Genomic DNA, 111,836 nt, shown 5'->3' with positions numbered 1-111,836 from the left:
CTTATAGCATGTTGACTGAAGGTGGCCATGCAATTTGCAAAAGTCACAAAACGGCCGGGGTCTCTTCACCCTTTGTTTCTCGAACCGATCGGTACGGGATCCCGGTCGGCCATCATTGTGACCGACGGCGAAGGAGGCAGCCTCAACAGTGGCGGGAGAGGTGTTATTGATTGTTTGTTGTATCTCCTCTTGCTTGACTAACGAGTGAATCTTTAAAAGAGATGGGAAGGGATCCATCAATAGGATTTGACTCCTAATGTTCGAGAAACGGTCATGAAGACCTTGGAGAAATTCCATTGATCGATCTTGATTAGATCGATCAATGATTGACTTTCCATGTCCGCAGATACACTGATCAATGGTCATTAGAGAAAGTAATTCGTCTTGGAGGGATTTGAGACGAGTGAAATATGAGGAGACATCAGAACCCTCCTGTTTTAAAGAAGCAATCGCCCTCTTGAGTTGGAAAACTTTAGGGGCGTTGGTTTGGTGAAAGTGATCATGGAGGTTCTTCCATATATCCGCTGCAACATCATCATAGAGGACAGAATCACGAAGATTGGGATCAATAGAGTTAGTGATCCAACTTACTACCAAATCATTACAACGCTCCCAAGAGTGGAGCTCGGTTGGATTGGTAGGTTTTGGAATAGTTCCATTGACAAAACCGAGATTGTCTTTGGCTCGTAATGCTTTAGTCATCCCTCTAGACCATGAATGGTAGTTATCTCCACTAAGTAGAGGCGTTATCATCACCGTAGTAGGTGAGTCAGAAGGATGAACGGCAAAGGGAGAAGATGTCGTTGAAATCGACATAGTTGTCTCAGAAGCGAATTCTTCAGGAGTCGTCATTGATTAAAAAAAAATAAAGAATGGCTCTTATACCATGTGAAGTGAGTAATCTCACGATTTGTAATGGAGAAAACCGAGAGAAGGGAGGCTAGAGAAATTGATTAACAGAGAAGGTTTAAGGGGTACAAATTCAATTATATTTCTCTATCATTAGGGTTTACACAATGATGTATATATATAGGTATACATTAGATAAGCATAAGGGAAAGATACATAAAGATACATCAAATCTAAGATAGCTAAGGTGGTTGTGATCTTTGGTGAGGCCGGTTGAGATCTTGCATGCTTTGCATGGGTCGACTTGGGTCGACTATGGAGGTGCTCGGTTGGCCAGTGGTCATATGGGTCGGATACCCATAATAGATTCTCACTTGTTAAATCATTTTATTCCATTAGATAATAAAATTTTCTTTCCAAAAAACCAGGACAGTTACAATACCCTAATGAGTCAATTTTGTTCCATTAGATAATAAAGTGTCAATGGCACCCCCTGAAGGCAAATTTTAGATCGGGATTGTGAAGAAAAGGGGCCTTTAACACTTGCCGGATGGGCTTTCTATATACATGTATAGCCTTGGGTTTCTATATAAATGGCCAGTCGAGAAGCCCAGTGGGTTTTCAAATTTAACAGCAGCCTCCAAGATTCGAGTCATTCAACTGGAGTTGCCTATAACTGCATCGAGAAATTGTTCACGGTAAGATGGTGCATAAAGAAATTCTAACAGCATGATAGGGAAGTTTATTGGCGTCCCATTTGTGTTTGTAAGTTCTAAAATTTGATTCAATCGTACCCATTTTAAAGGGCCACAAAACACTTTACCTTTTTATCTTCTTCTTCAATTTTCTATCGCCCAACTTCAAAATCACAAACTTTATATTTCCATTTAACTTCATTTCTCTGTGCGATAAATCTTTGGAGTCTCTCTTTCTCTATCTAAACTCACTGTTTTACAGGCCCAAATTGAGTAAACTCGTTAATAGTTATTTGGGTAAAGGTTGAAAGGAGGATCAGAGCGAACAAAATCGGTTGAACCCTCCCTGTCACCACTACTAAAGACACTTGAAATTGATGGGGTCAAACTGATTTTGTGAACTAAAATCGGTTGAACCCAACCTAACTGGTTCGCTAATTACGTGCATTGGTCCAAGTAATTGACCACAGTAAAGGCGATCAGAGCACTATTAACACCAAGTAACAACAAAAAAAAACACCAATGAGGGTTCCAATGAAACGTCCCTTAAGATAGGTGCCTCATTGCCTGTATAACTAGGCTTGCATTGTAATAAACACAAGTAACAACAAAAGATCATCTTACTCTTAACTGTACTTCCATGAACATCGGGAGAGCTCGTGGTCTGTGTGTATATGAGACTCTTGACCGATTAGACTACTCGGGCCAAGCTCCGGGCAAAGCATGAAACAAAACTGAGTTCAATCAATTTATTTGATAGGTTGTATTTGGCAAGCTCATTTCACGCACTGGGTTTTCGTGAGCTACTTCAGATGAGGACTTAAAGTTCCATTTGTTAAAAATAGAAATAATTTATGATATAGCATAATAATTAGAAGGACATCAGAGAAAATTTGTTTGCACGACCATATTAAATGGGAATTAAGTCATCATAAACCGTGAAACAGGATGAATCAATACCACTAAAAAGATTAAAATAATAAATATTAAGAATTCCAAGAAATAATGCAAAAATTAAGGAGATACGCTTATCTACCTAGTGGATTGCGTACAAACCCATCTTCATTAAGAAATGGGGCAAATTTTTGTGTTAATCGTATGGTCCAAAATAGTTTAGAATTTCTTTTACTCAATACTAGAAAGATGTGACCATAAATTAAGAAACCTAGCTCTTTGATGCCATGATTAACTATCATTCTAGAAATAAGTAAAGATTTTAATGGAGAGCCATAGACAAAAAGACAATATTGTGATTTTCATGGAGGTTTCTTGGGGGGAGAAAGTGTATAGAGAGATAAAGGGAAATGGGGGTTCAAAGTCTAAATGGGAGGGGACAAAATGAAGCATTTTTCAAGACAAAAAAAATACTTATGTTTTTGGAGGTAGCTACAGCTACTTAGGGTTTTGGGTTTTAGTGGTTTTAATTAACTTTTAATGTGGGGGGTGGAAAGAAGGTTGGATCCAACTGGTTCAATTAAGACCGAGTTGACTCGACTTAATTGAAGTTTTAAGTTTCATTCTTGAAGTTAACACAATGGGTTTGATGAGGCCAGGTTGGCCTCTTAATGAGAATTGACTAGAAATGTAGCAATGGATTCATTTAGCTATGAGAAATTAAACTTAAAACTTTTACTAGTTCAAAATGGGTTAAGAGATTAATGAATTAACTATCTTTTCTCTGTTTTTTTACTCACCCGAAGCAAAGAGGAAGAGGATAGAAGAGAAATAAATTTGAGCGAGCGCAAAAATAAATACTAAAGGGAGAAGACTAAAAAGAGATAGATTTGCTATGAGCGCAGAAACAATAAAGAGAGAAGACTAACAGAATATGAGGTTTTGTAAACTTGTTGTAATTATGCTATAAAATAGAAGTGTGAGATACATTGAATGCAACTCTCCTACAAAACTAGTCGACCCCAAGGATGGGGTACTTCTACACTTTTTTTTTTTTTTTTATGAAAGGATACTTCTACACTCTTTGTCCTCTAGACTTATCATTGAGATAATAATTTGTATCATGTGATATGGGCATGGGCAAAAAGTCTAAAATAAAAATCAAATAAAGTTCAAGGTTCAAACTTAATATAAAATAGGACAATTTAGCGATACCTCTCATCGGTAATGTCTAATTAAGTAATTTATGATATCCCATTTTTAGTTGGAGTGAAATCTCCTTTTTTTACACTTAAAAGTACAAAAACACCCTTATGCTTATTGTTGTATCTATCTTTTTCCTTCGATCTCTTATACCTATTCGATGCTTTGCCAACGTATCTTCATTTTTCACACCCTCATATCCATCTTTTTCTTACTTTACCATGACATATATCGAAAATTTAAAAATAATAAATCACAATATTTCAAACAAAAATCGTAAAATCTAAAAAAAAAGTTTAACTTCTCATTTGTTTTTTGTTTACGTTAAAATTAATGTTTTCAAGTTTAGGGGGGTAGTGGAGCAAGACTTTCGTGGACATTTGAGAGTCCGCGAAAGTCTGAGGCATTCAAATCCAGACATTTGAGAGTCCACGAAAGTCTGAGGCATTCAAATCCAGACATTTGAGAGTCTATGAAAGTCCGAGGCATTCGATTGTAGACAAAATATGTCTCAGACTTTGGTGGACTTCATAGTTTGATGGATTTGTGAAGGATATGAGACAAATTTGGAAGTCAAAATATCTTTTAAAAAACAAGTGACATTTGAAGTCCATCATGTAATCAAACAACAATAATAATAATATTAAAATAATAAATGTCTACCAAATGTCCATCAATGTCCACAATATTTACAGATGTCTACGAAAGTCGAAAAATATATTTTTGAAATGTTAGTATAAACATATTATTTCATGTGATTAAACAATAATAATAATAATATTAAAATAATAAATGTCTACCAAATGTCCATCAATGTCCACAATATTTACAGATGTCTACGAAAGTCGAAAAATATATTTTTGAAATGTTAGTATAAATATATTATTTCATGTGATTAAAAAATAATAATAATATTAAAATAATAAATATCTACCAAATGTCCATCAATGCCCACAAATATTCACAGATGTCTACGAAAGTCGAAAAATATATTTTTGATTAGCACAAATAGAATATGCATTACACATTTTGGCAATGGACTCAAGATCTTAAAATGTCCATGGATCAAATGTCTTGAAATGTCTATAAAGACATTTTGTCTACAAACTCAATGTCTTGAAAATGTCTATGAACACATGTTGTCTATAATAAGTCATCTGAAATGTCTACGGAACATTTTGTCTATGAAAGTCTGTGAAAGTCCCGCTCCACAACCCCCCCCCCCCCCCTTAATCAATTCGGAAAAGACCTCTTGATATCTGTTGTTTTTTCTATTAATTATAATTCGTATACATTTAAAAAATATAAATGTAAATTGAAATTATGAGTTGAACGAAAAATTAAAATGTTAGAAAATAAATTATTACTTAAACTTGCAAATTAGATAGAAAAATTCATAAAAAAACCAAGTTAGAGTGTTATGTCGATCGTTTATCTTAAGAGTTAGATAGAAAAATTATGAAAAGATCGAACTTAGATAGTCGATCTTGTAGTCATATGAGAGCAAAAAAAGAAAATATAACAAGTGTAGGACTATTGTCGTATTTTTAGGTGTAAAAAAGGGAGTTTCACAAATATTCATTTAAAATTGGGGGTAACGTTAATTGGACATTAGAGATGAGGTATGGCTAAATTCTCCTATAAAATAAGTAAAAGTTTCATTTTTTTCGGATATTTATTTTTCCCTTGTACAAAATATAAATGTATGAGTAATGTGTTGATTCTTTAGTAAATGTGTAGATATGTGTACGAAGAGGTTTGTTTTGCACACAACATAAAACAAAATGTGTAAAATGTATAGAGTTTTGTTTTGGTTTAAGACAATAGGGTAACGATGTCATGCACAGATAATTTTTTGGTGAATCTCAAAAAATAGTATAATCTTTTTTTTTTTTGAATTCAAAAAATAGTATATTCAAAAATGAATTGTGTGATACACTTCAAAATCCATTTTTTTATATTTTAACTTATTTTATTTTAATAATGAATTTACTGTACTATTTTTTTTTTGTTGAAATAGAACTTACTGTACTATTAGGTCCACATTTTGACCCTTCTATCCATACTTTCAAAAATTTTATTCAGTCAAAATTTTTAAGTAATACACAATCTGAGTCCACTCTTGGCTCTTCAACAAAAAAAAAAAAAAAAAAGAGTCCACTCTTGGCAAAATTAGAGTCAACCCTAAACTAAAAACAGTACGAGTCTTGTGAGTGAATGGATTTGATACCACTACTAAAGCTTTATCATTGTTAACAAAATGTGTAAGAAATATAATTTCGTGGTCATATCAAGATCAAATCTTCAACAAAAGAAAAAAAAAAAAAAAAAAAAAAGATCAAATCAATCGTAACCGTTTGTCTAGAAATGGGTCCTATTAGAAAAAGTGAAAGATTATTCCTAGACAAATAAATGATAGCTAAAAAACAAACACCAAAATCCTAATATCTCCACGTTTTTATTAAACAAACTATCAAGTCAAGAATTTCAATCAGGGCTATTATTTTATGATACTATGTATTTCTCCTACCGACACAAAGTAAGTCATATCTGACACGTGGACCCACTCCATCCACAGTCAGTCAGTCAGTCGGTTGGTCCTCTGGAAAGAAGAAGAAGAAGAAGAAAGAGAGATACGAGACAGAATAAGCAGGGAGGGATTCATATTACGATTCCCATACGCCATTGGAGGAGTTTAGGGCATCCAATGTCCCTTTCGTCTTCACCAAGGTTTCTTGCCTTCTTCTTCTTCTTCTATATCTCTCTCTATCAATATAGAAGACATAAGGCATTAAAGTAGTAGATGGAGGAAGCATGTGTTTCGATCAATGTTACATCAACATCTGAGTATGACCGTCAGTAAAAAAAAAATACAATATTCTTATTTGAAAATAGTTAGCATGTTGTTTTCAGACTTGATTTGTAAAATAGTTTCACCTAAACTCTTTTACTCCATTAACTTCTAAGTCAAGAGAATTGTTATTTGATTGTTAAGTACATATTTCTAGTTCTAAGAGCATCTCCAATGCAACACTCAATTTTAGAAACTCTGAGTGCCACCTAGGATTCTTAGAGTTTTTTTTAAAACTCCTCTCCAATGCAACACTCTATTTGGATCTCTAAGATGACGTGTCGAGAGTGGAATAGATATATCTCAAGAGGACACTCTATTTCTAGAGTGTCCTCTTGAGATATCTCTAATTGTCCAACTCATCAATATTTGATTTTCAACCAATAGAAATCGAGTCTTCTATATTTTCTAAAATAATTAATTATTTATTGACAAAAATAACTATGTCACACAAGTAAATAAGATAAGTTTAGAGTTTAGAGCATCTCCAATGGGACACTCAATCTCTAACACTTACCCAACGTTATTCTAACTATCACTTTTTTGATGTATCAAATTTCTACTTGACCTTCTCTTTAATTGTTGTAACGCTTATTACCAGTTCTTTATAACTATTTCATCTGTCTGAAATGTAAAGTAATAATTCTTCGATAGTATCCTAGTTCATCTAGTTTGGTAGCTTCTATATCTTATCCCTAGTGCGACTAGTTCTTTTTTTTTTAGAAATTGACTACGATCTACGAAAGTCATTACATTGGCATTGATACATCAAAGATGTGATAAACACGAAACCGCCGAATTCAAACTCTTACAAAGAACGGGCCTATAGCCCAACTAAACTATGGCATAAAATCAAACAACATTATTTATACCTTCGATAATTCAAGTTCAATAAACCATGAAAACCACCTCCTCTGAGAAGAGAACTTGTGACCTCTAGAATTTTAGAGTTTGTGTCAACACATTAGACCACTTAAACAACCAATTATTGATGTGTGACTAGTTAGGCGGTGGGAACAACACAACTCTCCATTGCCTTTAGACACGCAGAGAGAAGCGGTTGGAACAACACAACTCTCCGTTGCCCTTAGACACGCAGAGAAGCGCAGAGCAAAGGACAAATGATAAAGAGCATCGACCACAATTAAATTCTATATATATTGGCTAATAACATAAAAACCTGAATTTTGTGTATTTCCATACCACTTCTCCAATCTCCATGACCTTGGCCATTACAATCTCACCATCATCCTTGGGATCCTCACATTGTAAGAGAAGGAGACCCATCAAAGCATCATGTCTCATACTAGGGCGTATATGTTAAATGGTTAGGTTGGAAGAATTTGATCTGTCATTTTCCCTCCACCATAATATCAACTACTACCACTGGGGCCCACACCCCTCCTGGACCATCCATCCTGGCGACCTGGCCCATAGGTCATAGAGTATCACACATCGTAATTATCATTAGTTCTTGAGGGTATAATTGGGTTTCACACAGACAGAAAGACAAATATATGAGTAAGATGAAGAGGGGTATTATTGGGAATTGACACCTTCTGTCCCTCGCCCGCTTAACTATGTCAGTCAACTTATTTTACTTTGACCATTCTCCGTTACTTTGTTGTTTACTTCCTTCGAGTATTGTCATCATTACCCATCATACCTTCTGATTGGTCCACTACTTATCAACCAATCCTGTCCGTTCATCAAACATGTAGTCAAAATTAACGGCTTTGATCCTCTAGATTATAATTCGTAAATGATACGTGGCAGATAACAAGAGGTAGGTGGTTAAATAGTACAAAGTTTGCGAAGTAGTAGATCAGCAAAGAAAACTAGTTGAGAAAACGAAAGTAGGTGGACGTTGCGTGGTATAGTAGTACTAAGAGGAGGTCTAAAGTAGATAAAGAAAGAGCGAAATTTAAACATTATTATGGGTTGTGATGAGAAGATAAATTAATAATTAAAAAAAGTGTTTAGTAAGTAATAGTAATGATTTACCTGAAACTATTCAAATAAATCCCATAGTTTCCTCAACTTTAAGATCTTACCAAACACCACTTTTATGTTTTTTAACGATTAAAACCACAACTTCATCACAAATATATTAAACAAGTTCTCCCACAACAATGATTTGTGCTCTCAAAGCTCTGGACCACTTTATTCCAATGGTTAGTTTTGAATTAAAATTTTCAAGTAAAGAAGGGTATGTTTTATAATCTAACTTACCTTGAACTCACGAATTAATAGAAATTATGTTATTACTTTTTATTTATCAATCCTTATTGTGTCAGTAATATGAGAAATTAGATATATAGCTGAATTGTACGAAGTATAATGTCTTGAATTTATTCTTTAGTAAGTTTTAATACCTTTCAACAAAAAAAATAAAAAATTAATACATTGGGCTACATTACATTTGGATTTACATAGTTGGAGGGTTGTCTACGTGTGAGATGAAAATTGTTAAAGGTTATAAATATTTCTCAACAATCAAGAGTGTGTAGAAATCTTAACAATCAGGTGTAATTTTTTTTAAGAATGACGATATTCAGCACAAGGTTGTCTAACAGCTTATTGTCGACATTTTATTGAAATATAATCATCAAATTCAAAATATTAAGAACTATAATTTAAATATTATATATCAACCGATAACATTCAAAGTCATATCTTAGTGGGTTTATATCTCAAGCACAACTGAAGTAATAAAGTCACACATCACATTAAAAATATGTAAACATTGGGTTTGTGTTGGTTTTTTTGAGGTTTGTTCTGACACGTAAGAAACCCGATGTTAGTAAGTGTTTTGATTGAATAATTATCCCGGTGGTCTAGTATCCCTAACATTAAACTATTTTGTTAACAAACTGTCCCTTGAACAAATAAGCTTGCTTTTCCTAAAGCCATTTACCTAAACAACATAATTGAAAAGTACTATAAAGTTTTGCAAATTATGGGTTATTTCTCAAATGAGCTCCTACTTTATGATCAGCTTCCTGCGTAGCATCATACATTATCGAAAATATTCAGATGACCCTTTTTTTGTTACCGTCAAAATGTCTGTTAACTCTCTCTCCTCCATCTCATCACCTCTATCTGTCGTGTCATCTCTCTCGACACCTCATAATCTTCCCCGATAAGGTTGTCGGCCGAGCAAAATTTTCGGCGTCCAGCCGGCGATCTTCATACTTAAATTTTTTTTTTTATCTCTTCTCCTTCCTTCTTTTTCCTCTTTCTTCTCTCTCTTCTCACTCACTCTCTCTATTTGGGCCTCAACCAAAAATCTAGATATCAGATGGCACGCAGGTAAGCAACTCGAGAAGAAAGTAAAACCGTATAGAGATCAAACCTAAAACCAATATCAACCGGAATAAGAAAATTGGGGAAATCAAATTATTTCCTTCAACGTATTAGTCCCCGACTTTAGAATACTACAGATCGAAAATTTACTTACTAGTCAACTTCAGGAGTACTAAAATCAAACTTATCTTTAGCCATTGTAAGAAACAAAACCTCGAAATAAGATTAGAAAGAAAAGATCACAATAAAATAACTTGGAATTAGGGTTTCAGTGAACCAAGAGGTTGGAAGAGAAGAATTGAGATGTGGACAACGTATCGAAGACGACGGAGATTGAATCAAAGGGCAGGGAAAGAAAAAACGATGGGAGAAATTGAGATCAAAGTGAAAGATTTTTAGGATGAGGGAGAAAAGGAGAGAAAAAGAAGAAGGAAGGAGGAGAGAGAGATTTTTTTTTTCTTTTAAGTATGAAGGTCGTCGGCTGGACGCCGAAAATTTTAGTCGGCCGACGACCTTATCAAAGAAGGTGGTGAGGTGGCGAGAGGGATGGCGTGGCATAAAGAGATGATGATATGGAGGAGAGAGAGTTAACGGACATTTGACGGTAACGGAAAAAAACATTTGGATATTTTTAATAAAGTGAGGGGCTACGCGGGAAGCTGATCATAAAGTAGGGGGCCATTTGAGAATATCTATTTTTTTTTAAATGTTGGTAGCTCTAATGTCCGCTCTTGCAACAAAAACAAGCTACAATGGTTGCTTTAGCACTATAGGACTTCATGATTTTAAAAGACATCGTAAAGAAATATTGTCTAATTCCTTAAAAAGGAGCACCAAACTTCGCCTTCTACCAATGTTGAACCCCATCTCTCACCAATGTTGACCACCTTAAGATCAAACCTAGTGGAGAAGGGGTTAGGCTGCCAAATCCTTGAACCAATGGAGGAGACGAGAGGGAGGAGCACCCAACCCCTAATTATAACTGTTGAATCCCCAATCCCCTAAAAAAGGGGTTTAAGTTCTTATCAAATTTTTAAAAGACTTTGTTTATCTTTTTAAAAATGTCTTTCTAAAAAATTCAGTCAAATTTTAATTTTTAATATAAAGTTATAATTTCACAGACGTACATTATATGCGTACAACCCTGAAACGCCCATTAGAACTGAAAAATCCGGGAACTTCATGGGGACACATAACATATTAACAAGATACACGAGGGAGCAAAACCAGATTCAGGAACTTCACGGGGACCCATAACATATTAACAGGAGGGAGCAAAACCAGGCTCTTGGACTATTAAACTATACTATGTGTGCTTGGGGACTACTTCAAAATGGCTTATAAAGAAGTGGTGACCAACCAAACCCCTCAAGAGCATCATAGTTGTTCATGTCCCAAGTCATCTCATGTGGTGGGAGTGGGAGTGGGAGTGGTTTACAAAAAGATTGAATAAAACCAAATCTTCACACTTCACACACCCACCTAACTCCCTCCTCGAAAGAAATCTCTTCTCTTGGTGAGTGTTCAAAAAACTTCATCCTCCTCCTCACTCTTCACTCCACTCTACTCTCTCTCTCTAAACTATCTACTTTCTCTCACTAAAGAGAGAAACCCAAAATGCGGTTTCTTCTTCTCATTCACCATCACCATCTTCTTGTTATTCTTCTTCTTTTCTTCGTCGTCAATCAAACCACCGGAAAACGAGCTCACATACCTGAATTCCAAGCTTTACTCTCTCTCAAAAGATTCATCTCCGATGACCCTGGTAACTCACTTCAAACATGGAACATCTCTACTAAACATTGTACATGGACAGGTGTTTCTTGTGATTCATTAAACAGAGTTATCTCTCTTGATATCTCTAACTTTAATCTCTCCGGCATTTTATCGCCGGATATCGGTAACCTTCGAAACCTTGTTAATCTAACTGTTGCTGTTAACTCATTTTACGGTCCTGTTCCATCAGAAATTTCACAAATCTCTGGTCTTCAGCAGTTAAATCTCTCTAATAACATCTTTAATGAAACATTTCCTTCTCAACTTTCAAATCTTCAGTACTTACAAGTACTTGATTTGTATAATAATAACATGTCTGGAATTCTTCCTGTTGAAGTTTCACAGATGTCTAATCTTCGTCATCTTCATCTCGGAGGAAACTTCTTTTCCGGTAATATACCGCCGGAGTATGGTCGCTGGGAGTTTCTTGAGTATTTAGCTGTTTCTGGTAACGAACTGGTTGGAGTTATACCACCGGAAATCGGAAACTTAACCAAGTTACAGGAACTTTATCTTGGATATTTCAATAGCTACGATGGAGGTATTCCGGCAGAGATTGGGAATCTGACCGACCTGGTTCGACTAGATATGGCGAACTGTGGATTATCCGGTAAGATCCCGCCTGAAATAGGTAAGCTTCAGAATCTTGATACTTTGTTTCTTCAAGTGAACGGACTTTCAGGAGGACTTACGCCGGAGTTGGGAAATCTGAAGAGTTTAAGATCCATGGATCTATCTAATAACATACTTTCCGGTGATATTCCTGAATCATTTTCTTATCTTAAGAACTTAACTCTCTTGAATCTATTCAGAAACAAGTTACACGGATCTATTCCGGCATTTATCGGAGAGTTGCCTGAATTAGAAGTTTTACAGCTATGGGAGAACAATTTCACTGGAAACGTTCCGTTAGGGCTTGGAAAAAATGGAAAGCTTCAACTTCTTGATATTTCTTCTAACAAGCTTACTGGAGATCTCCCACCAGATCTCTGTTTTGGTAATCGTCTTCAAACTTTTATAGCTTTGGGGAATTTTTTCTTTGGTTCGATTCCTGAATCACTTGGGAGATGTGAATCTCTTACTAGGATTCGATTAGGGCAGAATTTTTTGAATGGTTCGATTCCTAAAGGACTTTTAGGGTTACCAAAGTTAGCTCAAGTTGAGCTTCAAGATAACTATTTGTCTGGTAGTTTTCCAGAGATGAATTCAAATTCTAAGAATCTTGGGCAAATTAGTCTTTCTAATAATAATCTTAGTGGGATTCTTCCACCATCAATTGGGAATTTTTCAGGTGTTCAAAAGTTATTACTTGATGGAAATAAGTTCGGTGGTGAAATCCCATCTGAAATTGGAAATTTACAGAATTTATCTAAGTTGGATTTCAGTGATAACAAATTTTCAGGTCAAATTGCACCAGAAATCAGTGAATGTAAGTTGCTAACATTTGTTGATCTTAGTGGAAATGAACTTACAGGTGAAATTCCAGCTGAAATTACAAATATGAGGATCTTAAATTATCTAAATGTTTCGAGAAATCATCTTATTGGAAGTATTCCTTCGTCGATTTCAACAATGCAAAGTTTAACATCTGTCGATTTCTCTTACAATAATCTTTCTGGGTTGGTTCCTGGAACTGGTCAGTTTAGTTACTTCAATTCAACTTCTTTCATGGGTAACCCAGATCTCTGTGGTCCTTATTTAGGTGCTTGTAAGTTTGGAGCTTCCAATGGTACACATAAATCTAGTTCTAAAGGTCCATTATCTTCAACACTAAAGTTATTTTTAGTAATTGGTCTTCTTCTCTGTTCAATCGTTTTCGCTATTGCTGCCATTATTAAAGCTCGGTCTTTGAAGAAAGCGAACGAAGCTCGTTCGTGGAAACTTACAGCTTTTCAGCGTCTGGATTTCAGTTCCGACGACGTTTTAGACTCTTTGAAAGAAGAAAACATCATTGGGAAAGGAGGTGCAGGAATTGTTTATAAAGGAGTAATGCCTAATGGAGATCAAGTTGCAGTAAAAAGACTTCCTGTAATGAGTAGAGGTTCTTCTCATGATCATGGGTTTAATGCAGAGATTCAAACTCTGGGTAGGATTCGACATCGTCATATAGTAAGATTACTAGGGTTTTGTTCGAACCATGAAACTAATCTTTTAGTTTATGAGTACATGCCTAATGGAAGCTTGGGTGAAGTTCTTCATGGCAAAAAGGGAGGTCATTTACATTGGGATATAAGGTATAAAATTGCAGTTGAAGCCGCTAAAGGTCTCTGTTATCTTCACCATGATTGCTCTCCATTAATCCTTCACCGAGACGTGAAATCGAACAATATCCTTCTTGATTCCAACTTTGAAGCTCATGTTGCTGATTTTGGGCTCGCTAAATTTCTTCAAGATTCTGGTACTTCTGAATGTATGTCCGCCATCGCCGGCTCTTATGGTTATATTGCACCAGGTATGATAGTTGATAACTAAGAAACAAAACTAGTTCTAATTAATAGTTCCATTAATTTCAATTCTTGTTCATATATCAATAAATAGGTTCTCAAATCTCAAAACATTCTAGTCCTAAAATAACTTATTTGGCTTATTCTAAAATTAGCTAGCTGGTCCTTTCATCAAAACCCATTAAAGATTACACTTTTTACATTAATTTCTTTGGGTTCCTGTTTATATTGCTTCATGGGTTAAACTAGAAATTTGTTTCTGATTTCAATTTTACATTTTGGGATTGAATTTGCAGAGTATGCTTACACATTGAAGGTAGATGAGAAGAGTGATGTTTATAGTTTTGGTGTGGTTTTGTTAGAACTGGTAAGTGGTAGAAAACCAGTAGGTGAATTTGGGGATGGAGTAGATATAGTTCAGTGGGTTAGAAAGATGACAGATTCAAAAACAGAAGGAGTATTAAAGATTCTTGATCCAAGACTTTCTTCTGTTCCTTTGAATGAAGTTATTCATGTCTTCTATGTTGCTATGCTTTGTGTCGAAGAACAAAGCATCGAACGTCCGACAATGAGAGAAGTTGTTCAGATCTTAACTGAGTTGCCAAAAACAACTAATAATTCATCAAAATCTGAATCATCAACAACAAATACAGTAGAGTCTTCTACTACTCCACCATTATCTCCTCAGACTGGAATTAGAGAAGCTAAAGACCAGTTACCATCATTGTCTCCATCAGCATCAACGACAACGGCAGATCTACTTAGCATCTAAGATCCATATAAGGTATTTTTAGTTGCATTTTCTTGATTTGGGTTGGCTTTCTTTCATCTGTTCTTGGTAAGTTTTCTATTTTTTTTTGTCTAATTAACTTAATAGATGGTTTTTATTATGTTATTGATTAGGTTTATGTACATTCTAGCTAGTAGAACAATTGGTAGTACTGAGTATTCTATATATATGTGTGTGGGTTTTGTTCCTTCATCATTTGTGGGTTCTGTTCATGTTCTGTTCTAAAAATGGTGATTGAAACTAAAAGCATCAATGGAGTCAGTGTATTTAAGGGGTGGTTAGGAAAGTAGAGATAGGGTTTGAGAATCTATCTGTTGCAGTTATTGGTTTGATAGTGAAAGTGTTGGTGAATTATGAACTTATACAGTAACAAAGAGAGAAAAGAGATAGGGTTTGGGATATTGAAGGGTTGGTAACATAATTTACTACACAAAAGAGAGCTAGGGTTTTGTCTTTTTAGTTGAGACAAGTCAACCATGACAGATTTAATGGGGCCAATAATAACTGCATTAAAATTTGGGACATCTTGAGGACCCCATATTAATGGCGATATTAGACTACAGTCCCCACTTGTTTTTGAAATCATTGATATAATACCTTTTCTAGACGGAAACAATTTAACACTCAGACAAAAATACCCTCTTTTACATAAGCATTTCCATCTCAAACTCTGTAACTCTGTAAGTCATCCTATTGGCCGTATCCCGTCTATGAGAGCCTGCCTTAACGGACGGGTAATCCCAACTCAAACTCGTTTTGCCCACGAACTTCTCGTAGTCCGGATGGTCACCTCTGAATCACGGATTCTCGGACCGTTTTCCTAACCCTACCTACAAGTGTGGCTACCTATTATAGAATGAGTTGTATGAATATTTTGGTTGTGTGAATTAATTGGTGGGTCCTAATCTGATACACACATTAGACATGAATCACATGTAGAATAGTAGAAATGAGTAGGAACAAGTAGAAAAGTAGATGAATGAACCCAACACTCCTGACTGACTTTTCTGAGTGCACTTGACAACTAGTGATTGCCATCGACATGCATGCGCATCCCAATTCTTTTCAGGCCTTACTTGGGTCGGCCGGCCGATGGGTTCAACACGAAGTGGTAAACATACTATGATGAAAATTTTGCCTTTTTCTTTTACAAAAGGAGCAAAATAGAACTTGCCCGAGGTAATAGATCATCGAGAAAGTGCGTTTAACTTTACACTTTGGTTTATAGAATTGTAAAGTTGATTTTATCTATCGAACTTTTCTCGACAATACTGGTGAAATACAAGAATATTTAGACTATGCAGTGATAACCTAGTGTGCTCAGAAAACTTATTTCTACCTAAATAGTGAGGAGCAATCCATGTGTTAAAGTTGATTATATCAACCAACTTTTTTTATGTATAATTTCTTCACCTTTGTTCCCACTGTCCCTCACCATGATACTAAAGAATGAATGTAGATTGAGATCTAATACCTAACCTATTCTGAATTAAATAGTATAAACAAAACTTTATGTTTTTAATGGTTTTCATTTTCATTAACTTTTCCACCACTTTCTTCATCCATGAAAACAACTCTATCACTTTATGGTCTTCATCTAAAGGGGGTGTTTTGTATATGGATGTCAAACATAACTTTGAAAAATACAAAAAAGTTTTCATTTAAGACAAACAACTTTTTACATAAAAAAAATATATAAAACCAAACAAATTTTAGCTAATATATCCAGATCAAACTAAAGTAGGCAATCAAATTTGAACTCTTGGCTAGCTTTTCCCCTCTTCAAAATTGATTTAAATTATTTGCAAAAAAAAAAAAAAAATTGTTTCCATCTTTTCATTTGGTAGTGTTCTTGATAAACGAAACAAAATGACTATTTTTGACATCCAAAGTTTACTTTGTTTAAAGAAAACACAAAAAATAGTCTTAAATGGCTTCTAATGCGTTATTTATATTGGATTCATGAATAGTCTGAATATCAAAATTAAAAGATATATCTACAATGCACTCTATGCTAAAATGTTTTTATCTGCAGTATCAACTTTTTTTCTTTTTTGTTTGTTAAGATGCAGTATCAACTTATAAACCAATTTATAAGATAAAACGCTTCGATTTATTTATTTTACATATTCAAAGTGTACAATAAATTGGTTACTTTCTCTATCACATATATATGTAAGTAACTATGAATGAAATCAAATCAATCAGCTTTTTACAAGCTGTATAGCTACTGAAAAAGGAACAACAAAACTTTAATAAAAATTGAAAGATTCTTCTCTTTATGAATTTGAATCAAGTAAGATGCCAAGAACAAAGCTATTGGGAGATGGGAGCTATCAATTTGTCCTACTTTATGTCATTACTCATCAACTGTACACACAGCAGATTCAGGCATCCAGCCTTTCACTGGGCCAACCATCTTTATCTTTATATATATCGTGGTGTTTTTCGATTACAAACTAATCAACTGTTTGGAGTACATGCGTGACAATCAAAACTGAACAACTAATGTTCTAAAGTATGAAAGTGATAAGAATTCGACAAGAAGGATCGAAGCTCACCATCCTTTGCCAATAAGCCACATCCAATCAAGCGTAACCCCTGCACAAATTCCTCCAAGAAGACACAATGCCAACAAATTCCCCAATGCATTTTGCTCTGGTCCCTGCAAATTAACCACAAGGACAAGAGCGATGATTTAGTTAACTCTAACCTAAATATCAGAGCTCAAGGGAGAGCTAATTTGCTATCGATAGTATACAAAATTGGTAAAAAACTGTCACGCTAAGTTGTATCACGTGAAAATCTACAACCATTTGGTTGGGGCTCAAAAACCGTATTTTTAAGCTCAACCTCATTAATCGTTTCCATGAGGAGAAGAATGCAGACCTTATAACCTTCGGGTGCGGCAGTAACAACACAAACGGTGAGATACCCGTTAGTTAATCCCAAGAAAGATGTTAACATTATCATCCAGCCTTGACCTCCATATTTGGCAGTGAAATAGAAAGCAGGAACTAGTAGAAATCTTGAAAGAACAGCAACCATGAGTCCTTTTCTTGATTTCAACTTCAAGCTTTCTATAAGAGGAATGTATCTCCCAATAAAATCCAACACATTATACATAGCTATCAAAACGACTACGTACCTGAAAACCTCAAGATATATCACAAAATTAGACGCATATGCAAACAAGGACTATTACTGACGGATTTAAATGGCATAATCTAATACCCGGCTCAATATAGGCCAAATTGTCCGTGGTTTAGGCACTGGGTAGGCCCACTAAGCCGGGTAGGCCAAATTGACCAGCCTAGGCGGCCCTGTCACCCAAAAGGTCCGACCAATATGTGGGACTACGTCTGACAAAAATGGGTCTTCGAGCTCAGAGAATCGTAGGACCTTTGGAGATAACTACAAGAATGAAGACAATATGTTTGGAACAAGTAAAGCTAAATCTAGCTTTTAAAGAGGAATCCAAAGGGTTGGCCGATGAAAATGCAGCACTCACCATGAACCTAAGCTGTGGTTCCCCGTATCTTCTGCTAAGAACCCAGGAAAGATCGATAATGTTAACACATATATAAGAACAGTATCAATTGCATAATCTATATTCTGAAGAAGCAACTCTTTGGTGCTCAGGCGCTCCACTTTGTTCGGACCTTCCTCAGTCTATACCCAAAAAGATATCATACATTTAGAATTCGACCTTCTTGTAAATCAAGTCTAATGTCACAAGAAAAGAAAAAGGTATTACAGTTTTGCTTTGTTGTGTTTCAATTCCCGCAGCAACCAGATCAGCAGAAACTGTCATGGATCCTTCTGAAGCTGCCTTTGAACGATAATATCTAACAATTGGTAGTTTTGCGAATATGAATGCATAAAGAAGAACACATACCAACTCAAAAAGTGTGGATATTGCGAGGAACAACACTGCAAGGGGTTATCAGATAACATGTAATCATTTCCCGGGGAGATGGCAGAAATTTGAAATCATAAAAACGAACGACGAGGTACAAAATGGAAAAGTAGATTACTTACTAGCTCCTTTCCGAAGACCATTTTCTGTGTTTTCAAAGGCGGCTTTGGTAATAAACCTTAAGAAAGAGGTTAGAGCACCAGATGCAGCCATACCAGCCAAGAAAGACTGCAGTTTTTGCAAAAACAAGAAGGTTTAGCATTCAATATTCTTGAAAAAGAGGGAACCAAAAAAGTCTTACTTGGACAAACTCGGGGCACATTAAGGAGAGATCCCCAAGCATTCCACCCTCAACACACCCGTCTGCAAGTCCAAATATGCCGACCAAAGCACATAGACCAATATAGGATCCAATCCCTCCATTACCCGACATCGCTAAATCCAACTATAAAGTGAACATAAGGACATGAGACATTAGAAATGCGAAAGATTGAACCCACTAATACAATTACTTGATTAGACGAGAAAATTTTGATGTAAAAAGTGAACTTACGATAAGAACTGCTAAAGAACTTATAAAGAAAAGAGCATAACCAGCAACATTTCGTATTCTTGTGTTTAAAGTGGCTTCCTTGTATAGTAGTATCGCAGTTGTTATGAGTGCAATTGGAACATAAACAATTGTAAGAACCCTAGCTGGGTGGTATCGCTGCAGCGAAAGAAAAATAAATTCAAACCTTCTCCAAGTAGTCAAAACGATTAAAAGAATATAGAGCGAAAAATGATGAGGGAGTACCGGGAATATGGCAACGTAGTAATCTTGTATCGTCAACATACTGTTCCATGCGAATAGACACCCATTTCCTAAAAGCCAACATAGTATACTTGCAACTCTTTTCCCCTGACAATTTCCAGAAAAATTCAAACTGATTCATTTATTATCGTAAAGAAGACGTAATTTCATTAATCAAAATTAAAGATAATATACTTTCTTCACGAACCTCTGGCTTGGTTATTTTGTCATTTTCATCGGTGAGTTTCATGACGGCTGGTCTGAGTGACACCACCTATCGCAAAGATGAAAAGGTCGGGAATTCAAACTAGAAACACGTATCCACTTATCGGTATTAGTGGCATAAGATTGATTACAGTACATAATACAGAACCTATCTATATATGTTTAACCCTTAACTTAGTACTAGAATTGAAATTGAATCATATGAGGCTCAGAGGCTGCATATTGGTATAGACGAAAAAATTGCTCCATTTCTGAACTTCACCCAACTCAACTGGAGTAAACTTCTCTAGTGCAGTTACTACCACCACGAATCATTCTATTTCATAAATGAAAATGATAACATATTTCGTCGTTTTTCTAGATTACCCATTTGTGATTTGCTTCAATATTATATCAAAATATCATTAAGACAGAATCGAAAATCACTTGAAACAAAACCCAAAAATCATCACCCAAAACTTTCTTAAAAATCAAAGCACCAAGAGTATTCATGGGTTTGTGAGAGATTACCTGAAAGTCTTCTTCTTGATGGAGATACCAGGAATCTGTTTATCTTCCTTTGCTGAACTACTATATCACTTGGGAATATTCTACAATTTTTTTAAATTAATATAGTAGGATTTTTTTCTAACAAAGAAAGAAGCAAAAAAGGATAATATACCATTTTTGTAGCTAAAATATCTCTGTGACCAAGTGGTTGGAGCTGTAAATTTTCCATTTAAATCTTATTTTGATTCAAATTTCTATAATTAGTTGAAGAATATTTTATTTTCCTTGTTTTAGTAAAAGTGTGACTAAATTAGAATTTTGGCCGTTATCTGTCCTTGTTTGTAATAATATTAAATAATATATTCTCCTATATTGCTACTTGCTTTCTATACATCAACTCAAACCCAACCAAAATAATTTTTTAATTTTTTGATATAACCAGTTTAGTTGTACATGTAGCACTCCGACCTTAAAACACCCAAAAAAAAAAAAAGAGAAATAAAACAAGTCAGTTTCTACTCGGTCTCAAATATTTTGGAACTGATAAAGTACTTTCCACAAATGTTGTAAATAAAGAAGCACAATAAAGTTGTGAAGTCGAGATCCAAGATGGGATTTCTCGGATATCAAATTTGGTCCATATTTTCTTTCTCCAATTGAAAGAATAAAGAGAGACATTGGGCTCGTGTTCATTCTTTACTTCTTGCCAATCGTCACTACCGCAAGTTCTTAAAACTATCTGATCAAATATCGCGTGAAGATGAAGATGTTCATACTTCCCCCAACAGAAAGGTAAGTTAATAGTCACTTCAAACCAATTTTTATTGCTAGTTGTTGTATTTTCACTCTTTTCATCATTAAATATCCATAACTTCACAACATAACTACTCATTTGAAATTGAAGAGTTACCCGTCCGTCCACTTCCAATAAATCAACCCTTGGGTCAGGGGGACGTTGGAGGTCAGACCACCACGAATCTTCACAGTGTTCCCTCGGCTGGTCAAGTATAAAATTAGGGACTGGAATACTTCTAAATTTCTCAGATCCAACATCAAATGCAACTATAACAGGTTCATCATCTTGATTTTTCCAAAAACAGTGATAAAGATCAAAACTGCTCCAATATATAGTACCGTTCACATAAACACAAGGACTTTGGACGAAGCTTTCTGGGAATTCAACGATCCTTCTCCATGCAGAATTAGTCTTACTGTTGTTGACTGTGCCGTCTAATAGGGTTAAGACCTCACAAACTTGTTTAGAATTAGTTTCGCTCCACCATATACAAACCAATTTGTGTTCATTAGTGGCGGGATCGTATCCTAATTGAAAGTCTGTGTAGGTGAAATGCATGTCGTCACCATACTTATCTTTTTCTTCCTTAAGTAATGGTGATATGAAGAAAGGTGATTCTTCTCTAGTACTGATATTATATAAACAAGGATCGTTGTTGAACTTTGAGTCAATAAAACAAATCAAACCGTTAACGGAGTTTGTTATCTTATCTGGATAGAATGACAGTGTGTTTGTTACAATACTGTCGATTGAAGCTGATGCCGTTGTTGTTCCTTCTCCTCCTTGTCCTTGTTGTTTGTGACTTTGAATTTTACATGTCAATAAAGTAGTCATATTACAATAATCTGAGAAATCACGGTCTTTGTATTTCTCCCACGGTACTGGTCGAAGGATGATAAAGAGGTTTGGGTCAAGTGTTTTTGATCTGGTAAGGTGTAAATATTGAGCTTGTTGAATTAAGGAATTCCATTGTTTAGAGACGGATTTGAAACGAACAAGTGACTTCACTGGTAATCTAGTCAGTACCTCACAAAATACAATATCTTCATCAATAACAATACCACCACTAGTACTACTCTTGTTGTTGTTGTTGTTGTTGATGGTATTTGACTTAACAGGATGATAAGGAATATCAGCAGCTTCCATCTTCATATTAGGAGCTGCTGCAGGTAGTTCAAGATGAACAGCAGTGAAGGAATCAGCTAGGGTTCCTTCCATATTCATGTTAGGAGCAGTACTGTAGGAAGCTAAGGCGGTTTCTTCAATCCTCATGTTAGAAGAAGCATATAGACCAAGATATAGAGCAGGGAAAAAAATCTAGCTAGGGTTTAGTTAAGCTATTTAGGGTTTTTAAGAAGCTTAGTAGTTGTTAGAATTAGAATGCCTAATGATAAGAAAAAAAAAAAAAAAAAAGTAATCCCAATAACAAAAAACAGAGTTTCTAATTTTTAGTCTAAACATATTTCCCAACAAGAAAAGACAGCCATGTTTCTAAAAACATTCTTACTTTGTAATCGGGTACTGTCCCGATTCACCCGACTGCCGTATTGCCCATTGAAGAGATCTACCTTACCCGTCCGAACTCGAAAGAAGATTCCCCATAGAGGCCCATGTCCGCCCCATTCCCACCCCTAACTCTGTCTCAGATTGCAAACTTAAAGGATTTGAGTTGTATTATATCTAATGTGTTTATAATCTTTTATAGATTAGTTACAGTCTAAACTGAACCTTTGGAGTTTTACCTCACTGCTTTGGACTAAAACAATTTTGAGCTATTAAGTGAATTTGAGAGCCTGAGACAATCTAATCGACCGAATTAGATTGTCAAACAAAAGAGAAAATGTTAATTTTCAGTGAAACTCAGGGGAAGTTCACCTTTTTATGAAAGTTATGGATATTCTAGAGAGACTGTGAGAGTATCTCAACTGTCTATTTAAGGTTTTGACTGATAAATTACAACAATAGAAAAAATAAACAAATTCCGACCTTAGCTCAGTTGGTAGAGCGGAGGACTGTAGTAGTTGGCAGATAAATCCTTAGGTCGCTGGTTCGAATCCGGCAGGTCGGAAATTTTTTTCTCAAAATTTTTCAAGCTTTAACACCCGAGTCACCCAGTATTTTTCTTTACCAGTAATCCTTACAAGAACATTTCCCATCTTTAAAATGATGAAATCTACTTTGACCATACAACCATAGCTGTCTAATTGTGGATGTAATACCGTATCGCTTCTCGAATAAGAATTTTCGTTTTAACCCAACCAGTGTTTCTACAAGCAATGAAAATTGCAGTTATTATCCTCACTTTGGGTGTTATTTCAAGTTCTTCCATTTCATGAAAGAAATCGATGTCTTCTTATTCAGTTACTTACAATGATATGAGCTTATTTGTATTACTTATTTCCTTTTTTTAGAAGAATTCATGACTAATTAGCATATTGATAGGTCTACTTTCTCTTGATTTTCCTCCCAAATCAAGGGAAAACCCAACACCGTTGCTTTGGATTTCTTCCCAACTCGGTCTGGATTTTCGGTGGCTCTAGCATGATTGTGTATGCTATTACCCATTCCTTTATAGAGTAGATGACTTTTTAGCATAAATGCTTCATTCTTTCACTAAGTTAGCCAACAACCCAAACATGATAAGCCTTGAACATGAGTAATAATGATCTTCCTTTTGCTTGTGTTTTATGATGCCTTAATGATGTATCAATAAAGAGTTTTGAATTTTAAAGCTCTTCATTATTATTATGCTCTCGTATTTGCCCCTCAAATTATTAGATTTCTAGGTAACAACAAAAATGCTATTTCACATTTTTCTCGCCACATGCCCCGCTTAATGGATGTCAGCCATCTCAGTCGTGGTCACCTCTAAATTTTGGACCAAACAACATTCTAGAAGGATTCCCGAATACACGGATCATGTTGAATATCTAAAACCAATTTAAGAATCTTCCATGGGTTCCATTGGGACCGAAAAAACACTAGTCGAGATCCTCGCGGCCCCAGTAGGAATCTTTAAAGGCGTCCCATGTAGATGTTAAAGGTGTCCCATTCCTTCACAAACTTCCTTTCAGGTTTGCCTCGAGGGAGAAGAAGCTTTTAACACTTATATGGGGTACTTTTAAAACTTCTGAATTTTCTTTTTAATTGACAAGCGAATTAAGCGCTCGACCCGTTACATAAATAAATAAAGAAAATCAGAAATAACAAACATCTCATATTAGCCCCCATCTAGTCCCCGCTTTGTCTGAATTAAGTCTATTAACTAACTCCGGTGGTAGTTGGGTGGTGCTCGGGAAAGTTTTCCCAACACTCAGTTTTCATCTTTCACAAAAACTTTGTTGACTGGTTGGACTCACGGAATATGTGATTGATCTTTATGCTATCAAATTGATCCCGCAATCTCTTGACTCTTCTCCATAGTCTCCACCCTTTCGTAGGAACTTTCTGGTTCGACTTAGTAAGTCTTTGATGTTCATCGAATGTAGCCCGATTTCTATGTGTACCAACCCTTTTCCGAGTGCCATTGGCATGCCCATTTCGACCACATAGCAGCTGGTCTGGTTGAATAATCTTAGAGATCTGTAGCATCAAACATGTGATTTCTCATCTATAGGTTAAACTCTCTTCACTCTTTCCATGCGTTCAAAGGAACACGCCATTCCCGGGAAAACTGTTTTCCCTCGTTTTTCTCACCATCATTTCCTACCCGTTACCTCCTTCAAAAAACCAGACAATCATTAAACCCTAAACCTCTCTCTTCTCTCTCTACTTTCTCTCTCTCTCTCTCTCTCTCTCTCGAAATGTTACTTCGCCAGTTCATACTCATCGTCATCTTCTCCTCACAACTAACTTTTCTTCTTCTTCTTCCGGTGATTTCTGTCACAGATGACGCTGAAATCTTACTCAGAACAAAAAATTCTCACATTGAAGATCCGACTGGTCTTTTAGATGATTGGATTCAAACTGATAATAGTCCTTGTAATTGGACTGGCATTGCTTGCGATCCTCTAACTTCAGCTGTGAACATTATTGATCTCGCCGGATTTGGAGTTTCAGGTGCTTTTCCAGCTGATTTTTGCCTCATTCCAACTCTTCAAAATCTTTCTCTTTCTGATAATTTCTTTAATGGAAGTATTACTACTGATTTGATCTCTTCTTGTTCGAATCTTCGTTATTTAAATCTCTCCATTAACTTGTTCGTCGGTGATTTGCCTGATTTTTCATCTGAGTTTAGTAACTTGAGCTGGTTAGATCTCTCACGGAATAATTTCTCCGGTGAAATTCCGGTTTGTTATGGTCGGTTTCCCAACCTTCAAGATCTGAATCTGTTCGGAAACTTGCTAAACGGTTCGATTCCTTCGTTTTTGTCTAATCTAAGTGAACTTGTTAGGTTAGATCTAGGTTACAATCCTTTTACTCCAGGTCCATTGCCGCCGGAAATCGGTGACCTAACTAAACTTGAATATCTCTGGCTTCCTTTCTCGAATCTAGTTGGAGAAATTCCGGAAACATTTGGAAAACTTTTTTCCCTGAGAAAACTTGATCTTTCAAACAACTATCTTTCTGGTGAAATCCCTAATAGTATTGGCCTATTAAAGAACATCAAACAGATTGAACTTTACTCCAATCGTTTTTCCGGAGAATTACCAGAAAGTCTTGGAAATTTGACAACTTTGATTAGTTTCGACGCTTCTCAGAATAATCTTACTGGAAAATTGCCTGAAAATTTAGCTGGATTGGGACTAACTTCACTTGGTCTTAATGATAACTATCTTGAAGGTGAAATCCCCCGAACTCTCGCTTTGAATCCTAACCTTGTACAGTTGATGCTCTTCAACAACAGATTATCAGGCAGTTTACCAGTTGATTTAGGGCGGAATTCGGATATGGAAGATTTTGATGTCTCCGGTAATAACCTTGTAGGTAAACTTCCTCCCTTTCTTTGTTATCGAAAGAAGCTTCGACGTTTAATTGCTTTCAATAATAAGTTATCTGGAAATTTGCCGGAGTCTTATGGAGATTGTATCAGTCTCACTTATGTTAGGATCTTCAACAATGAACTCAGTGGAACGATTCCGGATCATTTTTGGGGTCTCCCTAATCTTTACTTGTTAGAACTAAAGAACAACAGATTTGATGGGTTGATTCCTCCTGCTATCTCTGGTTCTCGAGAATTGACTCAGTTGATAATTTTCGAAAATCAGTTTTCTGGTGAACTTCCGAAGGAAATCTGTGAAATGCCTGAACTCGCAGTTCTTGACACTAGCAAAAATAGACTATCCGGGGAGCTACCTTCATGCATAAACAAACTCGGTAAACTAGGAAAACTTCATCTCGAAGAGAATATGTTTTCTGGCATGATTCCAAACAATGTTAGCTCATGGGTTTATTTAACTGATCTAAATCTAGCGAACAATAGATTTTCCGGCAAAATCCCGAGTGAGCTTGGGAATTTAGCAACTTTAACTTATCTTGATATGTCCCAAAATTTACTTTCTGGTGAGATTCCAGCTCAATTGGGAAATTTGAAGCTCAACAAGTTTAATGTATCAAGCAATAATCTATCAGGAAAAATCCCTTCTGGTTTTGACAAAAGCATTTATCTCCCCAGCTTAATTGGAAACCCCAATCTCTGTAGCCAAAACCTCAAACCTTTCCCTCCGTGTCTGAAGACCATATCCTCCACACCATTCCTGATAATGGTGTTTATCTGTTTGGCTTTCCTACTACTGGTATCACTCTTCTGGTTTTACAAGAGCAAAACCAAGTCAATTGGTGGGAAAACTAAACCTCGATGGAAGTTGACATCATTTTATAATATGAACTTCGATGAACAAGAAATATTTGCTTCTTTAAGGGAAGAGAACTTGATAGGAACAGGGAGTTCGGGTAAAGTTTACATGGCAAGACTCAAAACTGGTCAGATAGTAGCGGTTAAGAGGCTCTGCCAGGGTTATGAGAAAACAGGAAGATTATGTGTTCATGAATCAGAGGTGGTTACATTAGGCAGGATTAGACATGGAAATATTGTAAAATTGTTGTTTAGTTGTATAGGAGAGAATATCAGGATTCTGGTTTATGAGTACATGGAAAATGGGAGCTTGGGGGATATTATATATGCAGAGAAGGCTGGAGTTTTATTGGATTGGCATAAACGATACAAGATAGCAATTGGGGCGGCACAGGGATTAGCCTATCTTCATCATGACTGTCAGCCACCAATTGTCCACCGTGATATTAAGCCTAACAATATATTGTTGGACGAGGAATTCTTTCCTCGTTTAGCAGATTTTGGGCTGGCGAAGGCCTTGCAAGATGAGCGAAGCGATGATAAAAATGACATGTCATGTATTGCTGGTTCTTATGGCTATATTGCACCCGGTGAGTTTTCTTAACATTCTTTACTATCATCAACCATTGCTAGAAATTACGAGCTTTTACCTTATTTTGCCTAAACGAACGTCTATTTCAACTGTTTGCTAAAATACAGAGTATGCATACACCATGAAAGTAACGGAGAAAAGCGATGTCTACAGCTTTGGAGTTGTGTTAATGGAACTAATCACAGGTAAGAAACCTACTGATTCTTCTTTTGGTCAGAATAAAGACATAGTAAAATGGGTTGGTGAAGCAGCCACGGCATCTGAAGATAACTTCTCGAGTTTGCACCACCTAGTGGACACTAAGATGCATCCATCTAATAGTGATTACACAGAGATCGAAAAGGTATTAGATCTTTCTCTTCTTTGTACTTCTGCATTTCCTATGAACAGACCCTCCATGAGAAAAGTCGTCGAGTTTCTTAAAGACATTAGAAAACATTAGAAATGTGAAGGTTCGTGTCAAAACAACACTTCGACAAACAATGCAGCAACCTGGACTAGTGTATGTACCAATTCTGTATTCTTTTTAGTGGGAGTCCCTCTTTGTTTGTTTGGATGAAAATGGCAGAAATCTTACTGTTTTAATTAATGAGGAATATGAAAACTACTCGGATGAAGTCGAAGATACATCTCTTTACACTTTTATTAGTTAGATTAGTTATGATCAATTCATTTATAGTAAAGGTAAAAAAATAAGAAAGTTAGACAACTTTTCAATCTTGTGAACACTTTAAAGACATCATTTTCCATTATCAAACAAAATTCTCAGAGGAATGAATATATATATATATATATGTACACATAGTAATGAATAAGGCATAAAGAGAAAGAAGGATGAAAATATGAAATCAAATAGAGGAAGCATCCACGAAGATTTGGTGGCGATTTCCACAGTAACAAATGAACCTAATTCGGAGGGAGTCTTCTTCATATCTTTCTGAACTGATGAAATTTTCTTCCGGAAGATTTTCATAGTAATATTCATGGGTTTCCTCCTCCTGCACGAGTTGACTACTCTGACTCTAAAAAAGAACACAAGTACTTTATTACTAGAAAACAAAAACAACTAAACAGATTCATTAATAGTAATAAATGATGAATGAATGAATGAATGAATACCTTGTTAATTTCATCAACTTGTGGTGGTGGTGGTGGTGGTGGTGGTGGTGGGGTTGAAGTGGGAGCCTTGCTGTCAATGAGACAATAAGAAGAAGAGTTGGGATGGGGTATGAGTGGGTCGGAATTCATGAAAGGAATTGACCTGGTTCTGTTTCGGAGTAGGGAATTTTCTTGGAATATTTGATGATTGTCTTTGGTGGTGGTGTTGTTGATCGAGATGAGTTTTTTCCTAGGTTTAAAAGTGGGGGTGATACATCTTCGTTTCTTTGATCCACATTTAGGGCAAGAACCAGTAAACATAACATCTTCTTCTTCTTCTTCTTCTTCTTCTTCTTCTTCTTCTTCTTTTTCAAGAAAGAACTTGCACAAAAGCATATCATTCACCTGCAAAATACCAAATTTTTGTATCAAGAACTAGAAAAATGCAGATTACTTAACACCCCTTTCTTTTTTGAAGATGATGAAAAAAAAAGATTAACAAATTAATAGTAGTACCTTGTAATTTAGATTACACTTTTTAAGAAATTTGGGACAAATAGAATATGTCTCCATTACCCATCTGGGTTTCTTCCCAAGTTCAAGATGGTGAATATCTACACAATACACAGAAGTTTTCTTCCACCCAATCACAGTTTGATCTCTTTTACAGATAACCTTTTCAAATCGAATAGCTTTCCAATACCCATTACTATTCTTGGTTTTTTCAATTCGACTGCCATAACCATTTCCTTCGTTTGTGAAGAAATAAAACCAGTCATAAGAACCAATACATTGTGTTTTAAATGTCTCTGCAAGAAGAATAAGGCCATTACCACAAATTAAACCAAAACAAAAAAGATTAATCAAAATCAAAGTACATTTACCTGTAATAAGAAGATTAGGGTCATAGGTAGAAACATCAATTAGGGTTTGTATAGGATTTGGATGTAAGGGTTTGTCAATAATCTTCTTAAGAAGGAAATCAAGAACTATTTGTTCATCTGTTGGTAAACTTTTTAAACAGCTAGGCATTGAAGCAAAATAATCTTCATATTCTTTGTTTTCTAGGGTAGAGGAGAGAGAATGTGGGACTGATTCAGGGGTTATAGACATAATTTCAATATCACAGAAAGAAGCAGAAGAAATTTGTTGGATTTGGATTAGGATTTTCCTTTTTTTATAGGGGTTTAAGGTTTCAAATTAGTTAGATTAGAAACGGTTAATTCTTTTTTTGATCCCCGATTTTCGTTGGTTGGCCATTTTGACCCAAAGTTTGCACCGACTCCTTTTTAGCCCCCCAGTACATCCCATCGATCAATGAAAAATGAAGCACGACAACCAAATTTCTCATCCCACAGACCCACACTGTGTAATCTTCTTAAATTTTTTGACTTTCGAATTTGGTCAATCTAGGGACTTCCTCTATAATCACCATTAAACAAGAATCATCTAAATCCGTGGAGTTCTTCGTATATAGACTTTCTAACCGTTTATATGAAAGCAATAGATTGTCCAATAGATTTTAAAACCCCATGAAATTAACCTAATTATAAAGATTTAAACTTTAGACACGTTGAATACATATTCACAGAATCAGGAATCGTTTGGTTCATGAGGTCGAACCTTTAGTAGGGATAAAACAAGAACACGAGTGAGAAAGAAAGAGATATAGATGGTGGAGTATGCAAACACTATGAATGTAACGGAGGAAAGCTACGTCTACAGCTTTGGAGTTGTGTTACTGGAACTAATCATAGGTAAGAAACCAACTGATTTTTCCTTTAGTCAGAATCAAGACATAGTAAAATGGGTGGTTGAAGCAGCCACAACATCTGAAGATAACTTCTCCAGTTTGCACCACCTAGTGGACACCAAGATGCATCCATCTCCTAGTGATTAAACAAAGATCGAGTTTCTTAGAGACATTAGAAAACATTAGAAATGTGAACGTTTGTGTCAAAACAACACCTCGACGATCAATGCAGCAGCATGGACTAGTGTATGTACCAATTTTGTATTCTTCTTAGTGGCAATCCCACTTTGTGTTTTTATTTCAAATTCTTGTCGTTTTTTTTTTCTCGAATGGTACAAAACTTACTGTTTTAATTGTTGAATGATATTTATGTAATAATCGGAGAAATAAACTTAAATATTGACACGATAATATAACGTGGTTCGGTCGGATGATAACGACCTACATCCACGGGGAAATAACTGTTTCATTAATAATCACCACAACTCGGTGGGTTTGATCGATTACACGATAAAAATATAAGAAAGTAAATATTCTTGATCATCATATATCTTGAAATATCTTCGCATATCTTGAACTCTTGATTGTCGGATCTCGTCTTGTCGATCCAACACGTACGTACATGTGCTAAACACGTATCTTAATTTTTTGACTCATCTTCGTCGGATCTCTTTTTTTCGATCCATTCATTTAGTAAAGGTAAAAAAGTAATAAAGTTAAATAACTTTTCAATCTTGTGAACACCTTAAGAGATCATCTCCATTATCAACCAAAATCGTCGTAAGAGGGGATATATATACATTTAGGTGTTAAACAACTTCTCAATCGTGTTCTTGTTTCAACTATGTAAAAAAGTGTAATCCAAATTATAAGATACTTAAAAGAGGGAGACAAAAATGATAAAATAATAAGTACCTTATAATTTGGAATACACTTTTTTAAATTGTTGAAACAAATTGAGTATTCTTCTTCCACCATTACCATCTGGTTTTCAACCCTACAAGATGATGAATCCTTTCATACATAATCAAGAACTAATTTAGGGATTAGAGACATAATTTCAATATCAAAGAAAGATGTAGAAATTAGTTACATTAGGATTAAGGGTTTCCCTTTTTATAGGTGTTGGATACGGTTCCTGGTTTCTAAAAATTAGAAAGGTTAATTCTTTTTCTGATCCCCGACTTTGACCAATTTGCCATTTTGACCAAAAATTTGTACGGACTCCTTTTTTAGCCCCCCATCCTCTATCTTTTCTATCACTCTACACCCTTTTAGGACAAAACAATATCCAGAGTTTTGAGAATGGGGAACTTATTTAGGGAAATATCACAGGAAGATGTAGAAATTAGTTACATTAGGATTTCCCTTTTTATAGGGGTTTAGGGTTTCATATTTTAGAAACTTGAGTTGGATTAAGATTCCTTAATTGTTTCTAAAAATTAAAACCGTTAATTCTGTTTTTGATCCGCAACTTTACCCGATTTGCCATTTTGACCGCAAATTTGTCAGGACTCCTTTTTTGGTCCCCCATTCTCTATCTTTTCTATCACTCTACCATCTTTGAGCAAGAAACCGTCACACTCACATTGAGCAATGAAAATGAAAGCACATAAACCAAATTTCTCATCCCAAACTACGGAATCTTCTTAAATCGTTGATTTTCGAACTTAGTCAATCTAACGGCTTCCTCTAGATACGCCATTAAACAAGAATCATCAAAATCTGCGGAGTCCTTCATAGATATTATACTTTCTAACCGATTATTAAAAAAAAAGTAATTCATTGTCAATGCAGATTTTGGGTTGGCGAAGGCCTTGCAAGATGAGCGAGGTAATGATGACAACAACATGTCATGTATTCTTATTTCTATATTGCACCGGGTGAGTATTCTTACAATTCTTATTTCAACTGTTCGCTAAAATACAGAGTATGCATACACCATGGAAGTAACGGAGAAAAACGACGTCTACAGCTTTGGAGTCGTCCTAATGCAACTACTCACAGGTAGGAAACCAACAAAATTTTCTTTTGGCCAAAACAAAGACATAGTAAAATGGGTTGTTGAAGCAGCCACAAAATCTGAAGACAACTGCTTGAGTTTGCACCACCTAGTGATTACATAGAGATGGAGAAGGTATTAAATCTTTTTCTTCTTTGTACTTCTGCATTTCCTATGAACAGACCCTCCATGAGAAAAGTCGTCGATAATCTTACAGATATTAGACAACATTAGAAATGTGAACGTTCGTGCCAAAACAACACCTCGACAAACAATGCAGTAGCATGGACTAGTGTGTTGTATCAATTTTGTGTTATTTTTAGTCGCATTCTCACTTTTACTGTTTTAGTTGAAATTCATCTTGTCTTTTTTCTTCTCGAATGGTAGAAATCTTACTGTTTTAATTGATGAGGAATATGAAAGCTACTCGGATGAAATCGAAGATATGTCTCTTTACACTTTTATTAGTTGGGTTCGTTATGATCCATTCTTTTACAGTAAAGGTAAAAAATAAGAAAGTTAGACAACTCATAAATAAGGGTTCTCTTCCCTTCATGGCAAGTTTGCCAATATTCAGAGGATGAAACCCATCTTCGTCCTTCTCGATGCTAATTTCAGTCAAGACCTTTTCTTCATTTATATGGTTTGGCAAGGGAAGTTGAACTAGTATCCCTGCCGATAGAACAAAAATAAAGATATCGTAACAAAAACTGTGGTTCTAACTAAATGATTGAAAAGGACTACACAACTGACAAGTAAAAGTTTAAAATGAAGACAAAGTATAGCTAGCCAACCATGGACATCAGGCCGAGCGTGTAACTCGTGAACCTTTTGGATTACTTCAGCTTCCGATACTTGTTCTGGCAGATCCACATCAAATGACTTAATCCCAACTTCAGCACACGCCTTTCTCTTCATACTAACATAGCTTTGTGAATCTTTCCTGTTGCCTACAATAACAACACCTAGTCCAGGTACCTAAGCAACCGAGGAAAATTATTAGAACATCAAAATCACACCAAACATATGCAGGAATTACCAATTTGACTGCGAATGTTGGTTCTATAATTGAAATTCCATCCTGCTCTATGTTGTGTTTCAGTTTATGGGAGTGGTGGTGCTGAAAAACGCAGTTTCACTGAGAGCTTAGTAACCAAAAACATAAGAGAAGCAAGTTTAGTTACCCCTTTAACCATAAGAAATTATCATAAAGGTTTGACATTGAACTTTTTTTAGCAAATAATTCGGTTTGGCCCGCCATGGTTACTGGTTTGTATCCTTCTCCCTCCTGTAAGCTATTTGGTGAATTGGACGATTCTTTTAGTTGTGGATTGCTCGTAACTCGTAAGGTCAATTACTGAGGATATTTTTCTACCCCATTTGTTGGGTTTACTCTCAAAATTTAATTAACCCGTAAACCATAATTATCCTTTAGACACAATCTCTTTGCAAATTCGCACAGGCTCTTCACCTCCAATAAACAACCAATCTTCTCTTCCTAAGTGTTAACACAAGCAGTCGAGAGAAGAGGCAGTCGAGAGAAGAGGCAGCTAGGGTTTGAAGAAGTGAAAGAGTTTAGGGTTTCTCTGGAAATTACAAGTATATAAATAGTTGACTAGTCAAGTCTAGTCAAGTCAAGCTATGGTCTATCTGGCAGTCAATCTGAGAAGTCAAGGCCCATCAAGAAGTCATCAACTCAGCTTGTCTGAAGGCACTCTTGTCTGAAGACACTCACAAGGATATCTGAAATAAGAAGATTAGAGATTAGTTAAAGTTTGTTAAAAGATTAGTATTAGTTAAGTTTGTTAAATAACTAAGTTTGTTATTATAACAGAATCTGTTATAATAACAACTTAATCTTCTTGTATTAGTATAAATACTAGATGTAATAGTTCTAATGAAATGATTGAAATAAAATTAGGGTTTAGAGAAATTCTTACATGGTATCAGGTTCAGGCTAGGTCTTCACCAAGTTTTTCTCTCAAACTCAAGAACAATCATCAAAATTTAACATCATCTCGCAAAAAATCAAACATTCAAAATAGAAGAAGATTAAAATCAGCTACTTCAAGCACTAAAATCATCAATTTCAAACAGTGATTAGATAGAAAACTTACTGTTTTTTTCATACTATTCATCAAGCACTTTCATGGCTTCCGCAAATCAAAGTAATCTCCCTCCAATTTCAGCAGTCACCAGTTTCATCACTGAAAAGTTGGATGATTCCAACTATCTTATGTGGAGAGATCAGGTTGAAACAATGTTAAATACCTATGAACTCATAGGTTTTGTTAATGGTTCAATTGAAGAACCACCTCAGTTGACATTTATCAATGGAGTTGAGCAAATCAACCCACAATTTCAGCAATGGAGGAGTAAGGAAAGTTTTGTCAAATCATATATCAAGAGTACTTTATCAAAATCAATTTACTTTGATATATACGGTCTTCAATCAGCAAGAGAAATATGGAATTATCTAGATCTAACCAATAATGAAGGTTTAGAAGCAAAGAAAGATCAACTTAGAAGAAAACTACAAACAATAAAGAAAGGAGATGCTTCTATTGCAGAATACCTAAGGGAAATCAAGGTTATTTCTGATTCCTTGCTATCTGTTCATGATAAGGTAAGTGAACCTGAACTAGTTCGAATTGCTATTCATGGATTATCATCAGATTATGATCAATTTGTTATTGCTTTAAGAGCAAATAATGAAGTCTTATCTCTAGCACAACTTAAGTCTAGGCTGAATCAACATGAACAGTGGCTAGCTACAAAAGATTCTGGTCATGAAGTATATTATGTGAACAGATCACAGTATAAAAATGGACAGAAAATCAAACCTTCTCCTACCTTTTACAGAAATCAGGCTATCAAAAAGAAAGATAATTCATATTCAGATAATTCACAGTCTAAGAATCATAAGGCAGAAGACTTTGACTTTTCTTCTGTTCCATGTGGAATATGTAAAAGGTGGGGTCATTCAGCTGGGGTCTGCTATTTCAGATATAGGCAGAACAAACCTCAGTCTGGTTATCACACAGAAGAAAGTAAACAACAAATACTATCTGATGATGAAATTGTTTCACCTGATTCAAAATCTTACCCATACACAGAAGAATCATTACTTGAGTGTAATAATGCTATTATCTATCCTTATGACCACAGTGATGAAGATGAGGTTTTTCAAGAATGTCATACTGCAATTTTATGTGATGAAAATGATGAAAGTGATGAAGATTTCTTTCATGATTGTGAAACATATGATGACAGTATGATAGTATCATCTGAAAGTTGCTATACTACTAGTAAAAGTTCAGATATGTCTAATATAAAAGAAAGGGCATGGTTAGCAGATACTGGAGCAAGCAGTCATATGACCCATACAGTGGAAAATATCATTTCTCCTCAAATTTATAAAGGTACTGAGGCAGTAATGGTTGGTAGTGGCAAATTTCTACCAATAGAAAGTACAGGTACTTCAAAATTGTCTACTTCTAACTGTGTTTTTGATCTACATAAGGTGTTATGTGTTCCAAATCTTAAAAGGAACCTACTGTCAATCTCAAAGTTCACAAAAGACAATTCAGTGTCTGTGGAATTCCTACCTTGGGGATATACTATAAAAGATATCTGGTCCAAAAGAATTCTAGCTGAGGGACCAGTCAAAAACAATCTTTATCCCATAGAAGTTCAACAGAATATCACACAAAACAAGTCTATTGTTGCCCATATGGCTCAAACAGCCACTACTATTCATGTCTGGCATGCTAGACTAGGTCATACAAATCAGAGGGTTGTCAAACAGTTACATAAAGAAGATAAAATACACTTGTCTAACCCTAGTGATACATTTTTCTGTAACTCATGTGAATTGGGTAAGAGCAAGTGTCTTCCCTTTGTTTCATCAAGTTCCACTACCAATACTCCTTTACATCTAATTCATTGTGACATTTGGGGACCAGCCCCTGTTTCAACACCAAATGGGGCTAGATACTATATTTTGTTTCTAGATGATTTCAGCAAATATAGTTAGATTTATGCAATGAAATTAAGATCAGACAGTGTCAAATGCTTTACTCACTTCAAAAACACAAATGAAAATTTACTCAAAGTAAAGATTGTGTATTTCCAATCTGATGGTGCTCCTGAGCTACAAAAAGGGGATTTCAGGGTTTTTTTTGGATACAAATGGCATTATATTCAGGAGTTCATGCCCTTATACTCCCCAACAAAATGGGAAGGCAGAGAGGAAACATAGGCATATCACTGAGCTAGGTAACACTCTGTCCTTTCATTGTTCTTTACCAAAGTTATTATGGTTTGATGCTTTTCATACTGCTGTCTATATCATAAATAGGCTACCCACATCAACACTTCAAGGATTATCTCCTTTTGAAGTTCTTTTTCATACTGTTCCTGATTACTCCAACCTTAAGATATTTGGCTGTGCTTGTTATCCTCACTTAGGAGATCTTAGGAAAGATAAACTCAGTCCTAAGAGTGTTCAATGTGTATTTTTGGGATACAGTCATGAGCACAAAGGGTATAGGTGCTATGATCCTGTCACCAAAAGATTATACATATCCAGACATGTTACTTTTGATGAGGACAACTTTCCATATGTCCACATCCATAAGAACAGGTCAGGTTGTGATCAGAGTTCAGAGCCTTTTATTTCATTGCCTCTGCCCTCTCCTATATCCACTCAGTCCTTGCCTCTAGAGTTAGGTACATCTAGATGTGTTTCTAGCTCACCAGCTAACTCAGAACCAAGGGAGTTGTCTTCTCCTGAGATAGGGACACCTAACTTGTCTGCTAGTACACCAGCTATCCCACAAGTTCAACCACAAACTGAGCAGATACTAACAAGAGGAAGGAATGGCATTATCAAACCTAAACATTTACCATCAGACTTTGTGGCTCACTACTCATCACCTCACATATTCAATGTTGCCTACTTATCCATTCTACAATTGCCTGCTGAACCCACTACTTATAAAGAGGCATCTAAACACAAAGAGTGGTGTCAAGCAATGAATGAAGAATATATGGCCTTACAGCAAAATAAGACATGGTCTCTTGTGCCATATCAAAATTCTATGAATGTATTAGGCTGTAAATGGGTTTACAAGCTCAAACAGAAAAGTGATGGTTCCATTGAAAGGTACAAGGCCAGATTAGTTGCTAAAGGATTTCATCAACAAGAGGGTGTTGATTTCTATGAAACCTTTAGTCCTGTTGTAAAGGCAACAACAATTAGACTTATTCTCACATTGGCAGCAACAAATTCATGGCATATTAAACAGTTGGATGTGTCAAATGCCTTTCTTCATGGGGTTTTGGAAGAGGCTGTTTATATGATACAACCCCCTGGTTTTGTTCAACCAGATAAGGAAACCCATGTCTGTCATCTTCACAAAGCCCTCTATGGTCTTAAACAAGCTCCAAGAGCTTGGTTCAATAGATTTGCCAATTTCTTATATCAGTATGGCTTTCATAAGAGCAGAAGTGATCATTCCATGTTTGTTTTTCATCAAGATAAGGATATACTTGTACTTCTACTGTATGTAGATGATATTATTCTCACAGGGAGCTCTTTGCCAATGATGAATAAGCTAATTTGTGATCTAAGTATCTCTTTCAAGATGAAAGACCTAGGTCCTTTAGCCTACTTCTTAGGAATTGAAGTCACTCATGGGTCAGATAACTCAAGTATGCTCTTAACACAAAAGAAGTACACACTACAGTTACTTCAAAAAGCCTCATTATTAGATTCCAAACCATCTCATTTGCCTGTATCTAGTGGTCAAAGATTATCAATTACTGATGGTGATGAACTTCCTAGTCCAACAGAGTACAGAAGTTTAGTAGGTGCTCTACAATATCTTACTCTAACAAGACCAGACATATCATATGCTGTTAACTACACAGCTCAATTCATGCATAAACCTACTACTTCTCATTTGGTCTTAGTGAAGAAGATTCTTAGGTATTTGAAAGGGTCTGTTGGGTCTGGAATTCGTTTACAATCTGGTGATATAACTAAGCTTACAGCTTACTCAGACTCAGACTGGGCTGGATGTCCAGACTCCAGAAAGTCTACAGGGGGTTTCTGTATTTTCCTTGGCTCGAGTTTAATCTCTTGGAGCTCAAAGAAGCAGGCTACTGTTGCTAAGTCCTCAACAGAGGCAGAGTATAAATCTCTTTCAACTACATCTACTGAAATGGTTTGGATTTCATACCTGATGGACGAGCTTAAGTGTCCATTAATCAAACCCTATAGTCTGTTTTGTGATAACATCAGCGCCAAATATCTTGCTTCAAATCCAATCTTTCATGCGCGCACGAAACACATCGAAGTAGATTTTCATTATGTTCGAGATCTCGTTTCTGATGGCTCAATACAGATCCAACACATCTCTACCAAGGATCAATTAGCAGACATCTTCACAAAGGGGTTATCTCTCGAAGTTTTCTCTCATCTTCGTGACAAACTGATGGATCATACTTCGTCATCTCCATCGGTTTGAGGGGGGATGTTAACACAAGCAGTCGAGAGAAGAGGCAGTCGAGAGAAGAGGCAGCTAGGGTTTGAAGAAGTGAAAGAGTTTAGGGTTTCTCTGGAAATTACAAGTATATAAATAGTTGACTAGTCAAGTCTAGTCAAGTCAAGCTATGGTCTATCTGGCAGTCAATCTGAGAAGTCAAGGCCCATCAAGAAGTCATCAACTCAGCTTGTCTGAAGGCACTCTTGTCTGAAGACACTCACAAGGATATCTGAAATAAGAAGATTAGAGATTAGTTAAAGTTTGTTAAAAGATTAGTATTAGTTAAGTTTGTTAAATAACTAAGTTTGTTATTATAACAGAATCTGTTATAATAACAACTTAATCTTCTTGTATTAGTATAAATACTAGATGTAATAGTTCTAATGAAATGATTGAAATAAAATTAGGGTTTAGAGAAATTCTTACACTAAGAGTATATAAAAATTGGTTTAATGAGCTAGACCTCAACCAGTAATGTTTTAAGCTCGGGCTAATAGTCGTAAATCTTCACGAGATACCGTCATACACGAAGATATGCTACAGTATCTTATGAAAGTCTATGGTATATTAGCTAAAACTTTGTCTTTCTTGTACTTCTGCATTTCCTATGAACAGACCCTCCATGAGAAAAGTCGTCGAATATCTTAAAGACATTAGAAAACATTAGAAATGTGGATGTTCGTTTTAAAAAACAAACTCCACGATCAATGAAGCAACATGGACTAGTGTATGTACCAATTTTGTATTCTTTTATGTGGCAATCCCACTTTGTTTTTTATTTCAAATTCTTGTCGTTTTTTTTTCTCGAATGGTACAAAACTTACTGTTTTAATTGTTGAATGATATTTATGTAATAATCGGAGAAATAAACTTAAATATTGACACGATAATATAACGTGGTTCGATCGGATGATAACGACCTACATCCACGGAGAAATAACTGTTTCATTAATAATCACCACAACTCGGTGGGTTTGATCGATTACACGATAAAAATATAAGAAAGTAAATATTCTTGATCATCATATATCTTGAAATATCTTCGTATATCTTCAACTCTTGATTGTCGGATCTCGTCTTGTCGATCCGTCAAGTACATACATGTGCTAAACACGTATCTTAATTTTTTGACTCATCTTCGTCTGATCTCTTTCTTTCGATCCATTCATTTAGCAAAGGTAAAAAAGTAATAAAGTTAAATAACTTTTCAATCTTGTGAACACCTTAAGAGATCATCTCCATTATCAACCAAAATCGTCGTAAGAGGGATATATATACATTTAGGTGTTAAACAACTTCTCAATCGTGTTCTTGTTCGTGTTCTTGTTTCAACTATATAAAAAAGTGTAATCCAAATTATAAGATACTTAAAAGAGGTAGACAAAAAATGATAAAATAATAAGTACCTTATAATTTGGAATACACTTTTTTAAATTGTTGAAACAAATTGAGTATTCTTCTTCCACCATTACCATCTGGTTTTCAACCCTACAAGATGATGAATCCTTTCATACATAATCAAGAACTAATTTAGGGATTAGAGACATAATTTCAATATCAAAGAAAGATGTAGAAATTAGTTACATTAGGATTAAGGGTTTCCCTTTTTATAGGTGTTGGATACGGTTCCTGGTTTCTAAAAATTAGAAAGGTTAATTCTTTTTCTGATCCCCGACTTTGACCGATTTGCCATTTTGACCAAAAATTTGTACGGACTCCTTTTTTAGCCCCCCATTCTCTATCTTTTCTATCACTCTACCCTCTGTGGGACAAAATGGTATCCAGATTTTTGAGCAAGAAACCGTCACACTCACATTGAGCAATGAAAATGGTATCCTCCTTCAAAAGATGAGGTCTTTGCAGTTTCAAACAATGTGGGAGCTCTCAAATCAGCGGGACCGAACAGGTATCGGTAACATTTTATAGAAAGCCATGGCCTTTAATAGGAAATGAGGTTTCAGAATTCATTGCAAATACTTTTAGAAACATTTCATTGCCAGAAGGCTTAAATCATATGTATGTTACTCTCATTATGAAAAACAAAGATCCACAAAAGGAGACAGACTTCTAGCATATTCCACTTTGCAATGTTCTTTATAAAGTGATCACAAAACTTTTGGTTAACAGACTTAGGCCATTATCGAAAAGTAGAATATCTGAATTTCAGAATGATTTTCCTCCGACAAGACAAATCAGTGATAATATACTCATGGCAAAAGAACTACCACACTCAGTGAAACGGTCAGGTTCAATAAAAGGGATTTTCGCTCTGAAACTGGATATGGAGAAGGCCTATGATAGAGTAGATTGGGGATTTCGCAAGTTCACCTTACTGAGTTTTGGAATCAAAGATGCAACACTAGCATTGATTATGAATTGTATCGCTACTCCTTCCTTCCAAATATTATTGAACAGTTCACCACAAGAAATATTTTATGGTACACGGGGGTTAAGACAAGGCTGCCCTTCATCGCCTTATTTATTCATTATATCATCTAATTGGTTCTCTATTTTAACTAGGCATAGCCCGTGCCTCCGGCACGGTGGAAATCCAAATTCATACTTAGATCGCGATTACCATACACTTGTAAAAACAAAACCACATTTTTTTATCTTTTCGAGTTTACCTCAAATCCTTCATAATTTCACAAATTTTTTTTTAAAATTACAGAAGATATCAATACCACATGATATAGAAATGTACAACTATTGAGGATAAAGACAACAAAGTGAAGAGAAAAAATAGTTGGATACCTAGGTTTGTAATTATGAATATTAGGATTTCATATATTCAAATTTACAGGGGTAAATGTAGGATTGTATTACCAATAACATATGGCTAATGAAAGAATTAAGAAAGTGGTGGAACAAATTGATTCCATAGATTAAGAAAATTAGGATAGTTTTTTTCAAAACTTTGAGACTAACAAATTCCATTGAAGTAACATATTACACGACATATAACAATATTCATTACGACAAACACTTTTCTTATGTGTTTCACATCTTTTGTCTAATTTGCTTATTATTGTTGACAATTGACAATTTAAGACACACCAAGGGAGCATACTACTTATGCGAAACCAAATGAACCAAAAATTAAGATGCCTAGTAATCATATCGGCGACAATATAGTGATTCAAGAAAAAAACATATTTGGCCCGATTTCACTTATTAATGTTTAAATATCGCTTAAAAGAATTGTAAGGCAGATTTCACAAATTAATGTTAAAATATCGCTTAAAAGAATTGTAAACCTCCAAAATGATCAAAAGAGAAATCAAACTTCATCTACATCAAAGTAAACAAGATCTAGTTCATCAACCTCTCATCCATCTCTTCCAGCACCGCGAAGAACTTGTCTAGCTTGTGTGGTTGAGTTTGACATGAAGCTTCTTATAATTTCGTAATCTTGAAATTGGCACAGGTTAAATTGTAAGGTAGAAAGAAAGAAAAAAATAGAAAAATAAAAAGCTTGTCCATTACCTCTTTTTGTAAGAGAATATGTTAGTACTAAAAGTCGCGGAAGCTATCAAACTTATCCTAGAAATTGATTCGATTATGAAAATTAATCGAAAAGCTATGTCAAAACTAAATATGCAAACAGATTTAACGAGGTTCGGCTTAAAGCCTACGTCCTCGGGTGAACAAGAAATCTTTATTGAAGGATAGATGAAGACGACCCACAGAACCCGCAAGTTCGTCCCAAGATGGTACCGTGTAGAAATTAACCTTCTATACTAGATCTTCGACGACTGAGAAATTAAACACCGCTTAAAACTATGAACAAAATTTCTCTCTCACTTGCTCACACTCTATGTTGAATAGTTGTTGTGTTTGTGTTGTTGTGTTTTACAAAGCACTCAAACCCCCTATTTATATGTATTATAAGCCGGTGGGTTTCAAAATTTCCGACTCCAAATTGAACTGAAAATTGGAAACCATCCAAATTGAAACCGCCACTCAATCTGGATTTCCAAAACCGCCTCAATTGGATTTCCAAACCGCCTCTCACTTTGGGTTTCCAAACCGCCTCAATTGGATTTCCAAATCAAAACTAAAAAAAAATGTAAGTGCATGTGACGTGATTCATATCCTCCCTAAATTAGTACTAATTTATGTCTACCTCGGACCATAGAATTGTTTCTCTATTTGGAGCACCACTATTTAAATATGCATGAATATGAATTTGACCATTAAAGAAGATGGTTAGTAGGAAGATTATAAATTTTAGCATATGAATAATGTTCAGGGAGACTAAAATCTTCTTATGCTTCATCTTTCTGTAGGGTTTTGTGTGTATATATTATCTAGTGTTCTAAGCGGAATCTCAACATCATATGTTAACACTAAATTACCATGATCGTTTATGCAAGAACTGATCAATGAACTAGAAGAGGGATAAATACCTTTATCGCGTTTTTCCCTCGAACCATTCCAATTCGCGTGTGAAGATTGAGAGCTCCAATTGTCGCTCCTCTACTTGAGACACCGAGTTGGTTAACTTGATCTCCCTTCTTTAATGTCTATTAGGACTTAATAGAAGGTTGAGAAGAACTCTTCTTCTTGACTAGATTGATAGAATTGAGCTTCTCTCTAACTTCCTCTCTCTCCATTAGCTTTTTATTGAGAGAGAGAGAGAGAGAGAGAGAGAGAGAGAGGTGTATAATTTTCTCTCTTAGAAAAATTCCACACAAAAGCTCACCAAAGTTGTACATCTCTTAGGTACACACTTATGTCTAAGGAGGTCTATTTATAGGGAACCATAGAGTAAGTATTTGACCCAAACTAGGATTCTAAAAAAATCTCTCTTTAGACTTATCCCAAAAGCACTACCTTTTAGGGTTTAGTGTGGCCGGCCACTATTGCCCTCTTATGGGCTTATGCCCGGCCCACTTTAAGGTCATAACCGACCATGTGTTGGCCGACCCCTTGCTTAGGATGGCCGACCCCTTTATGGGCACCCCCGGGCCCGGGTTTGTGTGTATGTGTTTGGACTCTTCCGAACACTATTTGGCCTTATCAACAATGGATCCAGTCCACTTATTTGCCACTTTATCACTAATCAACTCTCTCCGATCAAGTTACCACTCTTATGTGTAATCCGCTGTAGGATTCGGTCTATGTTAGCCGCGAATCAATGAATTGATCCGACGATCGTAGTTGGCTTCTAGCAAAGCACTACGACCCCTAATTGGACCGGACCAGATGATCTTCATAACGAATACATCTTTATCCTAACTGAGAAATTGATTTCCATCTTGGTCGGACACTCCTTCGGAAGGACATCTCCTTCAGACCGAACGAATATATCCTTCACTTTCTCAGTTGAATTATCATCATCATGGAAACTTCAAGTCCAGAATCACACGATAAAACCCGTGTTTATCGATATTTCTAGCTTCCCACACATTCAACATGATAAGTTTTAGGCGCATTCCTATGCAATAATCGAAAATATACTAAAACTTTTCCGGTAACTTGAAATCTTGAGAAGATGTAAGCCAACATAAGAAATTAAGGTTAGACTTGCGACATTTAGAAAACTTGTTACCTATATAGCAATGCTCACTTTCGCCTTTGTTATTAAGAACCTAAGAAAAACATAACTATGAGTTAGGAAATAAAAGAGAGAATATTATTCACCCCGATACTTTCTAATATAGTGACCATATCAAAGATTTGTTTCCGCATAACTCCTGCAATTTGAAACACAATAAGAGAAAAAGAAAGAGGGGGAGAGAGTATGATAGAGAGATTATTATGCACAAAAAACACAATAACTGAGAAGATTGAAAAAGAAAATTGCGTTATTTGAAGAGTTGTCTCTTTCTGCCTATTATGCTCTGGATCACTATCCATTGGACTCTTCGCTCTCTTTTTTTTTTTATGAAATTCATATGTCAGAATGGGAGTTATCTTTTTTAGAATGAATATGATTTAAATGGGACAAAGAAGAAGAACACACGAGTAATGACGCTTGAGTGGCTTAGAGGTATTGTGGTCATTTGATTGAATATGAAGGATTAATTAGAATGGGAGTTACCTTTGGACAATGAATATGATTTAAATTGGGCAAAGAAGAATAATGCATGAGTAATGACGCTTGAGTGGCTTGGAGGTGTTGTGGTTGGTTGATTGAATATGAAGGGTCATTTGCTCACCAAACACTTGACACTTTGTGGGGAGAGATTAAATGATGGAAAGATGAGATAGAGACATTTATTTTGTCCCAGTTATCAAGCATTTATTTTGTCCCAGTCAGCACAAAAATCTTGTTTTCTTATATAGATGGATAATGCAGAACGGACCGGACTATATTGGACTATTTTATTGGAGATGTCTATAAAGACATTTGATCCATAGGCAAAATGTCCTGGGGACATTTCAAGATCTTAAATCTTTGACTTTCGAATTTGGTCAATCTCGGGGCTTCTTCTAGAATCACCATCAAACAAGAATAATCTAAATCCATGGAGTTGTTCAGATACAGACTTTCTAACCGTTTATATGAAAGCAATATATTGTCCCATAGATTTTAAACCCCATGAAAGTAACCTAATTATAAAGATTTAAACTTTAGACACTTAGAATACATATCCACAGAATTAGGTTTCCTTTGGTTCATGAGGTGAGAAAGAGAGAGATATATGGTGGGGTGGATTTGGATCAATGCAGCAGCATGGACTAGTGTATGTACCAATTTTGTATTCTTTTTAGTGGCAATCCCACTTTGTTTTTTTATTTCAAATTCTTGTCGTTTTTTTTTCTCGAATAGTACAAAACTTACTGTTTTAGTTGTTGAATGATATTTATGTAATAATCGGAAAAATAAACTTAAATATTGACACGATAATATAACGTGGTTCGGTCGGATGATAACGACTTACATCCACGGGAAAATAACTGTTTCATTAATAATCACCACAACTCGGTGGGTTTGATCGATTATACGAAAAAAATATAAGAAAGTAAATATTCTTGATCATCATATATCTTGAAATATCTTCGCATATCTTGAACTCTTGATTGTCGGATCTCGTCTTGTCGATCCGTCACGTACATACATGTGCTAAACACGTATCTTAATTTTTTGACTCATCTTCGTCGGATCTCTTTCTTTCGATCCATTCATTTAGTAAAGGTAAAAAAGTAATAAAGTTAAATACCTTTTCAATCTTGTGAACACCTTAAGAGATCATCTCCATTATCAACCAAAATCGTCGTAAGAGGGATATATATACATTTAGGTGTTAAACAACTTGTCAATCGTGTTCTTGTTCGTGTTCTTGTTTCAACTATGTAAAAAAGTGTAATCCAAATTATAAGATACTTAAAAGAGGGAGACAAACAATGATAATATAACGTGGTTCGATCGGATGATAACGACCTACATCCACGGGGAAATAACTGTTTCATTAATAATCACCACAACTCGGTGGGTTTGATCGATTACACGATAAAAATATAATAAAGTAAATATTCTTGATCATCATATATCTTGAAATATCTTCGCATATCTTGAACTCTTGATTGTCGGATCTCATCTTGTCGATCCGTCACGTACATACATGTGCTAAACACGTATCTTAATTTTTTGACTCATCTTCGTCAGATTTTTTTTTTCGATCCATTCATTTAGTAAAGGTAAAAAAGTAAGAAAGTTAAACAACTTTTCAATCTTGTGAACACCTAAAGAGATCATCTCCATTATCAACCAAAATCATCGTAAGAGGGATATATATACATTTAGGTGTTAAACTACTTCTCGATCGTGTTCTTGTTTCAACCATGTAAAAAAGTTTAATCCAAATTATAAGATACTTAAAAGAGGGAGACAAAAAATGATAAAATAATAAGTACCTTATAATTTGGAATAAACTTTTTTAAATTGTTGAAACAAATTGAGTATTCTTCTTCCACCATTACCATCTGGTTTTCAACCCTACAAGATGATGAATCCTTTCATACATAATCAAAAACTAATTTAGGGATTAGAGAATGGGGAACTGATTTAGGGAAATATCATCGGAAGATGTAGAAATTAGTTACATTAGGATTTCCCTTTTTATAGGGGTTTAGGGTTTCATATTTTAGAAACTTGAGTTTGGATTACGATTCCTTGTTTCTAAAAATTAGAACCGTTAATTCTGTTTTTAATCCGCAACTTTGACCGATTTGCCATTTTGACCGCAAATTTGTAAGGACTCCTTTTTTGGTCCCCCATTCTCTATCTTTTCTATCACTCTACCATCTTTGGGACAAAACGGTATTCAGATTTTTGAGCAAGAAACCGTCACACTCACATTGAGCAATGAAAATGAAAGCACAACAACCAACTCTCTCATCCCAAACTACGGAATCTTCTTAAATCGTTGATTTTCGAACTTAGTCAATCTAACGGCTTCCTCTAGAATCGCCATTAAGCAAGAATCATCAAAATCTGCGGAGTCCTTCATAGGTATTATACTTTCTAACCGATTATTAAAAAAAAAAGTAATTCATTGTCAATGCAGATTTTGGGTTGGCGAAGGCCTTGCAAGATGAGCGAGGTAATGATGACAACATGTCATGTATTCTTATTTCTATATTGCGCCAGGTGAGTATTCTTACAATTCTTATTTCAACTGTTCGCTAAAATACAGAGTATGCATACACCATGGAAGTAATGGAGAAAAACGACGTCTACAGCTTTGGAGTCGTCCTAATGCAACTACTCACAAGTCACAAGTAAGAAACCAACAATATTTTCTTTTGGCCAAAACAAAGACATAGTAAAATGGGTTGTTGAAGCAGCCACAACATCTAAAGATAACTGCTTGAGTTTGCACTACCTAGTGATTACATACAATACATAGAGATGGAGGAGATATTAAATCTTTTTCTTCTTTGTACTTCCGCATTTCCTATGAACACTCCATGAGAAAAGTCGTCGATAATCTTAAAGATATTAGAAAACATTAGAAAATGTGAACGTTCGTGTCAAAACAACACCTCGACAAACAATGCAGCAACATGGACTAGTGTGTCGTACCAATTTTGTGTTCTTTTTAGTCGCATTCTCACTTTTACTGTTTTAGTTGAAATTCATCTTGCCTTTTTTCTTCTCGAATGGTAGAAATCTTACTGTTTTAATTGATGAGGAATATGAAAGCTACTCGGATGAAGTCGAAGATATGTCTCTTTACACTTTTATTAGTTAGGTTAGTCAGGATCCATCCATTTATTCAAAGGATGAAACCCATCTACGTCCTTCTCGATGCTAATTTCAGTCAAGACCATTTCTTCATTTATATGGTTTGGCAAGGGAAGTTGAACTAGTATCCCTGCCGATAGAACAAAAATAAAGATATCGTAACAAAAACTGTGGTTCTAACTAAATGATTGAAAAGGACTACACAACTGACAAGTAAAAGTTTAAAATGAAGACAAAGTATAGCTAGCCAACCATGGACATCAGGCCGAGCGTGTAACTCGTGAACCTTTTGGATTACTTCAGCTTCCGATACTTGTTCTGGCAGATCCACATCAAATGACTTAATCCCAACTTCAGCACACGCCTTTCTCTTCATACTAACATAGCTTTGTGAATCTTTCCTGTTGCCTACAATAACAACAGCTAGTCCAGGTACCTAATTAAGCAATCGAGGAAGAATATTAGAACATCAAAATCACACCAAACATATGCGGGAATTACCAATTTGACTGTGAAAATTGGTTCTATAATCGAAATTCCATCCTGCTCTATGTTGTGTTTCAGTTTATGGGAGTGGTGGTGCTGACAAACGCGGTTTCACTAAGAGCTTAGTAACCAAAAACATAAGAGAAGCAAGTTTAGTTAAGGAATTGTTATTTATGAGTGAACGATTCAGTAAGTTTCTAAAGTGGAAGGTACAATTTAAGTTCTCAAAAAAAACACGCACATATACCCCTTTAACCATAAGAAATTCGGTTTGGCCATGGTTACTGGTTTGTATCCTTCTCCCTCCTGTAAGCTATTTGGTGAATTGGACGATTCTTTTAGTTGTGGATTGCTCGTAGGTCAATTACTGAGTATATTTTTCTACCCCATTTGTTGGGTTTACTCTCAAAATTTAATTAACCCGTAAACCATAATTATCCTTTAGACACACAATCTCTTTGCAAATTCTCGCAGGCTCTTCACCTCCAATAAACAACCAATCTTCTCATCCTAAGGGTACATAAAAATTGGTTTAATGAGCTAGACCTCAACCAGTAATGTTTTAAGCTCGGGCTAATAGTCGTAAATCTTCACGAGATACTGTCATACACGAAGATATGCTACCGTATCTTATGAAAGTCTATGGTATATTAGCTAGATCACAAACTAAGACGATTAAGCTAGAGCTCATTGAATTAGGGTTCAAAGTAAATTAACATTTATATTTTCCACTATATGCAGTCAGGGAAGAAACTTAAGACCACACCAAACTTCAATCTGATCATTTCTCAAAGCATAAAAATGGGACCTCTCAAAAGCCCAATATTGAATACATTAAAAATGATGGTTCAAAGTTAACCCACATCAACTTTTCAAACTTGTGAACACCTTAAGAGATCATTTCCATTATCAACCAAAATTCTCAAAGGAATGAATATAAATACATTTAGGTGTTGTACTGCCATTATCAAAGATCAAAACATCGTTCGAACCGATTCGTTGCAGGCCCTTTAGAGCACGATACTTATGTTGATTCGTGTTCTCGTTGTTCTTCTTCGTCATCTTCTTCTTCTTCATATTCTTCTTCTTTTTGTGGTTCTTCTTCTTCTTTTTCAAGATAAAACTTACACACGAGCCAATCATTCACCTGCAAAAAAACAAAATTTTATCAAGAATTAGAAAAATGCAGATTATTTTTTTTGCAGTCATATAACTTAAAAATGATGAAAAAAACAATAATAAATTAATAAGTACCTTATTATTTGGAATGAACTTTTTTAGAAAGTTGGGACAAATTGAGTATTCCACCATTACCCATCTTGTTTTCTTCCCTACAAGATGATGAATATGTTCAAAGACAAAATAAACAGAAGTCTTTTTCCACCCAATTACTGTTTGTTCTTTTTTAGAGATAATCTTTCTAACTTCAATGGCTTCCCAATACCCATTCTTGGTTTCTTGAATTCGAGATCCATAATTCTTTCCTTTATTTGTGAAGAAACAATACCAGTCATAACGACGAATATATGGTCTGAATTTCTCTGCAAGAATAAACCCATTACCAAAATTAAACCACAAATTTAATCAAAACAAAAAAAATAATGTGAATCAAAATCAAAGTAGATTTACCTCTAAGAAGATCAGGGTTATAGGTGGAAACATCAATTAATGTTTTTATTGGATTTGGAGGTAAGGGTTGATCAATAATCTTGTTAAGAAGGAAATCAAGAACTAATTCTTCATCTTTTGGATAAAATTTAAAACCAGGAGGTAATGAATCAATAATTTCTTCATATTCCTTTTGTTCTTGGGTAGAGAGAGAATGGAGAACTGAATCAGGAATTACAGACATAATTTCAATCTGACACAAAGATTAGGATTATGATTTCTCTTTATAGGGTTTTAGGTTTTCAAATTTTAGGAATTTTTTTTTTGATATAAAATTTTTAGGAATTTGAGTTGCATTAGGATTAGGATTCCTGGTTTCTAAAAATTAGGACGGTTAATTCTTTTTTTGATCCCCGATTTTGATCGAATTGTCATCTTACCCACAAATGTGTACCGACTCCTTTTTTAGCCCCCCCCCGATACATCCCATTCTCTAAAACTCTTTCGGACAAAACACTGAAACAATATCCATATTTTTGCAGCAATAAACCGTCACATTCACATCGAGCAATGAAAAATGAAGCACTACAACCAAATTTATTACCCAAGTCTGTGTAATCTTCTTAAATCTTTGACTTTTGAACTTGGTTAATCTACGGGCTTACTCTAAAATCATCATTAAACAAGAACCATCTAAACCCACGGAGTTCTTCGTAGATGGACTTTCTAACCGTTTATATAAAAGTAATTCACTGTCATTACAATCCAGAGCTTTTAATACCTCATGAAATTGACCTAATTTTAAATATTTTGACTTTAAGCACTTCTAATACAAAATTTCGAAGAACATAGAATTGGCAATCATTGGGTTCATGATGTTAAACCTTCAAATGAGATAAAACAAGAACGTGAGAGAGAGAAGAGCACAACATAGAGAAAGAGGGAGAGTGATGCGCAAGATATAAATGAGCACAAGAGAGTGAAAGAGAATTATATGAAGATGATGGGGTGGATGTGGGTGGAAGGAGATGGGAGAATAAAATGATTTTTTTAAGTTAAGTCGACTCCGCACCTTCAAGAAACAAAGAAATTATTCGAGTAACAAACTTTTAATTATTTTTTTGTTTCTTCCAAACACACCCACTCTTAAGATCTTTTCAGTTTCTTCCTCTATCTTCCAACACTTCCATCATCAACTCGGACAACACATCAACCACTAACTTCCGTTGTCATCACCAGTATTCTCCTTCTTTCTTTTCTTTCTATATTGAATCAAGCAACCTTCCTTTGTTTTTCCAAACGAAAGGTTTCGACAAAGGGGGTTCCTCCTTTGCTACAACTTAAAGATAGAGAAAGGTCGGAGAATGAAAAGCAAAAGTTTATTCATCGCTACATTTGGTCCTTTCCCTGCCCCTCCGTCTGATGTGACGACATATCACTTGAGCGTGAAGAAGATTTTGGAGGTGTATTTGGAGCAAAGGAATTCGACGACGAGGTGTATTTGGAGAAGATTTTGATTTTCCCACCTTATAAACTTTTGTACCCAAAATGTATTGTTTTGTTTGCTCATAAATATAAATTAAACTTAAGTCAAACACTACAAAAGAAAATTGAAGAAAAAGATTGGAGTAATAAATATTGTGTGACATAAAGAAACCGAATACACAATTGGAGGTTAAAGGGGAAGTTCGATAGTAAATTATGAATGCAAAGGGAATTAACTTTCTAAAATTAGATAACCATGAACCTTTCTATTTTATTTTAGTTACCTATTACTCATGTCGGTGTACGTGACTCCCTTTTATACTCTGTCAATTAAACTGGGAGGTAGGGTAAAAAGTCCGCAAACTTTAAACCCGTCACGGGTACCCGAGTTCGTTAGAGCCCGCGGGTACCCAAAACTCGAAGGCGAGTGTAGCCCGACCAACCCGATGAAATGAACGGTTCGAATACGGGTTTTGAAGTGCTACCCCTGCGTCCCGCCCGAGCCCACCCGATAATCTTTATCCGACATGACCCGTTTAATAATGTCATTCATATATACCGTTAATACCTATGCACATTATATGTATGCTTGCTTGTACGTATTTTTAGAGTATTTGAAGTGTATAATATAGATATATAGATATATACATATATTTGTTGTCCAAGTGCGGAGTGCCCATGACACAACATTGTTAAGAGAAACTTAATTAAATTTTAGTTTCGGTACCATCGAAATAGAATTTTTTGGTCATTTCGACCGAAATATTTTGAAACTTTGGTGAAAACCCGATACTCGACCGCCCGATACCCGAAAAGTTTGACAGACTTGGACGGATTTTGGACACTAGAATTTTTTAAATAACCCGCCCAATTAGACCCGAATGGAAAGAGAGGTTAAGAGCCCGACCGGCCCGACCCGATGAATGACATGAACTCGACCGTCCCGACCCGGACCAATTCCCACCCCGGTCGGGTTGGGTCAAGAACAAATTGGGTGGAGGTAAAATAGCACGATTTGCATGGGTACCTAATGGCCCAAACCCGGTCGTCTAAAACTGAAGAAACCCTAGGCTAGATTGTTTGACAAAGCGTATAAAAACCAGGCCGACTGCAACAGACTGAAATTAGGGTTTCCAAAGCAGACACCGAAGGTATAATTTTCTCGCACATCCGCTTCTTCACTATCTGCAAGTTGCAACCATGGCTGAACAGGTCGGTCTCTCTCGCTCTCTCTCTTTCTCCCTCTCTTACATCATAAAACCCTAATCTTTGCAACGATTTGGATGCTTACCGAGTTTGTTTGATTCTGTTGATTACAGACTGAGAAGGCTTTCTTGAAGCAACCCAAGGTTTTTCTCTGGTAAGAACTTAATAAATTAAACCTAAATGTTTTGTTCTTAAGTTTTCAAGTGATCTGTGGAAATGAATGCTCATTTTCTTTGGCCTAATTTATGTTCTTAAATGCTGGTAATGTAGCTCTAAAAAGAGTGGGAAGGGGAAGAGACCCGGAAAGGGTGGCAATCGTTTTCACAAAAGCATTGGATTGGGTTTCAAAACACCCAGGGAGGCTATCGAAGGTTTGTGGGGTTACCTTTGGATGAAATCACTATTTTGCTAGAAGAAAACTTATAGTAGTTCCATTAGCTCGATTGAAGTCAATGATTCAATATATTTTTCCAGTGTTTCTTATTGTCATTTTACATATGGTAGTAGAGGCAACTTTGGTTTTGGATACTAATTCAGTTTTTCATCAATTTGGCGAAAAGAAAATAGTGTGCGTAGGTTGTCCTCTTAGGTCGGATACGGCTCGGAGTAGCCAAATCTTAGGTCGGAGTCTGGGCTCTTAACTCTATCCTAGCTCCCTTGTGGGGGATTATCCTAGGGAATTTACTCGGCTAGAAATTTGGGGATCTTGCATAAATTATTATCTTCATAAGTATGAACTCTTATTCTTCTTACTCCCACATTTTCTTTATCTCTTATCTCGTTCTCTCTGTAACTTCCTATGAATAAAAGAGAAAGAAATAATAAAATATGGTGCGCTTGAATTGAAGTTCTGGGGGTCATGCTAGACCAATTGCACGTTTGAGTTACTCGGGATTAGGGGATCAATCACAATTATGTCTTTTTAGGTCACAAAAATATAGTAGTAGGTAAACCAGTGGCACATGCATGATTCAGATTTTAAAATTAGCAAGGATGTGTTGCTCAAATGACCTGATTGTTTCAAATAAATTGGGTGTTACCATATCTTCGTATATACTGTGTGTTTCAAGAATCTAGCCTTATGCATAATGCCTGCCTGATAGAACTTGGATGATTATGTGCCTAACACTTGTGAAGTTCAACGGAGCAAGTTGTTCAACCTTGAGTTTCTAACCCCTCCACAGGAACTTTACTTTTTTGTCTGTATAACTTGATCTGTATCTTTTCTCTAACGTGACCATAAAGCAATTTCGGATGCCTGATCAAATGATGTCTAAAGATATTTTATATGCAGTGTCTAAATTCTGTTTTGTAAATTTTATAATTATTCTCTTTTCGATACATCTATGTTTATGCTGTTATGAAGATTCTGATATCTGGATAATATGTTTACAGGGACTTACATTGACAAGAAATGTCCCTTTACTGGAAACGTTTCCATTAGGGGACGTATCCTTTCTGGTACTTGCCACAGTGCAAAGATGGTAAGAACCATCATCGTTCGAAGGAACTACCTTCACTATGTGAAGAAATATCAAAGGTAAGCTGCTTCTGAAACCAGGCACATAGATCTTAAGAAGTTTAAAAGCTGAGAAAAAACTATTACTATTTGAATTTTCAGATATGAAAAGAGGCATTCAAACATACCAGCCCACATTTCCCCGTGTTTCCGTGTCAAGGAGGGTGACCATGTTACCGTCGGTCAATGCAGGTAAATTTTAGTCGAGCGTTGTCGTTTTTCCAAATTGATACGTCTAGTGATGTATACGTTAACTTATTATATCCTCTTCTTGTTAGGCCATTGTCGAAGACAGTGAGGTTCAATGTTTTGAAGGTCATCCCAGCTGGTTCTTCTGGCGGTGGCGGGAAGAAGGCTTTCGTGGCAATGTAATGTTCTCCCCGTGTTCACAACCAAGGTTGGTCACGCTCTTATGTTTTAAGATCAGTGGTAGATGAGTAACAGTTGGTGACGGACATTTAGTCGTAAGAATTGATATTAGTTTTCTTGATTCATCTGTTTTATCACTTTCTTAAGTAGACAGATTCAGACAAGATAGTTGTCTTTTTTTTTGCTTCCTTCATTGAAGAACATGATTTTGAGTATTGCGTTCCTGATTTTGCCTTCAGCATTTATTTCTAGGAAGATGATGCTTGTTTTTTTTCAATATCGTGCTCGTCTGGAATGTTAACATTCTGATTCAAATAGAACTAAAATGTCAACTCAAATTAACTATTCAATCTGGGTCGGACAAAAAACTGAATTTTCTGAAACTGGATTTGTGTCGATTCGAAAGTTAACTCAGATTTGGGATCAGACTTAATAAAATGGACTTGCATCGTTTGAATTTTTTTCTTGGCACTTGCCTACCTCTGCTTCATTTCACGTTAATTATTACGGTCTAGTTAACTCTACCAAGCGGGGCTTGAAAGTTCATGATTCTATTCCCCTTTAGGGTCTTAGAAAACGGATATTCTATGGTTCAAGTGCACTCAAAAGATATGAAAACAAATTTTAGGAAGTAGTAAAAAGATGAACAATTAGATGATTTATTGCACTAAATCCTCCGACTTGATTGACTTGATTAGGGTTCTTAGTGGCTGGGAAAAAAATTTGAGAATCTGAAACCTGTGACGGACATCCGCGTCCATTACAGCCTAGGAACACCTGAAATTCGAGTGTAATGTGGGTTAAATTTCTCATTTTCTTCTTCCTCCCACCGACACCACCTTTGTCATTGTACACATCATATCTCTCTCTTAGTTTCTATTGAAGCTTTGATGGAAAAGGATGATTATCATAGCTGTGGTGTTATGGTAAAAAGGAAGGTTTATTGATTTTTTTTTTTTTTAACATGACAAAGGGTGCCCATCCATTCAGTCAAATCTTTTTGGCGACTAAGGAAGGTTTACAGAAGAAAACTTTTCATTAAGTTTGACTTAGGAAATTATCCTCCCAGGGGTCAAGTTTAAACGGTGGACAAATTTTGAAGTCAAGTTGTTGAGTTGGTAACAAATTTGTGGGCAAATTGGAATTAATCCTTTAACCGAGGACTTAAACTACTGAAATAAGAAAAAGCGGTCGTTTCCTGAAAGTTCGACGATACTACTCCATAAGAAACGGTATAGTAACTAACTGAAACAAGAAAAGAGTGAGAGAGACCCTTGGCATACACACTATAGTCTCAGCAATTCCAACTTCCTCTGTACAAGATCATCACCTCTCTCTCTCTCTCTCTCTCTAGTTATACCATCCTAACCAATCTCATTATGATACATGTTGTTAAAAATTTCTTGAAGAAGATGAAGAAGAAGAAGAAGAATTCCTTAAACCCTTAATAAACCAAAAAATCTTTACTTTTCCGGCGAGGGAAAGGGGGGGAAAATAAAGAAACAATGGATCCATGTCCTTTCGTACGAATCCTCATCGGAAACCTAGCTATGAAACTACCACTAACTTCAAAACCTACTCATTCCGGTGTCCATCCTTCTACTTCTCTATGTTTCTGCAAAATCAAACTTAAAAACTTCCCAAAACAAACATCACTTGTTCCTTTACTTTCTTCCTCCGATACTCTGTTGTTTCCTGATACTCAACTTCAAACCCTAGCTGCTACTTTCCAGTTAACTAAACTAGATCTAGATAAACTTGTTTCAAATTCTATCTTTTTAGGGAAACCTTGTGTTAAGATTTCAATTTATACTGGAAGGAGAGGAAAAACTTGTGGGATTAACTCTGGTAGACTATTAGGTAGGGTTTCAGTTCCATTGGATCTTACTGTAACTGAAATTAGGGCTTCTGTTTTTCAGAATGGTTGGATTTCTGTAGGAAAAGGTTCTAATTCTATTGAAATGCACTTGAATGTTAGGGCAGAACCTGATCCGAGATTCGTATTTCATTTTGATGGTGAACCAGAATGTAGTCCTCAAGTTTTTCAGATTCAGGGAAGAATTCGTCAGCCTGTTTTTACTTGTAAGTTTAGTTTCAGAAGCTCCGGTGACCGGAATTACATTTCCAGGTGAACCACAGTTCTTTTACTCCATTTTTTCCTGTTTCAATTTCTGTAATTCTTTTGTAAATTCATTTTTAGGGTTTATGCGTAACTCACTGATGAAAAAAAAAGAGATTTTTCTGAAAATTTTTGTACAACTTTAGATAAATTATACCCTAATTGTACCTTAAAGCTAGGGTTTCTTCATGTGTAGTTTTCAAATGATTTTGTTACTTAAACCCTAATTAATAGTATTCTACTTCTTTAATGAGGTTGCTTACAACTTTAATTTGTACGGAAAAGCTAACAACCTGAGGGCTTTAATTCGATTCGTAATCTGTTGTTTTAAATTAGTTGTTAAGAATCAGTATAAAGTTTAGCTACTAAGATTTCACTTTTGGGGATTTGAATCTTCTCCTTTAGCTTATTCGGTTAATCCACATTTCGAAAGATTGATCTTTACTAATCCATGAATAGATCATCAAAGCTAGAACCAAGCAATTCAAGAAGCTGGTTAGGTTCATTTGGAAGCGAAAGAGAACGATTTGGAAAAGAACGAAAAGGATGGTCAATTACAGTTCATGATTTATCAGGTTCACCAGTTGCAGCAGCATCAATGGTGACACCGTTTGTTGCTTCACCTGGATCAGACCGAGTTAGTCGTTCCAACCCAGGTTGTTGGCTCATTCTTCGACCAGGTGATGGTACATGGAAACCATGGGGTCGTCTTGAAGCTTGGCGAGAACGTGGAAGCAGTGATGGCCTTGGTTATCGATTTGAACTTCTTTTAGATACCAATGGAGGAATGAGTACAACTGGTATTCTATTATCCGAATCGACATTGGGTACTAAAAAAGGAGGCAAATTTACAATAGAGAATAGTGGGAATGGAAAATCAACACCCGGGAATTCGAATTCACCAGCTTGTTCTCCAAGAAGTAGTGGTGATTATGGAAATGGGTTATGGCCATACTGTTTATACAGAGGATTTGTAATGTCATCGACAGTGGAGGGAGAAGGAAAATGCAGTAAACCAGTGGTAGAAGTTGGAGTTCAACTTGTGAATTGCACAGAAGATGCAGCAGTGTTTGTAGCATTGGCAGCTGCCATGGATTTGAGTATGGATGCTTGTAAGCTTTTCTCTCAGAAGCTCAGAAAGGAATTATCTAAAGATGTGTGAGGATGATCTCGATTCCTTTCTATTCTACTTTTCTTTTTGTTTGTGTGAGATTTTGACGATTGTTTTTTTTTTTCTCTCGTCACGTCGTTTTTACTAACAAACTTGTTATTAGATTGTTTGTTTCTCTGTAAATTGTACAGTTAAGAGAGAGAGAGAGAGAGAAGAAAGAGTTTACGTATGTGTGTGTGTGTGAGAGAGAGAGAGTGAGAAGAAGATGAAGACCATTTTGTGTGGAAGTTTGATATTTTCTGAGTTTTCTGTTTTTTCTTTTGAGTTTGTGAATGAATTATCATCTGAATTTGACTAATGAAGAATTTGAATACTATAATGTTGATTTCTTGCTTTTGGTTTAGGTTGGATTTAATTATATCAAGTTATAAAACAAAGTAAGATTAGTTGAGGTTTTGCTGTAAGTGATTTTGCTAGTGCGAAGAACTTTACATTATTATTGTTAGGAACCAATAACAATGACTTGGGGGCAAAAGCAATAAATGTTCCCTTATATCGGAACTATTTCTTTTCTTTAGAGTTATATTGAGAGGTTGATGTAGCATCCTCTTAGCTGGTTTGTATTAAGGGAAGAGTCGGAGAGACAAGTAAGACAAAGATCGAAGAAAGTGAAAGAAAGGCATACGGGAGAGCCTATTGTTGGACATATAACAAGTGAGAAATGAAGTTAAAAAAAGGTCAAAGGAATGAATGACCCATCAAAACGATAGCGAGATGTTATATCAGTTGGGAGCAAGGAATCAAATGTCGAAAAATTTCGGTCGAAATGACCGAAATTTTTCGGTTTTTGAGAAGAGGGAAACAAAAACACACTTACAAGATTTTCGTGCAAGATTTCGACCGAAATCTCACGAAATTTCGTTTTCAGTTCCGAAATATTCGAAAACTACTCACTAGATTAGATCTTATTGAAAAAAAATTAAATTACCTTCATCATTTCTTCATTTTCCAGTTGATTTCGTTGATTTTTCTTCTAGATTTATGTCCTATTTCATTATTCATCTTATTCACTAAGAAAACCCCACAAATTTTTATCATATTTGAAGAGATTTAACCTCTTGAAAAACCCTAGAGAGAATATACAGAGAAGAGAGGAAGAAGGTGACGGCTGTAGAAATCCTAATCTATTTAGGGTTTCTAGTGAGTTTTTATGTTGGGTGACTTTAAAGGCGCCCCCCTAAAATATTGGCGCCCCTGTTAAGGCAAAATCTGGAGATGTAAAAGGGGAGCCTTAAAATAACCATTTCATATTTCAAGTATATATAATACTTTTAGTTTAGTAATTTACACCCTACCATTCCTGGAAAGTTTCAATTTACACCCCCAATCTGACTGTGTGAATTGCTAACACCCCCATAAACTAACATATTCTTTTGCAAGACATTCAAAACTATCGGAATTGGTCCGAAAATGGTATGTGTTGGGAACATTACGTAATCATTCCTAGTATTTACCCCTATTGTTACAAATTTGTCCTAATACTTTCTCCATGGATTTTGTAAAATTTCCACACTGACCGAAACGTTTCCACGAAACGTTTCCACTTTTGGACCGACCGAAATTTCCACCGAAACCAAAGTTTCATTCCTTGGTTGGGAGATGAAAAATCTATCGGTCAAGTGACTATTGATAGTTTGCTTCTCTTCCCCTAACGATGTACAATTTCCATGTCAATTGAAGTGATGGGATGACTCACAATCTACACTTTCTTCTAAGGTATTTGTTTACTTTTTTTTTTTTGTTGAGATGAGATATTTGTTTACTTTAGGAGCTACCCATTGTATGGCCCTCAATCACATATAATTGTCTTTGTTTAGTGTTAATTCACTTTTTAATGTTGATGAAAATAATTATGGGATGAGTTTCCCATGCCTACTTGCACTTAACTATGTCTCACTCACTAACCCTACCTATTGATTGCCCACTTGTCATACAACAGTTAAGAAATCTTCAGTGATGTTTTGCTTACGTTTTCTGCTTTTCTCATTTTTAATCACAATCGTGTCACTACCACACAATGTTCAAATAAAAAACAACTTTATATCTGATAGAAAAATGTTAGCAATAAAAAAAAAAGAGACATACTCTAGACATAAATCTTTTTTTTTTTTTTTTGAATAATATGATTGAATTAGAAAAGAGAAAACAAAGGATTTCCAAGCTTAAAGAGGCGGAAGCTGCGATAAAAAATCGCCAAGGCACCAAAGCCGAGCCCAAAGATAGAAAAGAAAAAAAAAAAAAGAAGCAAAACCAAAAAGGAGAAAAAAGATACACCCAATACAGAGACCCGAGACCCTTGACCCTCAAGAGAGCGACTCTACATCGACAAGATAAACGCCCCCCAATTTCCCACGATGTCCGAGAAACCTCTATATTTAACCCTTGGCATGTTACGACTCCAATGGTACACAAAACATTTGGCTGAAAATATTATATCTTCCGTTGTCCCCGACTTATCGGAAAAAATCGCCGCGTTCCTAGATTTCCAAATGGCCCAAAGAATCGCCTTTGGAATCATGTTCATGACCGGGTTTCTCCCTTTGACTCTAGACATAAATCTTATGTAGATGATTTTCACTTCTGATGATTCTGATTCACTAAATAGCGAATCAGGACAAGCCCCGTGTGATTCTGACCACAGAACCAACATGTTGAAACTCATGAGGGTCGTTGGATAATGAGGTCGGGTTTAACTGGCGGATTGAGTCCGGCTCAGAAGACCTACTACTACTACTGTTTAACGGAGGAAACTAGTTAAAGAAAATTTCATCATCTAGAGAGAGAGAGAGAGAGAGAGGAAAATGGCGATGTCAATGATGAGATCTGGGTTTCAGTCCATCCTCCGTAAAGGAGGACGCAACATTCCTTCAAAGAGGAATTTTTCTTCCTCCGCTCAGCACGACGATGCTTGTAAAAAATTAATTTCCTTTCCTTTTTCCCTATTCTGGATTTCATTTTCTATGATCATCGAAATTCTAAATTAGGGTTTAGACGTTTATTCCCTCCAACAACTGATGTGTTCTTTAAATTTTTATTATATTTAATCATCTGAATGTGATTGATTTTCTACTTGTTGTTTATCTGTTTCAATAATAGATAACATATGCTAAAAAAGATTATAAGTATATTTTTGTTGCTTAATTATAGATGAGACGGCAAAATGGGAAAAGATAACATATGCTGGAATTGTTTCCTGTACTGCCCTAGCTACATATATTCTTTCAAAGGGTCATCATCACTACGATGAACCTCCTGTAAATCTTTCTTTCACTTCACTCTTCAATTGTTTTTTTTTTTGTATTAGGGTTTTATCTGATTCCTCTGTGTTCATGCAGCAATACCCATACTTGCACATTCGAAACAAGGAGTTCCCATGGGGTAAATTTTTTAAACCCATTTAAAAGTTTTTAGGCAAATGATTGCTAATTTAGTGTGATCAAGATTGTACCATATTTTGTAATGTATATGCAGTCTGTCAGTATCAAACACATATTTATCTCGTACAAATATCGGATATTTAGGTCACCTCCTCTCATTGTCAATTTGATGACCACAAAATGAAATTTTTGGGTAATTCTCTCTAGATGTTTTCCTACTGAAAGAATTTTGTCTCTCATTGAGAAGGTGCTTAGAGCTTTTGTATGAAGTAAGCATCCTACTCTATCTCTCCTGTTTCAACCCTGGGAGTCTGATTTGCTAGAAAAATTGAATGGTAGTGTAATCAATGTTGTACTTGTTCGTAAAATCGTGTTTACAGATAGTATCTACTTTTGACTTGGTATGCTATGAATTTCGAAAAATTCACAACCCATTTGTTATGCAAGGCAGCAAGAGTATCTATGTATGTGAATCATTTTTCTAGTAAGCCCCCATAAATATGATAAGAAATAGTGTGAATATTAGTATTGTTGAAAATGGTTCCAAGTATTCACATCCTTTCGAACAAAACTTATGTGGGAGAACGGCAAAACATAGTATGACCCTAAACAGTCATTAAATTCACGACATTCAAAGGGGTGCCTATGTCTTGTTTCCTTTTCGAGTTGGGAACACGATAATAAGTTCATGTTTTTATTATGTGATGCTTGAGGTTCAGTTAGTTCCCTTTTCCTGCATGATTTTGTTTCATATTTTCCCTCAAATGTTTCAACTGTGAGATTCTCGTAAATCTACTATGTAATTTTTGACTTATGTCATGGCTATTTTAACAGGTCCAGATGGTCTTTTTGAAGTGAAACACCACGACCATTAACATTCCATTTATATGGAAAGTTCTAAAGGTTGCTCATTCTTCGGTTGCAGATAAACGAAGGCTTTGAACCATGCCCTCCAGTGTTTAATGTTAGTTTCTTTCTTTGTTGCTATAAAAACTAAGAACTGATCAATAACCTCATACTGTTCTATAACTAGCTGGCAATGGCTTCTGAAAGAAAATAATTTTAGTCATCAAGAAATCTGATTACCTACATGCTGTATCTATAGATCTTTTGGTCTTGGTGGTCTATAGTATCTTTCTCGTCTTCGCTTGTCATTTTTGTGTTGAAGGTTTAGCAAAGAAAATCTATGAGGCATTGTGTGGTTTTCCATGTCTTCACATTCAATATTTAAAAAAAAAAATATGCTGTTACAACCGGAATAATTATACTAATAACATTACTGATCCTGTGTTGAAATATCGACTTAATTGTAAACGTCTTCTTGTTGAGATCTCTAATACATGACTTATCAACATTACATGCTTACAACCATCATGTGATTTGTATTATCAAAAAGAAAAATCCATGCTACTACAAGTAAAACAAGTTTATACGGAGCTTCATAAATAGGTGCCTTAGAAACTTAGGAAAAAGAAAAATAAATAAATAAATTTAGTTAGATTACCATAATTTGATATGAAGAAATATACCTACTACCTCTTCATCAGGATCTCTTACTCTGCTGTTACCTCTTCACTTCCGTTTCCTTCGTTTTCAGCAGGCAAAGTTCCGAGGTCTGTACGAGCTTCTGTTACTTCTTCTGGAAGAGAAGAACTGGATTCATCTGCATTTTCAGTCTGATCTCCATTATTTGCATTAGAATACATGGGCGAAGATGTCGTCTCGTTAACTGTTTCTTCTTTCTCTGCACCTCTTTCAGTTTCCTCTTTCTGTGGTATATTCATGCCTTCCCCTTTCTCCTCATTTGTTTCAGAACTACCTCCCTGTGGTGTATTTGCATTCTCATTTGTAGCTGAACTTGAAGATGCTGTCTCGTTGTCAATTTCCTCTTTCTTATCACTTGGTTCAGATTCCTGGTTCTGCACTGTACTAGTTTCATCTGATTTTCCTTTCTCGTTAACTACTTCAGACCTCTCGCCCTGGGTAGTATTGGGGTTCTCGTTTGTGGTTGAATTTGAAGACTCGGACTCATCTGTTTTCTCTTTCTCTTTACTTATTTCAGATCCTTGATTCTCCTCCGTATTCACGTTCTCTGCCTTCCATTTCTCGTCAGTGGTTTCAGATATCTTTCCCTGAGTTGTATCAACGTTCTCATTTGTGGCTAAACTTGAAGATACTGAGTCATTCTCTATTTTCTCTTGCTCCGTACTTGTTTTAGAATCATCACTTTCTGCTGTAGTTACATTCTCTTCCTTCTGTTTCTCGTCAGATGTTACTGAATTCTCGACCTGGGTTGAATCCGCCTCCCCGTTCGTAGTTGAAGATTCTGAGTTCTCTACTTCCTTTCCTTCTGCAACAGTTTCGGATTTCTCATTCGGAGATTCCCCAGTATTCTCATTTTTATCTGAAGAATCAGTGGATCCTCCGTGAGCTGCATCTGAGTTCTCAATTGTAGAAGGTATCCCTGCAGTTGGTGTCGGGTGCTCCACCTCACTGCCAGTGTTGGGGCTTTGAGTTTGCTCTGTCGAGACAGTTTGCAGGTTCGATTCACCTCCAATGGAAGTTTCTGTCTCCATTTTTGCATTTTCATTTTGAGTAGAACCAGAGATAATAGTATCTGCTCCATTTTGCAAGATGGAAATAGGAGAACCTGCATTCTCTTTCACTATATGATTGCTTATCTGTGGTTGATCTTTGGGTTCTGAAGTAATTGTTGAATTGGATTCAGAAAGTGTTGCCTCAGTAGTACTCTTATCTTCATCATCATTCGTGTTTTTATCATCATCCTCCTTCGGCGCTGAATCATTTTGATTAGAAGTAACTTCTTCCGTGTTGTCGATTTTACTTTCCTGCTGTGATTCTTCTGTTTCTGTTCTTGTCATCTGTTCATCATCTGAGTTTCCTGAACCTTCATTTGTAGCTTGAGAATCATCAGTAAACTGGGTTTCTCGGATCACGGCGCTAGAAGCATCATCCCCCTTGTAATTTTCTTCTCTTGCATCCTGTGTCTCCCTGTTACTTTTTCCATCATTCTCCCGAACCTCCTTATCCTCAGAGGAACCTTCAATCTTCTCTTCTTGCCCGTGTTCCTCCCTCTCCTCTTCCCGCTCATTTTCCTCCTTCTCTTCGTTTCCATTTCCATCTGTTTTCTTCTCTTCGATCTCGCTTCCATCCCTCTCCTCTTCCCTCTCATTCCCTTCCATCTCTTTCTCATTTTCAACTTCAGAATTCTTCTCTTGATTGTGTTGATCTATATCATCATCACCATCTCCACCTCTTATTCGAGTCTCACTCTCTTCAAGCTTGCCCTTTTCTTCCTCTCCTTCATCTTGGGTTTGTTCTTCTTCAAGCTTGCCCTTTTCTTCCTCTTCCTCATCTTGGGTTTGTTCTTCCTCTCCATGGCTCTCACTTCCAGAACCTGTTGTTTCCGTCGGGCGAGGAAGAAGACTCTTCCTCCCATATCTACTAGTTATATCAAGTTCATTTTCGACCTTGTGAGATAGTTTCATGGTGTTCGTATCTAATGATTCTTTCTTATCATCAGATTTGTTTACTTGGTGAAGCAACCAGATTGAGATGGCAAGCAAAACACATAACTGGAGGGCATGTTTTACCTTAAACCCTTTGGATCTCTGGTTCCTACTAGATTGCTTGAACATGATGAATCAATCCTTAAATAGAAAATCTTGTGTGGGTAATAGAGATTATTACCTGGTGAAATTTATCTTTGAATCTGAGATTAATCAGATTGGGATCTGGAAAGAAAAACCCAGTTTCCTGAATCCTGATAGACAACAAGAAAAAGAAAAAAACAGAGTACACAACCTTCTTTTGAAGGATAATAACAAATCAATGAGAAAATTTGTTTGAATTGAACCTTCTCTCTCTCTCTGTCTAGAGTGAGATTTCTCTGTTTTCTCTCTCTAAAGAAAACTAACACTTTATGTGGTGGTGGGGAGGATTTTGATTTGCTTTCAGAGTTTCACTCAACTTGTATTCATGGTTACTTACAACAACATGTCACGTGCAATGTCAATGTGTCGGTGCCTGAAATAATAATAGGGGTCCCTCTTATCAATTAATTAATGTTAGTATTTTTTTTTTATTTGTTAAGGAATCAATTAATAATTAATGTTAAATAAATACAGTTGAGTGTTGGTTTGAAAATTTTAGACACGGCTTTTTAGCTATACAAGAAAAGTTTCTTATATGATGAGATCTTAGCAAAATTATACTCCTGTTCAATAAATTAAGTTTTGAGAATTGAGAAGGGCCGGTTGGTCGTATGAACTCTTTTTCTCTCTCTTGAAAAAGAGTGTTTGTTTGATAACTCATGTTCTCACAATAATGGAGTTTGTTTGAACACTCTTTTCTAGTGACTCAACTTTTAAGTCATATGTGTTACTCCCAGTACTAAAATTCACCAAAAAGGAGATAGAGTGGGCCGTTGAGAAAAGAAAAGGCCATTGGTGACAACCCTAAGATGACATTGATTGATCCATATACTAAAAATGATTAATTTGAAAAGATCCAACATTTTTATATGAAGTTAATGGCATTCATTTGAATAGATCAGGATGAAGATGTAGTAGATATAAACCTACTGTGGACTTGTACAAAATAATTGAATCAAGCAATTGGAAGAGAACTAGAGAAGTAGACCTTTACTAATTCCAATATGTGGTAGGAAATAAAAGTTGTTCTTTTGGAAGAATTTTGATGTGCCAATGACTGATCGATATTAGCCTGATGAATATGAGTGTAAATCGAACCTAGGACCTCTGCATTGCAGAGTAATGCACTAACCAACTAGGTAACCAGTTGTTGGCAGATTATTCCACACTTTTTGTCTCAGACGCCATCTTCATGTAAGCTCGCCCTAGTATTCTTTGGGATGACTGCAACGTCACATGGTGGGATTCCCATATCAATCAATTACAAGGAGGAAACGTCGTATGATTAACCCTAGACCAAAAATCAGGTACATATAAATATATATACACACACGTACACATACATGTATAGACAACCTTGAAGATGTTCATGGAAGTACAGTTAGTGTAAGTTGATCTGTTGTCATTATATTTTCAGGATGTGGGTTTGGTTCGATAAACAAGTATTCAATCGGGCGGGCGTGTGAGTATGAAGATCAAGCTCGTCTTAGGCGTCTCTGCTGGAAATGTTACCACTTCCTACGTCTGTCTCTTTTCTTTGCTCCTATTTATATCTTAGTTTAGTTAAAACGGTTACCTTTCTTATTGTTGGTATTCTTTTTTAGTTTTTTCAGTAGAAGAAGCAAAATAGTTCATTATGAAACATAGTAAAAGTAGCCGAAAATGCTGTCAAACCTTTCAACAAGATTACAAACTGGTTAGATTGAAAGGCTTAAAGCCTAGTTAAGGCGTCCTAATTATTGTTGGTATTCTAATGGTGCTATACTGCTATGTGCAGAGAACTCTGACTGTCTGAGTTGGATTTCGAGTTCTCGGGAAATCAAAGTGGTCAGCCATATGCAGTTCAAACTAATGTATATGTACTTGTGCACTATTATAAATCCCAAAATTTTCCACTATTGCTTGCTGACCTACTAAGTTTATAGACGTAGCGGCTAGTCAAGGAGGATTAGCTTCATAAGAGTGTTGGAAGATCTTTTATTCGATGCTGGATTATCGATAAAAAAATCATAGTAATAATCTTCATGTTGAATATGATCTACTTCTGATGTACCAAGTTCTATGTCTGCACTCTCAACAAAAAAAAGTTCTATATATGTCTGCACCTCTAATGAGTTTTAACACTGTAAATGATGTGCCAATTTGCCCAACCCAAACCAACCATGAAAATCTTCCTAGGACAACTCCTACTCTGAGCCTTAGGATTCTTTTTTCCAAAATAGTCGTCCTCAAGTTCGACGTAAATAAATTTATCATGATACTAACACTAGGTCGACATGAGATATGATCAATGGCCACACGTTTTTCACGTAACGCAATATAAAGAAAAAGAACATTTGTATACTACTCGAGCTAAAAAGAGGAGAAAAGGAGAAACCCAAACCGATGAAAGCCTTCGCCCCTGAATGCACTTAAATATCACACGTTCGTGAGTTTTATTTCAATTGCGTGTAATTATTTGTTTTACTACATTTTTCTTGTTTGAAACAGAGGGACTCTAACTTTCATCTTCCTATAGTGAAGACACACATTACCACCCAATTGAAGTCAATTTTAAATGGTTACATTATTATAATGTAAAGACATAAAGTTTAAGTATATGGTGACTTAATAAGGAAGCTGCCCTTGGTAATTGCCTGGAGGATCATAGCTGCAGATAACAAAGGTACCTCCAGTAGTACAACTTGCTCTAGCACACCCTAAACGTATCGAATTACGCCAAACCACTTGTGTATAATGGCCGCATACTTTCCCAGTCGCACAAGAATTTGTCGAATATGTATAGTATTGTTTCTCCGCTACCCAAAGATTCACAGCTTGGGCGGCCGTGAATGTTGTACTACTGCTCCATGCAAGATTTTCACCATAAGGTCCTCCGGAGTGGACTAGTTGACAATCACTCGCTGCTTTCTGATTTGCATAGTTCAAAGCGTAATTAGCAATCGTGGTGTCCCATGTCATAGGACCAACACTAACTGCGGCTCGAGTTGTATTGTGAGGTGCAAGAAAGTCTGCTGGAGTATTTTGGGCTTGAGATACATTCATTAGTAAGGCTAAGGTTAAACCTAACATTATGAAACTCATGGAAGATACTGATTTCATTTTGGATCCTTAGTTTGATAAGATGATTTCAAGTAATGAATAATTTGGTTAGAATTGATGATGAAAAATGAGTTCATGGATGGGTGTATTTATAGGTGCAAAATAAGATTTAAGTGCACTAATCAAGCATGCATGAATGCATGCATGCATCAACTTTGCTTTGATTTTACTTGTTCAAGTGGATTAGTGGATGAGGCAATTAGGGAAGTTGTCTATGGCCCCAACCAATTAGCAATTCAAATTCTGTAACTTTATTCCTTATTAAGATAAAGTGACTTAGTAAAAGATTGTCACTTTGACCCAATTAGAAGTAAATTGGCTGAAAAGAACATGGCTAAGTGGATAGATCATATATATGATTATCTAGATACTTATATACTACATACACTGGGTCACTAGGATCGTTTTAAATCATAAAACTTGAAAGTCTTACATGATTTCTACATTATTAATTGGTGGTTGTATTAAAATTGAAACTATTCAAGGATTGCAAAACACATTATAAAAAAAAAAGGATTGCAAAACACATTATAAAAAAAAAAGGATTGCAAAACACATTATAAAAAAAAAAGGATTGCAAAACAAGAACGACATATTAAGATATATCCCTCATTAGCATAGCGGACCAACTCTTCGCTAAGGTCATATGAACCGACGAATGATCAATCACTTCATAGTCACGAGTCATGAGTCTGGCACGCTAATTTTATTTAGCGCCGGCTTGACTTTGTTGGGTGGTCCTGGACCTCTCTCACCCCAAAAGCTAGCTCAAGAGATAAAACTTCTCCCACACTTATGAACACACCTCTCACTCCTTCCACAACCGATGTGGGATTATCCTAACATACTTCTCAATTGTATTATGTTATCAATTAGTTGGCATTTCACCCTTATCTTAGTTTACTTAATTATTTTTTAGTTGAATATTTGCTAGTATAAAGATCAATTCTATCAAAGGATAAAAAAAAAAGCATTCAAACTGCACATGTCAAAACTCACTAAACGTAAAAGAAAAAGAGTCATAATTTATTTATAACTATTAAGATCAACTCATTAATATACATCCATGAAGCATAATAAACCCTTCATTTTTATTACATATAGCATTATAGCAGCATGCATAAACTAGGTCTCCCTTTCTGCTTTCTTCCTCTAAATTAGGGCATTCTAGTAGGGGCGTTGTCCTATAATGTTGCCAGGAGGATCATAGCTGCATATGACAAAAGTACCTCCATTTCTACAATTCACCTTAGCACAACCTAATCGAACTGATTTTCGCCACACCATTTGTGTATAATGCAAACATTGTCCTCCTTGACATGAATTCAACGCTCTATTATAAAAAGGTTTCTCTTTTATCCAAAGGTTCACAGCAGCGGCTAACGACATAGGCCCAGAACTCATCGAGAGATTCTCCCCGTAACGCCCACCAGAGTGAATGAGTTTGCAATCTCCTGCTCTCTTATTCGCGTAGTTTCTTGCGTAAGCTGCAACGTTGTTGTCCCATGTCATCGGGCCAACACCAACCTTGGCCCGAACAGCATTGTGGGCAACAAGGTAATCTCTAGCCGCGTTTGGGCTCGAAAGAAGACATTCTTTAATAAGGCTTAGGTTAAAGCCTGCTAGTAGGAAACAAGCAAAAGAAGCCACTTCCATTTTCTAGATGATTGAAGTTGTGAAGATTAGGTTTAGTTGAGATGGTAAAATAAGGTCCATCTTGTTAATGTATTTATAAGGGAAAATTGAAATTTTGAGGGGCTGCTCATTGCTACATCAAAAAATTATTCAGCCCCTCAAAACTTTTGTAGCAGGTGGATTGCAAATTTCAATTGTTTCATGGTTGATAAATATTAGTAGTTTATTGGCACATTATTGGATATAGATCAAAACTTTTAATCATATATTAACAAGAGGATAAGCAGCCATATGAGTAAAGCCGACCCTTATGGAATAAATCACCCCAATTTTGACTTTTAACATCATGAAAGATGTACAAGTCCAGTCTTATCCAAATGGTAAGCCTCTTTGAGGATGAAAACGATAAAGATTCAGTACTAATAGTATAGCCTAGTTGAGCCGTGACAGATGAAATCGTCACGACGGGAGCCTTTTCATGGCTTTATAAATTGGCTGCGCCGATATGCTTTTAGACCCACACGACAGCTGACCACCATTCTTTGTGAAAGTAGACCCAACCGAGCATTTTCATGAGTCCAACCTACTAGAGCCAACACAAATCAGGATAATGAGCTAACACAAAAAAGGGCCTGGCGGGTGCCTTCTTAGTAGGCACCCAGTCCGTATCCGGCGCCTACAGAGTTCAGGGCTAACGACAATTTTAGCGGGTGTTATTAGCGGTTCCCATTTAGAGGCACTTACAAGTTACAAAATCCAACACAGGGGCACGTCAGATGAAAATTTATCCAAACAAGTAAGCAAATAAGATGTGTGTGTCGTCATTGACTTTTATCCCTCCTTACCAGAGGCAGAGGCAGAGGCAGAGCTGAACGAACGAACTCCGTCAGGCGGCCGGCCGATAAACCCCTCAAGAATTGTCCGTCTTCCATCCTGAGTTTGATTTTTAGAGAGAGAGAGAGAGAGAGAGAAAGTAGTTGTTACTACTCTTTAGAGAGATCAGAGATGGAGAGCAGCAGCAGCGCCGCCGTCCATGGAGTAAATGTTCATTTGAATAGGAGGAGGAGGAGGCAACGGCATCATCACCTTTCTTACAAATCCACCTCTATTTCACTTCCTTTCCTCAATGGAAAAAGTCATTTTCTCCTCCTCTGTCCTTCCGTCAAGGTACATTTCTCTCAGATCAGAATCATACAATTCAAAAAAAAAGAAAAGAAAGAAGATCAAAATCATCATATTATATATACTACTAACTCTTACTCTTATTTTCTCCATCTCCTTAGTTTTAGATTTTCACTTCTTCTCTACTCTAAACTATTTAATCGATTATTATAATGCAGTTGCAAAATCGGTATGTTCAAATGGTTTGTTACAAATCAAGTGGAGGAGGAGGAGGAGACGCACAGACGAAATCTGAATCTTTTAGGTAAATATATACTACTTATTTTCAATTCGATTGATTTTGTGACTTTATGGTTTGTCTTATTGATGTTTACTTTTCTTCTTTTTCTTCAAACACTTAAATCTTTATAGTACTATTGTAGCAAAGTTAAAGAGACTAAACTATCTTATCTTTTTTTTTTCTACATAAATGTGGTGTCATTTCTTTCCTAAAAGAATTAGCAAAGTGAAAATAAGACTATATTACTTTATCTTTTCGTGCGCCCCCGATGCATAAGCCTCAAGGAGGGGCTACGCTTTTTCAGAGCAAACCACCTTCATGCGGAAAACATTTTTTTTTTAACGTTTTAATGTCAGGAATAATTGAGCATCCACGAAAAAGGAGATTTCCAATGTTTTCACTACTGATTTAGGTTTAGATATGAGAAAGTTGATGAATTTTGAAGTCTTGATATATCACAAAAGGGTAAACTTGTTGAGAGGAAGGAGAGTTTTAACTAGTGATGGAAAAGGGAGACTTGAGTTATAGAAGGAAGGATGTTCATCTTCTGCTATGAAAATTTCAAAAACAAGAGGTCTATTTATTTACTTCAAAAATGTTTGGGGGTAGCAACAATATACGAGTTACTTTGGTTTTCTAATAGAGATTAAATTTATGCTTTATTGTTCTCATCTCTTGCTCCAAGAAAGACTTGTTACCTCTCGTCTTGTCACAGACTCTTTGTGGGTTGGAGTGAACACTTCACTATTTGTACCTATTTTTTTTTCTTTGGCTTGTGAAAAGTGTCCAAGAGACCCTAGGCCGTCACTCCGTTTGTTACCTTTTAGTTTCATAAAGAACAATTATTTGGGTCCATTAAGCTCGTATATTTAAGTAACTAGAGCAATTAAATTCAGCAGGGATAAAAATGATTTGGCTGATATATGTTGGGACAACCTTGGATTTGGAATCGTGCCAACCGATTATATGTACGTTGCAAAATCTTCTAAAGATGGAGACTTTTCCAACGGTGAATTGCAGCCTTTTGGGAACATTGAGTTGAACCCTTCAGCTGGAGTTCTAAACTACGGCCAGGTATACTGCTCTTCTTAAGTTTGAACTCATTGTATTACTTCTTACTTTTATATTTGATACAACCATAGCATTTAGCACCAAGTCTTGCTCTTTTTTCGTCGGATGTATGATTCATCTAGAAGTAAAACAACTATAAGTATGTTCTTAAATAATCAAACTTCATCTTGATCAACTCTTTATCTCTAGGGACTCTTGCTGGGTATGTAAGATGCAACACATGAATACTTTTATATTACTTTTCATTCTTCGACTGATCAAGGCCACGATGACTCTTTGCACCTGGTGGATCTTGGGTTAGTGAAATGCAAAGAAGTAACTTATTGAGCAGTTCATTTCTACACAGCTCATGATCCACCAACGCCAGTGCCTGTTCCTGAACTCCAACTCCCAAGCACCATATGCCATTTTTATCAAACACAGCTGTGAATCTATCAGTCATTTGATATAAACAATCAATATGTTATTCCTAGTAACCTGTTGGCTGCTGGTACAGTAAGGATTTTGTCTCTTCTAAAGTAAACTCAGCTTCCATATAGTACCACGAGAATAGTTGGTTTCCACGAACATTACACAAATAGATTGTTTTGCCATTTTTGTAGAATCAGTCTTGTGTTTTATTATTATATAACATAATTCTATGTGGAGGAAAATTTATCTATAGTCTCAACTTTTGACTTACATTTTATTGGGTTTTTCCTTCTTTCCCATCTATAATACTGTTGCTTTTTATTGCCTTTAGGGACTATTTGAAGGATTGAAGGCCTACCGTAAGCAAGATGGTTCAATTTTGCTATTCCGCCCGGAAGAAAATGCATCGCGAATGATAAAGGGTGCAGAAAGGATGTGCATGCCGTCACCTACCGTTGAACAATTTGTCGAAGCTGTGAAGCTAACAGTGCTGGGAAATAAGCGATGGGTAATCTATACAATTCCATTTAATGGTCCACGTTTTGCAGCACTATATATATGGAGTCAGTTTTGGTACGACTAGCCTTGTTGCATGATTGCAGGTTCCTCCTGCAGGTAAAGGCTCCTTGTACATCAGGCCGCTCCTTATGGGAAGTGGGGCTGTTCTTGGTCTTGCACCAGCCCCTGAGTACACATTTCTCATTTATGTCTCTCCAGTTGGGAATTACTTCAAGGTATTGATGAACCACAATAATTTGTTTATTGTAGGTGTCCAAGCTAATTTGCTCAGTTCTAATTTTCATATTTTTGAAAGCAGTGGTGAAGCCAGGAATTGTTCGTCGGGGCACTTTTTAGTCAATACAAGTTTACATATTGCAGCAAAAGATTTAGCTATTCTTAGTTCGATATGTATCTAAGGTTCTCTTACAGTTAGTTTTATTGTCATAAGCCTAATTATCCAACACTACTTCATGTGTGTGTGTGCGTGTCTATATATATAATATATATATTCCCTCCTCTTCAATGACTAAGATTACACCTCCCAAACTTATCTCCAACGGTTGAGATTATAGAGTTGTCCGTGCCCATTGGGCACGAGTTATACTCTCGTATATATGTATATATGTATATATATATACATATATATATATATAATAGTAATGAAATTATCGAGATAAACGTCTATTGTTGCATAATCCACTTTTAACTATGGCAGTAGCTGAATACCACTTTCAACAATGTCTGTTATAATTGTTATGATTACTATTACAATGTAGAGAGCAGTTAAACAAGAGTATACACCTTAGCGTTTGTTCTCTGTCATTTACTTTTTCACATGTTCAATAATATTTTCCAACCTCCAACTTCATTGTTAGATCTATAAAATGCGGCAATTATTATATTCAAATGGATTTGGATAGGGACTAGGATTAGGATTGAAAGATAAAGCAAATCCTAGAAGATACAATAACATCTCCAACTTAGTTGCTTTTTCTTTATGATAATCAAGCTTCCGTTTTCACTTCTCTTCATCTACATTTGGCTGGCGCTCCTGCCGGAGGCAGTTAATTTTACGTTGTTATTTAAAATGATAACAGGAGGGTCTGGCACCAATAAATTTGGTGGTTGAGAATGACTTTCATCGTGCAACTCCTGGTGGAACTGGAGGTGTGAAGACTATAGGGAACTATGCTTCGGTGAGCTAATTTCATTAAACTATGGTTAAGTATTTTACCTGTACATATGGCCTGATGTCAAACCTATAGAGCATTAAAGGTTTTATCCTGTTGTGTTATCAAATCTAGGTTCTAAAGGCACAAGCTGCAGCTAAAGCGAAAGGTTACTCTGATGTTTTATATCTTGATTCAGTTCACAAAAAGTATCTAGAGGAGGTCTCTTCATGTAACGTGTTCCTTGTGAAGGTATGATAGCTAATCGAGCCTTTTGTTCTTCATATTCTGGCATAAGCACAATTTTTCCCTTTAAAGAGTTTATAGCTCATATAATGTATAATGTAACACCTGTCTTAGTGCGAACCGTATCCACATGGTACAATACTTTTCCTTGTCATCCACCTGCCTTAGACCACCCCCATCTGCTGAAAGTGCCTTGAATATTCCCAGAATACCACCCGAGACGTCGTTTGAAGGCGGCAAAAATTTTTGCTCGACTCAACTACTTATGTCTGCCTTAGTCTATTAAGGGTTTATTATCATAGTATCCTGTTTTTAGTTTTGAGGGAAGAGTTAGAGGCGGCTGAGAGCTAGGTTTTAGTGAGCTACAAATATCAGAACCCTTCAGAAAGCTCTGTAATCTTGTTCTTCATTCAGAGAAAATCATTGCACCATTGTTCGCCAAGGAGCAGGGGCGGCCCATGCCCAAAGCAACCAAAGCGGTTGCTTTGGGCCCCGACCTACTTGAGGGGCTAATTTGTGGACTTTTATTAGGTAGTTCGGTTCCAATAAATAAAACTTAACTCGAAAGTTGACAAGAATCATACAATAGCTTAGTGGTTAAGAGGTTGGTTTCTGAGGTAAAGGTCACAGGTTCAATTTCTCTTGAAACATCATTAAATGTTTTATTTTCATTTTTTGCTTATATTTGAAAGGGCCTCAATTCTTGATTTGGCTTTGGGCCTCAAACATGTTAAGGCCGGCCCTGCCAAGGAGTAAGTTTCACCAACCGAACCACGTAAACCTCTTGTGTTTGCATGATTGTTTACTTCCATTATTGCTTTTCTGGTTTGGTTTTCTTCGTCATGACACCGTGCATCTCCACCTGACTAATCTAGCCGCCAATCCATCTAAAGACTTGCTGATAAGTAAGACAACATTACATATTATAATCCAAGTCTGGAAGACCTTGCACATGAATGCCCCCTTTTACTGTATCTCCTTGTCTATCTTGTTCATTTATTCCACTCCGCTTATGATGGATGAAAGGGTATAGGGCTTCTTCCAGTATAAATTGTCAATCAACTGTTTTCACGTAATGGCTAAGGCATCTTTTGAGTCTTCGACTTTGCACTTTAAGTTGACATCTTGGTGAAAACAAACATTCTCAACATCCTTATAATCTACTAATTCTAATATGTTTTGATTGATGATGCTTTCTTAGGGCAAAGTCATCTCTACTCCAGCAATCAGAGGGACTATTCTTCCTGGCATTACGCGTAAAAGTATAATTGATGTGGCCCGTAGCCAAGGTTTTGAGGTACTCTTAACCATCAAAATTATGTAAGACCATGCACTGCATTTTTTTAGACTTTGTTTCGTAGTTTTTTTCAATCTTTTCTACTAATTTGGTCTAGTCTAGACAGTCAGCACCCAAAAAAGGTATTTCCATTACCAACATGGAAAATCGCAATTATTTTATATTTCCTCCTTTCTCGACATTCCTATGCTGTGTGAGGGTATAATCAAGAACAATATATTCCCATGGGTGAGAGACAAAATCTGTTTTAAACCAACTATTTTAGAATAAATATCTTTATGTAAGAGACAAAATTAAGAATCCAAGAAAAAGAATATTTTACTATTTTAGTGTAACTATGGCTTATATGATATTGTTTTTCTACTTGGGATCACTTTTGGTCTATGGGCGCTTTAACATTTTTTGTTATAATATTGAGGTCTTGTCTGGCGAGTAGTTGCTAACTATCTCTGAAATAAAAAGGTTAGGTTTCCAGAAAATTATTATTTTTGTTGACAATTCATCTCATGAACTGAAGGTTGAGGAGCGGCTTATACCAGTGGAAGAATTACTTGACGCTGATGAAGTGTTTTGTACGGGAACAGCAGTAGTTATCTCTCCAGTTGGCAGTATAACTTATCTCGGCAATAGGTAGGTTTTCTGGCGCTCTTAACTCAATTGGGAATATAATTGATACAAAAGGTAGTTTTTATCTCGTCAGTTGACATTAACTAACAATCTCTGCATCTTAGTTTAATTGGGAATACAGTTTATACAAAGCACCAAGTGAAACCTGATATCTAATCATAGTATCAAGGAATCCCGGATTTGACAATCTTGTTACATAGCCAAATTCTATAACGCTATGTGTTGTCACTAATAGATGAAGTATTTATTGGAAGGGTCCATGGGTTTTAAGTCCAAAATAAAGTTCAAAAAGGGTTTAAGGTCCAATCTTTCCAGAAAATGGGGTTTTAGTCATTTTCCGTTCTGGAAGAAACATTGTTGATACATAATGTGTTATGTATGACACATAAAAAAAGTGAAATAAAGTATGAAACTTTAACATAAATAACAGATAATTTATGAAACAAAACAGGAATTAATAACCAGAAAACACCGTAACTTCGACATCTAGACATACTTTAACTAATTTGGACTAAATATCCATTATAATTATTATTTTGGCTTATAATCCTATATTAAATTAGGGTGGACTAAATGTGTGTTTAGGTGTAGATTTTTGGACTAGGAACCCAAAAATTATTATTGGAACTATGAACAAATAGTAAAAATAATTTTTGAATTGCTGTTTCTGAAGCTAATATTGTCGAAATTTTCACAGGGTAAGGGCGGGTCAGTGAGAAAAGCCATATCTTGATTTTAGATTACCGCGACATTTTTTTTTCTTTCTAAGGCAGATCTGAAATCTGACTCGCGATCTGAATTGACTCGAGTCAGATTACATGATTTTTATTTTTATCGGACTCGTGGTAGATTCCGTTTTAGACAATTAGAAAAAAAAACATGACCCTTTCAATTCGAGGAATTAAGTTTGAAGGGGAATTTAATAGATTTTTGATTTTATATATCCGCAGGATATCATATGGAAAGAACGAAGGCGTTGGTGCTGTTTCACAGCAACTATATTCTTCTCTTACAGATTTACAGATGGGTCTTGCCGAGGACAATATGGGTTGGACTCTCGCATTAAATTAGCCAAAGGTGAAGCACTAAAAGTACATGATTTTCACTCCTTATAGTCTTTATGTTTGCAGCTAGAGATGTTTCTGCTTCAGAGTTTTATCTCTTTCATCCGTTAACATCTTATAATGTATGCAGTCTCTCGACAATTGAATTCCTCATCAAGAAGATATTTTTTTCTCTTTTTCTTGATAGAAACCAAATGATGCCATAGATAGAAACTTTCAGAGAGAAATAAATTCAGAGAAAAAGAAAACGCAAATTTTTGGATAAATTTAGTCTGCTATGTTATCATCCCATATCACTCTGTATGAGAGTATAACCCGTGCCCGATGGGCATGGATAGTTCTAGAATCTCAGCCCTTGCTAAGATGTGTCATCTTAGCAAATTGAGGATAAGTTTGGGAGATATAATTTCAGCCTTTTAGAGATAAATTTGAGAGATGTAGTCTCGACCTTTAGAAATAAGTTTGTGAATTGTAATCTTAGCCATTGAAGAGGAGGGCCGTGTACGTTCTACCTCCACGTGGCAGTGCTTCGTTAGGCTTTCACCCCTTGTTGAAAATTTCCTAATGCTGCCTCCTGAAGGAGTCTGGGCCATGTCTTAGTCCTATTGTGGCTGATCATCCTATCGGACTAGTTGCTGATCATTGCCTTGGTAAGCTATGCCTCACCAACTAGCTAATAAGCGTTAGACCCTCCTTGAGCGGATTCCTCCTTTTCTTCCTCACAGTACAGGGTATTAGCAATCGTTTCTAGCTGTTGTTCCCCTCCCAAGGGCAAGTTCTTACGGGTTACTCACTTATCTTTTACTGGAAACACCACTTCTCGCCGGACTTGCATGTGTTAAGCATGCCGCCATCTTTCATCCTGAGCCAGGATCAAACTCTCAATGAGATTCATAGTAGCATTACTTATAGCTTCCTTGTTCGTAGACAAAGCAGATTCAGAATTGTCTTAATTTCATTCCATGGCTTAACTTGTATCCGTGCATTTCATATTTGCCCAGAGTTCGTTCGCATAAATATAGCCATATACCCTGCTCCCTTGCTATATAGATCTGTAACAAAAATGATTGGGATTGTCTCAATATACGCATTACGAGTTTATCAAGATAAGTAATATTATCACATTCACTAGCTTCAACAATTTTTTTAATCAACTTATGCAAGTTGAAAAGAGTCGTTATATGTTATTGATAGATCAAGAAGAGATAATAAAAAGTTCAACAAGTATACAAGATCCGCCTCTTAGGACTCCCACTTGAACCTCCTGTAAGAGAGATAATGATTTCTCTCTCCACGTGACTGAACATGTGAGAGGAGAGAGAAACCCTTGTTTCTCTCACAGGAGTTCAAGTGGGAGTTTGAGGAGGCGGGTTGAGTATACTTTTTGTAAAAAGTTACAACAAGATTCATGAATTGAATAAGTATTATAACAACCTCATTTTAAGATATCCGTGAGTCTTTTAAGGACCATATGTCAACCCTTAAAGACCATGGTGAAGGGTCCGAAGCTCTTCTAATCTACCTCTATTTATACCCAAATTCAATAAGATCATGTCCTATGGGAGCCAACTTGGACTTCCAAATAGCGAAGTGTGTATTAAACTACTACACCAAGAGTCGGTGGGTGTTAGATTCCTTCCCATGGGAGTGTCGCTAGGAGCGTCGGCACCTTCGTATTTAAATTCTCTTTTATCTCTATTTGTAATGGGCTCATGCCTTCAGCACTATCGATATTGTCTACTCTTGACATGTAGATTTAGGTTAATGGGCAAAGAGTTTTGTTGTTGGCAAAAGCTCCATCACCCTACCTAATATACCTCAATACTTACTAAGCTTAGAGCGTATATCTAAAACATACACTCTGAACGCTTCTCTAAGTGATGTGAGACTATCTAATTACTCTCTCCCTTGATCTCTCCAAGTTGGGGGTTGGTTTAGGCCAATAAGATGTCCAATATTAGCACTCAATCTCTGAAATTCTAAGTGACAATTAGGACAGTTAGAGCTTTCTTTTAGAAACTCTCCCCAATACGAAACTCAATTTAAATCTCTAAGATAATGTGTTAGTAGTTAATTTTAAAAACTCTGATTGCAACATAGGATTTATAGTTTTCTTTTGAAACCTTTCTCCAATATGAAATTCAATTTGCAAATGTAGTTGCTGCATGACTGTATTGAAATTTACCAACATATAAGACTTGTGGTGTTCATCACATCAGTGACCTGTAGTAAAAACTATTTTACTTTTGGAAGTTATGTAAATAGGGAACCCACTCACATACCAAAAAATATACAAAATCATGGGTATCTCACTACCAATTAGCCCAACAATTCTCTAATTAGTCACTTTATTTGTATTTCTAACTAGGTTTCCTACTTCATGGGGAAAGCACTCAATAATTTTTTCATATCATGGTGATTTCATTGATTGCATCTCTCTTTATGAACCACCAAACTCAATTCAAATCTTCACTCCAACTAATTCATATTTTTTCTCACTCTTAGAATCCTCAGCAAGAAATCTTAGATTCTTATCACCAACCTTTACAAAACCACAATTTAATATTACACCTTTACATGAATCTCAAGTTCAAGCAGTTGTTTGTTCTCGTAAACACGGGTTAGATGTGAAAGTTCGAAGAGGAGGTCATGACTTAGAAGGACTCTCTTATGTTTATGATCATCCATTTGTGTTAATTGATTTGATCCAACTTCGATCAATTCATGTTGATGTTGGGAATAGCATTGCATGGGTTCAAGCAGGGGCAAACCTTGGCCAACTTTACCATGCAATTGGTCAGAAGAGCAAACCCTTGCCTTTCCAAGCGGGTTGTACCCTACTGTTGGTGTCGGTGGGCAATGTAGTGGTGGTGGACATGGTCCTTTAGTTCGAAAATATGGTCTTGCATCTGATTAAATTATCGATGCTCTCATAGTTAATGCTAATGGCGAAATTATTGACAAGCAAACCATGGAAGGTCTATTTTGGGCTATTAGAGGAGGAGGAGCATCGAGTTTCACAGTTGTTCTTTTGTGGAAAGTCAAGTTAGTTCCTGTTCCAGCTAAAGTAACGGTTGCTATCATCACCAAGACACATGAACAAAGTGCTATAGACATTGTTCATCGATGGCAATTCATTGCTGATAGGCTTCCCGAAGACCTATACATTGGACTTGAGTTGGTAAAGATCAATGGCACAATGCAAGCTCAACTCTCCATTTTGTTCCTCGGTGATGATACTAACGAACTCGTTGAACTCATGGACGAGAACTTCCCTGAGTTAGGTGTACAGCACAGTGACTGTACCCAAGTGAGTTGGGTGGAATCACATGCCCATTTGTTCCACCCTGGATTGAACCTTAACCAAAATTCCCCTTCAAGGCAAAATCGGATAATGTCCAAGTACCCATTTCAAAACAAGGGTTGAAAGGGTTATGGACTGTGTTGTTAGAGGAAACTATTCCAGCATTATATTTTACTCCTCTTGGTGGAAGGATGAACAAAATTTCAGAATCTCAAACTCCATTCTCACATAGAGTTAGGAACATCTACAATATTTTCTACTGTGTGATTTGTGTTAGAGAATAGAGTGTTAGAGAATAGAGTGTCATATGAGTCATGTTAGATAGTCCCACATTGGATGGGCTATTATTAGTGTTGGTTCCTTGAGCCTATATAAAGGCTTCATATGTAATAGCTAAGATCTTATCCAACTATCAATACAACTCTTCTCTCCCTCTCATATTTATTTTATCTTACATGGTATCAAGAGCTTATATACTCTAAAGAGTTAGATCCTTGGGTTTCCGATTAACCGGCGGCGGTAGTCCGTCAATGGCTACCGTCCTCCGGAGAGTTGCCGGAATATTGTAGTTTAAGTTTACCTTTTCAATCTAAATAAGTTAGATTTTTTTTAGTAGTCAAGTTTCGTTTCAAAGAATGTTGATTCTTCATGTAAGTCTTCAACAATATATGGTTTTCACCATTAAAGTTTGAAGGTTTGAAGATCAACTTCTAACTCTTAGATCTATTTATCCCTACTTGTTAATAGTAGGAGATGAAGATTTAAAAGAGTAAAGCAAACAACTATTTTTTGTTCAACTTTCAAGGTAGTCTTTTGCAACCCTTGAAAATTAATGTCAAAAATCAATCTCTACACCATGAACTTCTTCTTTTTGGTGGTTGTTTTTCACAAATGTTTCCAAATCTCTTCCTCTATTATACTAAAAACCCCTTGTTCAAACTCAGATTTTTGTTCTAACATGGTGGTCTTATTTTAGAGAGTCTGTTTAAAAACCCCAACCCATTCTCTCTCAATTCAACCTCACTAAAAAAAAAAAATACTAATCTCTTTCGTCTCTATAACTTTCTCTAGAAAGGGTTTCTCTCTCTCCATTAAAGTTGGTCCCATTATTACAGATACTCAAAGACTCCATGTTCATCTTCTTTATTTTACCTTTTTCTTTCTGATTCTCTCTACAAATCTATTCCTTTCTTCCCTCTATTTTTTTGATGAAGGCCTTTCTTCCCTCTATTACCTTCTCATTTTCTCTATATAATATTTTCTCCTTCAAAACTCATCTTTTCTATATCTCTTATGTTCTCTCTAAATCTCTTGTTTTCTGTTATTCTCTCCAAAAAAAAAAAAAAAAAAGAAAAGAAATCAATTCTCAAGCACCATTAAGATCGAAGAAATGAGTATAAAGAGTAACTAGAGTTGGATCAAAAATGGAGATGGGTTGTTCGACTTGGTTACAGATTAAAAAAAAAAAAAAAAAAAAAAAATTGATTGGATATGTGGTTTTGGAATGTTTAAAAGTGGTTTTACTGTTGGTGGTTTTAGAAGGAGGTAAATGGTGGTATTGTTATTTTGTCTGGTTTGAATGTTAATCATAATCATCGACTTCTTGAAGTAGAGAAAGGTGGAAATGTGGCCTAGGGTTTCAACTTTCATTTCCTTACTTCGTGGTGCCTTTAAGATTTCGGATTAAAAAGGGTTTAAAGTGGTTGGGCTTCTCTTATGTGCTCCTAAGAATGATACTCTCTAGAACTACTTGGTGCTTTCAAAAAAAAAAAAAAAATTCATGGGAATTTTGGTGCCTATAACTTGGTGTGATGATGTGTTCGAGTGTGCCTCTAAAATCTTTTTCATACTTTACCTTTCTCACTCTAAATTTCTTACAAATCTTTCTTCTTAAAGCCCAAATGGACCAAGCTATTAAGTTTTTCTTTTCTCTCTCAAGCCCAAATGGGCCAAGCTTTTAAGCTTCTCTCTTTCAACTATTTCTCTTTCAAGCCCAAGTGGGCCAATCTATTAAGTTTTTCTCTTTTCTTTTTCAAGCCCAAGTGGGCCAATCTATTATGTTTTTCTCTTTTCTCTTTTAAGCCCAAGTAGGCTAAGCTTTTCTCTCTTTTCATCTTTCTTTCTCATTCTCAAGTGGGCCTAGCTATCATGCTTCTTCTTTCTTGTTTAAAGCCCAAGTGGGCCAAAACTACAACTAATCTACATCTTATTTACCTCAAGCACACACATTAAAGCAACACCAACATTAGTATTAAGAATTTGAAGCATCATCAAGGGAAATCTATTCAAACTCATGGTCTTCCACACTTGCAAGTCCCATTAGTTTGAGGGGGAGTATTATGGAGGAAGTCTATGGAGGAACCCAAATCACCATTGATTCAAGAGAAGAACAAAAGTTGTTTTGCCTTTAAGTTATTTTGTTTTTAGATGTTATTGTAATGAGTAAAGTTTTATTGTATCAAACCATTGTACTTATCAATATCTTGATAAGTACATTGGTTTGAGGAGGAGTGTTAGAGAATAGAGTGTCATATGAGTCATGTTAGATAGTCCCACATTGGATGGGCTATTATTAGTGTTGGTCACTTGTAAAGTATTTTCCTCATTTAGCCATTTCTATGAGGAAGCCCTAACCATAAAAATACTTTACAAGTGATTCAAGAAGAAAGCCCTAACGATTTCGTTTTGAATAATGATGATCGAGCTCAAAATCAGATTAGGGTTTACCTGGTACGATGAGGAAGAGATGGAACTCAGGAACCCAAAGGTTTCTCGCGGGTAGTAGGCAGTTGAAATTTTTGATTTGATACATTAAAAAATTCTCGGTTATATCTGGACCGTTGATCAGGAGATGACATGGTGACCGTTAGATTAGATAGAGGATGGTACGAGGGGCAGTTTGGTCACGAATCACGCGTGTGATTCACACACGAACCACTTAACGTGAAAAAGACGGAAAAAGGGCAATTGGGGGTTAACGCCTAAACACTTTTGATTTTGAGGGTGAAGTCCTAATATCACATAATAAATGGGGGTCAATGTCAAATTAACCCTAATAAAAAAGGGTAAGAAATTTTGAAAGAAAAAGGTGACCAATACGTGGTCAACCAATTTTTGTATGTGGATAACTATCTTATGCGGACAACCAAGAAAATATAACAATTTATACGGACAATAGTTTTTAAGAGGACAACACTCTATTATTTTTCACTTAAGTCCTTCAATAATTAGAACTTTTAATTTAACTTCTCCCTTTTTTTTCATAAACCCTAGACTTTAATCTTCTACTACTTATTCATCACCAACAAATTTCTAGAGAGAGAAAATTTTAGAGAGACATTGTTGAAGCAATCTATTTGGGGTTTTGATAATTGGTTTCTCTAACAGTACCCTAAATTTGATAATGAAGTAATTACCAATAATCTGAAAAAAAAAATTCATGACTATTTTAACTGAAGTTTTTTGAGAGAGAGGGTGAATTTTTTTCTAGAGAGAGAAAGTCGAAGAAAAAAAGGATGTGTTGAACCTTCAAAGCCTTACAAATAGATGAAACCAAAGAGGTTTAATCATGTTGATTTAAAGATATGTTAGAATCTTCAAAGCCTTACAAATAGATGAAACCAAAGAAGTTTAATCAGTTTTTTCTCTTATTCTCCTGTCATCTTTTTTTAGGGCTTTGGGGTTTTCTCATTTTTATTGGGGACATAATCAAGGAAGAAGAGTCGAAGACTTGGTCTTTTAGTATAACCTAGACTCAATCAAGCATTCAAAAAAAGAGATGGGGAAGAACTAGTTTTATAGGTCTTTAATGGTTTTTTAAGGGATCCTTTGTTTTTGAATTTTTTTTTTCTAGAGAGAGAAAAAGAGAAGGATGAAGAACGAAGTTGATAAACTTCGGCAAAGCCTCCTTATTCGGATATATATAGAGAGAAAACTTGTGAAGGAGACACTCTTTGTTTATCTCTCTTCATTTTTTCTAGGGTTTCCAATTTTAAATAGTCCTCAGATTAAGTAGTGTTAGTATTGGAGTCCTTATTGGAGTTGCCCCCCTATTAAATTAAAGTCAATTAAGTCAAACATAGTTGACACGCGACGGGCCCAAAAATAGTTGTCCGTATAAGTTAATTGGTTGTCCGCGTATTGACCACCAAGAAAAAATGGGTAAAGGTCGAAAAACAAGGCTCTAATAGTTTTAATAGTCTCCCCATCTTCCAAAATGTATCAAAAGTCAAAAAATAAATAATAAATCCACATCTAGTCCAAATGAAGATCCCAATGTACCAAACCCCATCTTTAGGCATTTTTTTCTCTTCTTCCAACTTTACCCCTCTATATATAAACAATCATTTATGCATTCAACATTACTAATAGTTCATAACCCAATTTTTCAAATGCGTAGAACATAAAGTGACTAACTAGTACAGACTACACACTAAAATATGCATTGTACAAACTACAAGATGCAGTATACAAACTTAAAAATAGATTATACAAACTACTATATACAATATACAAACATTGAATTAGAAATGCATTACATATAAGATTTATACAAATTCATTTTTGTACTCAGCATTTCTGATAGTTTTTAACTTAATTTTTCAGATGCTTAGAACCTAAAGGCATTGAATAGTATGAAGGGCCCATGGGTATATAGCCCAAAATAATGTTCAAAAAGGGTTTATAATCCAATCTTTCCAAAAAATAGGTTTTTGGTCCTTTTGCTCTTGGGGACTAAAAACCCTTAGTATATTAGACAAAATACCTTTAATGTCCCTAAACAAATTTCGCGGGATTTTTTTAACGTGGGGCCAGACCGAAATTCAAACGTCATATTGTACCGTGATTCTGGGTTTAAAAAAAGAAAAAGCGATATAATTTAAACAAGATTTTCTCTCTCATCTATCATCTATTTTGAAACCGAATCAAAACTTTCCCCTAACGAAACGTATATATCAATTTCTCTCACTTAACTTTTAGATTTGGAAAGAGTATATTTTCTGGATCAATTTAGCGTGATTTGGGGGTTAATATACAAAACGTATATATATCAATTTCTCTCACTTAACTTTCAGATTTGGAAAGAGTATATTTTTCTAGGAACATTACGACAACATTTGTTTTCGTTTTTACTCATACATAAACATACATCAATACAAATTATGAAACAATTACATAAATTATGTATTATTTATGACGAGTAAACCATCATTTGTCATGTATACAACGTAATTTATCAAATGTATATGTGTCATATTCAATAAATTACACATTAATTTTTTTACATTACACATCGTCTACATTCTGTTACAAAAAAACGTACAAAATCTTATTTGGTTCAAACATGGTGTCCATCCATGTACTCTCCATTTGTAGTCTTGAACAGGACAAACAACAGTTACACTATATTGTCGAATAGCATATCGAAATGCTTTTGCACCACTAGGAAACAACTGACCAACTTCGGTAAATATTTTATTACAGCAATCAGATTTTAGTTTTGTGGTCTTACTTAGGTTGGATGATTCTGTAGGAAATTCCATAAGTAACAACAAAACTACAAAAAGAAAACATATACATTTGTCAGCAAAACATATAATTTACTAGAAACAACATGTATAATGGAATAAATTATGCATATTATTTGTTAAACTTCATAATATGTTAGTAGATAAACAGAACTTTAGTTTGAATCACAAGGTCACTGTTATGTGAATAAAGTATGTATAATGTGGAATAAATTACATATAATTTTTGGAACATTACACAATGTTTGCATTCTATTACAGTATAGTTGTACGAAATCTTCAGTGGTGTGTAAAGCGTAATAAAGTACATATAATTTTTTGCACAATACACATTGTTTTTGTTATAGTAACATCATACGGAATCTTCTATGGTACAAATGTGTGATGTTCAATAAATGGACATACGTCCATGTAAATTACACATCGTTTACATTCTGTCACAAAAAACCTACGGAATCTTCTCTGGTACAAAATTGTGATGTTGAATAAAGTACACATAATTTCGTATAAATTACACATCGTTTACATTCTGTTACAAAAAAAACGTAAGTAATCTTCTCTGGATCGAAAATGGTATCGTTACCGGATCTGATATCAAAATATGTTCTAAACATCAAAATCTGTAATCTAATGAAAAATAAAATAATACATGGATACAAACATAACATAATCGAAGATAATGAATTAGTAAACAAGGATTTAACATTAACATCATAAATCGGTTATGAAGATCTTAGCGAGAGAAAATCATGAATAATGATGAATATTTGAGAAGATGATACAGAGATGAAAACGATTATAATGAAAATCATAAATATCTTCAAAGATGATGATGAAAAACATTAGAAAGAAAGATTAAACTTGTTACTTCAACTTCATAAGCAAGTGTAGATCTTAAAAAAGGTACGAACCTGAATCTTTTTGATGGAAATCGAAATAAACAATGGAGTTTTCAGCTGGTTTATTGGATTGGAATGAGATCTGAAGCTTCTTCAAAAAGAGAATGAATATAAATTTCGATTTTAGGAAGAGAAAATTCTCTAGTTTCCTATTTTGATTAAAAATGAAGATAATGGTTTCGGTTATTAAGATCGTGATTGGAGAGAGGAAGAGGGAGATACAAATGAAAACCAAAGTGTTTCATTGTATATAAGGTTAGATTAGGTATTATGAAATTATAAGCTTCTAGAGATTTGGGTTTTCTCTCGAGATGGATACAAATTGACTAGATATCTATTTGTTTTAATATTTTGGTTTATAAAACCATCTGAAGATTAGAGTGGATTAAATGTGTTATTAGGGGTAGATTTTTTGGTCATAAGCCCAAAAATTGTAGTATGAATTACACACTTAAAAATACACAACACAAACTACCAAATACAACATACAAACATTGAATTAGATATGTATTACATCTGAGATTCATACAAAGTCATTTATGCATAGTTTGTAACCTAATTTTTCAGATGCTAAGAACTTTAATTAACTGACTAAAATGATTTATACATTCGAAAATGTATTGTACAAACTACCAGATGCAATATACAAACTACCCTATGCATTTATACAAACTACCAGATGCATTATATAAACTACCAGATAAATAAAATTATTTGACCGAGGGTAGTTTGGACATTTTTGATAGAGGACAAAAAATCTATAGATTTTTATGGGCGGACCTTAGACATAATTTTCCCTAACTTTTCAACTTCCAACACATGGCCCCAATTTGAAAAGTGTATGAAATTAGAATATTTAGAGAAAGAAAGTATAAATTAAAAAAACACAAAATTGGAGAGAAAAAATTGATTGAGAAAAAGAAAATTGTTGAGATTGGAGAGAGAAAATATGTGTGAAAGAAAAAAAAGTAAACTTAGAAAAAAAAAAACCGAATTTGGAGAGAAAGTAAGAACCGGAGAGAAAAAAAATCAGAAAATTATTTTAGAGAGAAAATATTCCAGTTTCGAGAAAGAAAAAGAATCACGTAAAATACATGTAAAATACACTCACAGTTGTAACTTCTATTTGTTTGCTGTTAGGAAACTAACTTGTAGACCTATAAATCATTTGTGTTCTGCAGAGATTTATATTCTCATTATCTGATGTAGAGGAATCGGCCGACAATGGTCGTAGTGGTGGTGAGAGTAAGAAAAGGGAGGCAACAAAAAATTTAAAGTCGTCGATACGGGTAGTTGGGACGTTGTTGGCGACCTTTTCCTACAATAGGAAGGAGAAACAACATAAAATAAAACATTTTGAAATAAAGAGGCACATCGAAAAATTGACTGTTAAGTTTGACATGGGAACAATGATCTTGGAAACTAAATTAGATTGTTGAACAAATATTAAGATCAAATCTTCAATTAACCACAACTTCACATCAAAAGTAAAATTAACCCCAATAATAACATAACACAAATAAATAAAACAATTTTAGATATTTGAAATGAAGACGTGAAAATTTGAAAGATACTGCATTGAAAATTAGGGACATCAGATTTTTGGAGTTCTTAATATATGTGAGAATTTAATGTAGGGTATCATAATTGAGTTTCCCAATGCAATTCTATGTCAACAGCTACTAGATGATAAATTGAAACGAATTGAAAACGTTACCTAGCTATGGGCTATACTGAATATACAGAAACGTGTCCCGTGCAATAACCCTAGAAAATTTATGGTGTTCTTCACATTAGTGACATGTAATGAAAAAATGTTCTACTTTTGGAAACTATACAAATAGACAACACATTGACATACCAAAAAAACATAATTCCTGTTTTGTATTGTCTTCTTGAAACAAGATCATGGGCTTCTCACTACCAATTAGCTCAAGAGTTCTCTTACTATTCACTTTGTTAGTATTTACAACTAGGGTTCCTACTTCATGGGGAAAGTACTCAATAATTTCTTCATCCCATGGTGATTTCGTCGATTGCATCTCTCTTTATGAACCACCAAACTCAATCCAAATCTTCACTCAAAATAATTCATCTTTTTTAACAATCTTAGAATCCTCAGCAAGAAATCTTAGATTCTCATCACAAACATTTTCAAAACCTCAATTTATTGTTACACCTTTACATGAATCTCAAGTTCAAGCAATTGTCTTTTGTTCTCGTAAACACGGGTTAGATGTGAAAGTACGAAGTGGAGGTCATGACATAGAAGGACTTTCTTACGTTTATGATGATCCATTTGTGTTAATTGACTTGATCCATCTTCGATCAGTCCATGTTGATGTCGAGAATAGCATTGCATGGGTTCAAGCAGGTGCAAACCTAGGCGAACTTTACAACGCAATTGGGCTGAAAAGCAAAACGCTTGCCTTCCCGGGTGGGTTGTGCCCTACTGTTGGGGTCGGTGGGCACTTCAGTGGTGGGGGACATGGTGCTTTAGTTCGAAAATATGGTCTGGCATCTGATCAGATTATCGATGCACTCATAGTTAATGCTAATGGCGAAATTCTTGACAAACAATCGATGGGAGAAGATCTATTTTGGGCTATTAAAGGAGGAGGAGCATCGAGTTTCGCAATTGTTCTCTCGTGGAAAGTTAAGTTAGTTCTTGTTCCAGCTAAAGTAACCATTGCTATCATCACCAAGACACATGAACAAGGTGCTATAGACATTGTTCATCGATGGCAATTCATTGCTGATAGGCTTCCCGAAGACATATACATTGGACTTGAATTTATCAAGATCAATGGCACAGTGCAAGCTCAATTCTCCATTTTGTTCCTCGGTGATAATACAAACGAACTTGTTGAACTCATGGACGAGAACTTCCGTGAGTTAGGTTTAGACCACAGTGACTGTACCCAAATGAGTTGGTTGGAATCTCATCCTCATTTCTATGAACCCTGGCATGAAACTCAACCAAATTACTTTTTCAAGGGAAAATCGGATAATGTCCAAGTACCAATATCAAAACAAGGGTTGGAAGGGTTATGGAGTATGTTGTTAGAGGTAACTATTCCAGCATTATATTTTACTCCTCTTGGTGGAAGGATGAACAAAATTTCAGAATCTGAAACTCCATTTCCACATAGAGTTGGGAACATCTACAATATTTTCTACCAAGTGATTTGGCTTGGAAAAAGTGATACCGAAAAGAATATTGATTGGGTAAGAAGGTTGTATGAATATATGACTCCATATGTTTCAAACTCACCAAGAACTGCAGCTAGTCTTAACTACATTGATCTTGATTTGGGTCAATACAAGAATGGTGAAGTGATGATTTACTCGCAAGCCCAACTTTGGGGTATGAAATACTTCAAAGATAACTTTAAGAGACTAGTCCAAGTTAAGAGTGAAGTTGATCCTGCTAATTTCTTTAAACACAAACAAAGCATTCCTCCTGTCCATGTTATGTTAGTGGAACAAAAATAATTTACCTACATCTTAGAGGGAACCCATGCACACATGCAACGCTGATAGACGACTATCCTGTACACTCTGTGATGTAATAGGACAAGGGATGTCTTAGTACTTTAGTGTGTGAAAAGACTAAAACCTTTTGTCTTATTTTTTTTTGTCTTATTCACCAGGAATTTGAAGGAACTATCTGGTTTGTATACATCTTATTTCTCTTCAAGAAATATTGTGGATGTAGCATTTTTTTTTTGATGAAATTGGACTTTTGGTAGATTTGTTAAATAAATGACAGAACTAGGATAGTAGCCAAAACAAGCTAATTGGCTTCGTGTCATATTTACAGTGGCTCAAAATTGAAATAAAAAGAATCAATCATGAAGTAAAAAATCCGTCAAAACAGAGAGTTGACTTTAAAATGGAGACAGTTGATTTTGTATAGGTCTGAAATAGGTTTTGACTCGTGTAATGGTCAAAATTTATATTAACACCGCCCACGCCTGAACGTCGCATAGGCCCAATCTACTTTGTACAAATGTCACTTGGACCTAGCCTACTCGCTTACGGTTTGTCATGCCCATCAAATTTTGGCCAAGTAATAGGTCGGTCTATGGGCATATGTGGCACCCCTTTTTTTGGTGGAAGCCTTTAAAATTGGCTAGAGAACTCAAGAGGACATCGTATTGGGCCTAGCAAATGGACTTGGGCCTTGTTTCACACATTTATAGGCTGCCAAGGGAGGAATTGTCTAGAGATATATGGACCATTAAAGAGTATTCTAGAAGGTTTTTAGACACACTTCCTTATCCTTAGATCTTAGATATGAGTTTTAATCTTGACCGTCCATTGTAAGCGTCTAGTAGTATAAATAGGGGTTAACCCCCTCATTTGTAAATCATCCAAGAAGTGATCCAATCAAGTGAGGTCATAGTGAGTGACTTGGGAAGCGTGCTTGTAAGTTTGTACTTGAGAGTTCTATGACAATAAAAGAATTCCTTCCACCAAGTGTTAGTGTGGTTTAGTACAACACTCTTGCTAGTTCTCTTAAGTAATTGAGTGACTTAGATCTCTGGTGTGATTCCTCCACCAAGGGATATTGTTTGCTTATAGTCAAGGTTACTTGACAAACTGGAGGAAAGGCTGACAATTGACTTGTGCTCAATTTTTGCCTGTTTTGAAGCATAAGTGCCGCAAGGATAATAGGGGTGTTCGTTGGTTCGGTATCCGGTAATTTGGCATCATCTGTTACCAAACCGCTCATGGTTTGGTTAGTGATTTTTCAAACCATTACCAAACCGCTCATGGTTTGGTTCGGTTACTAACCAAACCATCATAAGCGGTTTGGATACTACTGGATACCAAACCATTCATAAAACAATTTGTTCTCCATGAAAATTGGCGAATATCGAGTTACTTTCTTCATACACTGACGTATAAAATCAAGAAAACACTCTTTAAAAATCTGGAGAAACAATCAAACTAACATAATACGTCGAAAAACGTTTGAAACATTAAAGACATGTTCAGGCCACCGACCGAATTGTTTTAATATAATACTAGCTAGTAACATTATATTGTAGTGGTTTTGTTGTATTTGTATGAAATTATGGAGATATAATAATATATTTTAGAAAAAATATGTAAATATACAATTATAAATATTAATTGAACGTAACTGGTTCGGTTTGGTTTTAATGGTTCCTAAAAATTACATCCATTTACCGAACCAAACCAGTTGGTTTTTGAAAATCTACAACCATACCAAACCACTCGTTGTTTGGTTTGGTTAGAAAACCGACTGGACCGGTTTGGATCGGTTTGGTTTGATTGGTTCGGTATATTTTTGCACACCCCTAAAGGATAATAGGCGACAGTGCTAGGTCGAATTTTACTCTGTGATAGGTTGTTCTTCATCTTGTTCAAGCACTCTACTTTCATATTAGCTTGTGTTAAGTTACTTTTGTCAACTCATTTGTATAGGAATAACCAGTGCCCATAGAGCACATATAGTATGATTGAGTACAATGGCTATGACTTTCAACAAAAAAAAAGAGTACAATGGCTATGTATGAACGCTTAAATCTACATCTACGATATAAATATGAAATCAAAATATTATAATACCCGAATATTATATGGTGTGTTTAGATGACGGAATCATGAATCCGCGGATTCATGAGTCCTCGGGATTCATGATTCCACGGATTCATGAATCCAAGTAATATTTTTGGTTTGTTTGGCAACTAATAAGAATCGTATGATTTATTTTTATTTAATTATTGTTTCACGAATTTTTTTTTTCTTGGAAAACTTTTTTTCGAGCACCGGTTTTTCTTTTGGGAAAAACACGGTCTCTATCAAGCAAAAAAGTTTTATAAAATTTCAGTTTTCGAAAAAATATTTTCGAGAAATTTTTTTTTTTCGGTAAAAAAACGGATTTGGAGGAAAAACAGTTTTTAAGGGAAATCTGTTTTCTGGAAAAAAATTGGATATTCGAAAAAAAAACTTGTTTGGGGAAGAATCGATTTTCCGGGAAAAAAATGGTTGTCGGAAAAATCAGATTTTGGGAAGAAAAACGATTTTTTGAAGAAAAAGAAATGTGTTCTAGGGGAAAAAATAATTTTCCAAAAATAAAAATATAATTTTTAAAAATAAAAATATTTTTGAAATTTAAAATAATTATTTTGTAGAAGGAAATATTTTTTCGTTGATTTTAAGTTTGAAATTTAGATTTATTAATCCAAAATCCTAGCAAATCCTAGGGTGTAAGGTGCGGTTTTCGTCCAATACAAATTTTGGATTAGGAATCCTTAAGATCCAAGAGTCCTAGGATTCTTGGTAGCCAAACAGACCTAGGATTTGATGATTCCTACCAAATCTCACTTTTGATAGGAATCCTGCAACCAAACACACCATTATTGAAATCCACACCCACAAAAGCAAAGAGAAAAATAACTCAAAAAGACTCACAACAAAGATAAAAGTTATGGATCGAAATTCATATACATACAAGCATAGACTGTCTTAGAAACAGTTCTGGATCAATCTTTACCCCTCACCACCGCACACTGCACCACACTTTTACTAATGGTGTTTTTAAGAACTGTTGGTCATAATAGGTTAATTAATACCTTTGTGCGGAAGCAGTTGGTCGTCCAATTGCCGCTAATCTGCCCACGATCGTCGCCGACTTGCTACAATGTATGTGTCCGAATCACTACTAGAGCAATCGGAATATCCACCCCTTAAATCCTTGTCTATCGATGGTTAGACCATGTAATACTAGAGTATGTTGAATGAGATTATTAGTGTAGTTTTTGTGTGTCTCTCAAGAACACAAATGAGACCTATTTATATAGTTTCTCATAGCTACAATTAATCACAAAGATTAATAGCCAACAATTAATCCATTGTAACCGCTATACTAAATAACGAGTTAATTACGACCGTTTCATTCCCATGAATTTGGCCGTTACAAAACGGTTTTATTCTCATGAATGTGACCGTTACAACATGATTAATAACTCCCACTCGGCCACACATGCCATACACATTAACTCGATCACAAAGACCGTACTCATTCAATCTATACAAGAACGTATCACATATTTCATACAGGAAATAAGGCGTGCGACCACAAAGTAACAAGCAATGTTACGTTAAGCAACCATCTAACTAACATAACACTTTCATGCTTTTTGATACCCCGAATTATCCGACCATCACCGATTGCATACACAGTCCCTATACGCAATATTGTTTCATTTAGTTATACACACAGTATAACCCCTGGCCAGGTCATGGTGGTGATATAGGAATCATTCTCCCTTAGACACTCATGTTAATCCATCTTAGCTTGACTGCTTTCCTAACATGTGCCGCTGGATCGACACTTCGTAACCCTTTGGAAACATGTTAAAGTAGCATCATCGAACCTTAACTTCAAAACATAGTTCTAAGTCAACGGGCATCGTCCAGTATAGGTTTCACACAGTGACAAAGTAGGGATTCTTTTGTTACTCTCTATTGGTCGTCATAAAGCACATACAGTATGATATGTATGCCATAACATAGCTCCCACTTAGATGGGCATGTCACTCTTCTATGTTATGCGAATATTAAGTCTAGATACTACACAAGTGTCTAACCTGAGCCACTCGATCTACATACACAATGTACGTCTGACACTCAATTATCCGGCTTTAAGGTTTAATGTGAAAGCGGGAAATTTCACATTCGACTCCCACTAAGTCTCATCTTAGACATACTAAGGCGACTATCAATTCTACAACACATGTATGATGGTAGTCCATATTGCACACACACAATGCTAATACGACTAAGTCTCATCCTGCACACTACACAAGTGTCAGGGCGATCACCTGTGTGAATAGGTCGATCATAAAACCTGGTGACATTTTCAAGTGCCTAATTAAACAATTGAACATTTCCAAGAAACAAACAAATTTATTTCATTGATGCTCAACACATGTCCATTACAAATATATTCCCTTAATAAACAACGACTACAACCTACGCAATCCTAAGTTCTTCACATGGGCTACAAAAGCACTCTTAGGAATTGGCTTAGTCAAGGGATCCGCAACCATCATGCTAGTGGGTATATAATTAATGACAACCTCTTTCTTTCTGATAGCCTCTCTAACAAAATGAAAGCGTCTCCTAATATGTTTGGATTTTTTTATGAAACTTTAGATCTTTAGCGAGCTGTATAGCAGCAGTATTATCACAGTGCATGCCTACAGGTTCATCAACCTTAGGAGTGACGTTGAGATCATGTAGAAAACTCTTCAACCAAAAAGCTTCTTGCACAGCTAGGCAACATGCAACATATTCTGCTTCCATTGTAGATAAAGCAACACAATCTTGCTTCTTACTACACCAGGATATAGCACCTCCACCAAGGATAAAAGCATACCCGGAAGTCGATTTAGACTCATCCAAATCGCCGCTGAAATCCGCATCTGAGTATCCTTGTAACCTCATATTTTCACCTTGGAAACATAAAACAAGATCACTTGTACCACGAAGATAACGCTAGATTCTCTTGACTGCTTGCCAATGAGCAGGTCCTGGGTTACTTTGGTAACGACTTACCAAGCCAATCGCAAAACAAATATCTGGCCTTGTACATAACATGGCATACATTAAGCTCCCTATTGCACTAGCATAAGGAACTTTGCTCATTTCTTTTCTTTCTTCATCTGTTTTCGGACACTGATCAAGACTCAAAATTAGACCCTTCTCGACAGGAGTATCAACAGGTTTGGAGTTATGCATTCGAAATTGTTCCAAGACATTCCCAATGTAAGACTTTTGAGATAACCCAAGAAGTCTCTTAGAACGGTTTCTTATAATTTCCATTCCAAGGACATACCTTGCTTCACCCAAGTCCTTCATCTCAAAGACAGAGGACAACCACTCTTTAGTGGTGTTGATCATCTCCATGTTATTTCCAGCCAACAGTATGTCATCAACATATAAAGAAAGAAATGTGATTCCTTCTGATGTTTTCTGAACATACACACAATGATCTTCATCAACCATCGTGAAACCAAAAGAAGTAATGGCTTCATGGAATCTGAAGTAGCATTGCCTGGATGACTGCTTAAGACCATATATAGATCGTTTAAGTCGACACACTTTGTCTTCCTGACCTTTCGAGACAAACCTAATAGGTTGATCCATATATATTTCTTCCTCAAGTGTACCATTAAGGAAAGCAGTTTTGACGTCCATTTGGACCAACTCTAAGTCCAAGTGAGCAACCAAAGCTAGAAGCAGACGAATAGAGGCAAATCTCACCACAGGAGAAAATGTCTCATCAAAGTCTAAACCAGCAATCTGGGTAAAACCTTTCGCCACTAATCAAGCCTTAAACTTATCAACTGACCCATCAGCTTTTCTCTTGATCTTGTAAACCCACTTGCTTCTAATAGATTTACGATGAGTAGGGAGTTGAACTAGTTCCCAGACATGGTTCTTTTCCATCGAGGTCATTTCTTCTCTCATGGCATCCATCCATTCTTTATGATTTGGTGAATCTAAAGCCTCAGTAAAAGAAGTGGGCTCCTCAACATCCAAAGGAGTGCAAACGAATGCTCCCTCTTCGATCTGAAAATATCGACGAGGTACTTTTCCACGCTCACTTCTTCGTACTATAGGATCTTGACTGACTATCTGACTGCTGGACTGATCTCTCCCACTATCACTAAGATTAGTAGGTTCAGAAATTTGAGGACACACCTCTTGTTCTACCTGAGATACGGGGACTACCTCGATCTCTGGTTGATCACCTAAAGCAGACAGACGTCCCTCATCCGAAATTATAGGACTACTCCTAATATTTCGGTCATTTGGTGGAACATCACTATCCTTGGTGCCTTGGTTAGAACCTAATTTCTGCCACTCACCAAGAGATAGTTCCAAGTCATTTTGTAACTCATACAACTCAAGATCCTTTTTAATTTCACCAATACTTGGGAACTCATCCTCAAGAAAATCAACGTTGCGGGTGTCAACTTCTGTCAAGCCACTGTTTGGTTGTTCACCAAACATTACATAACCTTTAGAATGCTCAGGATTCCTTATGGACACCATCTTAGTCGCTCTTGGACCAAGTTTACCAAACTTGTGGTTTTGGTTGTGCACATAGCCAGCCGAACCCCAAGGTCGTAAATGATCCAAGGAAGGCACTTTTCCATTCCATAACTCATATGGAGTGGTAGACACACTCTTACTTGGCACACGGTTAAGAATATAAGTTGATGTAAGCAAAGCATCTCCCCAAAACCTGATAGGAAGATTGGCTTGCGCCATCATTGACCTAACCATATCCAGTAACGTACGATTTCTCCTCTCCGCTACACCGTTTTGTTGCGGAGTATAAGGAATCGTGAGTTGTCTTTGAATACCTTTTTCCTCACAAAACCCTTTAAACATATCAGAAAGGTATTCACGACCACGATCAGTTCGAAGTGTCTTTACTTTTCGATCTAATTTGGTCTCTACTTCCGCTACAAAACGCTTAAACATATTAAGGGCTTCGTGGCGATGCGATAATAGGTACACATACCCATATCGTGAGTAGTCATCTATAAAAGTGAGAAAATAAACAGCGCCATGACGTGCCTTAACATTAACAGGCCCACAAATATCGGAATGAATTAACTCAAGAGGAACCGACACCCTCATTGCCTTGCCAAAAGGTTTCTTTGTAGCTTTACCAGCTAAGCAAGGCTCACACCTAGGTAGCTCAACCTTAGTGAGCTGGTCTAAGAGACCACCTTTTGTAAGTCTACTCATCCTATCTTCCCCAATATGACCAAGTCTAGCATGCCATTTAACAGATTCAGAATGAATATCAAAGTTAGAAGCAACCGCAAGCATAGAATTATTATCAGAATCATAATCCAAATCAAGTACAAAGAAACTGTCTTTCATGCACCCACGGCCGAACAAATCGCCATGATACATAATATCCAAAATGTTTAGCTGAAAATAAAAGGAAAAACCAAGTTTTAACAAAGCAACAACAGAAACTAAGCAACATTGCACCCCAGGTGCGTAGAGCGTATCATGAAGAAGTAACGTTTTGCCTCCTCGTAACTTGAGCTTGTATGTACCAATACCAAGAACATCTTCTTTGGTTCCGTTGCCCAACATAACAGTCTGTGAACCCACGGGCACACGGTGGTATTCAACAAACCCAGCTCGATCATGAACTACATGCTTGCTGGCTCCCGTATCTACAATCCAATTAGGAAGGTGATTAACAACTAATGCGTGGGAACAAACATAAGGTTCATGAGTAACAATATGGTAAGGTACCTTTTTCGGCTCCGAGCAGTCTCGAGCGAAATGACCTTTATTTCCACAGTTGAAGCACTTCACAAGTGCAATTTTAACCTCTTTACGGCCTTTTGCCTTTGGTTGCTTAGCCACACCACCTTCAGGTCCATGGTTTTGAGAAAAACGAGCCTTCTTAGATCGCTTAGATCGATGTTTCGCCTTTTTTGACTCGCGTCCATGAGCTACGAAAGCAACATGTGAAGACGCAATTGCCTTCTGACGCTCCACCTCCATCTCAAGGTGTCTAGCAATCTCAGAAAATGTCTTGACATGCTCATTATGAGCCATGAGGAGTTTAAAATTAGCCCAGCTATCAGGTTCATCAGGAAGTGAACGGATCACATTGAGAACCTCCTCCTCATCGTCAACTTCTCGCCCAACAGCTTTCAGGTCACGAATCATAGCACTTATGATTCGAAGATGTTCAGCCACACTATGACTTGTATCCATAGTGTATCTCATCCATTTCAAAGTCAAGGCACGAAGCCTAGTAGCAGATGTTTGACCGAACTTGACCTTAAGCTTATCCCATCATGTCCTTAGCCGTGAGACAATTCTCAAATTCCCCAATCAGATCGTTGTGCATGCAGTACAACATAGTATAGCGCGCCGAACGATCCTTTTTGGACCATTCTTGGTATGCTGTTAATTCTTGGTTATACCGATCACTTTCGGTATCCTTAGGTTCAACCATAACAATGGATAAGTTGTCTAAAACCTCGCGTTCATTAAGGAGATATTGAATCTTCCTATGCCAGATGTCATAGTTAGTACCATCTAGTTTTTCATTCGTGGACAAATCTCCAATCATACTCTTAGTTGTCATCTACAATAATGCACAATGTAATGGATATTAATTAGGCACTATTTTTATTTCTAATTAAATTATCGAGATTTCATCATTTGTATCAATCACTCGAAAATTTCGCTAAGCTCATTATCATCATTCATGATATAAACTAGAAATTCCATAATTTAATTACTTCATAGAACACATCTATGGGACCCTTTGATTTCACAAAACATATTTGTAAATTTTTTTTTATAAATTATATAATTTTTGAGTCTATAGACCAAAAATAGGGTCCTAATAGGAGATTTAATCCTCTATAATCCTAAAAAGGATTATAAAACCAAATTAATCATCATAAAAGAGATCTAGTCCATTTGTATTCATCTCGAGAGAAATATCAAATCTCTATAATATTTAATCCTTATTAATACCTATTATAACCTTTCCATATATTTTGTAACCGTTTTTGCCAAAATAATCATGTATATATCATTTCCTTAATTGTCTCCATCTTTCTCTCTCCAATCAGAATTATAATGAAAGAAATATTAACAAATCTAATATGTAACCGTAATATAGTATATCTCATTTTCAAGAACATTAACCTAGTTGTTTAACCACTATTAACATCAGAACTCTACATTCATCTCCATTAAACTTATCGAAGATCAATTCTTGAAGGTAATTATTTTTGCTAAAATCATAATGAGAACATTCATTTGTAAGATTTCGTTTTTGTTTTCATGTATTTGATATTACTGTTTTGTATTTAGATTCATTTTTAAGATCTAATAATTAATTTTTTAAACTGTATCAAATTGTTATGTATTATTTCTGAAAAAACGATTCAATTGTAGATCTTTCTCATAATATATATTTCCATCTTTGATAGATCTGAAATGGAAGTCTAAACTTCTCTCTCTCTCTCTAAAATTTTAATATCAATAATGAAATCTTTGATCTTTATATCATATTTAATGTTTTATTGAATCTAGGTACGTTCTATATCTTCCAATTTTCGTGGTATGTATCTTAAGATTTTCGTTTAATCATTACTGAAGTTTTTTTCAGATCAGATTCATCTTCACTGACGGACTCAGATTTGCGGTATATTCAGATTCATTGTTTTCTCTGGATATAAAGTACATGTACTTTACGATAAGTTTGCGTATTTTATAATACAATTTCTACAATAAATGGAAAAGTTTGTCCTCTGTTTATTCTGACCTTTATTATAAAGTATGTGTACTTTATGATACATTACCGTACTTTATAGTACATTTTTTTAAAACAAGGTATTGTAAACTTTTTAAATTCATAAAGTACTGAAATTATATCTAAATAATCCATACATTTCGTTGTTACATATGATAAATTTCTAGTACTTTAATATAGATGTCAATCTTTTTTCAAACTTTATATTAATTGTAATTAATTTAATATACTTTACCATAATATGTCAGTACTTTATATTACATTTATTTCAATTTTTTTATGTTTTTTTGATCAAAATGGTTTATTTTGATATCACAGATAGATTTCCAAGCAGAATCATCAAATCAAATAAAAAAACAAAGCCATACAATCAAACAGCTTGCTGAAAGGAGTGTTGCTTATTTCTTCTTTCATCTCTTCTGTCATATAACTACGCAAGCTATTAATCAGGGTTATGGGTTTACTCAGAGAATATCTGAATAATAGAGATGTCTTCACTGTTGCTATTACTTTCTGCTCTCCTACCAAATTAACAATTTGTTGCTGATTATCTTTCTTCTTACCTTTAACTGTTTTTGAACTCCCTCCAAACTGAACAACATAAAAAAAAAATACATCAAGTTACAATTTAATGACTTTACCATAAAGTATATATACTTTATCAGACATTATAATGTTCCATTCTAAAAATTGTAACATACATTATTATCTTTAAATACTTTATGGTACACGACATCCACTGTATATACATTTTTATTAAAATGTACAAACATCTTACCTCAGTTAATGTTGTTTCTTTTGTCTTTGATTTTTTTTGGTTTGATTTTCTTCAACAACAACCTTCCTTTTCGAAGGACTCTTTCTAACATTCGAGATTTCCTTAGATAAAGATGCCGTAGTTTTAGACTTTGGTGCCATTTTTTTACTGTTAACCTGCACAAAAGGGACATTGCAATTTACTTCATATCAACTCAATCGAAACAAAAAAAATATAAAACCATAAACCCCAAAGTATTACTTACTTCGAATAAAGTATGCGTTTTTTATTAATCAAATACTCCAATGTATCATACAAATGATAGATTTTAAGGGAAACGATTTTGTTCTTTACCCATTATAAGCATTCCCAAGTCTAATGAAAAATTATAAATACCCAAATCACAATATTTGTGTTTTTATATATTAGGTAAAGTACGAGAAATTTATGTGTAAGATCTGTTTCAATATCATACACAAGAACAAAACAATCAATAAAATAGGTTTATTATTACATAAATCCATAAACAAAATCAATATTTTCAAAAAAAAACGAAAAAACTCCATAATCATTGAATCCCTTAAATCATGGAATCCCGTAACGGTCGAGTAGAGAGAGAAACGAAGTGAATCTGTAAATTGATTTTCTTTCCCGAACGTTGCTTCATTGAATCCCTTAAATCACTCCCAATCATTTCACAAATTCCCCATTTAGCCCTCACGTATTAAATATGTTGTTTTTTCTACAAAGGACATGTAGGGTATAACTATTTTAAAGTATGGATACTTCGGTCGTTTTATCAAAAGGACTAAATATCTAGGATTTGAGAAGATTGGATTATATTTTTGTTTCAAATATTTTTTTGGTCTATATACCCATGGACTCTAAATTATATAGGTCACACAGACATATATAAATCATATAGACATGAACTCTCATAGTTATATCATAATTAAATATGCTACACATGCATATTAAACAAATACACACATGTATTAACTCATTTGAAATAATAACATCCTATCCAAAACAAATTCGGAAACGAGTTACAACAGGATCACATAGATCTTGGTCGTATTCGTTATTATTTGGGACGGGTTACACTTAAATCGGGTTAACTATAGTAACCTAATAGGTACAGTGGCAAAATTCTTATTTGGTTACCCCAACTACAAAAATTATATATATTATTGTTGAACTCATGCAATAATAGAGCCCACTGGCCAAAAACTATCTCTTAGATATGTCAACCGATAAATGTGTCTACTAAAATGTCCAGACTCAAAAGATAGGTCCAAATAGAATAGACTGATTAATTGCACTATCAACCTCTAATAAGAAGTTTACATTCACATATCAAGTGACTTCCAGATTCCAATTTTTCTTTATATAAATAAAATGAAATTTTAATTGGAAACTCCATTATCGACGAACAAGAGGCAGGAGCGAACAATTTCGGCTCGGATACCACTGTTGGTCATGATAGGTTAATTAATACCTTTGTGCGGAAGCGGTTGGTCGTCCAATTGCCGCTAATCTGCCCACGATCGTCGCCGACTTGCTACAATGTATGTATCCGAATCACTACTAGAGCAATCGGAATATCCACTCCTTAAATCCTTGTCTATCGATGGTTAGACCATGTAATACTAGAGTATGCTGAATGAGATTATTAGTGTAGTTTTTGTGTGTCTCTCAAGAACACAAATGAGACCTATTTATATAGTTTCTCATAGCTACAATTAATCACAAAGATTAATAGCCAACAATTAACCCATTGTAACCGCTATACTAAATAGCGAGTTAATTACGACCGTTTCATTCCCATGAATGTGGCCGTTACAAAACGGTTTCATTCTCATGAATGTGACCGTTACAACATGATTAATAAGAACAAACATCATTCATCTTCGAATTCCAAACCTCCATAAGATTAAAGCTTATCATTTGCATTTCCATCTTATTTATTCAACTACTTTCATCTAGGATATGCAAACAATAACAAAGAACGTGATTTAGTTTTCTAAAGAAAAATAGACGGAAAAAACAATCAAAACAATACTATTTAAAAGAATAAAAGTAAATAAAGAGAACAACTATTATACTAAAAGTAACCAAAAAATTGATGCAAAAGAAAGAAATAAAAAAAATAAACTTTTCAAGCTTAATATACTCTTTTCGATTTCTCCATTCTTAGAATGCGATCTTCCAATCTATCAAAATTAAGAAAAGATTAAAGTAGGTTAAAAACAAATCACTGGTTGAAATTTAAAAATAAAAAAGCATAAAACATAATAATAGACAGAGAGTGAGCAACAACATTAGGTTAAGAGCGAAAAAATTAATAATTAAAGATCAAATTGAAATCTTTAAGAGAGAAGAAGTACCTAATCACATATCAAAATCAATGGTGGGGGTAGAGTAAGTGACAATGAGAAATTAAACTTTGTTTCTTTCGTGAACGTCCTGTACAAAATTTCAAACAAATAAAAAATGTATTGGTCAGATAAAAACGAAGAATAAATGAATAGTAAGCAAAGTAGTAAAGAACATAAATGTCGAAGTTCATTCAGTATGAGCATTGTATTAAAAGTACCACCACCCAAAAATATGTTTTTTGGTAAGTTTTAACATTTCAAACTAATATCAAATATGAATCAACAACTTAAAGAAATATACAAGCTAGATTTAATAGGATACGTGATGTAAAGACGGATCATAAATAAGAGATCCGGCGGTCAAGATGAATTACAGAAATAATATACGTGTGTAACACGTGTATGTACGTAACAAATCGAGAAGACGAGTTCCGACGATCAAGAAGAATTCAGAATATTGAAGATATGTGAAGATTTAGTTTCTTATATTCAGAATATCTCTTGATCCAACACATAACACATTCTGGGTTCGAGTCCCTCCTCCCTCAAACTCAATTTTCTTTATTTTAATTCCGTATTGGTCTCTTATATTATGCATTTTTCACTTTTGGTCCCAACTTATGACCCCTATTTCTGACCTACATTATATTTTGACCCATTTTTTTTGTTAAGTCAAGTTTTGTTCTTTTTTTTGTTTCATCCTTTGTTTAAGTAATTTCTTTGTCCCCAAATTTCAAATGACTCGTACACTATAAACTCTTAATGGTTAATTTTTCTTAATTTGTTGTTTAAACTTATTTCACGATCTTATTTCTTCTAACGTGAAGTTAGGTATATATATGAAACTAATGGTCGATAAATATTATTACATTCGACAATTTCTTGTAAATACTATTTATGAGTGCATCTACATCGGAAATAAAAGAATTTCTCTCTTAGTAATTTTAGGCTAGTCCGGGTTCACATAAATTCCTAGCTCCGCCCTTGCTTGGAGGGCACTGTGAATCATGGCGTCCTTCAAATCCTCCACAGTATTTGAGATCAATGATGCACATAAATGTAATCAATTTGGGTAAATTTATTCAACGTCCTGGTGAGACTTGTTGTTTGGATCCATTTTCGTACAATTGACTTGTTGTTTGGACTCTCTTTTTTCAATGTTGCACTTTGGACTCCCTTTTCCAACAAAAATTTAAATATAACAGCTCAAGAGGGGAAAAAAATATTGTTTTACCTTCTACTTAACCTAACCCAACCTACTATTGCATTTGAGTAGTGATCAAGATAAAGCAAATTTAGTTAGAGCATTTGTTGCTCTCTACTAATTTCAGCTTCTTGCTCATTAGGTGAAATCGAATAGGTTCTTAATAACTCTTAAATCTCTTAGATGTTGAAAATTCAACAATATACCAACCAACTTAGATCCATATCACCTGAGATCTAAAATTTAGGTGTATGATGGCAAATTCTCTAGAAAGTTATTAGTTTTTTATGAAGTTAACATTCATACAGAACCCAAATCTAGTGACATAATTTGCAATTACCATACCAGGAATCCAATTGTCATTACCAAATGGTGGGTCTCCAACCAAATGGTCATTACCTCCTTCACTTGACCCATTAATTGGTAAAGAAGAACTCTAAACTTGTTTGGTTAATGATGAAATTGAAAGGAGAGGGTGGCAATGGAAACCAAAATTGATAGACAATGGTTACTAATCCCATTAGAAAAATATTCTCTTAGAGACATAAACAAAAATTGAAAACATTCTTATTTGCTCGAGTAAACATCTTTTGCTGCTTTGACGATTTGATATGTAGTTGAACCGGCCTCAATTAGATCATCTGTTTCACCAATGCCCGACATGACCATTACCAACTTTAGTCGATGAAGTCAACTAACAGAAGAGGAGAGAGTTAGAAGAGATATAGAAGATTGAACAAGTAATGTAAATCTTCCAATGATGAACAAGTAATGTAAATCTTAAAGCCATTTGAGGTGATTAAGTGATTAGTGTGTGTGAGGAAGAAGATGAGTTAAAACATGAGTTATTTCCCAAATAGCCCCCAACTTAGTGACCGGCTTCCTCCATCTCATCGCCTCTCTCTGCCACCTCATCTTCTCGCCACCTCATCGTCTTCACCGACGAAGATCGCCTGCCAATTTTTTCGGCCGACAACCTTCAAACAAAAAAAAACATTTTTTTTCCCTCTCTCTCTCTAAATTTTTTTTTCTCTCTCCTCTCTCTAAACAGATCCAGAGAGGAGACCATTGAAGGTCTGTTCGCGGACCTTCAATGGTCTCCTCTCTCTAGATCTGTTTAGAGAAAGAGAGAGAGAGGAAAGAAATTTTTTTTAGAGAAAGCGAGGAAAAAAGGTTTTTGTTTGTTTGAAGGTTGCCGGCTGGCGACCTTCGCCGGTGAAGATGATGAGGTGGAGAAAAGATGAGGTGACAGAGAGAGACGATGAGATGGAGGAGAGAGAGATGATGACTAGTTAAGGAATAATAATGGTAACTGAAAAAGGGAGTCATCTAGGTATATTCGATAAAGTAGGGGGCTAGGCAGGAAGCTGGTCATAAAATTGGGGGCTAGTTGGGAAATAACCCCTAAAATATAGAAGAAGAAATGAATTAAGTAAATTAGGGGGTCAAAAGTAAGATATTGATTATACAAGGCCAAACTGAGAATGGCTTAAAGTATAAATTTAGAGACGGAATATTCCGGTTGATTCCGTCAAGAGGGAGTCCACAATGCAACACTAGAAAAAAGAAGTCCAAACAACAAGTCAATTATACGAAAGGGGGTCCAAACAAAAAATTATGTTTCTTCTCTTCTTGGGTGAATTCAAGCAGGCTGGAATTTGTACTGTTAATCCCCTCACTAAGCTTAAACACTTTAGGGTTTGTAAAACATCAACATAATCAGTTGACATTTGCAAATCAAACCAGAAAGATTCATTTGGCAGTACTAAAAACGATAGTCATGAGTTCAGGGAAAAAAAAAAAGAAAAAAAAAACGTTACATTCCATGGTGGGAGAAGATCAGTTAGAGGATAGAAAACGATTATGGCTTTCATTATTGGGAACGAACAAGAAGCTTTATGTATTTATAATGGAGTCACTAGTGAGGCATTAAAGACTCCTTTAGCTAACTTTAATTTTGATTCGAGTATCGAAACTGTAATTATCTCTTGAAACAGCTTGAACAATCCCAACTCATATGAGCTGGAGGGTGACTCAAAAACTCTAACTACCCTTCTTCCCACGGTGGAGAAGACATTCCTTGGAGACTAAGAAATGATTTTGAGGCATTACATGGGAAATTATTCTGTCACCAGGTAGTTTTATCTCACTGTCCTAGAAGTTCGAATTCCCTGCCACATGACTTAGCTGAATTTGCTTATATACAAAACTGTGACTTGATTGTAGTAGCGATCAAGGGCGGAGCTATGCAGAGACCATCCCTGGCTGCAGCCAGGGATGGATTTTTGAATTTGTAAGAATAGATGCTTAAAACTTTCATAGCAGCCAGGGATGAATATGTAACAAAAATGCTTAGAACTTTCATCCGGGAATGAATAGCTCAACTGGTTTGTTATCTTGTCTATGTTGTGCACTTGTGAAAGGTTGGGAGTTCGACTCTTCCAATGCTTCTGTTTTTTGAGTAATTTTATCCTCTTGCTTATATCCAATCTAAATGGTTCTAGGGCTAATATTGAAACGGTTCGATTATTAGAACGTTTTTATGTTTTTTTCTGCTGGTTTTGGAGAGAGAGAGGGAGGCAGAGACTAAAGAGAGTAAACAAGCCAGGATGAGAAATGATTATTTCGGATCAGTTTCATTCCCTTTCCCTCTCTCCGTGTTACTCGAGATGGTTGGACTAGTGTTTTTATTTTATTTCCTTCTTCTATTTTTAGATGTTAATTTGTCTTCCGCCATTTATTTTTAAAGAGAACACGTCAAATAAAAACTACAATACTTAGTGAAGGAATAACCATGTTGTCTAAAAACACTTTGTTTTTCCTTTTCTTTTTTAATATAGATCTCTGATATATCACTGTAGATCTCGCACATATCAGTGTAAATATCTTCATAGCTCACTAGATCAGTGTAGATTTCGAACGAACATCTATAAATATATGGATAAAAAATTTAATCTCCTAAAGATAATTAATTCAATGAATGTTAAAATTTATCTAATTCCCTTGGTGTTTTTATATTTTGGCTCATAAAATCTTAAATGCTTATATCGTTTCGATTGGTAGACCGATTAACGACTATTGACCTAGTCCATATTTTTCTACGCTAGCCAGGCCTAGGTCTGATTCCTGGCTCCGCCCTTGGTAGCGATAACTTGTACTTCCCTACTCCTGTTCTGTTGTAGGAAGAGTTTTTAGTATTAAATGCTTCAAAAAATAAAACAGCTTGACCAATGTAATGACGAAAAAACTTGGAGTTTTTTTTTAGTGGAAGAAGAGATAGTGGAAGTGAATTTGACCCTTAAATACCCAGGTTAGTTGCTCAGGTTAGTTTTTTTTAATGAAGATAAGAAACAATGTTTATGTGAAACGGGCATGTTTCATCATGTATGGGTTTGTAAGTGAGATGTGAAACCCAATGTCCCCTGAAGAAACGGCACGATCCGGATGAACATTGAACCGTTTGGTGCGTGGGTTTTTAGTGATTCTATGAGATAGAGCTATAAAAGAGTTGGATGTTTAGGGTAAAAAATAGTTGAGTAGAGCTATAAAAGAGTCCAAGTTCTAATGATTTTTTTTTAGAGAATGCAAAATAGTTTCATTGATCAAAGAAAAAGAAAGTGGTAGCTAAGGAAGCTAACCATCCCTGAGACAACAAAAAAAGCAAAAGATTACATTTGAACTGGCTTATAGCCTGACCATGACATCCCAATTACTAACAAATTGACTGAAATGAGTATTGCTAATCCAATCCTGATTTGAGGCCCAAAAGTAAATTATGCTCTGCCCCTTGATTATTGTATTCTCTACGGACTATTCAGTATCGTCTTCTTCCTCCATAACTAGGTGATTCCTCTCGGACCAGATTGTCCATATGATGGCTGGAGGGATACACAACTGAATAAAAGATTTTTTATCTGTAATCTTTGAAACTTTTCAATTACTAAGAACTTGAGAAATTGTATGGACATTAATTCCGGAAGGATATATAGAATCCAACACTTTAGATGTGAATGGGCAAAGGAGAAAAAGGTGAGAAAGCGTTTTTACAGTTTGACTTACACAGAGAACATCTGTTTGGCATAGTGGATCCTCTTGTTATCATCATATCCATGGTTGGGACACAATCTAACATTATAGTCCACAGAAGAAATGACACCTCTGATGGGATAAATTTATTCCAAATCAATTTTGGAATTAAGCTTTGGCTAGTGACGGATTGTTGTTGGAGCTCTCTATAGAAGGAGTTGACGGAGAAACCATGTTGAGAGGGAATCCATACTCGATTATCTATCATGGAGAATAAAGAACTTGAAGCTTGAGTTGTCTCACTAAGAAGAGTTAAAGATTTTCAATCTCATTACTCCGAATGGGTCTTGAGAGATGGAGGTTCCAAGCGTCATCATTAAAATCACTACCCAAGTGTTCTTCAAGAGTTGCATATTTCTTCTTGGTAGCCTTCCAAAGAGTCGGGAATCGAATTTTGAAAGACCCATTCTTGGTCCAATCGTCTAGCCAGAAGCTTTAGCTGTTTACCTCTGTTAATCTCTAGCTTGGTATGTTTTGGGATACTTGAGATCATTTTGGTGATTGATTTCCAGGGGCTTAAGTGCTTTGGGGAACCATAACGAAGAGAAACCTTTGTATTTTTCATCTATAACTCTTCTCCGGAAGCTGTTGGGTTCTTGACTATACCGCCATATCCATTTTCCTACCAATGCTTTGTTCATAAGCTCCATGTTCTTAATGCTTAAACCTCCAAGTTTCTTGCTCAAAGTTAGTTTTGACCGTGCTACCCAGTGATGCTTTCTCTTGGATGAGGAAGATCCCCAAAAGAAGTTTCTGATTATCTTATCAATGGATTTTATAATGGAAACCAACATGAAGAAGAGAGAGAGGTAATACAAAGGAATAGCAGAGAGAGTACTTTTAATCAACACCATTCTTCCTCCTTTAGAAAGATACTGACATTTCCAAGTAGCTAGCTTTTTCTGAAGCTTTTTTATGACGGGATCCCAGAAAGATTTGACCTTAGGAGATTTTCCCAAAGGAATACCGAGATAAGTAAAGGGGAATTTCTCTAACTTACACCCAAGTTATAATGATGAGCCTTGTAAGGACACTGGAAGAGAGCTTTGAGACCGTCTCTTCTACTTCTTGAGAGCGAGATAGGTCTGGCGAGTGGTAACCAAGAGTCAGGGATCGCCTTCACATTTAACCCGCTTACACTATGCCCAACCCGATGCTTCAAGTGCCCGCGGATGCCCATACCCGCCAAATTCTCACGCTTAGTGCAAGCCCACATAATACTTCATTATCGTAGTCTCATTTGAATCTCACCAATGGCCAACCTCAGGAGAGATAATTTTGAGCACAAGCACTGTCATAATTCAAACCATATTTCTTCTTACTAACAAAGTTTAAACAAAGCTCGAATTTTTCAAACCTCGTTTCATCGTCTAAACACAATTCGTAATTCAAACCATTGTGGTGGCTGAACATCGCATGAATAATGCCAACCCTTGGTTGGAGTGGTAAGAGGTATAGTCTCCCACCTTTGAGTCGTTCGTGCCACACCGAACAATTAAAAGAAAAAAAAAAACATCGCATGAATAGGAAAGGTTTCATATTGATAACTATCACCTATGCAGAACACACACAATATCAAACATATAAAAAAACATCAAGTCATCGGGTTTCGAAAATAAAAGAAAAGAAGTATCATCCTTCATTGTTTGCTAAGTTCCAGACACATTTATAGTAGGTAATTCCCCATGCAATTAAACCAGCTACCGTTGTTGCTCTGCTACGAACTTACTTCTTTTCCAGCATCAGTTTCATTACTTGCAACTGACTCTGCAGAGATAGAAAGGTAATGTAAGTTATTGCGAATGTCGGTCCAATATAAGTCCTCGTACAGTTCCGTTATCTCCTTTATCAGCTCCTACAATTGGCAAAACAATAATCATATACTCCCCCCGTCCCAAAATGAATGACCTAATTTCTATTTTGGGTTGTCCCATTTTAGTGTCCTATTTCTAAAAATAAAGAAAGAAATTTTTCGCTCTTTCCAATAATACCCATTACTATAAATTTAATGACAACTTTATTTAAGGTAAGTTCAACTTTTTCATTGTAAATTAAAATAGTTAATGAGGATACAATTGGAAAAACCATGTTATTTTTAAAGTCAAACACCATTAATGATGTTCCCTTAATAAGTTGGGTTTTCAAAATAGGTTATTCATTTTGGGACTGAGGGAGTATAGCTCCGTCAAAGTAGTTGATTTAACTAAACGTTAAAATCTAGTAGTATGGTTTTGGTTGGGATAATAACATCACACCATTAAACATCAAAAACATATTTCTGAAAACAAAAACTGAAACTATTGTGCAACTCTTTTTACCGCCCTGTTCTTCAGTGGGGATTTCTTGTTTCCAGTACATTTCATATAAGAGATCATCATCTCGGAGTGACACTTGTTCGATCATGAGATCTCTCTTAAAATTGTCGTCAACAAGATTCTCTATCCTTCTAGTAACACCTCGAAACTGTTTATAAAAGTCAAAGTCAGCAAGAGAATATATATATATATATATACTAGGTGTCCACCGCGTCCTACGGACGCGGTAGATCCCTTTTGGCTAACGCCTTCATGTACAAACTAAACTAAAATATTGGCCTTCCTACTCATCGATTGTGTTGAGTATGTCTTACTGGTTCGTCTATATTGGGGTCATGCATAACCTAGACATGTATGTATCGCGACACATACATGTCTAGGTTATGCATGATCCCAATATGTACGCACCACTAAGACATACTCAACACAATCGATGAGTAGGAAGGCCAATAT

General features: G+C 35.7%; 12 protein-coding genes, 1 non-coding gene and 3 pseudogenes across 18 annotated transcripts; 9 read left to right on the top strand and 7 right to left on the bottom strand.

The window, feature by feature from the left end:
- Positions 1–11,056: 11,056 nt before the first annotated feature.
- LOC147570549 (uncharacterized) lies at positions 11,057–15,000 on the top strand. Its single transcript, XM_086657079.1, has 2 exons — positions 11,057–14,026; positions 14,315–15,000. The coding sequence occupies exons 1-2, from the start codon at positions 11,416–11,418 to the stop codon at positions 14,788–14,790; spliced, it is 3,087 nt and encodes a 1,028-aa protein (XP_086513205.1). The 5' UTR covers positions 11,057–11,415; the 3' UTR covers positions 14,791–15,000.
- A 2,194-nt stretch (positions 15,001–17,194) lies between these two features.
- On the bottom strand, positions 17,195–22,300 carry LOC147570548 (equilibrative nucleotide transporter 3-like). Of its 2 annotated transcripts, none has more exons than XM_086657082.1 (10): positions 20,256–22,300; positions 19,729–19,794; positions 19,524–19,628; positions 19,281–19,436; positions 19,029–19,172; positions 18,850–18,955; positions 18,566–18,741; positions 18,320–18,480; positions 17,698–17,956; positions 17,195–17,473 (listed from the first exon to the last, which is right to left on the bottom strand). In XM_086657082.1, exons 2-10 carry the CDS (start codon positions 19,768–19,770, stop codon positions 17,366–17,368), a joined length of 1,257 nt encoding a protein of 418 aa, XP_086513208.1. In that variant the 5' UTR covers positions 19,771–19,794; positions 20,256–22,300; the 3' UTR covers positions 17,195–17,365. The 2 variants fall into 2 exon arrangements, with proteins under 2 accessions (XP_086513208.1, XP_086513209.1); XM_086657083.1 differs by having other exon boundaries at positions 19,729–19,827; positions 20,256–20,341.
- A 711-nt stretch (positions 22,301–23,011) lies between these two features.
- On the top strand, positions 23,012–23,098 carry TRNAY-GUA (transfer RNA tyrosine (anticodon GUA)). Its single transcript is given in 2 exon segments — positions 23,012–23,048; positions 23,063–23,098. It is a non-coding gene; the product is annotated as a tRNA-Tyr (tRNA).
- A 1,533-nt stretch (positions 23,099–24,631) lies between these two features.
- LOC147570544 (LRR receptor-like serine/threonine-protein kinase HSL2) lies at positions 24,632–47,910 on the top strand. 2 transcript variants are annotated; one of them, XM_086657081.1, is made up of 4 exons: positions 24,632–27,414; positions 27,524–27,759; positions 32,065–32,150; positions 47,512–47,910. In XM_086657081.1, exons 1-4 carry the CDS (start codon positions 24,834–24,836, stop codon positions 47,552–47,554), a joined length of 2,946 nt encoding a protein of 981 aa, XP_086513207.1. In that variant the 5' UTR covers positions 24,632–24,833; the 3' UTR covers positions 47,555–47,910. The 2 variants fall into 2 exon arrangements, with proteins under 2 accessions (XP_086513207.1, XP_086513206.1); XM_086657080.1 differs by lacking the exon at positions 47,512–47,910 and adding an exon at positions 32,243–32,753.
- On the bottom strand, positions 27,941–30,304 carry LOC147570546 (uncharacterized). Its single transcript, XM_086657108.1, has 4 exons — positions 29,399–30,304; positions 29,031–29,323; positions 28,536–28,919; positions 27,941–28,438 (listed from the first exon to the last, which is right to left on the bottom strand). Exons 1-4 carry the CDS (start codon positions 29,625–29,627, stop codon positions 28,265–28,267), a joined length of 1,080 nt encoding a protein of 359 aa, XP_086513234.1. The 5' UTR covers positions 29,628–30,304; the 3' UTR covers positions 27,941–28,264.
- LOC147570545 (bifunctional protein FolD 2 pseudogene) lies at positions 32,670–46,869 on the bottom strand (annotated as a pseudogene). The gene is made up of 3 exons (XR_015230575.1): positions 46,684–46,869; positions 33,064–33,247; positions 32,670–32,941 (listed from the first exon to the last, which is right to left on the bottom strand). The product of XR_015230575.1 is annotated as a bifunctional protein FolD 2 pseudogene (transcript).
- A 1,350-nt stretch (positions 47,911–49,260) lies between the features above and the next one.
- On the bottom strand, positions 49,261–50,468 carry LOC147570543 (protein CUP-SHAPED COTYLEDON 1-like). The gene is made up of 3 exons (XM_086672741.1): positions 50,132–50,468; positions 49,757–50,043; positions 49,261–49,649 (listed from the first exon to the last, which is right to left on the bottom strand). The coding sequence occupies exons 1-3, from the start codon at positions 50,352–50,354 to the stop codon at positions 49,527–49,529; spliced, it is 633 nt and encodes a 210-aa protein (XP_086528867.1). The 5' UTR covers positions 50,355–50,468; the 3' UTR covers positions 49,261–49,526.
- Positions 50,469–52,627: 2,159 nt separating this feature from the next.
- LOC147570542 (small ribosomal subunit protein uS17-like) lies at positions 52,628–54,927 on the top strand. The gene is made up of 6 exons (XM_086657078.1): positions 52,628–52,807; positions 52,915–52,955; positions 53,072–53,172; positions 54,197–54,341; positions 54,423–54,512; positions 54,599–54,927. The coding sequence occupies exons 1-6, from the start codon at positions 52,796–52,798 to the stop codon at positions 54,690–54,692; spliced, it is 483 nt and encodes a 160-aa protein (XP_086513204.1). The 5' UTR covers positions 52,628–52,795; the 3' UTR covers positions 54,693–54,927.
- A 133-nt stretch (positions 54,928–55,060) lies between these two features.
- Positions 55,061–58,295, top strand: LOC147570541 (uncharacterized). Its single transcript, XM_086657077.1, has 2 exons — positions 55,061–56,817; positions 57,268–58,295. The coding sequence occupies exons 1-2, from the start codon at positions 56,195–56,197 to the stop codon at positions 57,968–57,970; spliced, it is 1,326 nt and encodes a 441-aa protein (XP_086513203.1). The 5' UTR covers positions 55,061–56,194; the 3' UTR covers positions 57,971–58,295.
- Positions 58,296–60,584: 2,289 nt separating this feature from the next.
- On the top strand, positions 60,585–62,510 carry LOC147570540 (cytochrome c oxidase subunit 6a, mitochondrial-like). The gene is made up of 4 exons (XM_086657076.1): positions 60,585–60,889; positions 61,127–61,233; positions 61,315–61,357; positions 62,191–62,510. Exons 1-4 carry the CDS (start codon positions 60,781–60,783, stop codon positions 62,229–62,231), a joined length of 300 nt encoding a protein of 99 aa, XP_086513202.1. The 5' UTR covers positions 60,585–60,780; the 3' UTR covers positions 62,232–62,510.
- Positions 62,511–62,642: 132 nt separating this feature from the next.
- Positions 62,643–65,015, bottom strand: LOC147570539 (uncharacterized). Its single transcript, XM_086657075.1, has one exon. It carries the CDS (start codon positions 65,013–65,015, stop codon positions 62,910–62,912), a length of 2,106 nt encoding a protein of 701 aa, XP_086513201.1. The 3' UTR covers positions 62,643–62,909.
- A 2,508-nt stretch (positions 65,016–67,523) lies between these two features.
- On the bottom strand, positions 67,524–68,118 carry LOC147570538 (pathogenesis-related protein 1C-like). Its single transcript, XM_086672740.1, has one exon. It carries the CDS (start codon positions 68,112–68,114, stop codon positions 67,638–67,640), a length of 477 nt encoding a protein of 158 aa, XP_086528866.1. The 5' UTR covers positions 68,115–68,118; the 3' UTR covers positions 67,524–67,637.
- Positions 68,119–69,137: 1,019 nt separating this feature from the next.
- On the bottom strand, positions 69,138–69,810 carry LOC147570537 (pathogenesis-related protein 1-like). Its single transcript, XM_086657074.1, has one exon. The coding sequence runs from the start codon at positions 69,786–69,788 to the stop codon at positions 69,300–69,302; it is 489 nt and encodes a 162-aa protein (XP_086513200.1). The 5' UTR covers positions 69,789–69,810; the 3' UTR covers positions 69,138–69,299.
- Positions 69,811–70,089: 279 nt separating this feature from the next.
- Positions 70,090–77,821, top strand: LOC147570536 (branched-chain amino acid aminotransferase 2, chloroplastic-like). 2 transcript variants are annotated; one of them, XM_086657073.1, is made up of 10 exons: positions 70,090–70,934; positions 71,108–71,193; positions 72,069–72,243; positions 72,983–73,159; positions 73,254–73,385; positions 74,250–74,348; positions 74,457–74,573; positions 75,769–75,864; positions 76,382–76,494; positions 77,442–77,821. In XM_086657073.1, exons 1-10 carry the CDS (start codon positions 70,773–70,775, stop codon positions 77,560–77,562), a joined length of 1,278 nt encoding a protein of 425 aa, XP_086513199.1. In that variant the 5' UTR covers positions 70,090–70,772; the 3' UTR covers positions 77,563–77,821. The 2 variants fall into 2 exon arrangements, with proteins under 2 accessions (XP_086513199.1, XP_086513198.1); XM_086657072.1 differs by having other exon boundaries at positions 70,515–70,934; positions 72,066–72,243.
- Positions 77,822–79,855: 2,034 nt separating this feature from the next.
- LOC147570535 (tetrahydroberberine oxidase pseudogene) lies at positions 79,856–80,982 on the top strand (annotated as a pseudogene).
- An 8,077-nt stretch (positions 80,983–89,059) lies between these two features.
- On the top strand, positions 89,060–91,034 carry LOC147570534 (tetrahydroberberine oxidase pseudogene; annotated as a pseudogene). Its single transcript, XR_015231437.1, has one exon. The product of XR_015231437.1 is annotated as a tetrahydroberberine oxidase pseudogene (transcript).
- Positions 91,035–111,836: the final 20,802 nt, after the last annotated feature.

The sequence above is a fragment of the Eschscholzia californica genome, unplaced genomic scaffold (genome assembly GCF_041429995.1).
Source record: "Eschscholzia californica isolate CP2 unplaced genomic scaffold, dmEscCali1.0.p SCAF_1, whole genome shotgun sequence".
NCBI lineage: Eukaryota > Viridiplantae > Streptophyta > Magnoliopsida > Ranunculales > Papaveraceae > Eschscholzia > Eschscholzia californica.
The sequence above is the reverse complement of the archived record's forward strand: the minus strand, read 5'-3'. Positions and strand labels throughout refer to the sequence as shown.

What these genes read in the sequence shown, in the direction of transcription:
- LOC147570549 (XM_086657079.1), top strand. Translation starts at nt 11,416, where the DNA reads ATGCGGTTTCTTCTTCTCATTCACCATCACCATCTTCTTGTTATTCTT. An exon ending in TTATGGTTATATTGCACCAG is followed by an intron (nt 14,027 to 14,314) that starts GTATGATAGTTG and finishes TTGAATTTGCAG; the next exon opens with AGTATGCTTACACATTGAAG.
- LOC147570548 (XM_086657082.1), bottom strand. Translation starts at nt 19,770, where the DNA reads ATGAAACTCACCGATGAAAATGACAAAATAACCAAGCCAGAG. An exon ending in ACAAAATAACCAAGCCAGAG is followed by an intron (nt 19,629 to 19,728) that starts GTTCGTGAAGAA and finishes GGAAATTGTCAG; the next exon opens with GGGAAAAGAGTTGCAAGTAT. An exon ending in TGTGCCCCGAGTTTGTCCAA is followed by an intron (nt 18,956 to 19,028) that starts GTAAGACTTTTT and finishes CAAAAACTGCAG; the next exon opens with TCTTTCTTGGCTGGTATGGC.
- LOC147570544 (XM_086657080.1), top strand. Translation starts at nt 24,834, where the DNA reads ATGTTACTTCGCCAGTTCATACTCATCGTCATCTTCTCCTCACAACTA. An exon ending in ATTACACAGAGATCGAAAAG is followed by an intron (nt 27,760 to 32,064) that starts GTATTAGATCTT and finishes TTGTCAATGCAG; the next exon opens with ATTTTGGGTTGGCGAAGGCC. An exon ending in TTATTTCTATATTGCACCGG is followed by an intron (nt 32,151 to 32,242) that starts GTGAGTATTCTT and finishes CGACGTCTACAG; the next exon opens with CTTTGGAGTCGTCCTAATGC.
- LOC147570546 (XM_086657108.1), bottom strand. Translation starts at nt 29,627, where the DNA reads ATGTCTATAACCCCTGAATCAGTCCCACATTCTCTCTCCTCTACCCTA. An exon ending in AGTGTAATCTAAATTACAAG is followed by an intron (nt 28,920 to 29,030) that starts GTACTACTATTA and finishes GGTATTTTGCAG; the next exon opens with GTGAATGATATGCTTTTGTG. An exon ending in AAGTTGATGAAATTAACAAG is followed by an intron (nt 28,439 to 28,535) that starts GTATTCATTCAT and finishes GTTCTTTTTTAG; the next exon opens with AGTCAGAGTAGTCAACTCGT.
- LOC147570543 (XM_086672741.1), bottom strand. Translation starts at nt 50,354, where the DNA reads ATGTCTGTAATTCCTGATTCAGTTCTCCATTCTCTCTCTACCCAAGAA. An exon ending in TAACCCTGATCTTCTTAGAG is followed by an intron (nt 50,044 to 50,131) that starts GTAAATCTACTT and finishes TTATTCTTGCAG; the next exon opens with AGAAATTCAGACCATATATT. An exon ending in AGTTCATTCCAAATAATAAG is followed by an intron (nt 49,650 to 49,756) that starts GTACTTATTAAT and finishes GTTTTTTTGCAG; the next exon opens with GTGAATGATTGGCTCGTGTG.
- LOC147570542 (XM_086657078.1), top strand. An exon ending in CAACCCAAGGTTTTTCTCTG is followed by an intron (nt 52,956 to 53,071) that starts GTAAGAACTTAA and finishes CTGGTAATGTAG; the next exon opens with CTCTAAAAAGAGTGGGAAGG. An exon ending in ACCCAGGGAGGCTATCGAAG is followed by an intron (nt 53,173 to 54,196) that starts GTTTGTGGGGTT and finishes ATATGTTTACAG; the next exon opens with GGACTTACATTGACAAGAAA.
- LOC147570541 (XM_086657077.1), top strand. Translation starts at nt 56,195, where the DNA reads ATGGATCCATGTCCTTTCGTACGAATCCTCATCGGAAACCTAGCTATG. An exon ending in GACCGGAATTACATTTCCAG is followed by an intron (nt 56,818 to 57,267) that starts GTGAACCACAGT and finishes ATCCATGAATAG; the next exon opens with ATCATCAAAGCTAGAACCAA.
- LOC147570540 (XM_086657076.1), top strand. Translation starts at nt 60,781, where the DNA reads ATGGCGATGTCAATGATGAGATCTGGGTTTCAGTCCATCCTCCGTAAA. An exon ending in CGCTCAGCACGACGATGCTT is followed by an intron (nt 60,890 to 61,126) that starts GTAAAAAATTAA and finishes GCTTAATTATAG; the next exon opens with ATGAGACGGCAAAATGGGAA. An exon ending in ATCACTACGATGAACCTCCT is followed by an intron (nt 61,234 to 61,314) that starts GTAAATCTTTCT and finishes GTGTTCATGCAG; the next exon opens with CAATACCCATACTTGCACAT.
- LOC147570539 (XM_086657075.1), bottom strand. Translation starts at nt 65,015, where the DNA reads ATGTTCAAGCAATCTAGTAGGAACCAGAGATCCAAAGGGTTTAAGGTA.
- LOC147570538 (XM_086672740.1), bottom strand. Translation starts at nt 68,114, where the DNA reads ATGAGTTTCATAATGTTAGGTTTAACCTTAGCCTTACTAATGAATGTA.
- LOC147570537 (XM_086657074.1), bottom strand. Translation starts at nt 69,788, where the DNA reads ATGGAAGTGGCTTCTTTTGCTTGTTTCCTACTAGCAGGCTTTAACCTA.
- LOC147570536 (XM_086657072.1), top strand. Translation starts at nt 70,773, where the DNA reads ATGGAGAGCAGCAGCAGCGCCGCCGTCCATGGAGTAAATGTTCATTTG. An exon ending in GAGTTCTAAACTACGGCCAG is followed by an intron (nt 72,244 to 72,982) that starts GTATACTGCTCT and finishes TATTGCCTTTAG; the next exon opens with GGACTATTTGAAGGATTGAA. An exon ending in CAGTTGGGAATTACTTCAAG is followed by an intron (nt 73,386 to 74,249) that starts GTATTGATGAAC and finishes AAATGATAACAG; the next exon opens with GAGGGTCTGGCACCAATAAA.